This window comes from Astatotilapia calliptera, chromosome 14 (genome assembly GCF_964374335.1).
Source record: "Astatotilapia calliptera chromosome 14, fAstCal68.1, whole genome shotgun sequence".
Taxonomy (NCBI): Eukaryota; Metazoa; Chordata; class Actinopteri; order Cichliformes; family Cichlidae; genus Astatotilapia; species Astatotilapia calliptera.
Genome location: NC_137435.1, coordinates 17,164,809 through 17,283,160, shown reverse-complemented (window position 1 = coordinate 17,283,160; position 118,352 = coordinate 17,164,809). Strand labels below are relative to the sequence as shown.

The 118,352-nt window shown below is 40.3% G+C and overlaps 2 protein-coding genes and 2 long non-coding RNA genes across 5 annotated transcripts; 1 reads left to right on the top strand and 3 right to left on the bottom strand.

The window, feature by feature from the left end:
• Positions 1–9,884: 9,884 nt before the first annotated feature.
• On the bottom strand, positions 9,885–22,074 carry calm3a (calmodulin 3a (phosphorylase kinase, delta)). The gene is made up of 6 exons (XM_026191355.2): positions 21,852–22,074; positions 13,400–13,430; positions 12,831–12,974; positions 12,346–12,452; positions 11,854–11,989; positions 9,885–11,675 (listed from the first exon to the last, which is right to left on the bottom strand). The coding sequence occupies exons 1-6, from the start codon at positions 21,852–21,854 to the stop codon at positions 11,647–11,649; spliced, it is 450 nt and encodes a 149-aa protein (XP_026047140.1). The 5' UTR covers positions 21,855–22,074; the 3' UTR covers positions 9,885–11,646.
• Positions 22,075–23,568: 1,494 nt separating this feature from the next.
• On the top strand, positions 23,569–50,200 carry LOC145420210 (uncharacterized). Of its 2 annotated transcripts, XR_013901513.1 has the most exons (3): positions 24,342–25,353; positions 34,471–34,565; positions 49,973–50,200. It is a non-coding gene; the product is annotated as an uncharacterized LOC145420210 (long non-coding RNA). The 2 variants fall into 2 exon arrangements; XR_013901512.1 differs by lacking the exon at positions 49,973–50,200 and having other exon boundaries at positions 23,569–25,353; positions 34,471–38,359.
• On the bottom strand, positions 47,267–77,242 carry LOC113035712 (uncharacterized). Its single transcript, XM_080289214.1, has 19 exons — positions 76,868–77,242; positions 75,573–75,605; positions 74,359–74,401; positions 67,841–67,995; positions 67,107–67,241; positions 66,545–66,739; positions 63,987–64,178; positions 63,266–63,457; positions 62,320–62,511; positions 57,029–57,226; positions 56,845–56,858; positions 56,735–56,757; positions 55,923–56,023; positions 53,024–53,109; positions 52,112–52,191; positions 50,310–50,469; positions 49,219–49,381; positions 49,041–49,094; positions 47,267–48,941 (listed from the first exon to the last, which is right to left on the bottom strand). Exons 1-19 carry the CDS (start codon positions 76,938–76,940, stop codon positions 48,688–48,690), a joined length of 2,343 nt encoding a protein of 780 aa, XP_080145340.1. The 5' UTR covers positions 76,941–77,242; the 3' UTR covers positions 47,267–48,687.
• Positions 77,243–81,193: 3,951 nt separating this feature from the next.
• Positions 81,194–82,100, bottom strand: LOC145420025 (uncharacterized). Its single transcript, XR_013901303.1, has 3 exons — positions 81,966–82,100; positions 81,769–81,880; positions 81,194–81,688 (listed from the first exon to the last, which is right to left on the bottom strand). It is a non-coding gene; the product is annotated as an uncharacterized LOC145420025 (long non-coding RNA).
• Positions 82,101–118,352: the final 36,252 nt, after the last annotated feature.

Sequence of the window (118,352 nt, the reverse complement as noted above, 5' to 3'; positions counted from 1 at the left end):
GACCACGCTCCCACACACACACACACACACACACACACACACACACACACACACACACACACACACACACACACACACACACACTTAGATTGACACACAGACTTCGTCTTGATGTGAGCTAAGAACAAAATGTTTAATCAGTCTTTTGTGTAAGTATTTGGTTTGGCAGAGTCTGACATTCATTTTTATGAAGGTGCTTTGAATAGCCTCAATCTCTGCTTGCTTACATTTCATGCAGCCTTTAGCACAAGTCCAGCGATGCAGAGAGAGCCAGTGCACACTGGCTGAGCATTTTGTGATGGGTGCAGCCTCAGCCCTTCCACACTGGTTCATGCTTAATTTGTGAAAGCTGTAGTTTCTGTTTTATTTGTACAGTCTGTAAAATACTGATTAGGAGAGGGCGGGGGGTAAATACAGAGGTTAATCCTTCAAGTGTGTTTGCTCTGGAAACAGTGCTTCACTTTGATTTGTCCATGTCATGTTGGCCACGTATTACTACATGTATTGTTTCTTCCATGACGCCTATACACACAAAAACATATAAAAGGGTTTACACAGTCATATGTTATCATTATATCTTCCTTAACTGGCCATTCTCTTGACTGATGTATGTGCAGGCTGCGCTTGGATTCCACTGAGGAGAAATGATCGGAGAGCAATACATTTAACACTAGACGCTGTTATTTCATTTTGCCACACTGTTTTCATCAGCAAATCAAAGGAAAATAGCTGGGATGAGATGTTTGCTGAAAAACATAAAAACCCTCATCCCTCATGTGCTATTACTTTAGTCCTTAATGGTTTGTTTCAGTGACACCTACAAAGGATACTAACAATAGAGTCATCACAAACAATAGCCATGAATACAAATTGCAACATAGTAATTACATTTCACTGCTCACTTTCCTCTCAGAGTAATCCTATTCACGCTTGCTTCCTGTTGCTGTTTCTGTAGCTGACCAGTCATATTCATAACAGCAAAGTGCCAAGCTTCAATTATGGATAGAGTAATGCAGATCAGATTTCTCCTTGTGTTATACTTTGTTGAGTTTTGCAGAGTTACACAGCTAATACAGACATGCAGTTTCAGCCTTCTCAGTTTCACTTCATCTCTCCAGCATTCAAGCACTCCCTCCCTCCCTCCCTCCCTCCCTCCCTCCCTCACAAAGTTTACTGTTAACTACCAACTTGAGATCTGGATAGCACTTGAGTTGTTTACAGTTGCTTTGCCCATAAAGCAAACCAGGCTAGCAACTTTAAATAAACAACACACAAAGAAGCTAAAAACAAATGCAGACATACTTGCAAACATTCCTCAAACCATCAGATGAGTTTGTGAACATAGCAACTGAGGCGCCAAGATCATAACACTTGGTAAATTTAAACAACTGCTTATTTAGATACATAAGCAGTTTATAATAGCTTTAGCAAAGCTTTGGTTTACAATCAAAGCTGTAGGTGTTTGCTTGTATGATCTTAATTAATGACTAGATGGATCTGGCAACTACAGTTCAGATGAAATATGTACTCAAAATAAGAAATAATGGATGGCAAAATACTGGAAAAATGAAGAATGCTGTATGATGGACAGATTAGTGAGAGGACTGTAGGTGGGTGATTGGTAGATGAATAGATAAGTAGAGTAGGGAATGATATTTTGGATAATAAATGAGTGAGTGGGTGAATGGATAGATAACTAGACAGAATGGATACTAGAAGGCTGATAATGATTATGAGTGGGAGAACAGCTGGATGAAATGATTAGATGTGTAATGACAGGAAGAATTATGGACAGCTGGATGGACAAACAGATTATTAACACTGATTGACAGGAGACCTTGGGATCAAACCACCAAGACCTCGGAGTCTGTTTGATTTGAATTTGCAATCCAGAATTTTTGAATTCCCAGTGGTAATTTTCAACTGGAACATGCCCTCAAGTCGGATTTGCAACTTGGAAAGTCGAAGCGGCCCCACTAACCTTGACTTAACAGTCTAAGGTTCTGGCAGTGCATGTAAATATTAGTAGAGCTATAACAACTACTGTTGTGTATTTTTGACTAGTTAAATAAGCCATATGTAGTGCACTGAGCAGACTCCATCCATTACGGTGACACAGCAGTGTTTTTAAATGTAACCCCTAAAAAATTGTGCTGCATTGCCACTGATGAGTGAATGGCTCGAATTTTCCAAGAAGAAAAGCAAATCCTGTTTCTACTTGCTTTTCCAACTAACCTTTGACTGTCATCTGATGCAAGTATTGGTGCATCACCAGCAAGTGGTGGACCCGAAGAAAGACGAGTGCTATGTAAGTCTTTGCAAGTGAACACTCACAAAACTCTGGAAACTGATAAATTAAGCCAATCTGGCTGCTTGAGGTTAGCGCCAAAAACTGAGTAATTCCACAGAGTTTTACGTTAAAATGCCCCAAATTGTTTTGAATCTATGGTTAGCTTAACCCCTCATAGCAAGAGTGAGGAGGGCTAACATTTTATATAATTTATCCACCTGGCTGCTGGAGCTAGAGATGTTGCATTGACTAATAGGTGTCCTGACACAGGTAGATGGAACTAGTACCTCCACTTCTGCATCTTTCTGCTGTTTTTATGCTGTTAGAGGTTATAGGGACCTGGAATGGTCCCTGACTGTGCGCATAGTCCAAATTAAAAATGGAAGTAAAAAAAGATGGACTATGAAACAGATGTGCGAACCCCACGATTGCATTTTTCTTGACTTGGCTGCTTGGCAAGTTTAAAAATACAAGAAACACTCCTATTTAGAAATGGTGTGCCATTAAGTGAAGTATCAAAATATATTGCTTACATTGGTCTGTGAATTGTTAAAAAAAAAAAAGGCTGCTATGAAAACAAAGTCTAGCTAAATGTTTCTTGAACAGTATTTTTCCTTTTCTTTTCTAAAGAGAATAATAGCCTATGAGCCAGCTGTTTTTAAGTACAGTAGAGGCAGTGAGTGGACATGAATATAAATCTTCTTACCTGATGAGCATCTTTTTACTTTCAGTTGAATGTCAAAGCAGTTTTCCTGTAAAACATATGACGCATCTCACATCAGCTTGTGCTTTGTTTTCTGCTCAGAAAATGCCATTTCAGATTTAGGACAAAGGAATTTACTGATGTGAAAATTCATTTTCAGGAAGAGAGCGTGAAAAAAACAAACCTCATGTTTCCCTACAGAGTGGCTGAATAATGACATTACTTTGTCTTCACCAGAATTACGAAACATGTGAAGTTCAAAGGTGTTTGAACTTGGTTGTTTTCATCTTTCTTTGTCTTCCTAATTGGAAGCAGATGTTAGCGGTAAAAGATCTGAGTTTAAAGTGGAGGTCAAATCAGATCTCAAGAGATCTTGGAAAAGCTCCCAAAGCTGAATTAGATTATGAAAAAGGTCATATTTAGCATATGGATGAATGCTGCGCACTTGTGTCTGTTGACATGTTTCAAAGGGCCAAGTAAGAGTAGATTAAAAAAAATGCAATAGATGGGGAAAAAAAGAAAAGATTTCTGTGCCTACACAGATTTTCCATATTTGTACGGCACTTCCTTCCTGCTGGTTCTTGTTTTATTTTAACTGAGTGATTCAGGTACTGAAGTCATGGAAATAATAATCACTAAATTATTAAATAAGCCACCACGTATTTTCACCTTCCCATGTCACGGTGGGCTTTGTTTCTTTCTCCTTTCAAATTCACCCTTCATTTGTGTTTTTACATTCGAAAGACCGGTGACGCAAAACACACTCTAATTATGAGCCAGATGCTGACGCAGACCGTAAAGATGTAGGCTCAAGATTGTGGAGAAGATGCTGCTGATCTAATACAGATACAAACCCATGTGCTAAATCCCAAAATACTTTGAAAGAATTTGAGCTCACAATTCATGCCAATTCTGTTAACATTTGTATTTTTCATCCTCACTTACTTTACACAAAGATGTATTGCATATTTCTGTTCTATAAACTGACCACTCTGTTTGAGCACATCATTCATCTTTAGTCCTCAGCAAAACTGCTTTTAGTGAACCATCAATTGTGAATTCCAACAGCCAACTTATATGAACGCTACTAATACTGCCAAGATGAGAGAGAAAAGCTAGAATTATGTCTGAAGCTTGTTTTCGGCATCTGGTCAAGGTAAACTAAATATTAGGGGGGTTATGTATACTGTTGACTCTGTGTGGTTTAGAGGAAATCCAACTTGTGCACCCAATTCTTTGTTTTTAAAAAATACATCATTAAATACGTATGCTGTAAAGTCATTCCAACCTGGAAAACGAATGGTTCAGCCCAAAATTAATGTGACATTCATGCCAGTGACGAATGTATGAAAACATCTGGCCACAAATGCAAAAGAGGAAACAAGAAGTAAAAACTTAGAACTTTCTTTTTCGTATTCTTTCCATTTTTAAATTCAATCACTTTTTATTGAACTATTTTAAGAAAATCACAGTCAACAACATTTTCCTGCCATTTAGCTACATCCAGAATTATATTGTTAGCAGTTGTGTACACAGAAACGGAAAGGGCTTCCCTGACGATAGACATGCAGCTACAATTCAAAAATAATAAGACAGGCCTGCACTGGCTTACTTTGGTTAATGCAATTCAAATCACAATAGTATATGAAGACGTCTTCACTGCTGATGGCAGCTGTTTATTGGTTGTTTTTTATTTTTTCAAGAGGTCCCTACTGCTTTGTCTTATCTATTTGCAGGACTTGGCTTTACTTTCTGTCCATCAAATTAAAAGCTTTTCAAATAACACAGAGTTTGAAGATTTTTCTTCTCCACCACAACTAATTCCACGTGTATGGATAAATGATTTCCTTTGGGCAGAGACTCCACAAAACTCTTTTTATTCTATGCTTTGCAAAACAAGTAGATCCAGCCTGAAAGACTTTATAGTGTCAGGTTTTGCATCCTGAGTGTGGAGACTTACAGGACTTGCATTAAAAATGTTATGGTTTCTTTTTTTAAGCATAGTGAGACCATTGTGGTTGTAAGTTCGGAGAAAGAAGGAAATTAAATACCAGAGATCATACTTAGAAAAATCTAGGCTATTTGGCTGAAGTCTTTAGCAGCCTTAGATGGAAACCGCTCCAGGAACCACAAAGCAAGAGAAAGCACTCAACCTGAAGTGAAATGTCACATAGCCCTTCTTTTGAAGATGGGAAAGGGATACTGAAACTTTACTTTCCATATCTAGTACTTTAACCGTGAGAAGTTTTCATTTCTTGTTTATTCTCTTTAGCTTAACAGTATCATAATCTGAAATGTATGCAAAGTCTTTATTAAAGGTTAAGACAAAGCTAACTATTATTTTGACAGCCTATTTCAAAATAAACATTCAGAAGTTTTAGGGGACAAACACAACATGCATTGGAACTTTGAGCAGAAGGTCCAAGATTGTTTAGTTTTTATAATAAATCATGCTGGCCTGGGAGTTTGAGAGTTCTCTGCAGTATCTCAGCTGTTCCTAATCTTGCACTCTTCTGGACAGAGAGCTCTGATGTTGTGCCTGGAATTTGCTGGAGCCACTCTTTAAGTTTTAGGGTTCCAGCTCCTAAGTGCTCCAATTAATACTTGGACCACTTTGGACTTTTTTTTTCCGGTTCTAGTTGTTCTTTCACCCTCTGATAATTCTCGTGGACCTTCTTCCTGATGTTGTTGTCTGTTGGGATTGTGGTCTTCTGGTCCTTGTCAGTCACCACGATGTTGGTTGGTCCCACGGGACCTGAGCCCTGTTGTTCTCAATGAGCTTTGGCGGTGCCTCAGAACTTCTAATCCAATCTGTCCCAACTTGCATCTCAAATTCTGCCACTGTGTGGTAGATAGCCTCCAGGTCACCTTTTCACAACTTGGGAACTGTTGGCTAGTCAGGTGTATATTGTCTCAGCAAGAGGATTATGCAACAGCTAGATATTTTCACTTCTTTCTTCTATTTTGAGACACTTTATATTTTAAGCCAAAGCACTGATAGTTGGTGGATAACATTAAGATACAAAAGTGAAGAATATATACAACGTGCAGGAGAAACTAAATGTGTTCCGCTTCATGCAAAGCGAGATAGTGTGCCAGGCTTTGCACAGTGTTGAATTATGTCAAAACAGTAGATATGAGGAGAAAGAAGGGGATTCTTGGGAGGTCTTGGAAAGGGAGGTGTTGTGTGAAAAAAATTAAATAAGTTAGAACAACTGTCCAAACACAACCCTAAAATAGAAACATTATTTAGGCGTCTGCTTTACACCGTGAAATTTATATAATGCCCACTACCCCACCTCCCTCAGACACAATGATAGTGGAAAGAAATATAATATGTTTCTAAAGCAAAGGGGTGGTTAGGTTACAGCGTACACAAACATGGGTAGTGGGTGTGGTGCACCCAAGCAAACCCATGCACCTACAATTCACACATACAACACACGCGCATGTTTCTTCATGTGCACAAACAGACCATTTCACCCTCCAACTAAAGATTTCTGTGACTAAGAATATGCTACCCTTTAATGTTATTCAACAGAAAACACGATTTCTCAAAAAATGATTTCATTCATCTGTTTCCAGTTAGGCTGTCTCATCTCCTTCCTGTCTTGCGCAGCACATCTTGAGTCCAGTTGGAACGTGATGAAACACTGCCACCGTGTGGACGTGTAAAATGTTTCATGTTGTTTTATTCTGGTGACAGTGTTTGATTATTTGCAGTGTGTGTGCTCGACGGAAATATTCTTTACCTACAATGTAATATGTCAAAGGTATTAGGTATAGAATGACAGGGAAATCCAGAAGTTTTTGTCTAGCAGTGATGAAGTGTACTTTTAATTAAGTGCAAATTTGATGGGCGTACTTGAGCGCTTCAATTTTTTTTAATACAACTTCTACTTTAGTTTCTCTTTAGTAGAAAGTATTGTGCATTTTTGAGCACCGCCTTACTTAAAAAACGTGATTAGAATGTAATAGAATGAATTTAACCCTTAGATGACAGCGAATGCGCACCTGCAGACCATTTACAGTGGGGCAAAAAAGTATTTAGTCAGCCACCGATTGTGCAAGTTCCCCCACTTAAAATGATGACAGAGGTCAGTAATTTGCACCAGAGGTACACTTCAACTGTGAGAGACAGAATGTGGAAAAAAAATCCATGAATCCACATGGTAGGATTTGTAAAGAATTTATTCGTAAATTAGGGTGGAAAATAAGTATTTGGTCACCTCAAACAAGGAAAATCTCTGGCTCTCACAGACCTGTAACGTCTTCTGTAAGAAGCTTTTCTGTCCCCCACTCGTTACCTGTATGAATGGCACCTGTTTGAACTCATCATCTGTATAAAAGACACCTGTCCACAGCCTCAAACAGTCAGACTCCAAACTCCGCCATGGCCAAGGCCAAAGAGCTTTCGAAGGACACCAGGAAAAGTATTGTAGACCTGCACCAGACTGGGAAGAGTGAATCTACAATAGGCAAGCAGCTTGGTGTGAAAAAATCAACTGTGGGAGCAATCATCAGAAAATGGAAGACATACAAGACCACTGATAATCTCCCTCGATCTGGGGCTCCACGCAAGATCTCATCCCGTGGGGTCAAAATGATCATGAGAACGGTGAGCAAAGATCCCAGAACCACACGGGGGGACCTGGTGAATGACCTGCAGAGAGCTGGGACCAAAGTAACAAAGGTCACCATCAGTAACACACTACAACGGCAGGGAATCAAATCCCACAGTGCCAGACGTGTTCCGCTGCTGAAGCCAGTGCATGTCCAGGCCCGTCTGAAGTTTGCCAGAGAGCACATGGATGATACAGCAGAGGATTGGGAGAATGTCATGTGGTCAGATGAAACCAAAGTAGAACTTTTTGGTATAAACTCAGCTCGTCGTGTTTGGAGGAAGAAGAATACTGAGTTGCATCCCAAGAACACCATACCTACTGTGAAGCATGGGGGTGGAAACATCATGCTATGGGGCTGTTTTTCTGCCAAGGGGACAGGACGACTGATCCGTGTTAAGGACAGAATGAATGGGGCCATGTATCGTGAGATTTTGAGCCAAAACCTCCTTCCATCAGTGAGAACTTTGAAGATGAAACGAGGCTGGGTCTTCCAACATGACAATGATCCAAAACACACCGCCCGGGCAACAAAGGAGTGGCTCCGTAAGAAGCATTTGAAAGGAGTGGCCTAGCCAGTCTCCAGACCTCAACCCCATAGAAAATCTGTGGCGGGAGTTGAAAGTCCGTGTTGCTCGGCGACAGCCCCAAAACATCACTGCTCTCGAGAAGATCTGCATGGAGGAATGGGCCAAAATACCAGCTACTGTGTGTGCAAACCTAGTAAAGACCTATAGTAAACGTTTGACCTCTGTTATTGCCAACAAAGGTTATGTTACAAAGTATTGAGTTGTATTTTTGTTATTGACCAAATACTTATTTTCCACCCTGATTTACGAATAAATTCTTTACAAATCCTACCATGTGGATTCATGGATTTTTTTTTCACATTCTGTCTCTCACAGTTGAAGTGTACCTCTGGTGCAAATTACTGACCTCGGTCATCATTTTAGGTGGGGGAACTTGCACAATCGGTGGCTGACTAAATACTTTTTTGCCCCACTGTATGTGCAGCCCTGTTTATAGTTTTCTGTGCATTTCAAACATTGTACTTTCTGATGATTTTTTTTAATATCTTAAGTAACATGGCTGCTATGAGGCCAGCTAGGAACTCGGAAGCATTGACTCAGAATCGGACATCTCAGATATAGAGGACCCAGACTAAATATTCCACTACTGATGGCTAAACAAGTCCAAAACCCCTTTGCTCAGTTACTGTGCTTCAGAAAATTTACTCAAGTTTCCATACAAACTGTAGAATTACGTTATAAACATTTAATGTCAGTGAAAATTACTGCATTGGAAATGTAGTGAAACATTTAGTGTATGTATGTATATATATATATATATATATATATATATACATACACACACACACACACACACACACACACACACACACACACACACACACACACACACATAGCCTTGTGTTATTTGATTATTGGATCGTATTCATTGAGGCATTGTGATTTGAGCAGCACATTAAATGGCTGGTGTGTGCTGGGGGCGCTGCTGTTTTTCAGTGTACTGTGTCTTTGATATTTATCAGATTTTGTAATCTGTTTTGCTGGTACAGTTGTAATCTGTAAGTGATTGCCTCTCTTTCTTTTCTCCACTTGATACAGCAGATTGAAAGTAAAACTTGTAATTCAATTATTTATAATGAATGTCTACAACCCTCACTGCAGAAGAGGTAGTGCATTGTTGATTCTCAGTGTAAACCAGCAAGCCTTTCCAGCCTGTTATACAACCGCAGAGGGATTACCACACCTGCCTGTCTGTAGTGCTACGGTTCTTATTGTACTGCTGAGTGTGCTCCTGTTTCCTAATTCATTTATATTATCTACTTACACTTACACGATTAGCATGTGGACACACATCCAATCACATTCACCTGGCCCAGATAAAACGCTGTTCTATTGGCTCTTGATCTTGCCTCTCAACAAGAAAGGCTTTTTGCATTTAGACTGTGTGAGGGGTCGTGACCCTTGCTGACCTGGATTAGCACAGGCTCCTGCAGCAATCTCATGAGCTGCCAAATATAGCCTCTGCCCAGGATAGTTTCTAGAGTGAAGACCTAGGCTGACCTGCCCTGACCCAGTCTGAGGCTATCTGGAAGAGTCTCCTTTCTAACACAGAAGCACTGGACGGGGGAGTATATTGCAACATTATGGGAATTTGTGAACAGTTACAAAAAAGAAGAAACAAAAGGATGTCTGTTTCATTAATGACTAATTTTAGAATAAACATGTCAAGGAAATGCAGGTGAAGTAAAGCTCAGTCAATTTATTGATTTATGGAAAATATATCACATCTTTCCATACTGGACACACCTTCAGAAATTAACAGTCCAATAACCATTTACTTCCAAACATCTGACTCAAATGTAACCAATTAGTACGCCTCAAACAGAGCAGTATATTAAGTTTCACACATTGAGGAAATCACAAGATTCCCCAGCTTAAATTTAGCCAACTGTTCAAAAACCTAACACTGAAACCAACTGCACATCTAAAGCTGAAGTCGTTGCTACAAACCCATTTCATTCCCCATATGAAAGCCTCAATGAAACACATCACCCCCCCACCACAAGCAGTATGTGTCAGTATACACTGAATGTATTCGGTTTAGTAAAACAGCAAGCCGACTGGAGGTTGAATCACCGGACTATAAATTGAAGATCAGACAACAACAAGGACAATGAGTGAAACATGTTGTTATAGCAGCAGCAACAGTGACATTTGGTTTCTTTTTCTTCTTTTAAAACAAAACTTTTTTTGTCCTCCATTTTTTTAAACAACCACATGGTTTATACCAAAGTGCAAATATGATGAACTGCATGTATTTTTATATTATTATATTAAGTAGAGTTTTTCTATTCTAAAGAACTACAGGTCTTGCAAGAAGGTTGAAGGTTTTTTTTTTTTTTTTTTTTTTAAGAGTATTATGGCACATTTCAAAACCGAAGAGAAAACATGTCACAGATCATTTACTACAACAATAGGCATTGCAAATTTAACGATACACTTATATAGATATAATTTGTGACCAAAGTTCGTCAGCAATACATTAATATTTGAGAACACATTTATAAAGCGTTACATCAATATTGCATCATCAGGATATCTGTTTGCAGAACAAATGTATCAACTGCAGTCCTCAAGTGTGTTTTCCCAATAATCATCCTGAAGCAATTCAACACACTCCCGTCTTCAATCAGTGCAACGTAAAACCCACGACTCAAAACAATACAAAATAACATCCAACTGAGGAAAACAAACAAAGAAAAAAAGAAAAACCATCCAGCAATTTTCAGTCCCTCGTTTTCGTTCGAACTCTTCAAGGTTATAAGAATGCTCATCTCCAGCAGAGCACCAATAAACACCCTACATTGCAACTATTTGCTCTTGCAATAATCAATAGTGACACAAATTTTTTACAGATATATAGCTATATATTTATGTATATACCTCCAGTGTGTACACAACCTGAACACTACCTCTGACAAGATCAGAGCTTCCTTGTTGTCACGAGAGACAGTCACAGAAAGGGTGCATGCAAGAAGAGTACTCAATTCAGTATTTGGAGAGTCACCACTGGTGCAAGAGAGTCGATTTTCTTTGTTCAAGACTATCAGGTAAGAATTGAAAAGCCAACTTCTCTACATGAACCGTGGCATAGGTTCCTATCCCTCTGCCTTTTACGATGTTGCGCTTTCCTCTAAATTAATCAGGAGCAGGGTGACTCAGCAGAATCTTGGTCTGAAGTACCAGGGGCTTTGGCCCTCTTAAAGCTTGGTCCATTAACTTCTCTAGGGATTATTCTGTTCTGGTGGTGATGAAACAGATACCTTAGAAGTAGCTGGATGCACTAAAGCACAATTTGCAAACGGTTTAGATAAATGATTTTTTTTCTGGAGGGGAGGGTAAATTTATCATTTGAGAATTGTTCTTTTTTTTGGTATATTTGACATATTTGACAGTGATCTTAGAGGATAAGCAACGTTAAAAGAAATTTCAAATTTCTCTTCACTTGGCTGTCATCATCTGGACAAACTCTGTGGAAAACAAAAGAACAGAAAGCAACATTTAAAGTTACGTTAAATAATGAACAAATAACTAACTGTAACAGCACCGTTACCAGATGGAAAAAAAATAAGTGCATACACACAAACTTGTAGATTTTCACATTTGCAGACTCACAAAAAGTATGGTGGTTAATAATTAAAATCTCACCCTCGTAGTTGACCTGACCATCTCCATCAATGTCGGCCTCGCGTATCATCTCGTCCACCTCCTCATCAGTGAGCTTCTCACCCAGGTTGGTCATGACGTGCCGAAGCTCTGCTGCACTGATGTACCCGTTACCATCCTACAGGTGGCAAAACAAAAGCAGAAAGTTAGCTTGGTGTCTTCTATGTTTACAGGCAGGTGTGTGTCTACAGATACCATAGCGCCAGAGACAAGGCTATTCCCTTCACCTGTGATGTCGAGATCCTGATTTAGGAAGTCTATTGAGCTAAATGTTCAATATTTGTGTGTTTGTGACGCTTAATATAATAGTCCGGCTAGCAGAAAGACAGAAACGCTCCAGAATATCGCTTATGCAGACATTTTTCACTCTTTTGTCTAGCCATCATCATGGATCAAAGTCATTTCTAACAAATACAGAGGCTCTCCTTTTGCTGAATAGTCTAATTAAATATTTCCACTTTACTCCTACTTTACCTTGTCAAAGACTCTGAAGGCTTCTCTGATCTCCTCCTCACTGTCTGTATCTTTCATCTTCCTGGCCATCATTGTCAGAAACTCAGGAAAGTCAATTGTACCATTACCTTAATAAAATAAATAAATAAAACAAAAACAAATAACAAACCAGAAAAAAAGAGTTATCACCGTGTAATTTACCAGAAAAACTCAAAATCAGATCAGGAAAATTAGCTTATGACAATGCAAGGTAGTTCAAAGTATAAAAGGAAATGCACATCATTTTTATTAATCACAACAGACAAGGCAACAAAAACAACAAAGACTAGATTCAATCTACACACATCTATACAGAGAGAACAGAAACAAGTTATGCCATCTCAGATATCAGGATCTGCATTTATGCCAGTCACTAAATTCTTGAATGACAAAAGAATTCTCTTCATGAAGAGCTTTCTCAAAAGTAATGCAACTTCAAGCTCTTGTGCATGTTAGTTTGATCTCACCATCAGCATCTACTTCATTGATCATGTCCTGCAGCTCAGCCTCTGTAGGATTCTGTCCCAAAGAGCGCATGACAGTCCCGAGCTCTTTGGTAGTAATTGTACCATCGCCATCCTTATCAAACAGTGAGAATGCCTCCTTGAACTCTGTACATTTGCAGAAAGAGAACTGTGAGTTGTAATGAAGACTGAATCCAATGAACATTCACTGACTATACACAATAGTCAGTGCATTTGCAACAACTGGGACACTGAACAGACAACCCCTGATAAGAAGAGCACAGGCTGAATACAAAGCACTGCAGCTTTAATGTAGACATGCAAGCATTTCTAGGACACCTGACTCAAAACCCTGCTGCTTCTCATTACCCAGGGTCTGATTTTATACCTAGGGAAAACAAATTGAATGCAATTATCTAGTTAATAGTATGGGACCATAATTAGCATACAATCCCATAGACCTGCACATCTTGTATAATCTCTGAGAGCCTAGTTTCTAAGGTTTGTTGGAGAAATTAGGTGTTGCTAAACCTAAAACAAGTCAAAAAGGCTTGGTTAAGGTATGCACTCACCAGCAATCTGCTCCTCAGTCAGCTGATCAGCCTGTTGAAAAGGGAAAAAGACACTGATAAAACACTGATGCTTCAGCATGGAAATAACCTCTTTTTCAACCCTGCCACCATTTACAATTATTAAATCGTGCATTGTATTCAAGAAATACAGTTTTTAATGGCAAGTTCAACTTATATCAGGACTAGGCAAATAAGATAAGACAGCATTTAAATCCCAGAGACAGGAAATTCACACTGTTACAACAGCACAGTAGAGAGGGCAGTTATATAGACACAGCTGCATCATGCCTAAGAACAACAATACTATGCAGAAAACTGAAGAAAATATACATTATACAAGGTAGAGGAAATATACTTTAGACATAAATATATGTACATATACAGTCCTGGTCAAAAGTTTAAGACCACTTGAAAAATGGCAAAAAAAAATAAATAAATAAATAATAATAATAAAAACAAATTAAAAATCATATTTGGCATCTTAACAAGGTTCCAAGTAGAGCTTCAACATGTGGATTCATTGTCATTTTCTGTCAGACAGAAAATGTCACACTGTCATGACGTTCTGATGGCAATGCAAATAAACATTCCCTTTCTGAACCCTGGGGTCCGTTCTTCGTACCTCGCTAAGTAAGTTAGCTGGATTTGATTGTTGACGATTTCGCGTGATCTCGTTCGGTTCCCCGAAGCTCATCCGGGACTTGCTGTCATAGCAACAGATCCGTAAGCGTAAACCTGCTCGGGAGCAGGCTTACTTTATGTAAACAAGATTAGATCCCGGCCACTCAGGTATGTCCGCCTCATGTATACGAAAGCAACAGCGATATTTTACCACTGTTTTACCATAAATAAATATTATCAATGTAACTAAAGATAATGCAGTATTTGATTCTTTTATTGATTCCATACAGATACAGAAGTGGACTGAAACTGACTTTACTCCTACAGAGCACCCATGCTATCTTGCATAGATAGAGCGCTTTAGGTTGAAGTTGTAAAATGTTGCCTTTGTTGTTTCTTTCTTTGGGTTTTTTTAGGTCATTTCCTAAAAAAAGGGAAATGTACTATTAATCATTCTATTTCATGTATTTGATTATTTCAGATGTAATTCATATTTTAGAGTAGTAATAGTAAATTACTTCGTGTAATCAAGATGAGAGACCACGGCTATAAAAGCGAAGGTGGATTTGGGAAGTCTGTCGCAGCCATGTCCTGTCCGTATACGCGAGCCACCCATTGCGGAAGGTGCAAGATTGATAAGGAGAGTTTTCAGAATTCCGCGTATATTGCGGGATAGACAGGATCCTTTAGCTCAGCGCGACAGTGTGCTCACTTTCCCGTGAGGGTATTATTTACTTAACCAACTTGTTGACGAGGAGGTGCAGGACCACCACCTGTCTTTTTTTGCTCTGCCCTTTTCTTGGTTGCTGTTATAAACAAACAAACTGATTATTTCAGGGTCTCTTTTCAAGAGACTAAAAGCAATATAAGTGATAAATATTACCATTCTGTAGAATATTCTTATATTTCACTTTTACTTGTTCCCATGTTCTAGTGGGTCCTGTTGTGGCTCTAATGTGAAAGAGGATATAATGTAATATAATATAATAAATTTACCCTACCGCCTACTAGTGTTGGCCAGAGGGGCCGATGGCGCGATATGGCAGCCTGGCTTCTGTCAGTCTGCCCCAGGGCAGCTGTGGCTACAACTGTAGCTGCCTCCACCAGTGTGTGAATGTGAGAGTGACTGAACAGTGGCATTGTAAAGCGCTTTGGGTGCCTTGAAAAGCGCTATATAAATCCAATCGATTATTATTATTATTATTATTATTATTAACTTACTTACTAGTTTAATTTGTCAGCAACTTTCTGCCAGCCCTCTCTCCTTGCTTTTGCAGCGTTCCCTTGCGTTTTAATTAAACTCTGAAACTCCTGAAATCCCTCAATCAAGAGTTCTTGCTCTGCTGCCGAAAAATACCGAGCGCGCTCCTTTGACATTTTCGCCAACCAATCAAAGGGTTGCCGATCAATGTTTCTACTATCGATGCGTAGCCCCTGTTAAGCCACCCAGTGATCTCACATTACTTCATCCAGCTATACTAATCGTCAACAACAGGTGTGTTTGGAGAACCGGGATAGCGAGCTCAAAGTTAGCGCGATGATTTGATCTTGGATGTGTCATTTGATCTTGGATGTAGTAAGTGAGGTACGAAGAACGGACCCCTGGTCAGGTTGTTGAACTGCATAAACAGCGTCTCTCGCACCACGTCATTGCTGCTGAGCTGGGACGCAGTAAGACAGTCATTTGGAATTTCTTAAATGATCCTGATGGTTATGGAACAAAAAAGTCAAGTGAAAGGACCCAAAAGAATTTCACCAGCACTGAGCCGGAGGATCCAACTGGCTGTCTGTCAAGACACTGGACGATCCTTGACCCAAATTAAGGCCAATGCTGGTGCTGACTGCAGCCCCATAACCATCAGACAGCATCTGAGACTGAAGGGCCACAAACACAAAAAACGTCTTCAAAGGCCTCATCTCCTTGATAGAGATGGGTACCGATATCCGGTGCCATTATGGCTACAGATTAAAAATGCCCAAGGCGAAACGGTCAAAAGTCTGGCTGTACTTCACAGCAAAAGATGCAAACTCAGCAGCCTGCAACAAGTGCTATTATGCTGATACTGTAATACTGTGCAAAGGAGGTAACTCCTCAAATCTGATGAAACACATGGTGGCGCATAGCGTTTTTTTAAAAGCCGAGAAATGCACCCTATTTGATAGCTTGCTGCGAGACCTCACACCGAGCACATCTACTGCGGGTGTGGTGCCTGTTATCGACCCGGAGTCAGCAACTTGAACCCGAAGAGGAGAGTCCTGGCTCCTAGCCCTGCCGTGTAGCAGAAATGATGACAGATGATGATGGCAGCAGCAGCCGTTCCTCTCTGGGCGAGTAGCTTAATGTTGTTTGTGTGTAATTTACGTTGAGTAGGCTAACCACGTTATCAAATTAATGCATGTAAGGTGAACTAGCAAACACCGTCGTAGTTACATGCGGCTGTCTTCTTGTTTGATGGCAGGTACTCCCTTCACCCTGGCCAAAAAGGCTAAAATGACCAAAGAAAAAGTGGGAAACAGCTAAACATGAGAGGTTTTTGGACAAAGTTGGTGTTTTTTTCCATTGTTTAAGCACTGCTTCCAGCCAAGAGTGATACCATATATGCCCTATAGCTGCAGAAAAGGCTAACAATGTTATCTTTTTACAAAAAACAGCTAAACATGAGAGGTTTTTGGACAAAGTCTGTGTTCTTGATTCTTTAAGCACCGGTTCGAGCACCGACACCGTTTCAAAAGTACCGGTTTGGTATTGGTATCGGATAAAACCTAAACAATACCCATCCCTACTCCTTGAATGCCACAAAACTGACCGTTTGGACTTTGCAAGAAAGCACCAAACATGGGACATTGAAGGTGGAAGAAAGTTTTATTCTCTGATGAGAAAAAAGTTAACCTTGAAGGTCCTGATGATTTCCAACATTACTGGCATGACAAGCAGATCCACCTGAGATGTTTTCTACACGCCACAGTGGAGGGCGGCGCCATAATGGTCTGGGGTGCTTTTTCCTTCAGTGGAAATATGGAGCACATTAGGGCTGTTCGATATAACGATATATATCGGATGACGATATAAAAACGTCTATCGTTTCATTTTACGCTATCGTTTGTTTCGTGGTGTCGCAAAATAAACTGTTAACGGCAATATTTTTTTCATCGTTTTGATGGTCACTGTAGTGGCTATATTAATTTCTTAAAGTTCTCTCTTTCTCTTATATTTAATATAACCACACTACAGACAGACAAGCACCTGTTTTTATGGGTTGTCGTTAGCAACAACGACCAGGTAAAACCATCGCATGTCCGCTTGTTTATTTTCCACATAAACCTTTCACAAGAAAGCTCAAGATCCTGTTGAGAATTTTCAAAATAAACGGAATCACGTGAAAAAGTATGCAGAGTATTGACGGATGAGAAGCAAAAAAAGAGTCGTCAGGTGCTAAAAAAATAAACCTTAGACTCAAACGTTAGAACAGGCTTTCCCCGCAGCACGGTGTGTAATAAATACAAAGAAAACGGCGGCCGTTACAACCTATGCCTAAAAATGTGTAGTTTCATGCATCGGTTAAAACACTCGACTCCAGGTACAAGACGCCCAGCTGGAAACACTTCACCTACCCGAGATTCACAGAATTTACAGGAAATATTACATTTTTTGTGATTTATATTGTTATCGCACGATAGAAGTTTTATATCGGGATATGAGATTTTGGTCCTATCTCACAGCCCTAGAGCACAGGAGGTGCAGGGGCATCAAATGGCTGCCGCCTATGTACAGATGTTACAGAGAGCTTCCCTCATGACTGAGGGCCCTCATCTGTGTGGTAACGACTGGGTTTTTCAACAGGACAACGCTATAGCACACAATGCCTGCAGGACAAGGGACTTCTTCCAGGACAATAACATCACTCTGTTGGACCCTCCTGCGTGTTCCCCGGATCTAAATTCAATTGAGAACCTTTGGGGATGGATGGTAAAGGAAATGTACAAAAATGGACAACAGTTCCAGACAGTAGATGCCCGTCATAAGGCTGTCTTCACCACTTGAAGAAATGTTCCCACTCAACTCATGGAAACGCTTGCATTAAGCATGCCACAAAGAATTTTTGAAGAGACCAACAATAATGGTGGACCTACTCATTACCGAGTTCATGTCTGGAACTTCGATTTCTGTTTTGGGGTAGTTTCCGGTTCTTTTGGAAGGGTGGTGTGACATTTTCTACCTGACAGAAAATGACAATGAATCCACATTTTTGCACAGATTTGGCCTTTTTAAGGCTAAACTTTTGATGAGCTGTAAAACAGCCTGTTTCAGTTTAAGCGTGGTTTTCAATAAATTGCATGCTCAAAATTTTTTTTGTCTCACTCCTATTTCTTCTTGTTGCACACTGAAACTCTACTTGGAACCTTGTTAAGATCCAACCATGCAAAATATGATTTTTTTTTTTGCCATTTTTCAACTGGTCTTAAACTTGATGGGGAAAATGATGAAATTTCATAAACAAGAAACGAAAAGAAAGACAAATGAAACAGCCGTTTCTCATATTTTTGGAAAAGAAATGACTAAGCAGTAACAAATTAAATCACTTCTGGATTGATATAAAAACCCTGAAAACAATCATTTTTCAAAGAAAAACAAAGAATTTCCAGCAGGCAAAATGGAGAACACGTGCATCAGGCTCCACTGTGTACACAGGCTCTGCCAATCCAAATGCAATTTAGACAAACTAATTCAAAACAGACTGCAGTATTTTCTGGCAGCTGGACCCGGCCATTACCTATGACCTAGATAAAACTATGTTAATACAACATAAAAAGCTTTACAATAAACTTAAACTGTAGATGTGTTCACATTTTCACATACAAATGTATGTAAATTAAAGAAATATTGTTTGAACTCATGTAATAATAATTGTTAATAACTAAATGAAAATATTCTGGGAATACTAGAAACAAGAGAGCTCCACCATCTTGAGATATTGTTAGCCGAGCAAACTTGCATTAAATCGGCTCAACCTAAAATCCAACACTGGAGTTTCTGCAGTCTCAGTCTGACTTGGCCAGTATTCAATCACTCTCAGAAAAATTACTTAAGGTTTGTAAATGACTTATTTAATTTGTAAATGAAGACAGATTGCCAAAAAATTGCCATCAGTCTGAATGAGCCTTTGTCAACGAGCACAACTCGAGGGGACTCGACTGGCTGCCTACCGGCTGTATTCTAGTTAGATTACAACAGAACAAGAAGGTTACTGAGAGTACATTTAATAGTTAAATAGGAATGTCTAACTATAACAGTGCTTGTATGCCTGACCCCCCACCCCCACCAATAGAAAACTGAAGTGAGATAACTTTTATTGGATAAAAAAAAAAAAAAAAAAAAAAAAAAAAATTACAAACAAATTAACTTTGAGGAAAAAAAATACTCATTTGAAAAAAGAAAAATGGCAGTATGTGTTAATGCAAAGTTGCAAATGGTTAAAAATCACAATAATATTGTATCATGACTGAATTATTGTGATTTCTTATTGTGGGGTGTCTGCTGATTCATACAGTGTTCAATATTTTTTTACCACATTCACACACACACACACACACACACAAAATAAATTCATTAATCAAACAAGGAATTTAAACTCATGTAACACAAATTCATTCTTCAAGTTCATCTGAGACATAATTGTGCGCTCCATGTGAAGCCTTATCAGGCCTGTCCAAGTCAGTCAACATGCTCACTTCAGGCTGAGAAAGTGCGATGAGGGACTGGTATAAATACTCCACAGCCCGAAATACACACGCCTGCTATAATTAGTGAGACACGAACAGGGTCGCCAATGTAGCACACTGAATATCACCGCAACTAACCACCTCCTCGACTCTTTAAAAAAAATTTTTTAATTAAAAAAATAAAATAAAATAAAAAAATACATTATGTTAACAAAACAAAAAACAGATTAAACCCTTTGAATGTGCCTTCTGCTTTGCATATTCCTTCAGGATGTTTGTTAGAAAACTGAAATACCTGCTGCATAAAACAGACCATTAGAGTCTGCAACAATTTAGCACTGACACTAATTCGTTGATGGGGATAAGCTGATAATGCTATATGTAATACTGCCTAAGGACTCACTGTGCATTTGCTGTTGAGCTAATGCCTCGAATAAACATGTTTTCACTGTATCCACATGCTCTTGCACCACAGATAATGGACAAATGAACTTGCTTTTTCAAAACCAAACAGATTAAAGCCAACATTTCTGTAGCAAAATTTCTGCGGTGGTGGTGGTAATGCCATGCATTCAAGTCAATTTCAATGAGTCACCCATTTAAGGGGAAGGGGGGTAGGCAGAAGGGAGCATGGCAGACTGCAGAGTATCCAGTCTGCTCACTGCCAACCAATTCAGTGTTGCTGAAGCAAGCAGTGTCTGGATCAGAGCACAGCTGGAGGATTTATACAGCTGCTGTAAAAAGTACTGCTTGCTTTCAACTCATCAGTACCCCACAGAGCATGTCATATATTCTTATGTTGACAATATTTTTCTGAAGTGCAGCCAGTTAATCATATTTGCAAATGGTGTTTGAGCAGCATGTGAATAAATTGGATTTTGTAGCTGTCCAAGTTTCCTTACTTGGCAAAGACCGCAAGGGACTCCATTCGCCTGCTCTCTTACAGAATGCAGATGAACAACAGACGACACATGATAAGATATGATACAGATATTCACATGCAAGTATATATTAGAAGTATTTAAAATAGTTAGATCCCATCTTGGAGGGTACACTGCGGGTCCTGACAGCCGACTGCACCAGGGATGCTTGGTTCAATGCGGGGGGAAGGGAGGCGAGAAAGGAGGGGTGGAAAAGAGGATCATTCAGCAGAAGCAGAATGCGGTTCAACGTTATGGCGCAATACGTAACGCAGGACATGGTGTCATGGTGGTATTGAATCTATTCCCAAATTGTTGCAGCGCCTTGCTGAAAGCTTTGCAATATGACAAACAAGTGTTGCTACCTGTGAGCGTATTCTTATGTAACCCCAATCGGTGGTTGAATACGACCCCTTTTCTCGCTTGTTGCGCATGTCCGAGTCCGTTCAAAACACCCTGCTGATGTGGCTAACACAGATACTGTCCGTGCTGCAGCACCTTATGTGGCATGTCGAAAATGACAGTTACTCAGAGTCCCAATGTCTTTCTCGCAAGATTAACGAGATGGGTAAAGATCACATTCACACTGGACGGTCTATTTTTACACAGCACCTTCACCGGCACCACGCCCACTCTCGAGTCCAAGCGAACCAATAAATAAATAAATAAGTGAGCAAAAAAACAAAACAAAAAAAAAAAAAAAACCCCAACAACAACCCAAAAACCAAATGCCACAAATATCTGTCCAAGCTCGGGGACTGCAACCACATCATCAACAACTCTGCTAATCAACCGAATGAATGGTGATACATTTGAGCATTAAACAGGCCGTTTGTGTCCTCTCGCAATACAGCGTGTGTGCTGCGCATTTGGCAGACACTAATAAATAAAACGTTTCTCTTCTATCTCGTCAGCTGTTAAGCACACATAAAACCACCGATCGAAAATTGCGATATATAGACGATAAAATGATGAAAAAAAGAGCGTTGTATGCACGTCAGGTGTGGGATTTTTCTGCAGTTTGCCAATATTATAAATGCCATTGTGAAGGGAAGCCGGAATATGCTTTATTGCTTCAGACCGTATGCATTTACGATTATATTACGCATTAAAGTGTCGCATGAGGACATTACGATTTAAACGATTCATAGCTAAGGCTAGCTAGCTTACGTTAGCTAGCTTACACTTACCATCGTCCCGTTGACTTTTCAAGCTCCGTGAAGATGAAAAAAAGCTCAGTTAAATGACTTGTATTTTATTTACTTAGGGATCACTTACTCAAATAGAACAATAAAATAAAACAGGACTTTAAGTATAAGAAATGCTTCGGGAAATCTGTGTAGACAGTATCCTTCTGTTGCAGCAGAGTTGCCCGGAAACCTAAACCAGCGACGTGCTGTACCACAGTTTGACAGCCGTGTATCCCTCCGCCGCTGTCTTGTACGTTTTAGTCCCACTGAATCCACTGTCAAAATGGAAATACACGAGCATTAAAAAGCTCGTTCTGTTGCGGTAATCATTCACTGTTTATCGCCTAATAATTATTTGACACTTAACAAAGAGCAAACCACAATTTTTGCTGCTTTACAAAATCAAACCGCGCAAAGATACTAGCCCCATTACCACGTCTCATAAACAGTCTATGGGAGAAAAGAGTGTTCCAGTGATCATACTGAACACAATACTAATGGGCCATTTTAAAATTACAGGGCAATTTCTGTACCGCTCATTAATTTAAAAACCATTCGTGCAAAAAATACTAAAATAGACATTTGTGGTTGAAATTAGACTTGTCCTGGGACAAAATACTCCAAAACATGATCTCAAATCCAAAATAGGTCTTCAGAACACCTTCCAAAATGTCTTTTTCTCTTGTCCAAGATTCTTGATCAAATCAAATCGCATATACAAATTGGACAAAAGTATTAGTGTGTCTGAAGACCCCAGAAAAACTTCCAACACACAAATGAATGACTTAGTAACATTGTTGTAGAGACCCACCTTTTAGCACATCCCAGCACACCCACTCACTTCACCAGATGCACCTTGTTTAGTTCTCTCACCTTTGATTGGGTGTGGTGCTTGTCCTCGATTGCACTCACCTGTCACACATTATATGTCACACATTATATAAGGACTGCATTCACTTTTGGCTCACTCTTTCTTCACTTCCACACGGGGCGGCAGCTGAGCTGTGGCAGTCCATGTGTGTCTTTGTTTCCTTCCTTCTTTGCCTTATTTATTTGAGAATAAAAGGAGAACCCTGAGAATAATTCTGAATTAGATGGCTGCTTTTTCTTATTCTAACCGGATGAGCCCATGATGCTGATTGCTTCAGCCCTGAACCTTCCTTCCTTCAAAACAAACATCGAGAACAGTCTAAAAGAAATCAATCGCTTAAACCACAATGCACAATTTAAAGATTATGAATATCTTTCTATAAATGTACTGACAGTGATTCAGTAACAAATGTTCCATAATTCAGACTATCTGCCGACGACAATAACAAAGACAAAGACAGTGATGTTCCCATTTTAAAACCTGTTTTTTTTTTCCCAATTACCAATTACAGTTTTTCTCATGCCTGACAATATGTATCCATCTAAATATGTGTTGCACAGAAATGGAATCTGAGGTTGCAGACCAAGAAAAATTCCACTTCTGCAGAAGAGACATCTTCAAGCTAGACTGAAGTATGTTAAGGATAACCTGGAGAAAGATTACGCATGCTAGAAATACATCTTTTGATCAGATGAGACGAAACTAGAACTCTATGGCCATAAAGGTGTTGCTTATCTTTGAAGAAAGATGAAGATGCATTCAACCCAAAGAACACCATTGCTACAGTGAAACCTGGTGGTGGGAGTATTATGATGTGGGGATGCTTCAGTGCGTGTAGAACTTGGAATCATGAAGAAAGAAGGATATGTGAAGATTTTGAAAGACAACCTTAAAGAATCTGCAGTAAACTGTTTGGTTGTCACTTTGCCTTCCAGTCTGTCTGCCAATGATCCAAAAATATGTTGTTTCTGGTGGAGAACTACCTCCTGGAGATCAAAGTGAACGTTATGGAGTGACCTGCGCAAAGACCTCACTTGAATCCTATTGAAAATCTGTGTGGTAAACTCATGCCAGAAGGTTATTAAATCTGCGGGAGCTTCAGAGATTCGGATGGACTAAGGATGGACTCAGTGGCGGTCCTAGCCTGTTTGGCGCCCTGGGCGAACACTCCCTCTGGCACCCCCCCGACATTATTTCCTTAGGGATTAATAAAGTATTTTGATTCTGATTTTGATTGTTTCAGGATGACCTGCCATTATCCAATGACACATCTGCTTACCTGTATCTTTTGCTCGTTTCTCCTCCTCTTCTTTTCTCTTTTTTCTAAACTGAGCACCTGATGGCTTTGAACTTTTCTTGTCCATCTTCCATTGGTTTTAATTTTGCACTCCAGTATGAACACCCATCCCCCAACCCGAGGATACCACAACATAACCTAATAGACTTACACCTTAGTTCACAGATTCGATTTGTCTAGGGTTTATTTCTGGGATTTTGCACAACCAGGGTCCAAATCATGAACACATAATAATACATAATGGGCTTGGATTTACAACATTATGAATGAAATGTGCTCTATTTGGAAGAAGCAGCCCCCCCCTCCCCTTTCGATGGGTTGTGTGTGAGACTTTAAATCATCAAACTGCAAATTATAAATTTTAAATTGTTATTGATCCCTTTACCACGTGTCTTAAAGTGTATATTTATTTTCTTACTCTTCTTATATTCATTGTTTGTTTACTTGCACTGCTGTAACTGGAGCCACGTCGTCTCGTCTCTCTGTATATTGGACTGTATGTAGCGGAGATGACAATAAAGTTTACTTTGACTTCATCAGCGAGCAGGCGCACCGAGGGCTCTCGCGCTCACTTTTCGTGTATAGAATTTCGAAAAAACATCGGTGCAAATTATAAGTCTGTATTATAATGTCTGGTGTTTTCATGTTTGTTGGTTTGTTTTAATTTTATTTTATTTTGCGAGTTGGTTGTCAGATGCTGCTCCAGCCAGCCAGAGAATCCGCCGCCGCCCCGCCCTCTCCTCCCTGTGTCGCAAGCAGCAGGCGCACCTTGCAAACGGAGGGCGCCCTTACTCCCAGCTAATGGACCATAGAAAACAAGTCGGTGCCTATGCCATTCCCGATATGCGCTGGCATGATGTCGGGGCAGCATAAGTAAGAGTAATTCTTTTTTTTATTTTTATTTTTATGCCGATGCCCGTGATGCCGCCCCCCACCATGATGCCGCCCCGGGCAACCGCCCGTGTCGCCCGTATCAAAAACCGCTACTGATGGACTAGGATTATTCAGCAGTTGCAAGTTGAAACAGACTGCAGACTGGATGGTGTACTGAGTATTGAAAAGTTGTCTTGAACAGCAAACATCAAAAATCCAAAACCAGAGGAATTATTTCTCTGTTATGACTTTGTCTCGGTGGCAGTGCCCAAATCGAAGGACCAATAGAAGCATGAACATAAAAAATAGCCCACAGACTGGTTCTTTTTTTGTACTGCCTCCTGGTGACAGTGCACAGCTACAACTGGTCTGCAAAGGTCTGTGTAGGAGCATGGTGTGGATGTGGGTATATTCATCTTGTTTACAATTTATGGTTGTGCACTGAGATTGCCCACTTTAAGGTGAGACGGTGTTTCTGTGTGTTTAAGATTTTTGAATGCATATGACTAGCATATATTAGACTTAGTGCCATTTCCTTATAGTTTCACTTCAGTAAGTACTGTGAAGAGTGAGAGAGCAGGCTGATCACAATGTATAGAATGATTGGGCAGAGGGGAAAAAAACAACTTAATTATGCATGGGTGATAACAGGCCTGCTGATTAGATCCTGTATTTAGTGAGGCTCTGCCTATTTATACAGACATTTGTTATATGACTTTATCACTCACCCATCCAAATCATTGAGTTCAGGTGTTCAAATCACTTCTATGGACACAGGTGTATAAAGTCAAGCACCTAAGCAGACGGTATTTACAAATATTTGTGAAAGAACGGGTGCTTAGGGTGATAGGATGCCACCTGTACAACAAATCTAGTCATGAAATTCCATGCTATTAAATATTCTACAGTCAACTGTTAGTGGTATTAGAACAAAGTGGAAGCAATTGGGAATGACAGCAAGTAAGCCACAAATGCCATAACACAGAGTGGGATCTATGGGCTCAAAATGTGGTCATAAATATTTTGTACTTGTAAAAAAGATTTGTATGTGTAAAAAAGATTTGTATGTGTAAAAAGAATTTGTGTGTGCGTAAAAAAGATTTGTATGTGTAAAAAAGATTTGTGTGTGCGTAAAAAAGATTTGTATGTGTAAAAAAGATTTGTGTGTGGACTTAGAAAAAAAAACCCTGCAAGTTACAAGTACGGATTTTTGACCCTATTTTTCTACCCTTCATCTGATTGGTCAATGTCATGTCAATCACACATGTAACAATCCAATCAGAGAACAGATGGGTTAGGCTGTCAGAGGGGCGCTTTTTTGAACTGCAGGTCCTTGAAGGGTGATACCGTTTGAAGCTGGAGGATCGCTATATAAATATCCGATAGCAGCTAGGTCCCCTAACTTTCAGTAGCTGTTGAAAGGAAAAAGTTGTGGTATATCAGTGGTTAGAAATAACATTATTACTTTAGGATTAGTTTAACACAAAGTCAGGGCTGACCCAGGACCATTACTGTGAGTCACAGTGCGCAGCATAAAAGTCCTTTCACATCGGATGCAGGATACGCTGCTAATGCTAACTGCTAACTAAAAGCAAAGGATCCAGAATTTGTTACGCTGGCTGCTGAGCTCTGTGGGTTTTTGCAGCAGCTCTACCTGTACTAGATGCACCTGCTCCTTGTCTTTTCTATCTCTGACTTTATGTCCTCTACAAGAGTTTGTTTTTTTTGCTAGTTCTTCAAATGTTCAATAAAAACATGTATGCTAATTCATAACGAAGAAAGCTTTGTAATGAAGACTGTCATTTCCAAAACACTGCCCGCCCCCACCCCGCGGTCCGCAGCGCTGTTGAAAAGGCTGTTGAAGTCCCTGTATTAAACACGTAGACCTGTGACATAAAAATCACCAAACTCGGACAACCACAGACTGTTTTCCTTCGTGGTGATGAAGGAAAACGCTGGGTTGGCATGTAAAAGGGCATTTATTCCCTTCAAAGACCTGCAGTTCAAAAAAAGCGCCCCTCGACAGCCAAACCCATCTGTTCTCTGATTGGATTGTTACATTTGTGATTGACATGACATTGACCAATCAGATGAAGGGAAGAAAAATAGGGTCAAAAATCCATACTTGTAACTTGCAGGGTTTTTTTTTCTAAGTCCACACACAAATCTTTTTTACGCACACACAAATCTTTTTTACACATACAAATCTTTTTTACGCACACGCAAATCTTTTTTACACATACAAATCTTTTTTACGCACACGCAAATTCTTTTTACACACACAAATCTTTTTTACACATACAAATCTTTTTTACACATACAAATCTTTTTTACACATACAAATCTTTTTTACACATACAAATCTTTTTTACGCACACGCAAATTCTTTTTACACATACAAATCTTTTTTACGCACACACAAATCTTTTTTACACATACAAATCTTTTTTACAAGTACAAAATATTTATGACCACATTTTGAGCCCATAGGGGATCAGCAGATTTTGAGGTAAATAATGACAAAGGTCACCAACTTTCTGCAGAGTCAATCATTAGACCTCCAAACTTCATGTGGCCTTCAGATTAGCTCAAGAACAGTGCGCAGAAAGCTTCATGGAATATGTTTCCATGGCTGAGTGATACATGACTGTATTGTCACAGTCCTTGGTCGCTAACCCAGTGTTTTGTATCTGTTTAATTTGTATTTCTTATTTGCTATTCCTGGCTTTAGTTCTCTTGATGTTATGTTTTATACTTCTAGCTTCTTGCTTCTGTACCTTCCCAGTGTTCCATGTTTGGTTACCTTTTTGTCTCTGTGTTTCATGTTTCCTCTGTGTCCAGGTCTGTCATGTTTCATGTCTCAGTGTCTAGTCTGTGTCTTTGTGAATTGTGCCATGTTTCCTGCTTTATTTTGATAGTCACTCTCCTGTGTGCAGTGTATCTAATTTTGCTTGTCTTATTATGTTTGCTTACTCTCTGCTGTGCTCTCCTGCTGTGTCTCATCCCCTCGTTATCCTTCAGTGTATTTAAGCCCCGTGTTTCTTTCTGTCAGTGTTGTGCCCTCATAATGCTGTGTGGTTTTTTCTTCAGTGTGCCCTGTGGCGGTGAGCCTAGTTTCTAGCTTCTCAGTGTTCAGTTATTCGTTTCCAGGTTCTAGTTTAGGTTTTATTTTTGCAAGTTTATTTAATGGAGTTTTCAGCTACAACGCAATACGGCTGCCTCTTTTAGTTCACCCTTGTCTCCGAGTCCTGCGTTTTGGTCCAGTTCTGCCTGCCACACGGCCGAACCATGACATTTAATGTGCCAAGTGTAGAGTTTGATACGGTGTGAATATGGTGTGGGGCTGAATGCTGCTGGGCTTGGACCCTTAGTTCCAGTGAAAGGAACTCTTAATGCATCAGCATACCAAGACATTTTAAACTATTTCATGCTCCCAATTCCTCAATTCCTAGAACATCTGACAGTATTTATCCACTTAAATATGTGCTGGGTTTCAAGTGTTCTCCTTTGAATCTCTCATCTTGTTGGTGATGACCATATTCACAAACTCCCTCTAATGAGGCTCTATTAACAACCTTTGTCTCCACCATGTGGTTGTCTCTCAGAAGAAGTACTCTCTGAAGTTTGTGAAGATGGCCAATAAGAGTGGAGTGAATTTCTTCTGACACTAATTGTCTCCTTGGACTTCTTCCTCCACCATCTCCTCCTAGAATAGGAGCAGCGCGTTTTCATAGCTGGGCTGTTTAGTCTGTTTAAATTGAGCTCTGGTTTAATTTTCCACTTCAGTGTAGTTTGTTTGTGAACACAGTAATCAGACTTGAGTGCAAGCCACACAACTGCACCAGGATCCTTTAGAGGAGGTGTTTTGTCTCACTTTGATTCCTCATAAACTCCCCAGCAGCTTGTTTATGGTGAGTGATGAGAACATGATGTGACCTTGATCCTGTACATTCTCTGTCGTTTCCTGCTTCTGATTAGTCCTATGAAGGCAGCACTTCTTTCAAAAGTGTGAAGCAGTGTGCTATTTTGAATACATCTCTTTGAAATTCATTTGTCACCATGCTCATATAGTTTTGCTTGAAACATCCACTGGTCCAGAGTACAGCACTTTCTTTCTAGTAAGTGGATGGAGCAATTTCAAGTGTCAATTTGGTTTTTCACGCAGTTTGGCTTACAGTTTTCACGGTGTTTTCCAACTAAACCACAGGAAAAAGGTTTATCAATAATAGCTGTTTTTGGTGAGGCATAAGCAGTCCAGTAAAACTGTAGTTTCAGCATTCTGATACAGAGTATATCCTCCTGAGAAACAGCTTATTTTTTTATGTCCTCTGTAATGGACATTTGTTTTTGGTCTGTATCTTTTGACTTATTTGAGCTACCCTCTTAGGTCCTGATGTATGACATAGAGGAAATCCTCGACTTTCCATTGATATCTCAGGTGTTTGGGTGGCCTCTTTTAACTCCAAAGGGGAAGGAAATTCCAAAAAAGGTTTAATGGGAAGATTATTTTTTCCTCGCTTCTCAGAAGGATATAGTGTAATTTCTATGTGAACATCAGTGAGGAACATTTTAATGTGATTTACAAATACTCCAGCAGAGGGAAACATTGCTCTAGGATTGCCTACCCACCAGCTAAAGCTGGCCTGTCACAACACTGAGAGTGACTCAGTATTCATCTCTTCGTGAAGTTTTAGACATGAAAGATTAAGTTCCAAGAACTAATGGATAAAAGAAAGCAATCATCTGCAACCAACACTACCAATCCTAACACTCAGCCTTTTTTTTTTTGTATTTTATACCCAGTTATAGATGCCAGATTGTGTGACACCCTGTGTTACCCTAACAATATCACATCAAAATACAACCACTGGTCTTCTTGTTATTAGAGTAGCAGGGATTTGGTTATTTACCCTTTTCTTAACTCCCTCATCTATAAATATTTAGGTGTTTGACATAATGGAGGTAAATTAACTGGGAGATCTTCAGTGAGGATGATCTTGAACTGACAGCTCAGTTAACAACAAAGCTCCCTGGAAAAAACAACAACCATAAAAATCTAATTATAAGCATCCCACATATATGATAGATTCCAACACAACAGTAGTTTCACACCAATAGAAAAATATGTCACAGCAATGCATCCATCAACCATTAGTTGTTGTTAGTTGTGGCCTGTGACTAAAATGAAATGAAAAGTAGCTGTACAAAAATCAGATTGTTGGGTGCTGAAGCCCTTACTATGGCAGACAGAAACATTCTTGTGAGATTTGTGAGGCTGTAATCAGAGAGTGATCCATTTTTTCAGGGGTCCAGCTGTGTGCTTTTGGTTCAGACCAATCAGCATCCTTGCAGCATGGTTATGTTCATGTTTTAGCTGTGTCGGTGTCTTAATGGCTCAGTAAATCTTTTCAAGTTAGATTTTTAGTGAATGTGTTTAGTAAACTGTCTGGTCTGTCTCCTGGTACAGTTGAAACGGCATAGTTCAATATGTCTGGAATGGATAGAATCCTGTTTAAAAACACACCCACACGACCTAAAGTGTCTCCAGCTATTACCGTGAGAGTCTGGTCTGGGTATTTGTCAAAAAATGTTGGCATGAGTAATTGAGGAGAATTTTACTCATGCCTCATTTTTTAGACAAAACTACTTGGATAGGTTAATTCAAATGAATTTGGGAGGATCTGGTGAAAACCCTGTCCACTGATGTGTAAGGAAGTGGAGCATGGAAGAAGGCAGAAATGTGTTTTCTTTCCAACAGTGGGATACTGTTAGAGTAAATTCCCTTTATACAGTAGGACTTCATCATAAGCATCTCTGACCATTCATGGCCTACCTCCCACGGCTTATAGTGTCTGGAGACTTCTTGGTAGTTCTCACTCGCAATTTTGTGAATATGCCTGCTATCTAAGCAATGTTTGTCATCTCATTTCTTTTGGGAAATGAGAAATCAAAACAAATTATGAGCCTTGAGTTTCTTTTTACTTTGATCATAAAACAGATATAGGTCTTGATGTCTGGTGATTGGGGGTTGTGGTAAATAAAGATAGCATTTAGAACTTTAAATATTTATTTGTATTCAAAACAAATCCTTTTCATATCTCCTCTTCTCTTGGTGTCCAGCACCTATAAGGTGTGGGGCACATCCACTGCACATCCCCTGGCTCTAACTCGGAAGGTAGAGTGGGTTGTTCACCAGTTTAGTATTTGGGAAAGAAACTAAACCCGGTATTGTTTCCCATGCCTCCATCTGGGTGTTAATGGGTGATTGACAGTTATAAGCATTTAGAAAACAGAGAGAAAAAACACCCACACATCTGTGGGGGGAAAAAACAAGCCCAGGCAATGTTTCTGTAATCTTTTACTGTCCAATTTAGGTAAGTGAATTATAGGCTCAGATTCCTTTTCTTACCTGAGAGGAGTGGTATACTATGGGTCTTGACCACTTGTGCATACATGGGCTGAGTTGCTGTGATGGCCTGATTAGTTATTTCTGTTTTGGTGATAATGAGAAGTTAAACATGTATACCCAGTCTTGAAGTGGATGACTAGTGGCTAACAAACAGACAGTATGGGTTTTTTTTAAATGTTAAAATAATAATAGAGAACAGACGTAATTCAAAACAACAACAACTGGAATTATGGAATTTCCTTGCTTGTGGATACCTCCTAATTTGATTGACATTTTCCCCAGAGCTACTCTGTGAAGGAAATTGTAGTGATGGCTGCTGTGTAGTAAACTGTGAGATACCAGCAGGCCCAGTGCCTTACACAGTAATAATGAACTGTGGCGTGTCATGAGATGCGAGGTATCTGATGAGGACATTTTGTATTGCATTAAGCTGGCCCCATATATCAGCATGACAGAGTCTGGCCTGTCTGTCGATGAATTAGTTGCATATGGCAGAATTAGTAATGCTGTTGATAATGTGGGTTTTTATGAGAATTTTACTCTTGCTGTATTGTTTTTTGTGTGCCGTTCTGTTAGTCTACGTTTTTTTTTGTTGTTTTTTGTTTTTACATTGTTCTACATCATTTAGTCACTAAAACTACTTGGATAGGTCTATTTGGGATGTATCCTGGCGTGTAGCTGAGGAGTAGCTTGTCACCAGACAACAACTTTACCACCTCACCTTTGTGTCTCTCAAAGACCTTTTCCATTGGTCTGCATGATAGTGAATAATGGCAAAAATGATGTATTTATTCAACAGTGAGGTAATTTTAGAACAAAATCCCTTTTACAGTATGACTTTATTCATTAAAATTGTAATGAGAGAGAATAGAGAATTTAGAGAATTTAATTGTCATTTGGCCCTAAATGACTCTGCTGGCAGACTTTGCAGATCAGTTCTGCCAGCAGGCTTTGAGCAAAGTCGATGGCCTACATCCAATGGTCTGTGGTTTCTGGAGACCTCTTAGCGGTTCTTGATCACAACTTCAGGAAATGTGTGCTGTCTCAGCAATGGTTTCCTCAGGCAGGAAATCACAACTAATGAGTGTGGAGCTGAATTATGTCTACTGAGTGGGTGTTTATCGCACATAAACATGACTGTTAGGAAACAGTTATTTTCTTACAGTTACTACAGTTATTTTTCATCATGAGAATATGTCAAACAAAAGAAAGTAACCCTTTTTGTTTTGCTTGTTTTTTTTTTGGGTTTTTTTTTTGGACAAATGGAAAGCTGCATTATTTACACATGGGATCAGCTGACGGCAGTAATTAGTCCTGTTATCCCTTCCAGTACTGGTCCATGGCCTGGGGGTTGGGGACCGCTGGCTTACATGATGTGCTTTGAACAAAAATGACTAAACCAACTTTTCCCAGCTGTGTCATGATTACTGGCGGCAGATCATATGTTTTAAGTGAGGACCCAAATGCAGACAACACAGCTGAGATGGAAGTGAACGAAAGCGAGACGCACCTTTGGTGCGTGGGCCAAAGGTGGAGGCCCGCAGTGAGATCTGCCCAGGCATGAGAGAGAGCAGTATTACAATAAATAAATGTAGCCTCGTGGGGCCGGCCTGAGATACACAGGGACCATGACAAAACAATAAACACTTTAACAAAGGAAAGGTGGATCATGGAACGTACCCACCAATGACGAAAGGGAAACGGTATGACGAGGGAAGTGGAAACACACGGGTAACATAGCTGGGATGAAAAGACATAATGACACAGGAAGAAGCAAAACTGAACACAGGACACAAGCTGTCAAAATAAAACAGGAAATAGACTAAGATGCAGTCTAGACGCTTGGCTCAACCACAACTGACCAGAACAGGAAAATATTTTTTAACTTGACTAATTAAACTAAGAAGAATGGGACCACAAAAGGAATTTAATTAAATAAACTTCAAGTCATCCGGAACTGAAGCTAAGATCTGAGCACACAAAGCCATAAAGAGCCCTTACAAATCATTCGAAAATAACAAAATTAAAAAAGAACTACACATTGAGTCGAAAACTCAGGACCATGAGTATTGTAAGTACTAGTCACTGTTACAGAACAGTTATAGATTTTGCATTTTACATTAAGTGCACGAGGTTTAATTTAATCTGTTGAAAAAAGATAAAATCTCTATCATCAGTGAATTCTTTATGGCTAGCAATATGATTTGGGGTCAAACAAACACTCAGTATCTGCAAAGTACTGTTTGAACTTTGAACCACTGAGGAATTTTGATCCGCTAGTTCAGAACTGTTTTCATTTAGTTGCATGTGGTTTAGGCTGCCCATTTAAATTCCTACCAAAGTATTTAGACTGTTTATTAGGTCTCAATACCAGTAAACTGGAACTCTGAGGAGAGTTGTGCAGAGATGACTGCTGTTGACCCTATGGTGTGTGCGCATTCATAGAGAGGTTTTTTTTTTTTAACACTGGACCACTTTCAGAATCATTTTATCATTTACATAATTTAGAATAAGCCTTCATCCATTATAACTGTGTCTGGTTTGTCCCCTGGTTTAGCTGAAATGCAATAGTTTATTATCTAGTCATCTGGCAGACTGTGAGTATGTCTGGAATAGATAGAATGCTGTTTAAAAACACACTCATACAACTTAAACTCTCTTCAACTATTAGCATGAGAGTCTGTACTGGCTGTTGAGAGATTATGCTGTACATTGAAGTGTTATTTATTTTGTGGAATGTTAGCATGAGTAATTTAGGAGAATTTTACTTTTGCTCCCTTTTTAGGCAATAAAACTACTTGGATAAGTTAATTCCAAATGAATTTGTGAGGTGTAGCTTGTCACAGCAGCTTTAGCAGAAACTCTTTCTCTCAAAGACCCTGTCCACTGATGTGCAACTAAGTGGAGCATGAAAGAAGCCAAATGTGCTTTCTTTCCAACAGTGGGCTACTGTTAGAATAAATTCACTTTTACAGAAGGGCTTCATTATTTAAAGTTTTAATGAAATAAAGAAAACTGAATTGGAATGCGATATGTGTTCTGATGGATGCCCGCTATAAAATTTCAGTTACAATGGAGCTAAAATCAAGTCTGGAGAGTCAGATATTACTGCGCTTAAGCATTGGCTGCAGAAGTTTGAAGTGTTTTCGTGTGTGTCTTTGTGATGCAGGTGCAGATAGGAGGTCGACGAGGAGCGGATGTGGGCGAAGAGGAGGTCGAATGGAGACATCAGGATAAGTTCTGGAAGAAGACAGACATCATTTGGTATTCTCGCAGTATAAAAACTGTATGGCCTGAACTCACAGAAAGGTCCAGCACTGTAACTAGTAATTTCAACTGCTGAAGAAAATTAAATATTTTTAAATGATAGATACTTTTTCCTGTACTCCCTTCTGAAAAATTTGAACACTACAAAAGCCTGCTTGATTCTTCTCTGGGTATAAAGGCCTACCTTTATATGCCTGCGGCTTGTGGTTTCTGAAAATCTCCTAATGGTTCTCATGCTCAGTGGTGCTAATTTTGGTCATTTTATAATGGTTATAAGGCTGAGGTGAGATTGAGGAAGTCAGCTGAGTGAAGATGAGTGACTAAATGTTTCTCCCACTGATAATAATTTGTCCAGATAAACAGAATCAACTTCCTGGAAGTCAGAAGACATTTTAAATTTCTATAAGCCAGGAACTAGTGAGAAGATCTATAAACAGCAGCAGAAATGTGGATTTCCGTGGTTAGGGGAAACTTACTTTTTGGTCACTGAACTGTGACATGGCTAACCTTGGGTAGCATATACTTCAGTGATTGATTGTTAATCTTAGAAGAAGCCCAGGGATGAAATTGGGATTCAAGTTGTGGCAGGTGTGCTTTGACTCATTCTGCTTTACCGTCATATAATTATTCGTTTACTGGAACAGCATTGGGGTCATTTTCCAGGCACACATACAATCCCTGAGAGTTCCTTTGGTTTTGTGTTAGGAAGGGTGGCTTGGTATTAACATCTGCCAAATCAAACATGCAGAGCCTCCCTCAATCCGGTCGTTAAGTCTGACGTCACTAGCCGTGTCTGGGCCTAAACTCCGCTGCAGGTCCATATATCAAACGATCACTATGGCATTACTGAGAGTTGAAAAACTGTCTAAAGTCTTTCATCTTTAATAAAATGATCAGCGTTCTGCTCTACCGGGTGTAACAATTGAGTTTAACATCCAGGCATCCATGAAAACGGAATTTATGACATTTAATGGAGTTAGAAGTTAGCAGGAAGTTAGCTCGCTAGCTTCTATCTAAATACAATATAGCATGTCCTGGTTTTGATTTTGGAAACAAATTAAAACGTACAGCTCTGTTATCACTTCCAGCATAAATGAAGACAGAAAACTAAACAGCAGTGACGTTTGTAGGGTTACTGAAGTTGGGCTAGCTGGTATATAATGATGTGCTACGTGACCGCTAGCGACACAGCTATGTTAGCATAATATAAACAAGCTAACTTTTTTTCCACTCGATAAAAGTTAACGTGAGTGTTCTCGGTGGTCAGGAACAAATGTAATCACATGGCAGGATGCTGTAAAAGGACCAAACTTCAGCCAGGAGAACAACTGAGATAATCCATCCACAATACGAGGTTAGTCATTCATATACTGCTTCATGGGCTGGGCTGTAGTTACATCCTAAGGTTTTAAAAACTGAGCTTAAATAAATGATTAGCGGTAATAAAAGCCGAGGGAGGTCAACAGTGATCACTGACTGTTTTAGGAGCTTTTTGAGATTAAATAGAAGAAAATACATAACATTAAACATGTTAACAACACAAAAGCCATATTAAACTCCAAAAAGAGAGACCACATCACTCCGGTCCTCTGCTCTCTCCACTGGCTCCCAGTTGCTTTTAGGATTGATTTTAAAATTTTACTGCTGGTTTTTAAGGTTCTTAACGGTACTGCACCTCCTTACCTGGCAGAGCTTCTTAGCATTTACCGCCCCAGGAGATCTTTGAGGTCAGCAGACCTGATGCTTTTAGATGTTCCCAGGTACAGATTAAAGACTAGGGGAGAGAGGGCTTTTGCTGTGGCTGCACCCAGACTGTGGAACAGTTTACCTCCTCACATCAGATTCTCCACAAGCCTAGTAACTTTTAAAACTGCTCTTAAAACTCACCTCTTCTCATTGGCTTTTAGCAAGGTTTAACTATCAGTGAGGTGTTTTATGTACTTGTGTTTTATTCTATTTTATATTTGTATTTTATTGTACAGCACTTTGGTCAGCCTTGACTTGACTAAACGCAGACTACTTTAGGCCCGCAAGTAGGATTCGTCACGTCATCACTTAACGACCGGATGAAAGCAGCTTTTTACCCATAATTGTAAGCATAGCGTCATTAGTCATACATACATAAGGAAATAGATATGAGAGGATAAAAATCGGAAGCAAGTTAAACTCTAAGGCAACTGGTGAAAAATAACAGGATAAGCATTATTTAAATGTTTATCTATTACTAGTTATGTTTTTGTAGCATGAATTCTTGTGGGGAGTTCTTTATCAGTAGGGCAGGCTGTAAATCTGAAGGAAAAAACAGTTAAAAAGTCTAAATTTATGCCGTCATTCATATTTTCCAAAGATGGATTGGAGTCTTTGCTGTGCTGACTCTGGACCCCAGGCCTTATGTTTGACACCTGCTTTAAAGGTATATGGACTGCATTGTATATGGACTAACTGAAAACTCAAAGCAATAAACATTTCACAGATTATTCACCAACTGAGTTATTCCATATACTTTCACTCTCTATTTACCTTTCACATACACCTATGGGCAATTTGGAATCAGAATTTAATCTAACATACATATCTTTGGACTGAGCGAGACAATGCAAGGAAAACCATGCAACCTTAGGTAGAACCTAGGTAGAAATCCAGAACTTTCATGCTGTGAAGGAGCAATGCTAAACAGTCACGAGCAGTTCTCTATTCCCTGGTTGGCATATGTCTCTGATTCTATAGCATATAGTTTTGACTTTAGCTTCATCACAAAGGCATTTGCCAAAAACACCAGGAGCACATGCTGTGGCCTGAAATGGAAACTGTTTGTAAATGCTGTTTATGCAGAGTTTCACCTCCAATAAAAACCATTACCAGTAGAGCTGGGCGATATATCGAGTTTTTAAAAAATATCGATATATTTTTATACGAGATATAAGATGTGACAATATCCTTTATATCGATATAGTCTATGTTACGTTATAATTATACTTGTGGAGCCACAAGTTTGCCTCTCTTTCGTCCGCTTTCGTCTTTACGCAACGTTACTCGGCCTCGCCTCTCCTTCACTGAACACAACTCCCCCTCCTCCCCCATCGCTTCACCTGCAGGAAGCGACAAGATGGACACCCCAAATCTCCGTTAACGAGTTACTGCGCATCGCCCCGTGTGTGGGGCTGGACGACGTCAACGTGTTAGCTAGCTAACCGCGCTAACGAGCTAACGACGCTAACGCCATGCAGCCCAGGGGCTGCACGGACTAAAATCCTTTCATTTTCTCAAAAGTTGACAGCGCGCCTTATGTATGAATTCTGGTTGTGCTTGATGGCCGCGAACCGATTTTATGTGAAACACGGCGCTCAGCAATCTGTCAAAAAATGCTTTAGTACGACTTTGATAAGCTACGGAGCTGCACCGCTTGATGGATTGTCGGAGGATTACGGCTGAGCCTCGCGGAGTGATACGTACTGTGCTTCAACGTAATATTACCTTACTGTGTATAAGGACCATAAATGGCACCTGTTAAGAGACGTGGTTGCGAAGCGGATTTCAAACTCCAGGCTGTCAGTCACGCAGTACAAGTTGGGAACAGAGCAGCTGTGAAATCTGTCTTTGTTATTGTGCTCAGCGTCTTTTAGTTTACATTTTGACTGCACAATTGTGAGCTTTTTGTTATGCACAAAAACAACATTGTTTTCTTTTATTTATGGAGCATTATTATTTAATAAATGCTCATAATTTATTTTTGAGTAAATTTTATGTACATCTGCTCTATGTTAATAAAAGTGCCTGTGTGACATCTGGGACACAGCTTTGACTAAGAACTCTCTTTTTGTTCTTACTTTATGACTTTAAAAAAATATATCGAGATATATATCTTATATCGCCATCCAGCTAAAAAATATCGAGATATGAATTTTGGGTCATATCGCCCAGCCCTAATTACCAGTGATTTAGAGTCAGAAAGACAGTTTTATTAGCATGTAGTTTAGCATATTATCACACATCCACTTCAGTGTTCGCTGGCTAGAGTTCAGCACCCTGAAAAAGTGGCACCCCCATGGTGCTATTTCTAAGCCCACTGTACTGAGTGCTCTCTCTCAGAGAAGACTATGTTGCAACCACTGTGAAATGTTTTAGCGTGCTTATGACTTTGTCTGTATGTATTTCTGGTCTGTAATATTGTATAATAATGTAATAAGATTTGACAGTGTACTAGCCAGACTCTACTCACACACACACACACACACACACACACACACACACACACACACACACACACACACAAAAGAAATGCTCCCAAGCTCCCAAGTGTTTCCTTGAACTATGACAAGATTGCTCTGCTCAGTACCAGAGGAAGTTGCCTTCCTTGTCCTTCCTTTTGTTTATTTTTGACTAATTTATGGCTGGATTTTACTCTGACCGAAGAAGGAAGCTTTTAACCTTTGTCTGTGACTTCATATCCTTTTGCCTCAGTGACATTTAAACATCTGTCATAATACACTACACATAATACACCTTCTAATTGTGTTAAGGGTCAGTTTGACCCATTCCAGTTTTTGTGTTGACCAAAGTACTGGTCATCCTTTCTTTTTCTTCATGAAAGTTTAAAAAAATAAATACATTAATATTAAACACAAATATTTTAGATGGAAAAACCCTAAATACAAAAAATATTTGTAAGAAAGAGATGAATAGGCAAATAATATAATAATATAAATTATAATAAAGAAAAAGAAAAAAAGAAGTTAGAAAATAAACTTTGAAAGCTTAAAAATAGTACTTGCTACCTGCTCATGCAACACCCATCCTGTGTAATTTCCCCATGGTCTTACCCAAGCAATGAACTCATTAGCTGAGCAATACCAGCAGACTTGGCGATCGTGGCTCAAGAGTTGGGAGTTCGCCTTGTAATCGGAAGGTTGCCGGTTCGAGCCCCGGCTTGGACAGTCTCGGTCGTTGTGTCCTTGGGCAAGACACTTCACCTGTTGCCTACTGGTGGTGGTCAGAGGGCCCGGTGGCGCTAGTGTCCGGCAGCCTCGCCTCTGTCAGTGCGCCCCAGGGTGGCTGTGGCTACAATGTAGCTTGCCATCACCAGTGTGTGTGAATGGGTGGATGACTGGATATGTAAAGCGCTTTGGGGTCCTTAGGGACTAGTAAAGCGCTATATAAATACAGGCCATTTACCATTATAAATTCTGGGAAAAACAGAAGTGATGTATTTCTGAATGGGTCAACCATTCTATGATGTTGATGTCATAGTAAATACTGGAGCAGTAAATACATTGGTCTTGTTTATCTTATATAGAATATATGCCATATAATAACAAATTCACAATAAATATCAGAAAGGAGTTAAAGGTAAAGTAAGTACCTGAAGTCATTTAATAGAAATAAAAAGAATGCTGTACTCATAAATATACCTTAATTAGTGTGCAATTACATTTCCAACAACTTGATGTGTTCCCATAAACTTAGAATGAATATATTAAAAAGACATAGGAGCTGACAACGTTTGTGAAAGCCGCCTTGTTGTCTTGCAATCTTGAATACAGTGGCTAAGATGGACATCAGTGTTCTGCCTAATAACATTTTATATTTGTGTGGCTAAAGGCTGGCCACATACATAGCATGCATTATAAGTTAGTGTCCATTTAAAAATCACAACTATCTCTTTCAAAAGTATATAACATTTGTGCATGTATGTTTTCCCTTATATCTTTCTCATCCTCCTCCAGCGCTCTCCATCCTCCCTCATTTTCACCTCAAGCAGATAGGTAAGAAAACTGAACTACATTTACTGAACTCTACTGATATCTACCTTTAAATTTGTTGTCCGGTGTATGGGGTTTTTAATCACAGGACTGACTCTTCCAGTGCGCTTTAAAATGTAACTTTAATGAGTTTTGCTGCACATTTTTGTTTATAACTTGTTTTGTAGCTGTAGTGTGTGTGAGTGCAAGAATAGTTTCACATAAGTGACAGTATGAATGCACTCACTGTTTAATTATGTTTTTTATTTTTTATGGAATAGCAAAGTAACTTGAGCCAAATCCCCCCTATCAGAGTTAGTTGCCTGTCCAGTTCACATAGTCTTGTGCTAATACTGTGTGGGAGAAAACCTGAGTAGTTGAAAGGATCTTGCACAAGAACCTAAAAGCATCGTCCAATTACAAGGTTTGAACAGAGAACCTTTTTACTGGCAGGAAACATCTGCCAAATCGAACATGCAGAGCCTCCCTAAACACCTCTATCACTTATATTCATGTCTTTTTATGATAGCAATATTTAATTACTCCATAAAATACATTTTTCTTTAGGACAGCAAACACCACCAAACAAAGGCCATAAATTCCACCCACATCTCCATCTCCGAGTTAATCAAGAAAAAAAACCTGGCACAATGCAACGGACAGGAGGAAGGAAGGAAGGAAGGAGTGGCAACGGATCATTGATGCGGGAGCCAAAATGAGTCATATTTAATACTCCTGATTAAGGCTTATAAAAACAGTTGTGTCCTGTATAAAATTTGTCCTTCGCCCCCCAAAATCCCCAGTTGTATTACACCATGAAGTCATTGCATTCAGTAAAAAGGGAAGTTGTTATAAAAGAAAAATTGCTGTGGGAGTTCCACATCTCTGAACTTCCCCAGTGGCATTAAGATTTTGTACACACTGGGAGATACCACTGCCATTCCATTTATAGGAAGTCTATAAATGGAATGGAAAAACATATCTTACGGAAATGTTTGTCAATCCAGTTGTTCAGTGATGACACGACGAATCCTACTTCCGGGCCTAAAGTAGTCTGCGTTTAATATGGCTTTTGTGTTGTTAACATGTTTAATGTTATGTATTTTCTTCTATTTGATCTCAAAAAGCTCCTAAAACAGTCAGTGATCACTGTTGACCTCCCTCGGCTTTTATTACCGCTAATCATTTATTTAAGCTCAGTTTTTAAAACCTTAGGATGTAACTACAGCCCAGCCCATGCAGCAGTATATGAATGACTAACCTCGTATTATGGATGGATTATCTCAGTTGTTCTCCTGGCTGAAGTTTGGTCCTTTTACAGCATCCTGCCATGCGATTACATTTGTTCCTGACCACCGAGAACACTCACGTTAACTTTTATCGAGTGGAAAAAAAGTTAGCTTGTTTATATTATGCTAACATAGCTGTGTCGCTAGCGGTCACGTAGCACATCATTATATACCAGCTAGCCCAACTTCAGTAACCCTACAAACGTCACTGCTGTTTAGTTTTCTGTCTTCATTTATGCTGGAAGTGATAACAGAGCTGTACGTTTTAATTTGTTTCCAAAACTCCGCAGTCAGGACATGCTATATTGTATTTAGATAGAAGCTAGCGAGCTAACTCCCTGCTAACTTCTAACTCCGTAAAATGTCATAAATTCCGTTTTCATGGATGCCTGGATGTTAAACTCAATTATTACACCTGGTAGAGCAGAACGCTGATCATTTTATTAAAGATGAAAGACTTTAGACAGTTTTTCAACTCTTAGTAATGCCATAGTGATCGTTTGATATATGGACCTGCAGTGGAGTTTAGGTCCAGACACGGCTAGTGACATCAGACTGAACAACCGGATAGGTTCATTTCCTGACCCCCTCTCTAAAGTTTACCACATTAGTATAACTTTGTGGGTGCTATCAATTTAGGACCATTATGTTTACATTTTCACTGGTATGTAGTAGAGATGGACCGATCCGATATTACGTATCGGTATCGGTCCGATACTGACCTAAATTACTGGATCGGATATCGGAGAAAAATAAAAAATGTAATCCGATCCATTAAATATCACGAAAGCACCTCACAAAACTTGCAACACGCCGTAACTCACCTCAGAACGTTAGCACGTCGGAGCAGTATGCATCACGTGATAGAGCGGCTGTAGCATGCGGGACCTGTGGTCTGGATAGCATTTGGAGCTTCGCTAGCAACATTTCATCTCCGACAAAGTTATTCCCGAGAGAAGTAAAACAAGTGTGTAAGTCCATCTCTGAATGTTTGTAAAGCATTCCTGCCTTAAGCTTAACAAGCGACTACCTCTTCTTGTTGCTACTTCAATCATGAAACTGCTTAATGATCAGCTGATCAGCTTTTCTGTCGCGAGTCCGTGTCTCTTGTTTGTTTTTGGCCCACTTTGCACCAGAAAGAGGAAACCAGCGGCTGAACAACAGCAGCACGTTTAAGCTTGATCAGCTGTTGTTAGAATTTATTTAATATTACTTTCTACACGAGGATCTTTTTCTACGTAGCTGACGGCTGGTAACTGTGCAGGGGCGGATCTAGCAAAGTTTAGCCAGGGGGGCCGATAGGGCATTAACAGGGAAAAGGGGGCACAAAGACATACTTTTCTTTCTTATTCTCATTTAAAATGTCTAGCTTTTAATAAATAATTATCTGACACCCAAAGTTTTAATTTGATGTAAAATGAATAGAAGTCAATTACTGTATATAGTGACTATTAAGTCTAATATAAATACCCTAGTAAGCTATAGTACTTTTTCCTTTGGGAAGGTACCATCTGTGCAGTCTGCAATTTTGTTGAAGAAAGATGTTGAATCTATTTAATATTTCTTGAAAAATAATTGATTTCTGTGCATTTTTTTTCACACTGCATCAAATTAAGGTTGATTACGTCGATTAAGCATCATGAGGTGGAGTGTGAGGGGTGGTTCCCTATTTTTTATTTATTTATTTTTGTTGTTGCTGGGAGTTGGAGCCCTATTAGTTAGGTTGCTTAATATTTACGCTAAGTACTCTTTAGAATACCAGAATAGGGAGGATGGTGTAGGTTTGAGTTTATTAGATTGATCAGTATTGCTGAACTATGAAATTTTTTTTTTTGCATACAGGTATAACAGAATAGCTTTAGTGTAGTTGTTGTTTTAAACTTGAGTATGAACTTATACAAAATGCAGCAAGATATTTAAAAAAACAGTTTTGTCGATTAAAAAACACTATATCGGATTCATATCAGTATCGGCAGATATCCAAATTTATGATATCGGTATCGGACATAAAAAAGTGGTATCGTGCCATCTCTAGTATGTAGCCCACACACAGGAGGGCTGCTGTACATGAGCAATACCAGCAGACTTGGCGAAGCAATTCACTGGAAAGATTCGACACATTCACAGGGTTTCATCACACCGAGACAAGTTTGTCTCGCCCTTGTTTTCCCCCAATGGTGTTCCTGAGTGCCATCTTAAAGGTTCCAGGCGGCATACCTTTCTTCATTGTCATGTGTAAAGGCTGGAGACTGATTTCCTTCCATGAATGCTTTACAGCAATTTGAGGTAATAAGCAACAGCAACAAAACAAGTAATATTTGTACATTATTTTATCAGTCCACATCCTCACTACTTAGAGAACAGTTTCTCCAGTTGATAATATGTTGGTAACACTTGCTTCTGAGTCTATAAGTGGCTTTAACTGTATCTTACATCTGTGCATCTCAGTGATCCACCTTCACTCCCCGTTGTGAGCCACAAAAATACCGAATGAACCTGCTGTCTTCCAGTTGTCATAAACACACTTATAAACTGGACAATATGTGTTCTACTAGTTTTTGCTTTTCTCTAAACTCTCTGTGCTTCCACTTTAATATTTTTCCCCTTTTCTTTCTGTAAAAGAAACCGCTTCTGTGTTTTGTAAATGTGAACATGAGGCCACCTCCAAATACTAAAAAAAGTATTCTCTCACTTCAGTGGCATGTCAGGTATTTTTGGTGTGTCCCTTAAAGCTGCCAGTATGCTGTTAGTGGTGTTTTCCCTGTTGTGCACAGTACATTTTTATTTGCACCATATTCCAGTGGGAATTGTGGGCTTAACGGGAAAGAATCACATGTAAAGGCTGATTGAGTGCCAGCTGCAACGTGTTTCCTCGACTTTGAGCATTTTAAATTCCCTTCCACATAGTCATTGTTAGAAAAAACACACAAGATCAGAAGATAGGGAGAGGTTGTTTATTGTTTCAAAAATGACTCCATACATCATTCTCAGCAAAGGTCACAAGCCTCCCATGCTTCTTCATATTTTGCCAGCAAAATGGGAAATAGATGCAACGGTCTGTTTAACATAGTGCAAACATAAATCGACACCCTTCCACTGATATCGTTTCTGATGGGGCTTTGGTGTACAGTATATGATCAACTGGAGGCCCAGATCCATCTCTGTAGTCCACTGTCAGCACTTTGCTGTATTTTTTCCCTGTTTCTTAAAGACATCACTTTCAAATACTGTTCACTTGCATACCTTCCAATGTGACAAGAATAATCGAAAAGAAAGGATAAGCATATCGCTTTCATGTTATGTATTATGTGGTTGTGTGATGAAGCCAAAAAAGTCAGTCTTATATTCTGATTTCTAAAGTACATGATTAAGTTTTTAAATATTAACTTTATTTTAAATTGTTCCCAGATTTTTAAAGGGTGCTGTAACATTTTTGTATTATATATGCAGGTTTCATATAAAGACACATCTGTGTTTTTTAAATAAATGTTGAGCTAGTGGAAATCAGCAGTTAGGCATTTTCACATGAATTATCTTACAAACAGTGTTTTTGCCAGTCTTGTTTTTGTGTCATGTAAAATATACAGTAGCCTGCATCATTTAGAACAGGGGTTGGCTATAATTTTTTCCAAAGGGTCACAAATGTCAGTAAATGTCAAGCTGGTGGAAATCAGCAGTAAGGCATTTTCACATGAATCGTCTTACAGTGTTTTTGCCAGTCTTGTCTTGTCATCATGTCATGTTAGCAGTTTCATTCTGTGTGCTTGAATGTTTATGAAACCTCTCACTGTTTGCATCTGCGAATGAGTAATGCTTGTTATAAAGTTGTGCTCGGTCACAAATCCTGCATGCATTATGTCATGAAGTGATTGTAACAGGAAACTGATGTGAGCTCAAAGCTACTGTTGTTTCTTCAGTGACAAACACGACATAACTTTGAAGGATTCACTTGCATGCATCCATACATAAATAAAAGTCAAAACTTCAAAATAAAAGCATCACACCCTGCATAGCATGAAATAGTTTTCAGTTATCTTTTATTGTTTACAAGTGACTGCACGCGGACCAGAGTGGAAGGGTTAAGAGGCTGAGTGTTGCCCACAGGCTTTAAAAAACCCTGGTCTGTCAACAGGTATGTCTTCAATGGTAAAAAGGTGAATTCTCTGCTAAGTGTCTGTAAAGAGTTTATGGGGGCTAGAATATCAGATATATATGCTTCAGTTAAGTGTTAAACAGGAATCAACAGCTCCCCTCTCTTTTGACAGAATAGAGCAGGGGTGTCGAACTCCAGGCCTCGAGGGCGGTGTCCTGCAGGTTTTAAATAACACCCTGGGTGAACACACCTGAATCAAATGATTAGTTCATTACCAGGTTTCTGGAGAACTTCAAGACATGTTGGGGAGGTAATTTAGCCATTTAAATCCCCTGCGTTGGATCAAGGACACATATAAAACCTGCAGGACAGGGTCCCTTGAGGCCTGGAGTTTGACACCTGTGGAATAGAGGTTTCAATCGGAGTCTAAAAGGATGTGACAGAGTGGAGAAAAAGAAGGTAAGAATGAGGCTGACCTTTCCTTCAGACTCTCTGGAGAAAGGAGGACACAGACAAGTTAAGTACACGGCTGTCAAAAACCAAGCAAACTGGTAAACAAGGCTAGGTAGTGAGAGATGTTTATAAAACTACAACACGAGTAGGATATTGGAGTGAGTCTAGAGGTGTGGGACCTGATTGACCCTAGGCACAGACCGAAGGGCAGCAGGTCAAACCGGTGGTGGGCATGGTGCAAAGGCGTCACCGGTCTTGGTCCTGGTTTTCATGAGAAAGGCTGCTGTCGGGGGTTGGGGGGCTCTGGCCTTTGAAGTTGGTGAGGGCTTGACTGCCTCTCTACACTTGGCGGTGGTTGTCTGTCTGGAAGCCCTTAATCCTTCTCCTGGAGGTCTCCTTGGCTTGTTTGATGCCCCTCCTCGGGTTGGCTCTGGCAGTGCTCTCCAGAGAACTGTCCCCCAGCCTGAAGGCTGTGTTTCGAGTTCTGATCAGAGCCTGTTCTTCATTCGTCTTCCAGGGTTTCCGGTTAGGAAGAACTCAGGTGGTTTTGGTCACTGTCACATTCACTACACACCACTTAGAGTAGAAAAGGACAGACAGAGTGAAGGTCTCCAGGTAGTCCTGTAAAGTCCTGTAGCTGGAGGGGAGCATGCTCGAGCCACAAGATCTACATCTACAACATATAACCCAGTGTAATGTATTAAATATAATGAGATGTTTCTAAATGGTTGAACAGCAGCATGTGACTGCAACATTAAATCCCAAGGAAAAATCTGGACCTTAAATCAAATCCGATGACATTGTGTTTTATAAAGAATTTTAAAAAGAGCAAAAAAAACAAACAAACCAAAAAATGAAAAAATTATGCACTCCCTAGTATGTTTTGGGTATGTGGTATCCATATGGGTATCCGTAAAGTAAAGTAAGAAAAATAAGCACAGAGTATTGATTTATTATCTAATTCTGTTGAATATCTACGAATATACAAATAAACAATGTGTATATAAAATGTAGTAATAGTTATGTATATATAGTCCAATAAATTGTTATGTAATAAAAAGTAATAAAGTAATAAATAAAATAATAAGTAATAAAAGTAATAAAAAAAATCACACACACATTCAATTATTCTTATCTTCTTATTTATTTAAAACTTAATAATACAGGAGGTGCTATTAAATATTAAATATAAACATGCAATATAATATATAATATATATACTGTATATCATGAGCTTGTCCTGTTAGTAGCTTAAAGGTATGTTCTTACCAATTTAGTAAAGACACAGTACAATAAATGCCAAACATCTTCCCGAAAGTCACATATATAAAAATAACTTGGGTCAAGGTGATTAAAAGTAGGTACTTACAAAGAAACAGAAATATTGCATTTTTAGAGGGATCAGTGAGAACTGGGGTGCTTATAATAATGGTATTGTCAACTAACCATTTGACAGTTACAAGCTTTATCTTTCAAATAAACCATGCTTTACAGTACATTTATACATTCAATTGTATGGTTCAAAAAGTGCAAATAGTTGCCATTTACAATTTAGTTCAGTGCAAAAAAGAGGCATAGAAATAACAGTCACAAAAATTTCAAATGACAAACAATATTAGCTGATAGCAGTTTAGCTTATGTGACCGTTAAGCTGTATGCTAACATTCTTGCATGCCTTGCTTCCTGTTACACTGATAGCTAAGGTGTTAGCTACTGTTAATTTCAAACCAACACTAGCTTGGATATCCTAGTTACTACTTTAGCTTTTTAAGACTTTGAAAGATAATGGTCATATTGCATTACTGCATGTATAAGTTAACAACACTGTGCACTAATTAGCTGTGTAACAGTAGTAATTACCGAGCACACATTTTGGGATGCGTTCAAAAACAGAGCAACATGGTTTGGATGGAAATGAGCGTTGAACATTTAATGCATTACTGATAGCAACTTGTAAGTAATATCACTAATAACTAATTCTGGATTTTTTAAATTTAAACAGTTGAAAAGTAATGCAATCCCTAATCAAGTTAATTTTTTCTATAATGCATTATTGAGTAAACATATTTCAGTTAATGAATTAATTCAATTGAGTTACATGTTCTTCAATTATTTAGGTAACAAAAAGATTAAAAAGATCACATTTTAAAACATTTTCATGTGTGCTTGCACAACAATAACTAATGTAAAAATAAAATGTGTGATAGAAATATGGCTGGTTCTTTGATTTTATGCTTACACCAGCAAAGTGCCCAAATGTTAAGCTTCAATGGTCTTTCCTTTTAGGGTAGAGTTTTACAAATTAATGGGCATTTCTAAGGTTCAGTGTTATATTGTTAATAGACCATGTAAGAGAACATCCCTGTAATGAGTACTTTAACACTACATTCTTCTGAGGATAAAAAACCCCTATGCATTACTCTTAGTGTAGCACTATTTTAGAGTAAGAAAACCAGCACTGAGTAAATAAAAATTAATTACTTGTTCTAAGACAAAAACAAGGGAATAGCTAATAACTGACCATACATAGATCAGACAGTGGTGATCTAAGATGAACATTTATAAAAAATGAAATGGAGCGACTGAAGAACAGAGTCATGGTTGAAATCAGTGAAAATATTAACGTTGTTAAAGATGTAGGTCTTCCCAAGAAACAGTTTAGGTGATTTGCAGTGATCATCTATGTCCAAGATGTGATGCAAAGGCAGAGCTGTCACGTTGGAATATTTCCCATGAACCCATAGCACATTCCTGAACACAACGCTCTTCACAGACACACTTTCCACAGTCCCAATGTACACTAAATAAAGAGATACACAAGTACATTACATTAAAAACCCATAAAAAAATTTAAGAACAACATTTGTTCCAATATTGAAAATTATAGATGATATCTTACTTTCTTTGCAGAGATCACTTGTGTTTAGATTATTCAAAGATAGAAGTCTGGATCCTAAAAAAAGAACATTACAGGCATATTATTGGTCAAACGCATTACCTCAACTGTGCTATGAAGTCAAAATGACACAAAATGAAGTTTAACTTTGTGAGAGGACATTTAAGCAGACACAACAGACCATGCATCATGTTTCTCTGATCCTTTCCTGGTTCATGGATTCTTCTCAGCCTCTCCGCACAGCATGAGCACAGGCTGGTGTTGTAATAGAGGTGACCACAGCATCCAAATCCTGTCTTGACAGAGTAAATCACCTCTTTTTCCTGGCTTGAGCAGCAAATATCCTGGTTTTGAAAAGATATATAATTCATTATGGTTAATGAAAGCATAATCGTTTGCAACCAGTGAGGCCACAACATTAAGTTCAGTCAGTAATTTTGGTACGTTGGCTGAATTTAGCTATATTTTTTGCACATGGGAACGAAGAATGGATTTGACTTAAGTTATTCTGACTGTCAGATATACAGTAAATAGATCCAGAGTGCAGTTCAAACATAGATTTCACTATGGCCTTAGAGAAAACTGCTTAGAGGAGCTCACTGAGCCTGATATTAACAATAACTACTCCAACTTCGCAACTGTTTTATGTTATAAGATCTTATGATTGTCACGGCCAGGGGATCAGCAGGCCGCTGACTAGTAGCGTTCTCTCTCTCTCTTGTTCTCTCTCTTGCTCTCTCTCTCGCTCTCTCGCCAGGGCGGAACTCATGGTGGATTCATGCCCTTGGCCCACGCCAGTGCAGCCAGCATTTAAGCCAGGGAGTGGCTTCTACTCATTGCTGGATCTCCGCGTGTGACTCGCGTCAGTGCAGCCCAGCTCTGAGCAAGTTCTTCCCTGCGCAAAACCTCTAACGTGTGTTTCCTTCTGTACATAGATCCCCTGGACCCGACCCTGCATTCCCCGAGTGGATTCCTGTTTTTTTGTGAGTGTTTGGAGAGAGACTGGTCACGATAGGAGAGAGTCAGAAGAGGAGCAAGTGTCTTTTCCCTACCTGGATTTCCCCGGAGCCTTTTCCCTGTCACCGCTTTGTATATAGCACTATCCCTGCACTAATTGTATATACACCTGGTGGAACTGTAATAAATACCAACTGTGCCTCTGAGTCCTGCGTGTGAGTCCTCAAGCGAACCGTGACAATGATATAATACAGTGTAAGACATGAATAGATGCACAAACAACAGATCCTCAGATAACACCATTAATAAATCTACCTGTGGCTTTTGCAGGATGGATCCGCAGCACTGAGCGTCCCCTCCATGCTTGTCTAATGATGTCAGATTGTACAGTGTTCCTGCACAGCACTTCATCTGTGGGTCTTTAATGTTGTAGGCTTTGACCCCACAGCAGTGAAGGTTTTCTGATTTGGGGTGTCTGAGTGGAAAACAGAGGTAGCAGTTAGAATTAAATTAAGTACAGTGACATAAAGAAGTATGCTCATAAGAGGCTAAGTGAACCCCAAGTTGCTGCTGTTACACTCCGAATATTAGTACAAAGTACTTAGGCTCATAAATGAGCTGTATGAATGTCTATATTTAAGTGAATGATGCTTATAGAAGTAAGTGCTTTGAGTGTTTGCTTGAGTAGAAAGACAATATATAAGTACTAGCCCACTTAGATCACTGCTTATGTATGTTGCTTGAAGTCAGCCTGAAAGATAACTTCCTCTCTGCTTCAAAACAGTGTTTACACAGGGTGAAGTGAAAGAAACACACTATCAGAGCAATTTCAACACTCAGAGTCTACACAGAATGCATTTATACCCAGTGTTGCTGTTACTGTACAGCTACTGTAGCTGAAAACAGCCACAATTCAACGAGTTCAGCTGATCTGGAACTAACCATAAAACAGAAACTGAGATCTGAACGTGATATTTTATACATCAATACCTCTTTCAACCCATATGAGAAATACTGAATGATGAAATAACGGTAAGGGCAACACAGTAGTGTGGTGAATAGGGTTATTACGTCACAGCTGGAGGGTTCTGAGAAATCCGACTGAAAACAAAAAGGCATCCCAGGAGATGAGTCATGCACACAGACAGGGTTTTTAAACATAAAAATTTCAAATGGCAGTCAGAGTCAGGGACTCAGACAGGCTGACAAAGAGAGGTTTGGCACAGTAAGTTAAGAGGAAACAGATGAAGCTGAATTTCTGCTCCGGTAATTATGTGTCTTCCTATCTCAGACACCATGTCTGTTTAAATGGATTGTGCCATGCAGATGTTTTTTTAATCCCTTCGTTCTCACAGAAGAGACAGAATAAGTTGTTCCCATGCTCCCGTGTTCCCATACTGATTCTAAAAAAAAGGAGGAAATTCCAGTTTTCATCAGCAATGTAAAGTAATTAAACAAATCACACATGTTCTGATTTGTATGGGTGGAAAACAGAGGTACTAATTATAATTAAATATGGACAGCGACATGAAGAAACATGCTCCTAACAGGCTGAGTTAGAGTTCTCATGTTCACTGCTGGATGCCAGCTTGAAAGATAATGTCTTTACCACAGTCTTTACACAGGCTGGGAATTAAAAGTAGAACATCATTAGAGCTACAGCTTCATCTCTCTGTTAGTGTCCACATAAAAAAAATAAAAAAATCAGTCACTGAAAGACATAAGTCATGACCAGACAGGGTGTAACAACTAACAGTTAGCACCAAACCCAATAAAAGACCCAGACAGGCTGTTTGAGAGATTCCTTGGCACAGTAGTTCAGCGCATTTTCCAAGGGAAAAAAAGAACGTCTGCCTTTCTCAGACGGTTTCGTGCGAAATGTTTTTTTTTCCCTGCTTCACCTTTCTCAGACGGTTTCTGTTTTCACTCAAGAGACAGACTACATATAAAAAATGTTTCCATACTTTCGGCCACCCTGTCTGACAAAATTCCAACTAGCGTTATATTCCAACTGATTAAAACAACAAAGTTAAAGAACTAATTTTTCACTGGACTTTCTCAGCAATGTAAAGCAGCAACGCAAACACACTCACTCACACACACACGCACACAATCACCTGTGTCCATTGCAGCAGATCTCAGTACGAGGCCGGTAAATTTCCGTCCCACAGCAGTGTTGTCCCGGGCTGCCATAAAACTGAGAACAACATAGAGTCCCTTTAGCCGGATTGTAAGGAATACACATCTCTGAACATTCCTCTCCATCATCTCTGCCCTCGTACAAGGTGTCATTACAACAGAGAACTCCACGTTATGCTGAGCAATACACAGCACTTGAAGAATCAGAAATAATGCAGTAAATTGCTCAACAATGCACAAACAGCCAAACCCTTTTATTTGTGCATTTAAATGCACATGGATGAACACATAAATTTATGAGTTTTTACAAAAAGAAGATGAAATGCAAAAATCAGGAAAAAAACAAAAAGTTGAAACAATTCAAACATTACACAGGTCTCATTTCCACACATAACATATCTAATTTTTTTTGTCTTACCAGATTTATGGACCTTTTGCAGTAGTGGTAACCAAAACCAACACCGCTAGACGAGTTTAAACATCAGATTGAAAAACACCCTCAGTTACTGTATAAGAGGAGCGGGGTGGAGCTCTAAGCTCTCTCATCGAAGCTGCACAAAAACAACCTTTTTTGTCTGGGATCACTAGGTACCATTGCTGTCAGTTATTTGTGTAAAACTGAACATTGCAGCATGAGGCCCTTCATTTTTAATAACAAAAACTTTAATGAAAAATCTCGCCAAAATGCCATTAATATGTTTTTCCCTTTTGTTTTTTTAAGGAAACAGTGCTTTAGGCTTTAGCCATAATTTGAAAGCTTGATTTCATTTTCCTACAGAAAAGGAGATTAAAACTGTTGAGCTTTGCACTTTACACTGATTAAAAAACACAAACAGCTGGGCAGGCCCAGAAAAGGAAAAGAAAAACCCAAAAAACAATTTGTACATTACTTGATCTAGCCACGGCTTGCATTGAAATACGGATCCATCACGGCAGACTTCTATACGTGGGTCATACACCCTGGCCTTGCTTTGACCTAAACAGATAGGTGTGAGGGTTGGGGTGGGTTGGGGTTAGGTGGAAAGAAGAGATAGTAGTTGCAGTAAAAATAAAACATGTTGTGATTAATGATGTCTTGTGTGTAACTTTGTTACACACAAGTTGCTTTATTCTCCCTCCTTTGCAAAATACTGACTATAAAATAAAGGAATTCGGTTGGTTTCCAAGTCTTTGTAGGAGGCATCTGGGGCTAGGTTGGTAGAAGAGCTGTCCCCACTATGCATTTCATTGGGCAAGATAGTGAACAAGATACTGAGTTACCACTGATGCATACACGGTAGTGTGAGTGTGTCTGAATGTTAGATAAAAGTGCTTAGTCCTACATGTAAGTGACTGGGTGAAAGGGATTTATAGTAGAAAGTGTTTTGAGTGCTCAACTAGTGCAGGAAAATGCAAAAAAAAAGGATAAAGGTTAACACTACACACCCTGATGTGGGCTGTTAAGCATACCAGACATTTCTGAACAGCTCACATATTATGGAAAGACCAAACCACATGTTTAAAACCCTCCACCTCCGGGCTTAGAGCTTTAATTCTCCACACTGGAATACTTGACATGAAGGGAGTGTAAACTCTCAGAAGTTAATGCCTTATGGTGATTAAGATATGGTGATTTTAAAAAAAAAACGTCTTTTGTGGAGTACAGTAACTGATATAGATGCCAAGATTTTGAACAAACCAGCTGCTGCACATCCTTTTTTGGATTCAAAGATAATCCTGAGTTATCCCTTTTTATTCATTGCAAAGCTTTAATGTTTTTCATAGGGTGGTTCAAAAAGATGGAAGCTCTTTCAATTGTGTGGTCTGGGGGAAAATATCAAGACCATTTTCCCATAGCAATTTAATCTTTTGCTAATATGAACAATGAAATCTTTCTCTATGTAGGGAGAAAAAAAGTTTTTATTTGTAAGTGAACCACCCTTCCGCGCAGCTTACATTTTCCATGATTTTGATCTTGGCAAGATGTACTGTCTGGAAAAATAAAGACACACTTCACTGTCTGAAAGTTTGATTAAAAAAAATACTTAAAGTCTTCAGGGAACCCTTAGAAAAAAAAAGTCTTTGTCTAACTTTCTAACTGTCAGAGTTATTTACACACCCAAGATAAGAATGTCAATGTGAACTTCTTTTAAAACAGTCCCTCTTTTTGAGCAAAAGCCATTTAACTTAAGGCCTAAAACTGTCTCTGTGGCAGATTTGATTTGATGGATTTATAACAGTGTTGGCGGTTACAGTTAAATTACAACAACTCAGTAGTTGAACTAAAGTTCAGGGTCAGTCATTGTAGTGCAGCGCTTGACATGGTTGCCTCACAAGAAGAAAGTGCTGGGTCCTAGTCTGCAGACTGATCAGCTGTTCAGGGGCTCATCCTGCCTCTGGTTGGAAAACAGAGCCTTGCAGCTGGGGTACGTTTCAACCCCATGATGACTCTGACTCTTTCCTGACACTAAACACACTATAATAATTATAGTTGGGTTTTTTTTTTTTAAATCACCATACAGGCATGAGGTCCATATGGAAGGTCAAGTGAGAAAAGACTGTGTATTATGCAGTACCTTATTGACTTGCATAACAACATATCAACGTTCTGTCAGGACTATTGCTGCAAGTGACTAATCACATTGTTGTAAAAGGAACCCTTAAAGTTCTAAAGCATGGCTGTTAGTAGGAAGACTTCACATAAAGAGTTCATGTATAGATGACAATGTGTTGGATGAATTACTGAATCAAACAGAAATAATTTTATTCGACCCATAGCCATGATCTTTCCTTAGTTATACTGTTATCTGGGCCTGAGCTTATTTTTAGATAGAATAAGGCTAACTGGAAAACTGTTCTCTGGACTGATGAATCACACTTTCAGCTGCCAACATCATCCAAGCTAAATACGGACCAATAAAACGTTATTTACGGGTACCATTATAGAGGCATAGGGCCAGGGTAACTTGAAAGCACCATTAATAATGAACATGCTTTGGAGGAACACGTGCAGATAAGATTGCATTCTTTTCAGTCTGTAACTATCATAAAAGCATGGCTGATAAACTGATGCTTCCCTCAGGATCTGCCACCCAATAAAAACATCTGGCACTTTGTGGAAAACTAAAGAGACAAAAAACTGGCTAGCACTTGAAACATGAGACTGTGAAAACATGCGACTTCAAAAGCTATTTGATCTCCTAATTTCTTACAAGTTGTGTAAAAAGACAAGAGGATGCAGCACAGTGGGAAACATGCCCCTCACCTAAACATTTGGAAAAGGGTTTTTTGGTATTGACTTCACAATGAGCAAACAGGTTACAGTATAATATAATATAGTTTCATCATCCTAGATGAAAGTTCTTTAACAACATCTTGTCAATAGAACCTGTTAAGCTTGTTATTTTATCTCTTTATAGTTTTCCATTCTAGGGATTTTCCAAAATGAGATGGTGTCACAAAAGCAAATGATGCAATGTTCCCTTTAGGGGAAATTTATGCTGCAAATAAGTTTTTGTTTTTACACGGTTGCACGTAAGATAAACATGTTTAAACTGCTCACTCAGCTCTAACTGCTTTCTTGGAGCGTGGGCTGTTCCTTATCTGATTCAACTCACTCTACAGGCCCACATAAAAACCATGGGATGATGCAATGTCACATACAATGATCAATGATAGATAGAACATCTGCAGGGAAGCTTTAAGAGTGTTCTTAGTTTTGTTTTTTTTTTTTGCAGGACTATGCAGAGTTCTTGAAAACTTTCCCTGGCACACACTCACTCAAAGAAACAGCTATGGAGACGGTAATACCTGAGGCGCAGAACCAAAAAGGCTTTTGGTGTCTCTCACAGCAACGATGCGTCTTTGGATTGTAACATGTCGACCCACAGAGATGTGTGTTTGGTTCAGTGCTGTGGATAGACAAACACAGCCAAAATAAACACAAAAACCACTCCATATCACTGGTACACTACCACAGAGCAGAACAGAAAGTATTAACAGGTATATTTATTTTTACCGGCTACTGGATAGCATCACACTTTACTGCGTGTACTCGGATTTCATTCAGTAAAGATTAAATCTGTGACCTCAATCCAACTGAAAGAAATTGGTGGACCAGGCTTAAAGCCAATTGTGTGTCTATAAACCAACAAATTTCAATTAACTAACCCCTAATTAACCAATTCTGTCAAGAAGAGTGATCAAATTTATGCCAAAAGCTTGCTCATGGCTAACAAAAGTATGTGGTTTAGGTGCGACTTACTAAGGGACATTTAACTTAGTTGGGGTGTATTTAGACTTTTGGCACTGTGGGGATTACAGAAGATCAAAAATCATTTCAAAATTGTGCACCCATTGTTTTTTAAATTATTAAAGGTGTGTGCTGTATAGTCTCTCATGAAAAAGAGCAGTTCAAAGAAATAATTTAAGCACAAATTTACTATGATATTCATGCCAGTGATGAGTCTATGTTGAGCACAACTGTAAATAAACTCAAATTAGAGTAGAACATTTCCTACAAAGCCTGAATGCATGATAGTTAATCTTGACTAGATTAAATTTACATTTGTCTACATATGACATTATAGTAAAAATTGTTATAGTAAAACCCATTTACTTACCAAAAGTGTTGGAGCTCATGTGTCTGAGAAATATAAAACATAAAGGCAAACATTCATATATTTGCACAAAAAAGTAAAAGAATGATATTTTATTGCAGTATGTATCTTACCAGTTGTTGAAAACCTGTAAAGATAAAGCACAAAGCCTTTTGAAGTGGAAAACTAAACTAAACCAAAATAATTGCCATTAACTCATCATTTGTCATTACATTTTAATAGAAAATATGAAGCTAAGAGTTAAATCTTAAATAGATTTGTAAGATATGCATGAGACTGCATTTGACCATTTCTGACCTTCAGGGTTAGCTGACTCCTTTGCACAGCAAGATGAATGCTTCGGTTGTACCTCCAGAACACCTTCATTCTCACAGCAGCACTGAGTCCTGTTGTCATACTGGTGGTGACCGCAGCACTGGTGGAAAGTGGAATTCCTCACCAGACTCTTCTTATTATCATTCGGACCACAATGCAGAATTCCCACATTTTGCACTCCTGTGAAAAAAAATCAGATACTAAAAACTGTAAGACTTATACTTCAGTCGTAGCTAATTCATGTTTAGCTTATACTGTACGAGAAAACCGTAAAAATAATAATTGCAATGCTGCTTCAAGCTGCAAACCTTGTGTTTATTGCAAGGGAGAGCAACACAACCTCCAAATCTGCGGAAAGCTCAAGGACAAGCCTCATAAGGACAAGATTGAGTTTTTAAGGAGCATAGGACTGTGTTTTGCCTGTTTGAAACATGGTCACATGAGTAGCAGCTGCAAATGCTCTCAACTGCATCCTACCCTGCTGCACATCACCAATAGGGACTCACAAAAAGAAACAGCAAGGGGGGCGGCTCAACAGTTCGTATCAAGTGCTCTTGTACAAACAACAGCAACTTTCAGCATGACTGGGGCCGGTAAGGAAGATTGTATTCTTCCAATCGTTCCAGTACGTGTCAAGGCCCAGAAAGGAACCAAGACAGTAACAACATATGCATTCTTGGATCAAGGCAGCTCAGCCACCTTTATGACAGAGTCACTGATAAAACAACTGAACCTGAACGGACGAATTACGAAAATCTCACTCCGAACGATGGGAAATGAATCTGTTGTGAACACCTGCATTGTGACTGGACTGGAAGTCAGTAGTCTGGATGGTAGCCAGTTTATTAAACTTTCAGAGGTGTATGCACAAGACCACATTCCTGTAAGTAAAAACAATATCCCATGCCAGGAGGATGTTGACAGGTGGTAACACCTGACGGAAGTGAAACTTCCCACTATCCAAGCGGATGTTGGATTACTCATAGGAGTGAATGTTCCCAAAACCATGGAACCGCTTAAGGTGGTAAACAGCGTGGACAATGGACCCTACGCAGTGAGAACAATATTAGGTTGGACAGTAAATGGACCACTTAGGAGTGGAGGCGACATGAGTGGGAGAAACAGATTGGCACAAGTGACTGTGAATAGGATATCAGTAGCCAGGTTGGAAGAGCTCTGGCAGCTACAGTTTAAGTAAGACTTTCCTGATGCGGGACAAGACGAAAATCTTGAAATGTCCAAGGAAGATCGTCAGTTTCTGAACATGGTGTCTCAGTCTGCAAAACTGGAGGATGGCCATTATAGTATTTGTCTTCCAGTGAGAAGCAAGGCGCTGTGCTTGCCAAGCAACAGAGAAGTCGCAGTGCAACGTGCGCTGAACTTACAGAAAAGATTCACCAGAGATGTCAAGTTTTACGAAGAATATGTTGCATATATGGATGATATCCTAAAAAAGGGTTACGCGATCAAACTGAACGATGCTGAATGTAAGTCACTGGAGGGACGAACATGGTATTTGCCTCATCATGGTGAGTGAATGGGTCAAATGCAGAGAAAAACAAGTAATTTCCCCATGGGGATCAATAAAGTATCCATTATTATTATTATTATTATTATTATTATTATGGAGTGAGACATCCAGTCAAGCAAAAGTTACGTGTTGTCTTCGACTGTGGGGCAAGCTTTCAAGGAACATCGCTGAACCAGCATCTCTTGCAGGGACCGGATTTGACAAGCTCACTGGTGGGAGTCCTCCTGAGGTTTCGACAGGAGACTGTGGCAGTAATGGCTGACGTGGAGGCCATGTTCCATCAGGTCAGAGTCAGCAAGGAAGATACAGATCTCCTCAGGTTTCTTTGGTGGTCTGATGGGAATTACAAGGAGAAGCTTGCAGAACACAAAATGTTGGTCCACATCTTTGGTGCCACCTCTTCGCCAAGTGTTGCATCTTTTGCACTTCAGAAATGCGCTACTGATTTCGAAAGGGAATTTGGTCAAGAAGCTGCAAGGACAGTCAAGAAAAAATTTTATGTGGATGACTGTCTTAAGTCAATTCCAGAGGAAGACGCAGCAATCACCCTGTGTTCTGACTTGAGGAACATGTTGGCAAAAGGCGGATTTCGACTAACAAAATGGTCAAGCAACAGCAGAAAGTTGCTCAACTCAATTCCTGATGAAGAAAGAGCACAAGGATTTAAAGTTCTGAATCTGGACGAGAGTAATTTGCCGATGGAAAGAGCATTGGGAATTCAGTGGTGTGCTGAATCAGATCAGTTCAAGTTCAAGATCAACCTTAAAAACAGACCGAACACTAGAAGAGGACTGCTTTCCCTTCTCAGCTCCATCTTTGATCCACTGGGATTTGTTGCTCTGGTGATTCTGTGTGCAAAAAAAATCTTGCACGATTTATGTCGGAGGAAATACGGCTGGGATGAATCCCTACCAGAGGATGTCATTAAGAGCTGGAATAAGTGGGTTGCAGATTTGCAAAGGCTTGACGACTTTGGAGTTGACAGGAGCATCAAGTCAAAGCATTTTGGTGCACCAGTCTTTGCGCAGCTGCATCATTTTGCTGACGCAAGCGAAGACGCTTATGGAACAGCAAGCTACCTGTTGCTGCGCAATGCAAGTGGCGAGACTCAGTCCACCTTGGTAATGGCAAAGGCAAGGGTTGCACCTTTGAAGTGTCCAACCATCCCACGAATGGAACTGATTGCCGCAACAGTTGCAGTGAAGATGGATAAACTTCTAAAGAAGGAACTAGAAGTAGAACTGCATGAATCTGTTTTTTGGACAGATAGCACGGCTGTGCTAAAGTACTTGAATAGTGAAGGCACAAGATTCAAGACCTTTGTTTCTAATAGGATCTCAGTGATCTTAAGCCATTCTCACATTCGGCAGTGGAGATATGTCAATACCACTTTGAATCCAGCAGATCATGTCTCTAGAGGACAGACTGTTGCAGCATTCTTAAAATGTGGCGATTGGCTTTCGGGTCCAAGTTTTCTATTCTGCTCAGAAGATCAGTGGCCGAAGAATCCAGATCCCAGAATGCTGGATTTTGATGACTTAGAGGTCAAAAGAGAAGCTCAGACACATGTCATTCAGATGCAAGGGCTCAAAGACTCAGTAGACCAGCTGATGAATCACTACTCATCTTGGACAAAGCTAAAGCGTGCTGTAGCCTGGTTCATGAAACTGAAGAGTTTGCTTAAGGAATTAATAGCAAAGAGAAAGGAAGCAAGCACAATGAGTGAGGAAATCAGGATGAGCCAATTCAAGAAAGCTTTCAAGGGAAAAAATCTAACCTGTGACGATTTGTCTGAAGCAGAAATGGAAATTGTGAAGTACTGTCAGAAGCAAAGTTTTGAACAGGACTTGGCAATGCTGAAAGAACATCAAAGGGTGAAGAAAAAAGGCTCTCTCTACAAGTTGACTCCAGTACTGCAAGATGGAGTCATAAGAGTTGGAGGAAGGTTGAGTCGAGCAGCAATGCCAGATGATGCTAAGCAGCAAGTCATCTTGCCAAAGGACTCACATATCACACAGCTTGTGTTAAGACATACCCATGATGTTACAGCTCACGCCGGACGGAATCACATGTTAGCTCATCTGCGTCAAAAATTTTGGATCCCTGGAGCAAATGGAGCCATTAGAAGGTTCTTGTCAAAATGTGTTACCTGTAAAAGGCTACACGGAAGTGCTGGCAAACAAATAATCGCAGATTTACCAAAATGCAGGATCCTGCCTGATGACCCTCCATTCACCAAAGTAGGTGTTGACTACTTTGGTCCATTCCTGGTAAAAAGGGGAAGAAGTCAAGTAAAGAGATATGGTGTCATTTTCACATGTCTTACCACACGAGCTGTACATCTGGAGGTTGCATCTTCACTTGACACTGATGCGTGTCTCAACGCCATCAGAAGATTCCTTGCCAGAAGAGGACAAGTTAAAGAGATGTACTCAGATAATGGAACCAACTTCCGATCAGCTAACAGTGAGTTAAAGAAAGCAATTAAAGAATGGAACTCCAGTATGATCATAAAATCATTGCAGCAAAGGGGGATCCAATGGCATTTTAATCCACCAGCAGGATCTCACCATGGAGGAAGCTGGGAGAGACTCATCCGCTCAGTGAGAAAAATTTTGAACATCACAGTAAAAGAACAACTGTTGGATGAAGAAGGTCTCCACACCTTGCTGTGTGAAGCTGAGGCTATTATGAACAGCAGGCCTATTACAAAGGAATCTTCAGATCCCAATGACCTGGAGGCTTTAACACCCAACCATCTCCTGTTGCTGAAGGTTAAGCCAGAATTACCCCCAGGAATCTTCAACAAGGATGCCCAGTATGTAAATCGCAGGTGGAGACAAATCCAATATCTTGCAGACATTTTTTGGAAACGCTGGTGCAAGGAATACCTCATGCAGCTCCAAGAGCGTCAACGATGAACTACACCTAAGAGAAATTTCCATGTTGGTGATGTTGTGCTGATCGTAGATGACACAGCACCCAGAAATTCATGGCCACCAGGAAGAATCGTAGAGACCTTTCCAGACCAGAAAGGTCTGGTGCGTCAGGTGAAAGTAAAGACCAAGACCAATGAGCTTGGCCGACCAGTTACAAAGCTGTGCCTTTTGCAAGAAGCTGAAGATAATTGATGCACTCTTCGAAAGTCAAGAACTAGTTTCCTCTGAGGGGAGGAAAGTGAAAGAAGATTTCTTTAAGATAGTTGAAGTTCAGTTAAGTAATGTAGCCATAGACCTTTTCATTTAAGTTAAAGATTTTGGAGTAATTGTTTCAAAGACATTGATAACAATTAGGGGCCGGTAATGTAGAAGCCTACATGCAGTTTAATTTGAAATGTATGCTTTTATTTTGATAGTGCAGAAAAAACAGGAAGTTGGGCGAGAGGAGAGTGGAGCCACATGGTATTTTGACCTCGCAATCTCTCTTCATCCATTTTGAATTGAGCTTTATAAGTTTTCGTAATTTGGAATTCTGTTGCTGTGTACCTGTTTGGACTTTTGAAGTAAATATTGAAAAAACTATCAAGGACTGTTTTTTGTTTTTTTGTTTTTTTTTTGGATATGGAAAGAGGGACTAAGCGGAGCGTCAAGCTAAGGCTCCATTCGAAGGAAACCTACATGTACAATATGAAATAAAAAATAAATCTGTTGTTATTGGATTCGTCACACACAGCTGACATGTAAGTGTACGAAGTAATGAGTCACCCACAGTTGACATGTAAGTGTACAAAGTAATGAGTTACCTGTAGTGGAGCTCTTGTCACAGCAAGATGAATGCTTCGGTTGTACCTCCAGAACACCTTCATTCTCACAGCAGCACTGAGTCCTGTTGTCATACTGGTGGTGACCGCAGCACTGGTGGAAAGTGGAATTCTTCACCAGACTCTTCTTATTATCATTCGGACCACAATGCAGAATTCCTACATTATGCACTCCTGTGAAAACGAATCAGATACTAAAAACTGTAAGACTTATACTTCAGTCATAGTTAATTCATGTTTAGCTTTGTGTTTATGTGTTTCTCGTACAGTATATCCTGCAATACTGCTTTTCACTGTAAAATGATTATCTTATGATTAGCTCTAGTTCAGTTTAAACAATATTCTGTGGAAATTTGTAAAAAACAAAACAAAACAAAACAGCTATCTGACACTATAGTTGCTTTGGTTTGTTGAGGCAACTATGGAAAGCTGTAGAGGAAATGACAAAGTCATCACCTCCAGTTATGAGTCTGGATTTTATTGGATTGCTATATGACAACTATTGGAGGATCAACAGCACTGTAGACATGGCAGATCTTTTATAAAATATGGTATCGCTTGTACAGAGTTTTGAATTAAGGGAGAAAAATACACACAAATGTGGCAGGTTTATTAGTTAGTCTGTAATTCTAGGATGTTTACTCAATCAAATACATTTCTCACCACAGTCTGATGTGCATTAAGACTCATATGTACAATATGAAAAAAAAATGGAACTGTTGTTACTGGATTCGTCACACACAGCTGGCATGTAAGTGTACGAAGTAATGAGTTACCCACAGTTGACATGTAAGTGTACGAAGTAATGAGTTACCCACAGTTGACATGTAAGTGTACGAAGTAATGAGTTACCCACAGTTGACATGTAAGTGTATGAAGTAATGAGTTACCCACAGTTGACATGTAAATGTACAAAGTAATGAGTTACCTGTAGTGGAGCTCTTGTCACAGCAAGATGAATGCTTCGGTTGTACCTCCAGAACACCTTCATTCTCACAGCAGCACTGAGTCCTGTTGTCATACTGGTGGTGACCGCAGCACCGGTGGAAAGTGGAATTTCTCACCAGACTCTTCTTATTATCATTCGGACCACAATGCAGAATTCCTACATTATGCACTCCTGTGAAAAAAAATCAGATACTAAAAACTGTAAGACTTATACTTCAGTCATAGCTAATTCATGTTTAGCTTATACTGTACGAGAAAACCGTAAAAATAATAATTGCAATGCTGCTTTTCACAGTAAAATGATTATCTTATGATTAGCTCTCTCATTTTAAATAATATTATGTGGAGGTTTGAGAAAAACAGCTAACTGACAGCATAGTTGGTTGGGTTTGTTGAAGCAATTGTGGAAAGCTGTAGAGGCAACAACAAAGTCATCACCTCCAGTAATGAGTCTGGATTTTATTGGATTGCTGTAAGACAACTATTGGAGGAGCAACAACACTGTAGACATGGCAGATCTTTTTTAAAGGCAAGTTTATTAATTAGTATTTAATTCTATGATGTTTACTCAATCAAATACATTTCTCACCAAAGTCTGATGTGCCTTAAGACTCATATGTACAATATGACAACAAGTGCAACTGTTTTTATTGGATTCGTCACACACAGCTTGCATGTAAGTGTACAAAGTAATGAGTTACCTGTAGTGGAGCTCTTGTCACAGCAAGATGAATCCTTCGGTTGTACCTCCAGAACACCTTCATTCACACAGCAGCACTGAGTCCTGTTGTCATACTGGTTGTGACCGCAGCACTGGTGGAAAGTGGAATTCTTCACCAGACTCTTCTTATTATCATTCGGACCACAATGCAGAATTCCTACATTATGCACTCCTGTGAAAACGAATCAGATACTAAAAACTGTAAGACTTATACTTCAGTCATAGTTAATTCATGTTTAGCTTTGTGTTTATGTGTTTCTCGTACAGTATATCCTGCAATACTGCTTTTCACTGTAAAATGATTATCTTATGATTAGCTCTAGTTCAGTTTAAACAATATTCTGTGGACGTTTGTAAAAAAAAACAACAGCTATCTGACACTATAGTTGCTTTGGTTTGTTGAGGCAACTATGGAAAGCTGTAGAGGAAATGACAAAGGCTACGTTCACACTGCAGGCGAAAGCGCATCAAATCCGATTTTTTTGACCCTATGCGACCCATATCCGATCATGCTATGACAGTGTGAACGGCGCAAATCCGATATTTTCAAATCCGATCTGGGTCACTTTCGTATGTGGTACTGAATCCGATACATATCCGATGTTTTAGAAAGCGACTGCTGTTTGAACGGTCAAGTCGCATTAAATCCGCCTTTTACGTCACCGACACAAGACTGAAGCCAATTATCAGCGCCAGAGAAGCGCCCGAGAAGACATCGCGAACGCTTCCTGGCCATCCAGTGTAGATGTTAGTGAAACTGTTGGGAAGACAATGTGAACATTTTATTTGTACTGTATAATCTGCAGATTCTGACAGAAATCTGCAGCTATCATTTGAAGCACCGCTCCTCTCTTAAACAGCAATAAGGATCATTATTAGGTTATTTACATTATTATGTAAATAACAAAATAACTTAAAGCAAAAATTGGGAAACGAAGTCCGAAGTCTGCATATTAAGGGCCATCAGTCAAACAATACTGTTGCTCTGGGTCTAAACAGAGCTCGTTGTGTGTGACAGCTTCTTTTGCGCATGCGGGCCGCTTTGAGCGTTCACACTAGAGCGCGTTTGCTGTCGCATTTTATTTGTAGTGTGAACGAGCAGACAAAAAAATCGGATTTGATCAAAAAATCGGAATTGAGCATTAAGACCTGCAGTGTGAACGTAGCCAAAGTCATCACCTCCAGTTATGAGTCTGGATTTTATTGGATTGCTATATGACAACTATTGGAGGATCAACAGCACTGTAGACATGGCAGATCTTTTATAAAATATGGTATCGCTTGTGGGGCGATTGTGGCTCAAGAGTTGGGAGTTCGCCTTGTAATCGGAAGGTTGCCCGTTCGAGCCCCGGCTTGGACAGTCTCGGTCGTTGTGTCCTTGGGCAAGACACTTCCCCCCATGCCTACTGGTGGTGGTCAGAGGGCCCGGTGGCGCCAGTGTCCGGCAGCCTCGCCTCTGTCAGTGCGCCCCAGGGTGGCTGTGGCTACAATGTAGCTTGCCATCACCAGTGTGTGAATGGGTGGATGACTGGATATGTAAAGCGCTTTGGGGTCCTTAAGGACTAGTAAAGCGCTATATAAATACAGGCCATTTACCATTTATAGAGTTCTGAATTAAGGGAGAAAAATACACACAAATGTGGCAGGTTTATTAGTTAGTCTGTAATGCGCTTGTGAAGTGGCTGTTTGGTCTCTCCAATGTAGAAGTCTGGGCATTTCTCGCTGCACTGTACAGCATACACCACATTGTTAAGTCTGTGTTTTGGCGTTTTGTCTTTCGGGTGAACCAGTTTTTGTCTGAGCGTGTTGCTGGGTCTGAAATACACCGGGATGTCATGCTTGGAGAAAACCCTCCTGAGTTTTTCTGATACACCGGCCTCTACATTGGAGAGACCAAACAGCCACTTCACAAGCGCATGGCACAACATAGAAGAGCCACCTCCGCAGGACAAGACTCAGCAGTCCATCTGCATCTTAAGGACAAAGGACACTCTTTCGAGGATGCTAACGTTCACATTTTGGACAGAGAGGACAGATGGTTTGAAAGAGGAGTGAAAGAAGCCATTTATGTCCACTGTGAGCGACCATCTTTGAACAGAGGCGGGGGTTTACGACACCAACTGTCTGCCATCTATAATCCAGTTTTGAGTTCCCTTCCCAGACGCACTTAACGCCCACTCACATCCTGAGCCATCTGATTTCAGGAATTCGCATGATAAGGTGGGGCCAGGTTTCACAATGAGCTCACCCGAAACTCTGGCTGATTGGGACCCACAACCAGTTTCACACCTTGGCTCAGGCGATTAGAGGATCATCAGGGGGTCCTTTTGTCCCTCTGTGGGGGGAAACTCCCACTATGTTTATATCTGGGACTCTCCAATATTTGACCTTAGAACTGAAGAAGCTTCTCGGATGAGAGGTGAAACGTCTTCAAGTAACTTAAAGAAGTCCAGACGCTTTTCTTTGCAAACTCCTTTGGCTGTACAAACTAATGAGTCACCCACAGTTGACATGTAAATGTACAAAGTAATGAGTTACCTGTAGTGGAGCTCTTGTCACAGCAAGATGAATCCTTCGGTTGTACCTCCAGAACACCTTCATTCTCACAGCAGCACTGAGTCCTGTTATCATACTGGTTGTGCCCGCAGCACCGGTGGAAACTGGAATTTCTCACCAGAATCTTCTTATTATCACTTGCACCGCAACACAATTGCTTGTCCTTGGCAAAAGCCTCTGTGGAGAATACCATGGAGATTCTTAACTCTTTGGCCTCAACCATAACTAAGCTGATAAGCCTCTGCAACATTCTGCCGATGCTGATTATATTTTTTCCACTTGTATATTTGTTCTACTGAAGAACGAGGGATCCTTCTACACAACATTACCGTATGTTCAAATGAACATCTAGAACCACAAATCCATCTTCTTTTGTTTCCACTATTTCTCCTTACTTACATAAAATAAGTACATTTTGCAGTAGAAAATCACAACTCTCAAGAAGTCCTGTTTTTTGTTTGTAACACTGTCTGTCTTCGAATTTCGCCTTTTAATTATATAATATATGCTTAATGTGATGTTTTTCATCAGTGTGTCTGCTCACCTTTACCGCAACATTCAGCCATTAGTCCAGGTTTTGCAGTGATGGTTGATTGACAGCATATTTCATTGACAGGGTTGTAGGGCTTCAGCCCACAGCAGTTGGACACCTTTTCACTCAGACCATGAGTAACATTGGCTGTATAATAAAGACACAAACACTAGAAGCAGTGTAACAGCTGAAAGTGTCATGTTAAGTGTTAAATGGCCCACAGTTGTTCAAAAAAAGAAATGTTGCAATACCTCTGAATAAATGGAAACATCTGACTTAGTGATAGCAGATGAACACATACAGATGTGTGCAATGAATCCAGACTTCCCATCATTACTTTATTGTTCTTTTTCTGTTCATTTGCGCTCTGACAAAAAGCATGCTAATTTACAATAACAACAACAAGCACCCAAAAAGTTCAAACATAGCTATCCATAACTGGGTAATGATTTTCTTATTACAGTATCTGCCATGACTTTTTTTTTTTTTTACCAGAGTAGGGGGTGTATACAGTCAACTTCCAATTTATTCAGTCAATTAAATTCTGTATTAAAAACAAATTTTAGTCTAAAGCGGTACAATTCAACTGCTTCATAAAGCCAGAAAGGTGGTTAAGAGTTTTTGTGCTCTTTAACTTATTTTCTATTAAGATTTTTAATTTAGGTGCTCTTCAGGTGCTTTTCTTTATTGGCCAGTTACAAAGTCAAAATTTCAGTTTCAGTTTAGCTAGATTTCAAGTTCGTTACCTCTGAGAGTGTTTCCGTCTTGTACTTTGCAACAGGTTGCTTTTTCAGGATTGTAAGGTTCCTTTCCACAACAAGACAGACTCGCCCCTGGGTAAAGTTTGTTTCCACAGCAAGCAGCTTCTTGTGTGTCATACTTTGTCCCATTGCAGTCTTTTCTGAAAAGCACAGATAACCAAAGCCTATTATCAATGACAGTAAATTCCATAGACTTAACAGTGCATACAGAAAATTGCTGTTTTACACCGTCAAACCTAGAGAGACTACTCCCTTTAACCTTTGTACTAATGCCCTCTATTGGACAACTATGAAAATACACTAAAATGTAGCAACAGGAGCATACCCATAAGCTGTTTATAGTATTTTTAACACCTCCACCCTTGCTGTGCTGACATAAAATTTATCTGAATATAGGACATTTTAAAACCTCCCTCTACTCCAAATGTCAAAAACTGGAAGGTACTTCTTAAAATCCCAGCTCAAAGTCGAAGTTTCTCAGAATTTTTTTTACATTAACTTGTCTTAGTATGTCTTCCATCACATCTTTCCAACTGGGTTAAATGTAGAAGCTCATGGGTACTGGTTTAGCTCTCTGGGATGAGCAGGTGACCACTTGATGTATGGCTAGGAGCCCAGGTTTGAATCTGACCCATGCCCCTTTACCATACATCTTCCTCACTCTTCTAATAAGGCAGTTTATCCTTAGTTATTTCCATTATAGCTTACAGGACATTTTACAATTTAAAGCTTAATGATTAAAAACAAAAAGGTTTATGTATTCTCAACTGATTCTTTGAAGATGTGAAACAGACTACCCCATCATCTTGTAGTAGAAAGTGCCTTAGGTGGTCATATTGAGTAGAAAGGCACTATAGAAGTATCAGTCCATTTACCATTTTCCATTAACTCTGCCTCCTGGATGTCAACCTCCTGTGTTCTTTTAGGTGCCACTGTCTCCTTTTCTAGGCACCACATCATAGTGGGTCTCACTACCATTTTGTAAACCTTCCCTTTCACTCTTGCTGCTATTCTTCTGTCCCAAATCACACCTGACATTCATCCCACTTCCACCATGAACCTGTCACTCCTACCACACACCATTGTCTCACTGTTTCCATAGATCTTCTTCATCAGCCTCATATCTTTCTCTGGAATTCCTGATTTCTTCATACAGTATCACATTTCCTCTCGTTGCACCTTGTCACTCCATCAATACTCTCAAAGCTTACATTGCTTTCAGAGTGTTAGTACAAGGATACCTCTCTATTTTTCTCACATTCCTCCACAGGTACGCCATCTGAACCAACTGCCTTTCATTCTTCAGCCTCTTCATTGCTGTCTTCTCTTCCTCCTTACTAATCCATTCAAAGTTCATGGTTCATTTATTTGTCATTGTAAAATACAATATACAAGGTAATTTACTGTACTACTGCTTGAAAAGATGGCCCTCCCTATAGTATAAATAAAAGTTCAATTCAATTCAATTTTATTTATATAGCGCCAAATCACAATCTTAACTTACCACAAGGCACTTTGCATTGTAAGGTAAAAACCCTACAATAATAAAGAGAAAATAAAGAAAACCCAACAATGATATGACACCCTGTGAGTAAGCGCTTTGGTGACAGTGGGAAGGAAAAGTTTCCCACTGATTAAATGCAGAGTAGTGTACAGACAAATATTGTGTGTGAAAAATATCAGTGAAGAATAAACACGCCGTGCGTCATGGGACTCCCCCATCAGCTTAGACCTACTGTGACATAACTAAGACTATGTCTACACTAGCCCGGATAAATTTGAAAATGATGTATAAGTCTGAAAACACTCCACACTATCATTTTCATTCGTTTTCACAGAGTTATTCATCCACATTGAAACAGGCGAAAACACTAATGCTCCAGTACTGCACATGCGTGAAACACAAGACGATTCAACCTACCTCACTTCTGTCAGTCATTTATTTACTTTCTGGCTCTTTGAAACGTCACGGCAAAATGTTGAGGATAAGCAGCGAATTTTTTAAATGGACTAACAAAGAGGTGGAGTTGTTGCTGCGAGTAACACAAAAGTACAAAGCTGCAAAAGCGAGTGAGAATTAAAGAATTTGAAGAAAAGCTATCTGAAGCATGTACAAACTGATATTAATCTTTACTCTCTGTGTGGACGGAAGACCAAAACGGAGGCAAAAGGATGCATTTTCAAACGAAAACGTGTTAGTGTGGACATGGCCTAAGGGAGAATTCAGGGTCACCTGAACCAGCCCTAACTATATGTTTCCTCAAAAAGGAAAGTTTTAAGGAAAAGTCAAGGAAAGTTAAGTTCCCTGCCTTTTAGTCTTAAAGGTAGAGAGGGAGTCTGTCTACAGAATCCAAACTGGAAGCGTGTTCCACAGAAGAGGGGCCTGAAAGCTGGAGGCTCTGCCTCCCATTATACAATATCTCACAAAAATGAGTACATTTTTGTAAATATACAAATATATCTTTCCATGGGACAACATGGAAGATATGGCACTTTGATACAATATCAAGTAGTCAGTGTACAGCTTGTATAACAGTGTAAATTTGCTGTCACCTAAAAATAACTCAACATACAGCCACTAATGTCTAAACTGCTGGCAACAAAAGTGAATACACCCCTAAGTGAAAATGTCCAAGCTGTCCTCGAAGTGTCAATATTTTGTGTGGCCACCATTATTTTCCAACACTGTCTTAACTCTGTTGGGGATGAAGTTCACTAGAGCTTCACGGGGTGCCACTTGTCCATGATGACATACTGGAGCTGGTGGATGTTAGAGACCTTTTGATCCTCCATCTTCCCTTTGAGGACTTCCCACGGATGCTCAGTAGAGTTTAAGCTTTAGAGAAATGCTTGGCCAGTTAAGTACCTTGCTAAGTTCGTTTAGCAAGGCAGCGGTCTTTTGGAGGTGTTTTGGGGGTTGTTATCATGTTGGAATACTGTCCTATGGCCCAGTTTCTGAAGGGAGGGGATCATGCTCTGCTTCAGTATGTCACAGTACATGTTGACATTCATGGTTCCCTCAATTAACTATAGCTCCCCAGTGCCAGCAGCACTCATGCAGCCCCAAACAATGACATCCCACCACCATGCTTGACTGCAGGCAAGACACTCTTGTCTTTGTACCCCTCACCTAGTTGCCACCACACAGCCGTGATACTATCTGAACCAAATAATGTTATCTTGGTCTCATCAGACCACAAGTAATCCAGGTCCTTATTCTGCTTGTCTTCAACAAACTGTTTGCGGGCTTTCCTGTGCATTATCTTTAGACGAAGCTTCCTTCTGGGACAATAGCCATTTGATGCTGTGTGGTGTATTGTCTGAGCACCGAAAGGATGACCCTCCACACTTTTGTTGCCAGTGGTTTAGGCAATGATGGCTGTGTGTTAAATTGTTTAGAGAGGCATATACACTGTTAAATACACTGTTAGACAAGTTGTACACTGACTACTTTACATTGTATCAAAGTGTCATATCTTCAATCTTGTCCCATAAAAAGGTATAACAAAATATTTACAAAAATGTGAGGAGTGTACTCACTTTATTCAAATGCTGTACTTTTAAATACTCCAGGATCCACATGTAAGCCTACAGTCTTCTCTACTGGAGTGATATGGTACTACTGAATTAGATTCTGAATCAAACAGGGAGCCAATGAAAATAACTCAGTATAGGAGAAATATGCTCTCTCTAGTCCCTGTCAGTACTCTTGCTGCAGCATTCTGGATCAATTGAAAGCACTTCAGGGAGTTGTTAAGATAAGTTGATAATAATGAATGACAGTAGTCAAGCCTAGAAGTGATAAATGCATGAACTAGCTTTTCAGCATCACTCTAATATTCTTGTTTCTCTCTCCTCTCTCCTCTGCCTGGGTGGAACTCCTTGCAAGTTCCCGCTTCTGGCCTACGAACCTGCAAATAATCACTCACCCACTGCTTGTTATACTTCCATTCCAGCTACTACTTAAGACAACAGCTCAGTATTTGTCATTGCTGGATCGTTGCACGACACAGGTCAGTGTAGCCCCAGCTCTTTGCTGTTTATTCTTGTCTCTAGTGCTTTCCTAGCTTGAAACTGTGCTCTCTTGTATATAGATCTTCCTGGACCTGTTTATCCCTGGAGTGTGTTCATGAGCGCAAGTGGTTTACGAGTAGCGTGTGTGGTCGAACAGGAGTGTGGAGTGTTTCCTTCCCCCTCCCCGGATTCCCTGGAGCCCCTTTCCCCTTGCATCTTTGTATATAGCACCTGGTGACATTGTAAATAAACTGTTCATCTTCAGGGTCAACAAAGTCCTGCGCTTGAGTCCATTTATTCACTGTGGCAGACACCATATTTCTAAGGCTACGTTCACACTGCAGGTCTTGATGCTCAATTCCGATTTTTTGATCAAATCCGATTTTTTTGTCTGCTCGTTCACACTACAAATAAAATGCGACCGCAAACGCGCTCTAGTGTGAACGCTCAAAGCGGCCCGCATGCGCAAAAGAAGACGTCACACACAACGCGCTCTGTTTAGACCCAGAGCAACAGTATTGTTTGACTGATGGCCCTTAATATAAAGACTTCCGACTTCACGTTTCCCAATTTTTGCTTTAAGTTATTTTGTTATCTACATAATAATGTAGATAACAAAATAATGATCCTTATTGCTGTTTTAGAGAGGAGCGGTGCTTCAAAGGATAGTTGCAGATTTCTGTAAGAGTCTGCAGACTATGCAGTACAAATAAAATGTTAACGTTTCTCCAACATTGTCTTCCCAGGAGTTTCACCGGATGGCCAGGAAGCGTTCGCGATGTCTTCTCCGGAGCTGATAATTGGCGTCTGTCTTGTGTCAGTGACGTAAAAGACGGATTTAATGCTACTTGACCGTTCAAAGAGCAGTCGCTTTCTGAAACATCGGATATGTATCGGATTCAGTATCACATACGAAAGTGACCCAGATCGGATTTGAAAGTATCGGATTTGTGCCACTGTCATACCATGATCGGATATGAGTCGCATAGGGTCAAAAAAATCGGATTTGATGCGCTTTCACCTGCAGTGTGAACATAGCCTAAGATTTTTGGGGTCAAGTACAATAATGTCAGTTTTATCTGAATTTAGAAATCATGTCTTTATCTCTTCAAGACATTCCTGCAGTTTAAGTAATTGGTGTGTGTTATCTGGCTTCATGGATAGACAAAGTTGGGTATCATCTGCAAAGCAGTGAAAATGTATGCTATGCCTTCTAATGACACTGCCGAAGGGAAACGATATGGATCAAACCACTGCAGCGCAGCACCTTTCATACATTGTCAGTAATGCATAGTGCCTGGATATGCTTTAAAATAAATGTTATACCTTTTACTTTATTTAGTTGACTTTATAGCAGCACTCACAGTGATGACAGACTTTGAGTGAAAACTGTTCAAAAACCCAGTGGTGTGTGTTTTTCATGTCCTGCACTTCCTGATTCAACACTCCTCCATCCTTCCACTTTTGAGTCTCATGAGCTTTTCAGAATACTCTCCACCCTCTCAACAGGCTCTCTTTACTCACTGTACATTTCAATCTCTAGCCTTAGTCACACAAACTTGCTCCCTCTCTCTCTCCATGTTTCTGTGTCCATCTCCGGGTTTGCTGTTCAGTGTTTTGAGTTAGTTCACCCAGTTTATGTTAGTTAAACCTCAGTTTCCATTTTGCCTCTTGCTTTTTTTATGTTCAGGTATTAATAAACGGCTTGCCTACTGTTAAACCTCACTCTCGCATCTATGTGTCTGCATGTGTGTCCTCAACCTCCTCACAGCCTGTTGACATTCATCTCCCTGAATATCACACTTTTTTCTTTGACAACCTCTCCCTTTAAATACTTTGATGTACTTTATCCTCCGAGAACTCTATGTTCTTCTGTTTCCAGTTTCACCATGTGACCCTTGCCTCTGCTTTTCTTGCTTCATATCCTTGATTTCTTAAATCATCCTGCAGACCACCATGTAGTTTGACCTGACACCACCTTGAAGTCTCCCATTCACTTTCAGACTGCACCGTCTGCTTCTGCATACCATGTATTTAATCTGTATTCGCGTCCCCCCCCCCACACACACACACACACTCTCACGCAGTCAAATGTGTTCAGAATCCAAAACCAACTTATTTTCTCTCCTTATCATCACACCTGCCCAACACTTCCTTATCACCTAGGTTCCCTTCACACATGTCGACTGAAATCTGATCCAGTCACCAGTCCCAGCCCCCTGGGGACACGCTGTTCCATTTCATTCAATTTACTGCAGAAGTTCCTCGGCACTGCACTCATCTTTGCCGCCGCCCTCGCAAAAAACATCATCTGCACAACCGCATAACCACTCTGCCTGGACTGTAATCAACACAATTGTTCGAACTCTAAAATTGCGAGGAGCCGTATCAATACAATGAGTTCTCTGTAGTCTATAACCAAACGCTTGACCTTTGATCAGCGGCCAGAAATTAAAGAACACAAAGCGAGTGAAGAAACAGTGACTCACCCACAGTCGTTTCTGGAGGCTGCGTTTGCTCCTGCGGCAGAAACTGTCAGCAAGCACAAATTGAAAATGATGAGTTACTAAAAACTTGGACTAAAATTGAATAGCATTAGGAATCTTGATTGTCTACGGTAAAGAATGTAAAGAACCACAGGTTAAAAAAAAAAGACTGACGGTAAAACAGTTGTCTCTATTTTCAGTGATTTAATCGAAGAATTTGAACATCTCTGGAGGCGTTTATAGATTTGTCCCGGGCATTTACTCATAATACGCCCTCAAGTTTGAATTTACATTTAAAGGTCTGCATGCACGAGAGGTTCTTAATTCATATTTGCAGATGCCTATGCACCTTTTGAACTATTTATGAAGTTCTGTAAATATTCTTGCAAAACACACACCGAGTTGATAACGCACACACAACTGACCTCACAGATCTAAATGTTTGGGAAGCACAAACAAATCCTTTTGCTCCAATAATATTCCCCATACCACTCGTTAACTATACAAGATATATATATATGATTCTACAGTCTGACGTCCCTGAAGAACCCACGAGACTGCCCCGAGGTGTCTTCAAATGGATGAATCAGTCTGCCGCCCACGCCCGGACATCACGCATCTGATGCTATCACCTTTCCCATTCTTTTTCCCACAACGCCACAGTAAATTACTAGAAGATGAAAAAAGATGGGAAAAAACCCCCAAAAACAACAACACACACACCACAAGAAGTTAGCTGATTTATATACCTGTGGATTTGTTTGTGTTCCAGGTGTTGCATGCTTGTTTGTTAATAGCGGTGAGGCAGTTGGTGATACATTGTGCATTTCTTTTTACGCTATCCCTTTATTACCCCCCCCCCCCCCTTTTCTGCCCGTCATATCTATCTATCTATCTATCTATCTATCTATCTATCTATCTATCTATCTATCTATCTATCTATCTATCTATCTATATATGCATGCTATTATTATTTATGCTATTATTATTTATAATACTGGCAGTGGGAAGTGGAGAAAAAAGTACCTTGCCTCCAAGCATTATTACCTATGACGCACGGTCTCTCTCTCTCTCTCTCTCTCTCTCTCTCTCTCTCTCAAAGCTTCCACAAACAGCGCACCAGCAGTCGGAACCTTATTAGTTGTGTCAAGCCAGTGGCCCTATACACGGATCCTCACAACTCAAAAAGAACTAATAAATAAATCAATATCACTTACCACAATCAGTAGAGAATCCAAAAATCAGCCAAGCTAAAAGAACAGGTGGAGAACCATCATTATACAGCCTTAAAATACTCAAATATATCTATTTCAGCAAAGGTACGAAATCCTACCAAACCCGAGAGTCTGAAGCAGGTACATCTGTAATCCTTTTAGGAGAATGTGTCTCCCATTGAGTCTGAGAGGCAAACATATGCGGCTAAATAGTCTAATTAGCCCCACCTCCCATAACGCCTAAAAATATGTCATTTATAACCAGAGGGTCAAGGTAGCGGGGGCACACAACCAGAGCGCTTGATAACATGGTATGCAAACCAAGAAGCTCCGCAACAATAAAAGACTTGTAACATGCAGTTGTTAAAGTATGCAGCTGCTCTAGACAATATAGATTCCAATTTTAAACACACCGCACTCAGGTGTGCACTGATTTCTATACCTGAAATAGATCCCACTGAGATGAAGATTTATTAGGGGAACCTGGCTTTCCTGTCCTGTTGGTGGGTTCAATTTTTTAGATAGTCCAGATCTGATGGTGAACACTTTTATCTCTGTCTGTTACTGCAGCATTTTACTTTGATGCAGTTCCCAAGTCATCCATGGGAGTTAGTTTGTGAAAATTCAGTTTTTCATTCAGCTTGATACATGTTTTAGATGATGAAATCTTCTTACAAGTGACGACAGGGTGTTTGAAAAGTGATCGTCTTTGAAATGGGCTGAACCATATTGTCTACATGTGTGTGTGTGACATGTTAACGATTGTCGTATGCTGACGAGAGCTACCCAAATGCTGCTAGTTCCCATCTGTTTGTCATGGGGAGCGCTGCGCCCTACATGCAGTCCTTCTGATAATAGGATTCTTATTTTAACTTACATACCGTACATACTCCAATCCCCGAGGAAAATATTGCTGAATCAATTTAGAAAGTAAAAAGAAAAAAGAAAAAGAAAAACGAGAAAAAGACAGAAAAAACCGTTAAAAGTAAAGGTCCTTCATTCCATTTAATCCATCTGGTGTGATAGCATTGTAGACAGGGAGGGACAGGAAAACAAAAAGATCATCAAGGACGTGAATTCGACTCCATCCCAGGCCACTCGTCCAGTAGATTATTTTACCGCTGACTCATTAGGCTTGACTTATGTTGTAACAACTCACTAATAAATCATGTCGAACATACACTCCAAGCTCAAATCTTCGTGTGTGTGTGTGTGTGTGTGTGTGTGTGTGTGTGTGTGTGTGTGTGTGTGTGTGTGTGTGTGTGTGTGTGTACATGTGTGTTTTATGTTCGACTCACCTGCTTCATGACTCCTGACTTTGCAGCGTTTAGCTCCATCTTGGAGATGACGCTTCCGTTTACTTCCAAGCATCCGTTTAACTGGTAACTCGTCGAATTATTATCTCCAGAATATCAGGTAGAAAGTTTTGTAGGTTGGCAAAAAAACTCATTTACCTGTCTGTGCAGGTGGTGAACCACATTAAGCAATCGTTGTTGACAGATCCCTCATCTCACAATCGGGAACAAAAGAGATTTCTGTTTTTTCTTTTTCCTTTTTTTATGTCTAAACATACAGAATATTTATTTATGTTGGTAGATAGCATACGGTTAATGGGTTCATGAGTATTGAAGGGTTATATATAAAATAAAGGAATTGCCCGTTTTGCAAGTATATTTATGACTCGTCATTGTACCTATGTGTTCCTCATTATGAACAATCCAGTGTCCTTTTTGGCATCTTAAAATGTATTTATAGAATTGTGATGAGATATGTTTGACAGACTATAAGCAAACATTTACTACCATTTAAATACATGAAAGTTCTTGGCATGACACTTGTATTCTGTGGTTTTTTTGTGCTTTCTGTTTTGATCTAGGGTACTTCATGTTGTAGGCTGAACTTGTTTGTCTGGTTTTCCTTCGATGTAGTCTACTAAAGCCAATTTTACATTGAAGCAAATTTTCTTTGGTGGCAGGCTCTTTTAAAAAGAGGTTGTATGGGAGAATCATCTCTTAACAGGCACGTGCAGAGGGGGGGGGGCTAGAGGGGCTTGAGCACCCGCCCCTTTCCTGATGGGTGCCCAAAGTGCCCTTTGTTGAGGCAACTTTTTAAAAAAAAAATAAAAAAATTTTTTTTATGTGTGCGTGCGTGTGGAGTCCTGTCTGTGCCCCTCAACAATAATATATAGTGTATAGCACACAGGAGTATTGGCTTATTACGTACACGTTGGTAAGTTGTCTTGTGGCAACTGACGAACTGAAACAAACGAGCGTGCTGTGTGTGCGACAGCGCGACAAACATTACCTGTCCTTTTATTAACTGCACAAGTAGTGCTGGTCATAGCTGCTGGCTACCTGTGTAAGGCTGTCATGGGTCTGTAGCTCTGTCACCGTTTTAGGGAACATATTTAGTTTTAAAGTAAGTTACAGGACTTTTCCTGCCTTTCTGGAGGGATTATATTTCACTAAAAACGATCTAATATGCATGTCCACATAATTATGCATTATTATAATTATAATATATTAAAAAACACACACTGTATTTTAAAGAACATACATTAAGAAGCAGATTATATTAGATTTATATTTTAAATAAGACAAAATTTGGAGTTTACAGCAGCAAAATTATTGTATCTCTACAGTTTAAAAATGTAATAAGCTTTCCCCTGCACAGAGTGGATAGTGAAACAAATGGAATCATCATCAATACATTATTTCATATTTATTACTTCCCCCTCCTCATTGCTTTATTATTGTAGCTCTAGTAATAAATAATAATGTAAGGATTCTGGATCAGCACCATGATGCCCAAAGTATATACAGTATTCTGAAGAAGGTCTAAAATGTCACTGTGTGTGCGTACATGTGTGTGTTTTATTTAGATGGATTTAAAAAAAAAAAAATATTACTCATGATATAACATTGTCCAGACATGCCTGGTAAGGACATGAGGAGGAAACAGCAGGAGCTGTGTGATGCTACTAAAGGCAGTGCTATAACATTTTTCTGTCATCATTTTATTATAGATTAAGTGCAAGAGTTGTTAGGTGTGGATAATTAGATTATAGTTTATTGCAATAGCAAGTTGTGCCTTATTCTCAGATAGACAGCAAGTGGAGAGTGATATATGAAATGATGGGATGGAAGGAAGAAGAGAAGCAAAGAGTGATTCACAGGCAGAGCCGAGTTTATTTCTCACAGTGTTTTGTTGCCAAGCGCTGTCACCAATCTTTGCATTTTGTTATTATCTCATGACACTTGTTTAATCAGCTACCATCTCTCCTGTGGACTTTTTAATGTCTACAGTCTCAGATCAACACAGCCCTGCCCTTCCCATATTAGATTCTTGATGAATGTGTGTTGTTGTTATTCAGCCTGGTTCAATGTGCCCCTTTTTAACTTTGAGCACCCACCCCTTTAAACCTCTCTGCACGGCCCTGTCTCTTAACACGATTTAGGAAACACTCGGTCTGACATGTCATACTGTGCTTGATTGTGTGTGACTCAGAATGGTCGAAGACAGAAGAATGTATTTCTAATAGATATTGTTAGTGTTTATTTACATCTTCACTTATCCTTGACATACATTATGTTCACGGGCAATCCAACTATTATGTTTTAGCGTTAGGTATCAGACCCAGAAGCAAAGTTTACGCAGGCAAGGGGTGGGGGAGGGGGCTGGGGGTCCTGTGTTGTTTGGTGCAAGGACGGCCTGCTTGCGCATTCCCGTTGAACTGACATGGTTATGTTTCGGTGTTTTGCAGGTGAGCACAGGTGATGTAAGCAAAGTGATGTAGCTGTATACAAAACGTGTTCAAAGAATGTACTGTCATAAAATTACATTTCGCTATTATTTGCAGTGTAATGATTTAGGTTGAATGAGTTTGCGTGAAACACAATGCAAATCAGAGTAGCATACACTGAGTTATACAGACGACAAACCTGTAAATCAATGATGTGTATTTTAAATATTCCAGGAATATAAACTCCGTGTTTATGTTTAGTTTATTAGTATTCTGTGGTTTTGGTTGCCTTGGGTGTTTGTACTCTTCTGTTTCATGGTTCATGTTCCTATGTTCTGTGTCCCTGAGTCTGTGTTAAGTTGGTGGGTTATGTCATTGCGTGTATGTGTTTCCTGTTTTATTGTGAAGGTCTGCGTCTTATGTGAGTGTTTTCAGTTTGCCTCCCTAGTCTTGTCACGTTAATCACTCCCGGCTGTGTTCCCCACCTGTGTGTAATCTCCCTGTGTTCTCTGAGTGTATTTAAGTTGTGTCTTTTCAAGTTTAGAAAACTCAGAGTGAAAAACGATACTCAGGGTTGAGTAACCCCGAACTGTCCAACTCGGAATATTCGGTTTCAGAAAGGCTGATAACAATTAGTTCAGTCAACGCGGAGTTGCTTTAACCCCAAGTTAAGCGCGCGCACGAGGATACATAAAGCCCTGATTAGTGGAGCACAGAATAAGCGAGTCACCATGGAGACGGAGGGAAAGAAGGTGCGGTCAATGTATTTTACAGCGCTTGAGGCCGAAATTCTGATGGCAGCATATGCTGATAACATACAAATTTTGCGGAAAAAAAGTAACACAGCCTCAGCTGCAAAAGAAAGAGAGCATGCATGGCAAAACAAAGCCGACAGAGTCAATGTGTGAGTGTTAATTTAAACATTGATCGAGGGATTTCCACCCATTTAACACGTTATTTTATTTTTCATTTTATACATTTGATTTCGTGATGTGATGTGAGCGCAGGTGCAACCCAACAGGCCCCAAACGTTCCTGGCAGCAAGTAAAAATGAAATATAAAAATATAGTCCAAACAGGTAAGGTGTAATTGTATTATGAGCCATAGTGCTTGGTCTGTTTGTCCCATGTAAATCAATTGCAGTTAGAGGCTACATTAATTTCCCCTCTGTAAGCACTTATTGAAATTATCTGAGCACATTACAAGTACATATTTGCTTACTCTGTATGCTCAAATGTGACCCGTTATAGCCAACAGAAAAAAAGCGGAGGCCTGAAAAACAGGTGGGGGTCCTCCACCACCACCACTCACAGAGGCTGAGCAGTTGGCCCTCAGCCAAAACAGTGGGCGCCCTGTGGCTGAAGGCATCTCTGCGGGGACATCCTCTGAGTCAATAACCCCGCAAGACACAAGTGCCTACATAAGGGGTAAATTCAAAATAATACATGATGTGCATACATCCTTTCTTCACAGTCACCTTTGCAGTGCCACTCATTCATCTGATAAACTCTTTACCATAATGGATTATTTTGTAGTGAAGTTATTTTCCTACTGATTTTGCCTTCCCTCAGTCTTGGTTGTCTTTGAGAGCATAATGACAATGAAGTGTAAGGTGATTGGTATGTTTGTTAATTGCCATTTGGTCCCTTGTAAGTTATAAGTGACCTGTATAAACCTCATATTCTATCAGTTGATGGTGATGGTGTACTGCATCTGGTGCAGCCTCCTGTTGAGCCAGACCAACATGCAGTTGTGAGTACTCTTAATACTCCACAGATTATATGAGTTTACAGTAGAACAGCAATGTTGTTAATTTCTTTACTGCAGGAAAATAATGAAGAAACATTGACAGCTGTTACAGAGGAGGAAGCAACAGAGACACTTTATGAGGTGTACATCTTTTAATACTTTGTGTACAGGAAACACAGGCGACCAATAAAGCCAGTTGAACAAAAAATCTGTTTATTCTTCTTTCAACATGTTGAGGTGATGGGTCAAAGGAAATGATTGTGACATATGGTGTCTCTGACTGCGCTTCCATCTTGTATGTCCGTGGGAGGGTCAGGATGTTCATGGTTTGGATCACTGCTGATGTTTGGTTCAGAAGGACAGTGTTCTCCTCTAATTGTGGCAATGTTGTGAAGAATCACACATGCCACAATAATGTCACATGCCCTTTCTGGGGTGACCCTGAGTCTTTGCAGGCACTGGAACCGGGCCTTAAGCATTCCGATAGTCATTTCAATTCTGGCTCTTGTCCTGCAATTAGCCAGATTATATCGCTGCTGTGGGCCCGGTTCAGGGTCAGGGTAAGGGGTAAGCAAATAGGGTAAACATGGATACCCCCTATCACCAAGCAAGTAGCCAGTGAACTCTCCTAAGACAGAAGGATACACTTCAGTTCAAATGTCCCTGAAGCAATTGGTCTTTATATATTTTAAAGTATTTTCAACTCACCATGTCCAAATTTTGTGCTCAGTGTACATTCACGGAATATTTGTGAGTCATGGACAGAGCCTGGCCACTTGGCTTCCACATTTGTGATAATGTTGGCAGCATCATATATGATCTTCACAGTGCAGAGAACACAAATTAGCATCCATTACTATAATGAAATAATTTGTTAGTTTGAAATGCTACAGGGAACTATGTACCTGTACATTAATGCTGTGGAAAGACTTCCTGTTCACATAGTCTCCTTCATTTACTGAAGGAGCAATGACTGGAATGTGAGTGCCATCTGTACAGCCAATCACGCCTGGGAACCGTGAGAATAAATGTAAAATTTAAGTAGTAGTTCAAGTATCACCACATCATGAATTAAGTTTCATTCATCCTGACACCTGCAATTTTGTGGCATCCCTCTTTGATAAATCTTGTGGGTCTATGACCGGGGAACACCACAAACGAGTACAGGAGACGTTTCAGTGCAACTGTAACATTCCTGACTGCCCGACAGACGGTAGCCTTGGAAACGTGCTCAGCGTCACCAATATTATACAGAAAGCTCCCGTTTGCAAATAACCGAAGTGCAATACAAATAATATGTACAGAACTGAGAGGATGTCCGCGATGTGTCACATGAGCAATATTAGGCCTGAGGATGTTATTCAAATAACTTAGAGATTGTGCTGAGAAACGGTAACGTTTGCACAGAAAATCATCAGGAAATGATAAAATGTCCAAACGCGCTCTGATCACTCTCTCCCGGCGGAGAGCTCTGCGGAGAATTTGGGCTTCACGATCTACTGGCTCTTCAAGGAAGGAGCACGCCATGTCTGACACTTCCTACAGTCAGGTTTCCGACAAAGGGGCGGAGACAGTCAGGGTTAGTTGAAGTAAACCTGCTAGGGGGCAGGTTAGCTTCACGGCGTGTGTCGTCATAGTGACTCACTCAGGCTTCAGCTGAACTCGCTTTGTGAAACCGAAAACCCAGAGTTTTCGTTAACTCAGGGTATACTTACTCAGTTTTTCCACTAAACCGGCTTCCTGAAATAGGGCCCAGGTCCTAAATATTCCACACGGCTTGCCCCGGCAAACCGTGACAATATATTAACTCTCAAAGAGTATTTTAGTTTAACTACGTAAGAGTTATCTTCTAATTAATTCTAAAAAGTGGGAATTTTACTGTTCTGAACTTCTAAAAATTTCTCTTGGAAATAAACATTTACTAAAAAGACGCAATGGTTTTTGAAAAACATTTATTCTGAACTGTGCACCACAATTTCAAAACATTTTCTGAAAGATGTAACAGTGTACATGTTCTCACTTTCATTAGAATTTTGTTTATCAAAAGGTCTGACATAGGTGAGCTGGTAAATGCAAATAACAGCATTCTCATCACTTATTTCAATAAATACAAAATACAATATACATGTCCTTCATTCATTACTTTGTGGAACTGCAACGCACTTCTGGATTGCTGGAGGACTGTTTACTTAGCCTGATAGGCCGAAGGACACTGTCTCAGCTAAACTATGGACACACACACACACTTATACTGATAAGCACTCACTCATCCCCCCTCCCTTTCCAACGCCTTCGATGCTTGTGCCCTACCGGGGAAGATAGCAGTCAACTGGACCAGCACAGATGCTGCAGGACCGGATGCGCTGTCTACACCGGCTCTCTCTTACCCTTTACCCGCCCCTGTTGCTTGTCTTGTGTTTCTATGGTGTATTGATAGTCATGTGCTTTTGTGCTGAGGTGTTTTTTCTGTTATCAAACTGTTCTCCCACTAGGAGCTCAGTCTGAGTGGAGTTTTTTTTCTCCACCTCTTACCTCATGTAGTGTATTTTCGTTGTTTTTTCCTATCAGCCTACCTTCTGACATGTCTGCCCAATGTGATGTTTGTGTAAAGTTGGTCTGAAGGTTCCTTTGTAAGTGCGCATGCGCCATTAGCGTGCTGCCTGCTGTAACCCCTAATTTCCCTCGGGATGAATAAAGTATTCTGATTCTGCTCTCCCCATATTCCATCTTCACAAGCATATCCTATGTGGAGATTGAATAAAAATTAGTTGACACTAATTAATGGCACAAATAATCCAGTAATCAATTGCAGCACAGTAAAAAAAAAAAGGAATCCTTTTTGAGTCAACTTGTGTAAAGTATTTTCCCAAAAGACAAAGACACAGGCAACAGGTAATACTGAACTAAATGTAAAACCTCAACCTTTTTCATTTTTACCTAAACCGTGTGCACAAAACTCTGGAGGGATCTAAATGCTAACGTAGAACCCAGTCAGGACATCTGCTACTGCTGTTTGCTCATTTTGTTATGGGAGATCATTTTCAGGCTACAAGTACTATTATACCAACATTTCACATTCTAGACATTGTTTTAGGTGTATTTGACCAAAAATTTGACTGAAAATTCACATGCAAGCTTTTTTCCAAGGCTGTGGTATTTGCCCGCAAACAATACCTTTCAGCTAGCTAAAACAGAATATTATGCTATCACCGAGCAACATGGCTAATGCCTTTCACACAGCTTTGTCTCAACTTCAAAGAGCCACAGAAGTAAAAGCTAATAATAATAATTGAAACAATCTTTGAAAAAATGACTTACCAAGCATGGCAAACAACTCAAATATGTAGAGCAAAATGTTCTGAAAAGGCTTCACTTCAGCTTCGACTGGAGCCTATGGTGCTGGGGGCGGAGTCTGTGAATTTACTCTATTGGTGTCATAGCCCCTGTAGGAGTTCAGAGTTAAGAGGTCAAGAGTTAATGTTTCCATTGTAACACCTCCAGATTTGACCTAGAAACACTCATTTTTAACACTCGACTTTAACTACTATCATTTTACACCTCAGAGTTACATTAAAAGAATGTGACTCTACTTAGAGTAAAATTAACTCTACTTTTGCAAGAAGACCACTAACACCAAAACATTTAACACTTTTGAAGTTGCTGTGCAGCGGAAAGACAGTGTAACTCCCTCCAAGTTGAAAAACGGACATAAGGCGTTCTTAATTTTTGCTGGCATTTATTGGACACATGTGCCACCAAAGATGCCGTGAGCACTGTACAAACAACATAAAATAATCAATTTTCACAGTAAGGCATTCTCACAGAGAACAAATAATAAAGTATATTTTTCAACAACATAAAAACATTCACAATTTGACTGTAGCTGTCGCATTGGAATGTGTTTATAAGGTGATTGTAATTTTCAAGTGTGGATGTTTAAGCCGGTTCCTATGTTGTGTTGTCGCCACCTATTGGTGGACCCGAGTATGGCGCTTTGTGGTGCGCATGCTTTGGGCCAGTAGCGGTTTCTGATACGGGCGGCATGGGCAGTTGCCTGGGGCGGCATCGTGGTGAGGGGTGGCATCACAGGCAAAAAATTTAAAAATTGCTCGCTCTTATGCTGCTCCGATGTCATGCCAGCGCATATTGGGAATGGCATAGGCACCGATTGGTTTTATATCGCCCATTTGCTGGGAGTAAGGGTGCCATCCGTTTGTGAGGTGCGCCTGCTGCTTGCGGCACAGGGAGGAGAGAATGGGGCGGCGGGGACTTCTTTGGCTGGCTGGAGCAGCATCTAATAACCAACTCGCAAAATAAAACAAAATAAAAACAAACCAACAAACACGAAAACACGAGACATTATGATACAGACTTATAATTTGCACCAATGTTTTTTCAAAATTCTATACGTGAAAAGTGAGCGCGAGAGCCCTCGGTGCGCCTGCTTGCTGCTGAAGTCAAAGTAAACCTTATTGTCATCTCCGCTACATACAGTACAGTATACAGAGAGACGAGATGATGACGCCCCAATTACAGCAGTGCAAGTAAACAAACAATATATATAAGAAGAGTAAGAAAATAAATATACACTTTAGGACTAGGGGTAAAGGTATCAATGACAATTTAAAATTTATAATTTACAGTTTGATGATGAAGTCTCACACACAACCTGTCAAAGGGGTGGGGGTGGGGGGCACTTCCAAATAGAGCATATTTCATGTATAATGTTGTAAATCCAAGCCCATTATGTATTTATGATTAAAGAAGAGGAGGAGAAATGAGCAAAAGATACAGGTAAGCAGATGTGTCATTGCAACAAATGCCATGTTGCAATACTATACTGCTCTGGTAGCCAACGTTTCAAATGCAGGTTTGACAGGTTTGTGAGTGTACACTTTATCCAAAATCTAGTGAGGGTTTACTCAGCTTTGCCAGTGGGTGGCTGTAGCTCAGGCGGTAGAGCAGGTCACCTATTGATCGGAAGGTTAGTGGTTTGATCCTTGGCTCCTCCAATCTGCATTGCGTGAATGTGTATGACTGTAGGTAGGAAGCACCCAGTTAAGGGAAAGTGTGTGGTAAATGTTGTATAAAGCACTTTGAGTAATGTGGAAGAATTGAAAAACGCTATATAAGAATCAGTCCATTCACTGGCTGAACAGAGTTTTGTCATGTTCCTTTTGCACTATTATGCACATTTTGTTATTACATGGCTTAATTAAGATACACATTAGGCTGACATCTGGGGCCAGAGCTGAAACTATTCTGGGCTAGCAGTGTGTCTGCAACTGGCCCGTGGCTGCACACAACTTACACATGGCCCACATACCGCAAAGAATGACAGCCCTTTGGTTGCTCAGACCAGGTTTTCCAGAGGTAATCCACACATGGGCCAGCAAAGGACCACCAGTGTGTCTGCAACTGGCCTTGTGCTGGCCAATGTGTGGGCCACCTTTGGCAAACCAGATCTGGGCCACCAGAGTGCAAAAAGTGCAGCCTTACCTAGTGTCCACCCTACTGTTACTCATTTTATATTAAGATTTAAAAATCTAGTCGGTATTGGTATGGCGAGTAACCTTCAGTAAAAGTAATAATTCATACAGCAGTAGTACATTCATGTAGTTATAAAAAGCACGATAATATAATAGGTAATCCAAAGTATTCAGAATATGCTACTGTCATTGAGTAACGGAACGGAACAAAATACATTTTGGGGCATGTATTTTGTAATCTGTAGTGGAATACATTTTAAAAGTAACCTTCCCAACACTGACAATAATTAGCTTCAATGTGATTTCACACCTAGTTGCAAACAGAGTACAGGATCAGACAAACAATAAGAATATAGAGAAACTCATGAAAACAGTAAAAGTAGCTTTTCCTCACCTCAGAAAGAGTAGGGCAAGAGCTTTTGTTAATGCAGTGACAGTGGGACAGCCATGTGAGCACAGCGTAAGAATAACAAATGAGAGAGTTGAAGTGCCTAAACACAGCTCCATCCAAATCGAATGTCGAGTGCAAGTCCCACCTTTCAAAGAAGATAGAACCCTCATCTTCGAGCCTTGTGAGAACCCACAGTGGCCTGAAGGACTCGAGTTCTGTGATACCCTTGTTTTAGTAAAGACTGGTATGACACAAAAATTGTCATTAGTGTACAAAATCCCATAGTCATGACATCACACTGCCAAGTAGGAATGTTATTGGAACTGTGCAGTCTGTTGCATCAATATATCCTGCTAATGTATTCAAAATTGTCTGTCTCCCTACTGCATCAGTCCGTCCCATCCAGGCTAAGAGCTCAGGTGAGAACACACCTAAAAGTGAACAATGGGACCCATCTGTCGATTTGACTCATGTGAATGACCACCAAAGACAAGCTGTTAGTCAGATGTTAAGAGAAGAATCAGAATCATTCTCTAAATCTGATAATGAGATAGGCTGTGTTGAAAACTTGCAAATGAACATTTCATTGAAAGATAATGAGCCAGTCACACGGACTTATCTCTCTGTACCAAAACCCTTGTATCAGGAAATGAAAAACTACCTACAGGACCTAATAGCTCAGGGGTGGGTGGAAAAATAAAACTCATCTTACTCTTCTCTGGTAGTCCGTGTGAGGCAGGATTGTGTCAGCAGAGGGAAGCAGGATAGATCCCGCAGATACCGCTGTTGTGACAGCTTTGAAAAACAACGGCCAGGTACTGTTGGTGAACTACAGTTCACTAAAAGCAATGTTGGGCCTATTAAGTTATTACAGACAATACATCAAAGATTTTGCCAGAATTGCAAATCCTCTGTATTTGTATGACTTGCTCAAGGGACCTGCAGATGGTGAAACCCAGCGAAACACAAGATTAAAGTGGCAAAGAAAGCGAAACAGGTGTAGTGTCCCTTTGAGTGGACCGACATGCACCAGTTAGCACTAGAGCAGTTGATATACTGTCTAACTCAGCCCCTGTTCTAGGCTTTCCAGAATTTTCACAGCCATTCACCCTTCACACTGATGCATCAAACCAGGGATTAGGTGCCGTGTTGTACCAAAAGCAGAATAGAAAGCTTTGTGTGATTGCGTATGGTTCCCGCACTTTAACTGGAGCTGAGAAGAATTACCATCTGTATTCAGGCAACTTAGAGTTTCTTGCTCTCAAGTGGGCTATCAAAGAAAAATTCTGTGATTACCTATATTATGCACCATTCTTCACTGTGTACACCGACAATAATCCACTTACCTATGTACTGTCCACTGCCAAACTGAATGCAACAGGTTGTCGATGGGTAGCAGAACTGGCAGATTCTCACTTCACAATTAAATATCGCCCTGGTAAAGAAAATGTGGATGCAGAAAGCCTCTCAAGGATGCCAGTAGACATGGAAACATTTATGAATGAATGCACAGAGGAAATGGCATACGATGTCATAGGCAGTGTTGGGTAAGTTACTTTAAATTAGTAACTTAGTTACATTACTAGTTACTTCTATCAAAAGTAACTCAGTTACTTCAAGTTACTCGTTACTTTCAAAGTAACTAGTTACTAGGGAAAGTAACTTTGGTTTTACTCAGAATTCTCTTGTTAGTGTGTTGCTTTCCGTAACTGGATACCCCGCAAGATTGCCAGTCTTCTAGCTTGCTTACTTGCCACAAGTCCACTGTGCCACCTACCAACAGAAAGGAAAAGATAATGTGCATATTTCTACAAGAGAAATCCCACGCCTGGACCGTCGTTGACCGCCGCCATGATTCTAGCCTACGTCACAGTGTCATGTGCGCTTTTTACATCCAACACAAAAACTGCAGTTGTGGGGCTTTCGATTGTACTCAGAACTCGGAAATTCTGCCTTCTGAATAGGAAGATGTAGGTAACACCAGACTGCAGATGAGCTGCATACAGGGTTGGACTGGGACAAAAAATCGGCCCGGGCGTTTTGACTATAGGAAAAATTATAAAGCCTTTGAATGAAAACAAACGCTGTTGTGACAGTGATGTACACTGTTCTGATGGTATATATGTATCAATCTATCAATCATTTGTTGTAAGATTCAGATAATTACTTATTAAAAGCAGCACATTTTAAATGAGAATAAGAAAGAAAAGCATTTCTTTGTGCCCCCCTTTCCCTGTTAATGCCCTACCTGGCCCCTGGCAAAACTTTGCTAGACCCGCCCCTGCACAGTTACCAGCAGCTGTCAGCTACATAGAAAAGGAGCCTGGTGTTATTTGTCTCTCAGAAACAGTTCTTAACTTCCCTTCAACTCATTCATGTCACCTAAAAGGTAAACCTGTTTCTCCATCACCTGTTCAGCTCTGATGATTCAGTAAGGACATCTCCTGGTTTCATCTTCAGGTTTCCCTCTCACCAGATAACCAAACCGATATCATGACCAGCAGCTTTTACAGCTGTGGCTCCAGCAAACATCAGCTGATATTAGAAATTAATATTAAATAAATTCTAACAACAGCTGATCAAGCTTAAATGTGCAGCTGTTGTTTAGCGCGACCTCCACTGGTTTCTTCTTTCTGACACAAAGTGGGCGATAAACAAACAAGAGAGAAAAGCCGATCAGCTGATCATTGATCAGTTTCGTGATTGAAGTAGAAACAGGAGAGGGAGGGGGAGAGAATGAGAGAAGAAGAGGCAGCTGCAGCGTAAAGACAGAATAATTCCAGCTTAGTGTCTTTTTCATTGTAGCTGAAGTACGGGACATACTGTGTTCCTTTTCACCTCAATAAGAAACGCGTAATATTTTCTCTGAATACGAGATGATTCCGTTTTTATGGGACGGTTGGCAACTCTAATAATTAATCTTATGAACAAAATAAAGTTCAACATCAGTAACATCATAGCACCCTCCCAGCTGTATAGAAACTCCGTCATGCTAGCTAGTGGGCAGTACGAAAAGTCAGCATAACGAAAATAAACTAAACTTGGTTCATATCTGACCCAGATAGACTGCAGGTCATAACTTCTTACCTGAAGTTCAGTTCACCTGACACTTGGACCGGCGGCCGTTCGGGTCTCTCCTCTTGCCTTCCCTATTCTCTCATCCACCTGCTGGCCTCCACCACTTGCTAATGTTACTGAATCTGTGGAAGCTCCGCGATAGCCACCACACGAAGTAACGAGTAACGACCTTATCTAAATCCCAGTAACGATTAAAGCGTTCCTGATGTTGGCATAATAGCTAGTTACTGTGCTCGTTACCACAATAATGACGTAGTTACTGTAACGCGTTAGTCCCAACACTGGTAACTGGAGCAACCACACAGGCAGTGGAAAGGCAAGATGACTCCAATGTGTCATGGTCCATGGGTGTTTCAGTCAAGTGTTCAGCCATGGTCACAGATGTTTCCATCATTCCACTGACAAAAGGCCAGATCAAACAGGACCAGAGAAGTGATCCAACTATTGGACCTGTAATTCAGTGTAAACTAACACAGGAAAAACCATCACGTTCAGACAGCAAACAGTTGGTCCTACCAGAAATGCACAAAAGTACCGTAGTAAAGGAGCTACATGATGAAATGGGCCATCAAGGTGTAGAGAGAACATTGTCACTGATACGGGACCGGTTTTACTGGCCCTATATGCAGTGGGAAGTAGAGGATTATGTGACCAGAAGGTGTGTTTACATAAAACAGAAGAAGCCGTGTCATGAGAGCAGAGCACCACTGACTAATATTGTCACTACTCAACCATTTGAACTTGTCTCAATTGATTTCCTGCACCTTGACAAGTGCAAGGGGGGTTATGAATACATCCTTGTAGTGACCATTTCACATGCTTCGCCCAAGCATATGCCAGAACTTCCAAATCAGGTAAAATTGCTGCAGACAAAATCTTTAATGACTATGCTTTAAGATTTGGCTTTCCAGCACGAATACCTCACCTGCGCCAGCTCTCTATAGCCTTGGAGTTCAGCCATTCACTGACCCAGGCTAAGGAGGCAGTCAAAGGCCGGGAGCTGGCCCAATTCACCCTCATCTCCTCATCCACACCGCCTCAGTCACAGCAAGCAAGCCCCCTCACGCCCCCGCAGCGTACGGAGCTTTCTACAGCCCCGCTGCAGCGGCTGCAGACGTAGCATCGGACTCATTCCTCCCTCACGTCTGGTTCCAACCACCCGGTCGGAGGGTGAGGGGCCAGTCACCGTTGCTCCAACACCCTCCGTTTTCTCTGCCAGTCCTATTTCTAAGAGAAAGCTGTCATTGCTGTCCCTCACTGCAATCGTGTCCAGGTCCTGCTCTGAAGAGCTGGACATGGTGAGTGAACAGAACAGTTTTTACCCGGCTTCTTCCATGCTGGGATTATTAAGCTCAGAGCCAGTGAATCAAGACTCAGTTAACTTTTTGACCGTTAACTCCGAGTCTGTAAGGATAGAAACTCATGATCCTAAGATGGCTGACTCTGAGGTTGCTTTTTGGGACTCTGAGTATTCTAATGGATGGCTTCGGTAGTACTAATTAATAGTGAGCTTTCAGATGTAGATTACATGTGTGAATCTGTTATGGAATTTTATGACTTGGACAATCATAATCTCACTCAGGACATTAAAAATGCTGTTCAAAAGACTATCTGCTGCACTGCTCAAAAGACAATTTCTCCTACTGCTTAACTAAACATGGACAGTTCAATTTTCCAGCCAAATTCCATCTATGCTTTTCAGGCTACACCTCATGAGACTGTTGTTGGTGTTGCTTTACCCATCAGTTACGCAGCTTACCAGCCAGTTCATTCTGAGGCTGCCTGTGAAAAACCTCATGTTTTCATAACCTGTCCTGAGTTAAAAATCACAAGCCCAGAGTATTCATTCAAGTTTGTGTTGCTGATTGTGAACTCTTCACTGTGCATTCTGTCACTGTCCAGGTTAAGAGCAACAAGGTGTCATCTGCTGTTAACAAGCTGGCAAAAGCACTTGGTTTGATCACTGCAGAGTTGGTTGCTCAAGTTAAAGTTTTAGTTCCACGATCATGTCTGTATAAGAAGAGTTGCTGAGAGTCGGTTACTAGCTCCGTTGCAAGTTCAACAACCATCAGTACCACCAGCACAACCATCATCACGACCACCACTACAACTTCTGTTTCAGTCAACTGCCCAGCCGGTAGCTCAGCAATTAGTGCAAACATCAATTCAGCTACCTATGCTGCCAGGGGTTTCTGCACCCTCTGCTCCTGCTGAAAGCTTGGGTGAGCTTATCCATTACTTCGCAGCTCCCATTCCGCTGCATGTCTCCGCTGGCAATTCAGGAGAACTGTTTCAGCATCATGTCGAGTTAGCTGGAGGTTCTGAGGAGCCCGGCCAGCATCAAGCCACGTCTGCTAGGGGTTCAGGGGAACCCAGCCAGCATCACGCCTCATCAGCTGGGGGTCCTGGAGGACCCAGAAAGCACATCCTCGTGTCCGCTGACGACTCTGGGGAGTCTGTTCAGCCACCACCCGCTCCACCATCTGCAACTACCACATCGTCGCCTGCAGCGTCTGGTTCCGCAGCTGCCATGCTGCCGTCTGGTCCCGCCTCGTCTGGTCCTGCAGTTGCTACAGTGCCATCTAATGCAGCTCGGCTTGTACCACCTCGCCTTCACCGGCCACGTTCCAGGCCACCAGCTGGATGTCATCGCCGTCGAGGGCGGTCCCCTGAACGGGTTCGTCGCCACCGCTGGCTTCGCGGCCGGCCTCCGGACCTGCTCTGTTGGCCTCCTGAAATGTTGTGCCACGGCCTCCAGATCTATGTGTTTTTGGGTCTTGACACCTATCCTGTTTGGGACTGTTCTGTGCTCCTGTGCCTTTTGTGGACGTTTTGTTTTGGACTCAAAATGATGTACAAAAGATATAATAGGCCTTAAAGAGTTCATTAAGGGCTCCTACTGAACCTGTCACTTTAAATGGAAGTATATGCTTTTCAATCACAATGAAGAAGGCATGAATGGTGTTTCTTGTGGGTCCCTAGCAAGAAGGTAGGGCTGACTGCTTCAGGTGATGTTGTCTAAATGTAGTTCCAGCCTACAACAACACATTAAACAGCAGTATTTACAGATTATCCTCTGACAGTAGATTAGATCACATCACTGTGATCTTTAGATCACTACTTAACAATGGAGGTGATGGAAGGTATATTTTAAACAGCATACCTATAGGAATTTGATGAGGTTATTGACAGCTTGACAGGGAGACATATTTCTCTTTCGCCCTTGTGAAGATGGTGGTAGCAGATGTAGCAGCAGCAAGATAGCAGACATGTCACTGTCCTAGCCTAGCCTAATTTTCATCCTCCCTCTTGGTAGCATTTTCCATAAATTTGATCTTCATTTTCACTGTTTTGCCAATGACACCCAGTTATATTTCAGGCCTGATTCCTCCCTCCCACCTTATTCTCTTACAGAATGCTTATCCAAATTAAAATCCTGGTTCAGCTCTAATTTCCTTAAGTGTAATGAGAATAAAACTGAAATCCTCCTTATTCCCACATAGCAAAACCGGTATGGCCCGTATATGGCCCACACAATGTGCTCACACTTGGCCCGCATACCACAAGGAGTGACGGCCCTTTAGTGGCCCATATCTGGTTTGCCAGAGGTAACCCACATATTGGGCAGCACAAGGCAAGTTGCAGACACACTGGTGGTCCTGTGCTGGCCCATGTGTGGATTACCTCTGCGATATGTGGGCCATGTGTAAGCTGTGTGCAGCCACGGGCCAGTTACAGACACTGCTGGCCCAGAAAAGTTACAGCTCTGGCCCCAGATGTTAGCCTAATGTGAACCTTAATCAAGCCATCTAATAACAAAATGTGCATAATAGTGCAAAAGTAACATGACGAAACTCTTTTCAGACAGTGAATGGACTGATTCTTATATAGCACTTTTTTCTACTCTCTCTATACAAAATGCCACATTCACCCAATCTCTCTAAACTAAGTGCTTCCTAACTACATTCATACACATTTACACTCTTGAAATGCAAACTGGAGGAGCCAGTGATCGAATCCGGTGACTGAAGAAAACATGGACGACGCGACAGCACCTCCTCCCATTGTACACAAATGAAGCCAAACTAGCCCGCTTCTGGAGGCTGCCATCTTGCATTTTTGGAGCCAGAGTCTGCACAGTAGTGACTTGAGGTGGAGCGACTGTGTCACGCTCCCGCACACACACCCGCTGGACGTGACCGCAAACACGCCCCCCTACACTTTTTACGTAGCCTGGCTGCTCCACTTTATCTGCTGATGGGTTTACCGCGACTGACGACTCGTTTAATTAAGGTAAATACAACCACGTCAGTATTATAAAAAAGACACACAGCTTATTATCTTATAGTTCTACAACATCTAAAATCACTCTGTTGTTAATTTGTTTGCTAGATTAGCTTTTAGCATATGCACTGTGTTTGAGGCTTGTTGCTAGCTAGTTAGCAATGCTACACACCTGTTACTCTAATAGTCTGTATTTTTGAATGATTCAGCACTCCTTAGTTTTTGTTATCCATTTTTAGACAGTGATGAGATCAGCTGCACACTCCACAGAGGCCCAGAGTTACTGTTAATACAGTATCAAAAATGTAATGCTGATTGTTACGCCCCACTTAAAAACGAAGTGTTAACTGGGGTGGGGAGTAACACAAAGTGAAAAAGAAAACAAAGCACTGGAAAATAGATGTCATTAAACATGATTTATTGCACAAAACTACTAAAGTAAATAAGGAACACAGAGGGAAGCTCTTTTCTTCAGGTAAATGGCCTGCATTTGTATAGCGCTTTTCTAGTCCCTAGTCCCGAACCACTGACCTTCTGATTAGTGGCTGACCTGCTCTGCCACCTGAGCTACAGCCACCCCCAGGGTCTCCAAGGTCAAAACAACAAACAAAACACCCCCTTTAACTAAAAATCAAACCAAGAACTCTATAGCTGAAAACAAAATGCAACAGTTGAGCTCCCTGCCTAGCAAAAAACAGAGGAGAAAATGATTGAACAAAAATGGCAGAGAACCCCTACCTGCTTCCACCGTGATGAACCAATTAACACAGTAAAAGCTAGGAATGGGTATTGAAACCCGGTTCTTGTTGAGAACCGGTTCCCACTGTTTCAATTCCTTGGAATTGTTTGCCATTTTTGCAAACGATTCCCTTATCGATTCCAGTCGCCCCGAATGACGTCGCCACATTGCGGAGCGTCATTTACCTGGCAGGAAACACAGCGCCTAAGCGGCTCAAAAGCTCAAAAGTTTGGTTATACTTTACAAGAACGGATGACAACAGGGCAAAGAGAAGATATAAAACAAAGTTCTAAGCTAATCGACCTTAGTGTTCTCCTTTTTTAAAAATAAGAATCAAATCGTTAAACAGAATCGAAAATGGAATCGGAATCGTGAAAATCTTATCAATACCCATCCCTAGTAAAGGCATACCTTTGCTCACAATAAAGAAAGAAAACCAAAGTTACACAGAGTTTAAATACACACACACTAAAGCCTGCTGCCCAATCCACTGTAGCTCACAGCTCTGGCAAAATGAGGGAAGTAGAAGGGGCGTGGCAGTTTGGGATGGCAGACTATGGCTGTATCCCAATTCAGGGTCTGCAGCCTTAAAGGTCGCATTTTAAGCCCGATTACGTCACAGCAACGCGACAAAGGCTGTCCAAATTCAAAGGCTGCTCGAAATGTGGCCCTCAAATGTGTCCTTCATTTCCGTGAATTTTAAGGATGTGGCGGTGTAGACTTCGTGGCCCAACATATCCCAGAATACATATCGCGGCGGTGGGTGTGGATAATTTTGCCAAAAAAAAAAATGCCGGATGAGGGGCGTCCGAAGAGTAAACTTTTAAAAGTAAGTACTGAATATTATGTCACTTATTTATGTGCAGATGTTTAATAATGAAGAACATTAAAACATTACTGTTGGCCACATGTCGAAAAAGTTATGTGACATTAGCGATGTTTGTACTAACTTGGTTTTAAAGCCTTTACTTTAAAATATACGCCGTTCAATAGTTGACCTTAATCTTACAGAGAATGTGATAATTTCATGGATATTTAAAGTAAGCACTGAGAGAAATTTAGCAATGCCAACATATTGAAAGAACAATATTTGTCTCTTATATATAATACATTTATATATACAGTGTCAAAGGAACCTGTCTTTGAGTGAAGATCTAAGGTGACAGGAAATATAAATAAATGCAGCTTGAATCTTTTTTTTTTTTCAAAGTCCAGAGCAGCCAGTACAGGGGCACTGCAAAGGAGAGACTTGGTACAGTCAAATGCATGTTGGTGGCAGAGCTGGAGTGATATCCTAAAATCGTCAAAGAAAACGGCTTTAATATGTTAAAGCCGTTTTCTTTGACGATTATCAGTGTACCTTGTATTTAATTTCCTTATCCGCAACTAGTCAATTAATCAACCGATCTCAATTGCAGTTCTAGGAGGGAACCCTCATCAGCAGTGAACAGAAATCTGAGTAACATGTGGGCATACAGGACCGATTCAGTGGTGGAAAGCCAGCCAACAATGATATGATATGAGATTTCATTCCATATTACAGTTTCACACACAAAGATATGACATGTGCGGTCATGAAATATTACCTGGGTGATGTAATTGGACTACACGTGAGCTCAACATATGTTTTATAAAAGGTACACTGCTTTACATGCATGAACTGTATTTTCAGGTTATTGTTTTGGACAGTTTTGTGACAATCTTTGAAATGAAGTTGTTGTTTTCCTATAAATTCTGACAGTTGAATGCGATTGCCATAGTATAGATATACTGATGCTGATCTATTATTCTGTTTGACATGGCCTAAAGTGAATGAGTTGTGCTGTTTCTGTTTTTCAAATGGGCCTGTATTTCATGTTTACCATGTGCTTTTAGTTCCTGCCTTTGTTCATATACTGCATATTGTGTCAAACTTGACAGCAATTATATTAAACTTTAATGTCAATAAATACATTTCTTAAACTGAGCAGCTGTTTAAATGCCCTTACTCTTGAAAAGAGAAAAATAATCTTATTTTTATTCTGGAAATTCAACCAAACCATTGTCATGCCTTGTAACTGGTAAATAAAGCTCAAAATGAGCTGAAATATCCTTTTAAGGAAAAGTTAGACATATTTTCCTAGAATAAGCTTTATTTTCTTGTCCAAAACTTGCTTGTTAAGAATATATTTTCTTTTTAGGCAAAAAATAAGAAAAAATGTCCATAAACAAGGTTTTTTTTACTTTCTTGAAAATCGTTTTTTGCAGTGTACATGATGGAAAAAGGAAGATCCACTATCTCTTCACAGATGGAAAAGAAATGGCAGACGAATATGACTTAAAGACAGATGAGCTCCTCGTGAGAAAATGGCGCCATAAAAGCACGCTTGGAGTTCAGGGCTTGTGGCTGGTGGAGGTTGGGGAGCCCCTTGCAGGCTCTGTGGCATCTTTGGACTCTGATATGATCAAAGAGAACAGCTCAAATCCCATGTTCATGCGTAAAGACACAAAGACCAGCTTTCAGTGGAGGATCCGCAACCTTTCCTACCCCAAAGATGTTTTCAGTGTTTCAGTGGATCACTCTGAGTGTCACGGTCCTGGGTCTTATGGCCCAGTGTTTTGAGTTTCAGTTCTTTTGATGCTGTTAGTGTATGTTCTAGCTTATTATGTTTCCTATGTGTTTCCTATCTGTTTATCAGTTCCCCCTTGTATTGTCATACCCTGTGAAGTCTCCCTTGCCCTTCGCTTCGTGTGTTTCTTATCTATGTGTCTTATGTTGTCAGGTCTGCGTTTCATTAGATTTCCTGTTTTATTTTGAAGGGTTCCTGTGTCCCTAGGTTCAATGTTGTTAATGTTACGCTCCCCTTGTCACGTCGTTATGTTCATGTGTGTCAGCTGTTTCCCCATGTGTTCCCACTTTCCTCATTATCCTCCTGTGTGTATTTAGTCCGCGTGCTTTCAGTCATTCCTGGTCAGGTCGTCTGCGCATCCATGTCTCATCTCCAGGTATCGCTGTCAGTTCACTATGCTTAAGGTTTTTCATGTTTAGTTCTAGTTCACCCAGTTTAGGTTAGTGTTCACCAAAAAATGCATGTTGGCACCGTAACAGACATTTCAACATAAGACAGAGTGTAATGGATCTAAAACTGTTTAAATCTTCAGAGCACTTTACAGTTTGGTACGGAGCCCCGCAGGGGACATGGGAGAAAAAAAACATTAAGACGGACTTTTGCGAGATCTCGCAAAACAAACTCGGGATCTCGCAAAACAAACTCGGGATCTCGCAAAACAAACTCGGGATCTCGCAAAAGTTTTGCGGCTCGAAGCCGACCAGGAGGTCGAGGCACGATGTGCCGGGAAAGCGGTGTTCCTCCCGGCTGTAGTAGGTCAAGACCTCCCGTTAGCTCGAAGCTAACGGGAAGAATGCGGCTAAAACTTTAGCGAGATCCCGAGTTTGTTTTGCGAGATCTCGCAAAAGTCCGTCTTAATTTTTTTTCCTCCCATGTCCCCTGCGGGGCTCCGTATATTGGTAACATGGGAACTTTAAAAAGAGCAGCAGAAGGTTTCAGTAGTGTAGTGTAATTTGTTTTTTTTGTGGTCTGTCAATTTCTAGAGGGGGAAGGGGTGGTAGTTACACTGGCAGTAGCACAGGAACAGAGAGAGACCGAAAGAGAGCCAGGGACAACAACGTCACATTAGAAAGATATAATAATCATCCAAAACTATTTTCAGTTGCAGATGATAAAGGCTTCAGAAAGTTTATTCATGCATTCCATATGACAGAGAATGTGCAGCTTCTTTTTGTTTTCATATTTTAATTTAATTTATATTTAATTGTGTTGTGATTTGCAGTATTTTGTGTTGTTTCACTTTAAAAATTTTTTAAAAGGAAAAAGCTGAAAATTTAAATAGTTAAAAGTTGAAATGTGAATATTTGGTTTTTGTATTATATGATTTATTTATTACATTTTATGTGGAGTGAATAAATAAAAGAATATTTACGGTGGCCCCTAAAGACAAAGCACGTACAAACTCCGAAGCACGTACAAAACACAACAGAAGTGTTCCAGGATGCTAGGCGCAGTGTTGAGCTTTTGTTACTCAGTGGCTACACAAGCCAGAAAGTACCAACGACCGGATTTGGTGTGTGGTAGTAACAGGTAAATTAACTTTTTTTTTTTTTTTTTTTAATTATTTGAATATATATGAGTGCTTGTGTATAAATACACAAACATACACATATGCTTTCAATTGTGTAATTTAAGTGATCTAGGTAGCTCTGTTTTGGAAGTTCAGTTAATGCTAGAAATGTGTTTTGAATCTTCTTTTGCTGCTGGTTCAGTCAATTTTGGTCAGAACTACGGCATGTTGGTGTGAGGTGAGAAAGCCGACATCTCACAGATTCTGATACGTCAGGTCCGCACTTTGTGTTTACTAGTGATGGGATTTCCAGCACTTTTTGGAGAACCGGCTCTTTCGGCTCGGCTCACTAAAAAGAACCGGCTCTTTCGGCTCCCAACCGGCTCTTCAGCTTGTTTTGTTGCTTTAATTAATTTATTATTAACAATAATATAAAATTCTGCACACAAGGAATTACTAATGTAAAAAAAAAGGAGTTTTATTTATATGTTTATATATGCGGTGGCCCCTAGAGACAAAGCACGTACAAACTCCAAAACACATTTCTAGCGTTAACTGAACTTCCAAAACAGAGCTACCTAGATCACTTAAATTACACAATTGAAAGAATATGTGTATTGTTTGTGTATTTATACACAAGCACTCATTATATATTCAAATAATTTAAAAAAGAAAAGTTTGATCTTACTTTGGAATTTGTACGTGCTTTGTCTCTAGGGACCACCGCGCACATATATATATATATATATATATATATATATATATATATATATATATATATATATATATATATATATATATATATATATATATATATATATATATATATATATATATAAAAAAAAAAAACACCCAGCACGCCCCTGCGGGCGGTTTATCCTTCAAGCTCGGGTCCTCTACCAGAGGCCTGGGAGCTTGAGGGTCCTGCGCAGTATCTTAGCTGTTCCCAGGACTGCGCTCTTCTGGACAGAGATCTCCGATGTTGTTCCTGGGATCTGCTGGAGCCACTCGCCTAGCTTGGGAGTCACCGCACCTAGTGCTCCGATTACCACGGGGACCACCGTTACCTTCACCCTCCACATCCTCTTGAGCTCTTCTCTGAGCCCTTGGTATTTCTCCAGCTTCTCGTGTTCCTTCTTCCTGATATTGCTGTCATTCGGAACCGCTACATCGATCACTACGGCCGTCTTCTTCTGTTTGTCTACCACCACTATGTCCGGTTGGTTAGCCACCACCATTTTGTCCGTCTGTATCTGGAAGTCCCACAGGATCTTAGCTCGGTCATTCTCCACCACCCTTGGGGGCATCTCCCATTTTGACCTCGGGACTTCCAGGTTATACTCGGCACAGATGTTCCTGTACACTATGCCGGCCACTTGGTTATGGCGTTCCATGTATGCCTTGCCTGCTAGCATCTTGCACCCTGCTGTTATGTGCTGGATTGTCTCTGGGGCATCTTTACACAGCCTGCACCTGGGGTCGTGCCTGGTGTGATAGACCCCAGCCTCTATGGATCTTGTGCTCAGAGCTTGTTCTTGTGCTGCCATGATTAGTGCCTCTGTGCTGTCTTTCAGTCCAGCTTTGTCCAGCCACTGGTAGGATTTCTGGATATCAGCCACCTCCTCTATCTGCCGGTGGTACATACCGTGCAGGGGCCTGTCCTTCCATGATGGTTCCTCGTCTCCCTCCTCTTTCTTGGGTTTCTGCTGCCTGAGGTATTCACTGAGCACTCGGTCAGTTGGGGCCATCTTCCCAATGTATTCTTGGATGTTCGTTGTCTCATCCTGGACTGTGGTGCTGACACTCACCAGTCCCCGGCCCCCTTCCTTCCGCTTAGCGTACAGCCTCAGGGTGCTGGATTTGGGGTGAAACCCTCCATGCATGGTAAGGAGCTTTCTTGTCTTTATGTCAGTGGCTTCTATCTCCTCCTTTGGCCAGCCTATTACCCCAGCAGGGTACCTGATCACGGGCAGGGCGTACGTGTTGATGGCCCGGATCTTGTTCTTACCATTCAGCTGACTCCTCAGGACTTGCCTGACCCTCTGCAGGTACTTGGTGGTTGCAGCTTTTCTAGCGGCCTCTTCATGGTTCCCATTCGCCTGTGGGATCCCCAAGTACTTGTAACTGTCCTCTATGTCTGCAATGTTGCCTTCTGGTAGTTCAATCCCCTCAGTTCTGACTACCTTCCCTCTCTTTGTTACCATCCGACTACACTTCTCCAGTCCGAACGACATTCCAATGTCATTGCTGTATAGCCTGGTAGTGTGGATCAGTGAATCGATGTCTCGTTCACTCTTGGCATACAGCTTGATGTCATCCATGTACAGGAGGTGGCTGACAACTGCTCCGTTCTGTAGTCGGTATCCGTAGCCAGTCTTGTTAATGATCTCACTGAGGGGGTTCAGGCCTATGCAGAACAGCAGTGGGGACAGAGCATCTCCTTGGTAGATCCCGCACTTGATGGTGACTTGTGCTATGGGCTTGGAGTTGGCCTCTAGTGTTGTACGCCACATCCCCATTGAGTTCCTGATGAAGGCTCTTAGGGTCCCATTGATCTTGTACAATTCTAGGCATTCCAGTATCCAGCTGTGGGGCATTGAGTCATAGGCCTTCTTGTAATCAATCCAGGCAGTGCACAGGTTGGTCAGTCTGGTCTTGCAGTCTCGGCTGATTGTTCTGTCTACCAGTAGCTGGTGTTTTGCGCCTCTGGTATTCTTGCCAATTCCTTTCTGTGTCCCGCTCATGTATTGACCCATGTGCCTGTTCATCTTAGCCGATATGATGCCTGACAGGAGCTTCCATGTAGTACTGAGGCAGGTTATTGGTCGGTAGTTGGAGGGGACCGGTCCCTTCTTGGGGTCCTTGGGGATCAGGACCGTCCGGCCTTCAGTTAGCCATTCCGGGTGTCTCTCGTTAACTAGCAGCTGGTTCATTTGTGCTGCCAGACGCTCGTGGAGTGCAGTCAGCTTCTTCAGCCAGTAGGCGTGAACCATGTCGGGCCCTGGTGCTGTCCAACTCTTCATACTGGAGACCCTTTCTTGGATATCTGCCACTGTGATGGTTACTGGACCCTGTTCAGGGAGGTCGCTGTGGTCAGCCCTCAGATCCTCTAGCCACTGAGCATTGCCGTTATGGGTTGCATCCTTCTCCCATATGCTCTTCCAGTATTGCTCCGTCTCCAGCCTTGGTGGTGCTGTTCTCTTATTGTTCCCTTGCCACTGAGAGTACACCTTTGCTAATCTCTCTGGTGTACCTCCTCAAGCGGCTGGCTTATATATATATATATATATATATATATATATATATATATATATATATATATATATATATATATATATATATATATATATATATATATATATATATATATATATATAAAACCACTTTTTCTTTTACAAGTTTTACGTGTTTTGGAGTTTTTACGTGTTTTGGAGTTTGTACGTGCTTTTGGCTCTAAGAGCCATTTCATTCGCAGTCATCACTGGTGTTTACGTCTTTGTGCAGAATCCATTTACCTGCTCTCCTTTGCTGTTTTATAGTGATAGGTCGGTCGCGAACGAAATGGCTCTTAGAGCCGGGTCTTTGAAGTGAACGATGCGAGCCAGCTCCTTATTGGGAGCCATGGTTTTTGTTTAGTTTTTTTCTTTCTCTTGCCCTCTCTTTCACTTTTTTTTTTCGCTTCACGCTGCAAGTCACCCTTGTGTTTGCGCGGAGCAGAGACGCCAAACAGAGCCTTGCGTTTGCGCCCCTCCCCCTCTGCTCAGCGCTGAGGGGCGGGGCGGTAGTTACACTCACAACGGCAGTAGCACACAACCAGTGTTGCCAACTTAGCGACTTTGTCGCTATAGTTAGCGAGTTTTCAGACCCCTTAGCGACTTTTTCTCTAAAAAAAAAACAAAACACACACACACACACAAAGTAACTCCACCAGAGCACCTATTTCGGGTCACTTTTGCCGGTCCAAGCCCAGGTAAAGCAGCAGGGTTGGAATTGTGACATTAAAAAAAACAATAATTGCTAAAAGAAATTTAATTTGTAGTTCTAAATAAACTCTAAATGCATTTAGGACTTTTTTACTCACTTTACATCTCTTCCACGATGTTATTTCTCTCTCCAACAACATAGGTTACAATTAGATTAGCATGACCAATTATGCAAATTAGGCGATGGCGTCATTTAGCGACTTCTAGCGACTTTTAGGACAGCCAATAGCGATTTTCCTTACTGAGGAGTTGGCAACACTGCACACAAATAGAGCAGGAGGGAGAGGAAAAGAAATAGAGCTAGGAGCAACTACAAGAGACAACACCGTCACATTGGAAAGGTACGGTAAAGAAAATAAGTGACACTAAGAAAAGAAGCAAAGTCTGGAACCATTTCAATCTTATTGACAAAACAAAGGCAGATTGTAGAGTCTGCAAGAAAAGGATATCATATAGAGCCGTTTCCACAAACAACATGCACAGGCACCTAAGAACTGTCCACCCAGGGAAGATAAAACGCAGTCAGTTGAGTGTGATATTAATATTTCTAAATGCCAACCTTTCCCTTAACTAAATATCTGGGTGATCTTTCTTTTTCTTTTTTCATATTTCAATTTATATTTTACTGTGTTGTGGTTTGCAGTGTTTTGTGTTGTTTCACTTTAAATTTGTTTAAAAGGAAAAAGCTGAAAATTTAAGTAGTTAAAAGTTGAAATGTAAATAGTTGCTTTTTGTATTTTATAATTTATTTATTAATTTTATGTGGAGTGAATAAATAAAAGTATATTTACAGTGGCCCCTAGAGACAAAGCACGTACAAGATGTCTGTGAAGGTTCTCAGTCATCCAGGTCATCGTAGTCAAAGGAGCTTGCAAAGAAAAGCGTCTGGACTTCTTTAAGTTGCTTGAAGATGTTTCACCTCTCATCCGAGAAGCTTCTTCAGTTCTAAGGTCAAATGGTGGAGAGTCCCAGATATAAACCTAGTGGGAGTGACCCCCCACAGAGGGACAAAAGGACCCCCTGATGATCCTCTAATCGCCTGAGCCACGTACAAACTCCAAAACACGTACAAATTCCAAAACACAACGGAAGTGCTGTAGGATGCTAGGGGCAGTGTTGAACTGTTGTTTCCTAGTGGCTACATAAGCCAGGAAGTACCAACAATTAGTGATGTGCGATACCACTGATTTCCTTTCCGATCCAATACCAAGTAATATTCAGGGTGGTATCGACGATACTGATCCGATACCGATACTTTGTACAAAAATGTATTTTATTTATTGTATCTCAAATTATAGCGTCATAATGATTAAAGGGCATCAGATTACTTGTTCTTATCACTTAATAATGCAGAGTTCATCATGTAGAAATAAAAAAAAAACTGAAGTTGTGCGTATTTGAACACCTTGCCTGCCTGCAGCACTAAAGGACTCCGTGAGAGACGTCTGTCTCGCCCTAGCAGCACCTGTCCCTGTTCTTCTCTTCAGTTCGCCTCAACGTACACTCCTCATATTCTGTGATATGATTTACTCTGAGGTGTTTGACAAGGTTAGTGATGTTGCCATATGTGTTACCATACATGCCAACCCTCCCGATTTTTCTGGGAGAATACCGAATTTCAGTGCCCTTCCCGAAAATCTCCCGGAGCCACCATTTTCCTGAATTTCTTCCGATTTTCCACCCGGACAACAAAATTGAAAAACCATATCGCAGAATTCATAGCGGGCCCAGCCAATTCCAGTTTCCAACAATGCCGGCAGCTACTTAGTTTTAATATCACTCTTATTTCTCTTTCTGGGTCGCAAAAAACTTTTAACATATTTTCAGGTGAGAATGTAGCTGTGTAAACTTCAAATATCTGAGCCAACTGACACATTGTTTTCAAACCCCCGCGGTCTTTCGCTACTCGGGTTAAACATGATATACAAGTCACTTTGATAACTTAAAAATGTTATTGTTTGGCTTTTTCAGTGTTTTATTTGTTCGTGAGTAAATCGGTTTGGCTGAGATTAAAGTTATTAGATTAGATTAAATTAAACTTTATTAATCCCTAGTTCCTCCGGGGTTTTCACACAGCTGAAAAACATCAAACAGAAAATGATTAAACAGAAGTGTGAGACGGTCGAGAGTTTACGTCAGCGCCCAGTTGTATTCACCCTCCACCGAGGGGGCTCGTGACGTACAACCCGGCTTTCTTTAGACCGCGAAGGCTGGGTCCTTAGGTGGAAGCAGCCTCTGAACGTATTTTATCCGATAAATAAACCCTGTAAAATGTATTTACTACACCCCCCCCCCCCCCAACAGACCTTTTGAATGTCTCCCTAGTAGGCTACGGCCACAACACCTCACTCTTGGAGCACTTTTTTGCCACATGTATCGCAATCCACATCTCAGCTGTTTGTGGAGGTAAAATACGTCCGCACAATTACGCTCAGCCATTGTTGTGAGTGCGCACGCCAAGGCGCTGCGAGGCATTTATACATCCGTATTTCGCACATGACTATGAAAGGCGGAAGAGGAAGTAGTTCCTTTGAATGTAGACAATCCGAATGTTATAGTTTCTTTCCACTGTGTTCCTGTTAATGATAAACTACAAATTTAGTCTAAATTACTAAAATATTGATATTTTAATGTGAGAATCGATTCTAGAACATAAATGATTGGTATCGGAGGAATCGATATTTCAGGATCGATCCGCACATCACTACCAACAATCGGATTGGGTGTGTGGTAGTAACAGGTAAATGAATTTCTTTTTTAAATTATTTGAATGAGTATTTGTGTATTAATACAAAAACAATAAACACATGCTTTCAATTGTGTAATTTAAGTGATCTAGGTAGCTCTGTTTTGGAAGTTCAGTTAACACTAGCAATGTGTTTTGGAGTTTGTACGTGCTTTGGAGTTTGTACGTGTTTTTGTCTCTAGGGGCCCCCATAAATATTTATATATAAACATACATAAAGAAAACCACATTTTTTTTGTATTACTAATTCCTTTTGTGTGTAATTTTACATTGTTGTTGATAATTAATTAATTAAAGCAACAAAACAACCCGAAGAGCCAGTTGGGAGCCGAAAGAGCCGGCTCTTTTTAGTGAGCCGAGCCGAAAGAGCCAGTGCTCCAAAAAGAGCCGGAAATCCCATCACTACTGTTTTAGCTGTTTGTTGAAATTGTCCAAGCATCATTTAGGCTGCCTGGACTTATTTGGTAGTTTTGGCTGTAAAAGTGCCAGAAATCATACTATAAGTGAATGCTTTTGCCCCTTTATTCAGAATAACCTTAGCTTTCAATACCTGGTAGACATTTTACGTTATTTTATTGTTATGACAATGGAACAACAGTTTAAAAAACATTATTTAAATAGTTAAAAGTTGAAATGTGAATATTTGGTTTTTGTATTATATGATTTATTTATTACATTTTATGTGGAGTGAATAAATAAAAGAATATTTACGGTGGCCCCTAAAGACAAAGCACGTACAAACTCCGAAGCACGTACAAAACACAACAGAAGTGTTCCAGGATGCTAGGCGCAGTGTTGAGCTTTTGTTACTCAGTGGCTACACAAGCCAGAAAGTACCAACGACCGGATTTGGTGTGTGGTAGTAACAGGTAAATTAACTTTTTTTTTTTTTTAATTATTTGAATATATATGAGTGCTTGTGTATAAATACACAAACATACACATATGCTTTCAATTGTGTAATTTAAGTGATCTAGGTAGCTCTGTTTTGGAAGTTCAGTTAATGCTAGAAATGTGTTTTGAATCTTCTTTTGCTGCTGGTTCAGTCAATTTTGGTCAGAACTACGGCATGTTGGTGTGAGGTGAGAAAGCCGACATCTCACAGATTCTGATACGTCAGGTCCGCACTTTGTGTTTACTAGTGATGGGATTTCCAGCACTTTTTGGAGAACCGGCTCTTTCGGCTCGGCTCACTAAAAAGAACCGGCTCTTTCGGCTCCCAACCGGCTCTTCAGCTTGTTTTGTTGCTTTAATTAATTTATTATTAACAATAATATAAAATTCTGCACACAAGGAATTACTAATGTAAAAAAAAAAAAGGAGTTTTATTTATATATGTTTATATATGCGGTGGCCCCTAGAGACAAAGCACAAAGAGTTTGTACGTGTTTTTGTCTCTAGGGGCCCCTAGTTTTATATTGTTTAAAACAAAAAAATGAACTTTGTTTTTTGAGATTTATAATTAACTGGAAACTGATATTCAACATGAACAAAATATAACACAACATCAACTTGCAATATGAACTATAATAAATATATACAAAAAAGTATTTTAGCCCTGCTCTTTCAGTTTTTCGTTTATTGGCCTTTTTATATTACAAATATCCAGGCGTTTTTGGGCCTGTGTGAATGATCCTGAAGCAGTTCCTACTCACCTGGAGACAGAGAGCTACACTGCACTGCTCACAAAGCCAGGGAGTTTTTCTTTTGCGCAGAATGCACTTTCGCCTTCCCTGGGTGGCCATGCTTCCCTTTGAACTGTCCTTCCCTGCTGCTAGTGGGGACAAGAAAATGGTTGGAGCCAGGTGCTGGTGGGCATTCAGGTTTCAGAGAAACACCAAGAAGATGAGCAAATAAGGCTTCCTGGAACTCCTGGCGACTTTGCTGTTTCTGCTGCTGTTTGGCACATGATTCTTTATGAATTATTGTAGCTGTTGGTCACAGCAATGTCCAGGAAATGCGGGAAAACTGTAATGTACCACCTCCGGGTTTTACGGAGGACTGAGTGAGTTGCCAGCATCTGGTCCGACGTGTCCACTCCTCCCATGTAGCGGCTGTAGTCAGCCACTGCTAGGGGCCTAGGGACAGGGACCCTTCGATGCTCACCATCTTCCCCTTTCTGCCATTGTAACACTGTGTCACCGGTGTAGACAGTGTGGATGTTCCAATCCAATCCAATTTTATTTATAAAGCACTTTAAAATACCCAGCACAGGAACAAAGTGCTGTACAGAAAGTAAGTTAAAACAATAGAATAACAAAAAACAGCAAATTAAATAAATAAAACACATAAGACATAAAATTAAAACAGCCCTATGTTAAAGCAAAAACAAGATAAAACAGCATCGAATCACCTAAAAACAACTAAAATAAAATAAAAATAAAAAAAACCAACATCTCACATGGTGTCAAAGGCCAGGGTAAAGAGGTGGGTTTTCAAGAGTGACTTAAAAACAGATAAAGAAGTGGCCTGTCTAATCTCTAAAGGAAGCTCGTTCCACCGTTTGGGAGCTGCTACAGCAAAAGCACGATCTCCTCTAAGTTTACGCCCAGTCCTGGGTATCTTCAGGAGCAGCTGATCAGCTGACCTGAGAGAGCGGGTGGGTGTATAAGGCTGTAGCAGCTCAGAGAGATAAGATGGAGCTAGGCCATGGAGAGCTTTAAAAGTAAATAAAAGAATTTTAAAATGAATCCTAAAAGAAATGGGCAGCCAGTGAAGTGAAGCTAAAACAGGGGAAATGTGCTCAAACTTTCGAGTGCCAGTTAAAAGACGAGCTGCGGCATTTTGCACCCTCTGTAGATGACTAATATATAATGCACTGACCCCTATATAAAGTGCATTACAGTAATCCAGCCGAGTGCTAACAAAGGCGTGGATCACTGTCTCAAAGTGCTGCCGTGAAAGAATTGGCTTTATTTTTGCCAGCTGCCTGAGGTGAAAGAAGCTAGATTTTACCACGGCCTTAATTTGATTATCAAACTTCAGATCACAGTCCACTTTGACCCCCAGGTTTGTGACAGTTGGCTTAACATACTGTGCCAGGGAATCTACATACACATTGGGGGTCTCAGTGGGGCTACCAAAAACCATCACCTCTGTCTTTTTATCATTGAATTTTAAAAAGTTAACAGACATCCAAGCCTTAATGTCATCGAGACACTGAAGTAATGGCTGTGTAAGGTATCTGCCTTTTTTCTTTAGAGGGACATAGATCTGACAGTCATCAGCATAAAAGTGGAAAGCAATGCCGTGCTTTCTCAGTACAGAACCAAGAGGAAGCAGATATAAAGAGAAGAGGAGGGGGCCTAGAACTGAGCCCTGTGGGACACCACACAAGAGGGGAGCGGAGGACGACACATAGTCACCAAGGCTGACACAAAAAGTTCGCCCCGTCAAGTAGGACCTGAACCACTCCAGTGCTGTGCCCCTAATGCCCACCCAGTGCTCCAAACGAGAGAATAAAATGGCATGATCCACGGTATCAAACGCAGCTGTCAAATCTAAAAGCACAAGAACAACACAGTCCCCAGCATCAGTCGCTAAAAATATGTCATTAAAAACTTTTAAAAGGGCTGATTCAGTGCTATGAAAGGGTTTAAAACCAGATTGGAAAACCTCTAAAACATTTTGCTTTTCCAGGAAGGCCATTATTTTGTTGTAAACTACCTTTTCAAGAATTTTTGAAAGAAAAGGTAGTTTGGAGATAGGCCTGTAATTTGCAAGAACCATAGGATCAAGAGCAGGTTTTTTAATCAGGGGTTTGACTACTGCATGTTTAAAATCTTTAGGGACAACACCTGACATCAGACTATGGTTTACCAGCTCAAGCACCAAAGGACCAACTGTAGGTAACACCTCTTTTAGAAGTCGAGGAGGGACAGCATCATTTGGAGACCCTGCAGGCTTAAGATGACCAACAGTCTCCTTTAAAAAGGACAGAGTCACAGGCTCAAACCTGTCAAAGACAGCAGAGCAGGAAACAGAGACTGAGAGGTCGTGAGCATGAGGAGAGATTTGAGCCCTTGTGGAGGAGACCTTCTCGATAAAAAAGTGTAAAAAATTTTCACAGGCTTCTGATGAGGGCTCAATACAGTCAGTATATGGTGCATTAAGAACAGAGTTAATAGTTTTAAATAAAACACGTGGGTTGTGGCAGTTTGACAAAATAATGTCAGATAAGTGTTTTCTTTTGGCATCTTTTACAGTTCTTTGATATTGACGCCAACAGTCCTTCAGCATCTGGAATGACACTTGTAGTTTGTCCTTTTTCCACTTGCGCTCAGCTCGACGGCAGTCGCGTCTGACAGCTCGGGTCAAGTCGTTCAGCCAGGGCTCAGATTTAGTTTTAGGCAGTCTGGATTTTAATGGAGCCACAGTGTCCAAAGCAGTCCGACAGGTAGAATAAAACCATGAGCTCAGTTCCTCAGTCTGGCTGCATAAAAAATCCGGGATCTTACAGATCTGGTCAAAGACTGTTGAAAAGTGTTCAGCAGTGGAGGAGTTAAAAACACGACAGCGCTGAGCATTAGCGCGAGTTTTAACTGAGGCACAGGCAAGAGGAACTTCAAACATCACAGGACTGTGGTCAGAAAACACAGTATCACAAATCTCTATGTTAAAAACAGAAAAACCATGAGATAAAACAAGATCAAGCGTGTGTCCACGTTCATGTGTGGGACCTGTCACACATTGCACCAGATTAAACGAATCAATAAGGTTTAAAAAGCCCTTCGCCATGGGCATGTCAGGACAACACACGTGAATATTAAAATCCCCAGCAATAAGAACACGATCATATTTTGGCATGAATTCAGCCAAGAAGTCAGCAAAGTCACTCACAAAGTCCTTATTGTATTTTGGAGGCCGGTAAACCACCGCACACAACACTGTGTGAGAGCAGCCCAGCTCAAACACCGACAGTTCAAAGCTGGTGAATGACGGGGTTGATAGCTGCTTACATTTAAAATGACTTTTAAAGATCGTAGCTATTCCTCCTCCTCGGCCCAACATACGTGGGGAATTAAAATAGCAGCAATCGCCAGGTAGAAGATCCGAGAAGATGCTGCACTCACCGGCGCTCAGCCACGTCTCGCACACACAAAGAAAATCCAGTCCTCGGGATGTGAAAAAATCCTTCAGGATAAACGTTTTGTTCGCTAGGGACCTAGCATTTACCATGCCAATCCTGGCGGTAAGCAGCGGATCCCCGTCACTAGCCGTCCTAGAAGCCCGACACAGAGGCCGCAGGTTCCGCAGATTCACACCACGTCGGCGGGGGCGAGGAGAGCAGGGTTTTCGGGACATCCCATCTAGGCCGATGACAGGTACAGACAGATTGACATGTCTTAGCATGTATTAGCTGATATTATAAAAAAACTGATTCCTGGACATAATAGAGACAGGAAAGGGAGTTTGAAAAATTGTTTTTGTCCTCCAGAAGTCTTCTTTGGGAGGCGCAAAACAGCCATGTAGATGTTGTTGCAGATTGACACTTCTCTGGTGTCCATCCACTTCATAAATAATAAGTCACCATCTCTAATCCACCTTATTGACCCTCTCTGTGATTTTTTTTAGTTAGGGCATTTTCTTGGGTGGATGGAACATCTGTTCTCCCTTGCCTGTAGGTGCCACAAGCCCCAAATCCCTGCTGGCCCAAGTGATGGAAGAGGAGGGGGCTTGTGTAGAAATTGTCACAGTATATGATGTAGGCAGAGCCAACGTAGTCCTTCTTGATGAGAGATGTGACCACATCAAAGGAGATCCAGAGGCCACTTTGGATTTGCCTGTGTATAGCTTGAAATCTATGGTGTACCCATTTACATCAGCTAGTACAAAAAACTTGAGCCCTCATTTAGTTGGTTTGTCTCTCATATATTTTTTGATTCCCAACCTGGCCTTTGTAGCAACCATACTCTCATCCACAGAAATATTCTGCCTCGGATGATACAGGGACATGCTCCTCATCATTTCAAGAAGAGGCCTGACCTAATGGAGACCTGCCTTTTTTTCTTGTCATTTTTGACATCTTCAGCTGGATCACTCATGTGATCCAGTATTAGCTGATATTATAAAAAAACTGATTCCTGGACATAATAGAGACAGGAAAGGGAGTTTGAAAAATTGTTTTTGTCCTCCAGAAGTCTTCTTTGGGAGGCGCAAAACAGCCATGTAGAGTAGCAGTCCAAGATATTTCTGGATATCTACTGGTGTTAGCTCCTTCCATTCAAACCTCCTCCCTCTCTATAGATTTCTTGCTGCATTTTTGTTGGTGTTTGTACACAGCATTTTGAGGACATCAGCATAAAAAAATGTGAAAATATTTCACCAGCTGATGGATTTCCACAATTTAGAGGTGGCTGTACACCAGGGGTTCTTTTGGGGATAAACCTTGGTGGCTGGGGAACCACATCAGGGTTTTAGCAGTTTTTCAGCGAATAGGATTCCCAGATGTTTGATCCCGCTGTCCGCAAGTCTGACCCTGGCTGAGACTCCTCTCCATTACAGAGGAGGTCTGTACAGCAGAAACTTGCCTAAAAGATAATCATGCATTAGCTGTGAATAAAGGTAACTAAAGGTAAAGGTAAGTGCATACATAGAGACAAAAAAACTAAAAGAATTGTAAAATAGCATAATAATAATGGAAAGTATGTATAGAATATGTAAAAAATAATTGATAATTGAAACAAATAAAGTTACAGATAATAATAACAAAAAAATCACACAAAGCAGAAACTTGGGTTTAGCAAAATTGTTATTTTCTTATCTTGATGCATTCTCAATCACCCAGGTAAGTAAATCTCCATTTTCTTATGTTTGCAAAATTCATTACTTACTTTTGTTTAGATTGAGCAACTCCAGACGAGCTTGGTTCCTTCTGTTCCTGTTCCTTCCAGGTCATTTTCCTCCTCTATGAACCTTCTGGGTAGCTTTCTCGGTCTTTTACTTTTTCTTGACATTTTCTCTCTCTTCTTTCTCTGTTCACTATAAGATTTTTCAAAATTCCGAACCTTCCGCTGCGCAACACCGGTCTCTGCTCAGTGATGGGACCGTCTTTGCATGTGCATTTGAATAATGCACCATAAAGTCTTGTAAAGCTCGTCTTCTCAGCTTTCAGTCGCTGTTTAAAATTCATCTCTTGCTCAAATGCTTGAAGAGTTACAGTAGCGTGATGCACACATGGTAAAATTGGAGGTGGAGTTTTGCTTCTCAGTTCAGACAGGATTAGCTTGTGTATGCTTCATGCTAGCGTAAAGCACCGCATATCCCCGTAAAGCTCTGCTTCTCTTCTTTTCAAAACCGTTCGCATTTTTATTCTAGCATAAACGATGACGGAGTTAGGATCATTTAACAGTGCTTGTAAATTGGGCCCGCCGGCAAGCCCGTGGTAATTAAAGGTAATTAACCTAAGATCCTGGCGTTTCTGGCACCGTATGTTTATATTTAAAAATCAATTCAGGATTTAATGAATCAATACCTTTTTTTTAAAAGATAAAAACGATTTTAATCGGAAATTCGATTATTGAAACCCACCCCTACTTGGCACCACCGCTATGCAGCTGACGCCAAAGGTAGATACGCTTCATCATATTTTATAGTCTTTGGCTTGGAAGGAAGTTGGTTTGGAAGCATATTTGGCGATGCTTCATCTTCTGCTTTTCATTTGTGTGGGAACCCCTTAAAAAAACCTGTCCATTATGCTAGCAGTGTCTTTTTTTTTAAAATTTATACCGTACCTCCCTACAATGGCTTTGCATTTTGGGAACCCCCCCCCCCCCCCCCCAATTTGGGAGCCACTGTGTTAAGCAATTATTTTGGAAAGTAACAACCACAGTAATATAGTAGTGATTAAAATATGTTCAGAAAATTGCAGATTGAGAATTCACCTCATAAGTCATGGCATTCTATTCTGCTGATATTAGCTCCCTGAATGAATTAAAATTATTGGTACTGATATCAGCAATACTGGCCCTGTATTGACTGGGTATTGGATATATACCAAAATTTGTAGCATGGCACAGGACTACTGTTAATCCACATCACTAGCAGACACCATGTGCGTTAGCAAATAAAACGGTCGGGTGGAGACCCAAACTGCAAACAACTGTAGCCTCCACAGTGCACCACCAGATGGTGAAAAAGAGCAAGATCCGGACATACAGCTCAATGAAGCATTAAATGCAAAAGACCATTACAAATTTAATTAGGTTGTGTGTCATGTTTTTAAAAAGTAACTAAGTAATAAAGTACTACTTTTGAAAATGGGTAATCAGTAAAGTAACAGGATTACTTTCTTAAAGAAGTAATCAATAATTATTAACTAATTACTATTTTCAAGTAACTTGACTAACACTGTCCATATTGAAATCTTATAAAGTTTGTATCTGTCTTGTGTGAAACTTGTATGAAAAGCATCTTATCTCATCTTATTTGAACATTACTGAAGTAATTTATTATTTAATAGTTTAACATAAAAACACTATTTATAAATAAATATTTCAAAAACAAATGATGAATCCATTAACAAATATTTCAAATGAACAATTCATTTCACAAAAAAGAATGAATTTATTTAAAAAAAAAAAATACAATTTAAAAAGGGAAAAAAGTAAATGTATTAAAAAATCAAATGTTTATTTGCGACTGAAAATAGCGATTCTGATTTGAAAACCAATTTCCTCACTGGATTTCCTTTCCTGTTAGCTCATGGATTAGGTATTATATTAGCAAATGTATTAGCTTTGGGTTAACTACTGGATTAGCTAACAGATTAACTTTTGGATTTTGGTTCTCGTTTCCAAAATCCAGAAGCAATGCAAATTATGCGATGTAATGAGCACTCTGATTTGTAAGACTGAAGCAAGCTGTTTGAATGGATTTTGCTACACTGCTGTTTGTGCCAATAGCTTTGCACTGCTATGAAGTGTACACGTGCTTGTACAAAAGGCCATACAGCCTCGGGATTTACACTCTGCCCAACACAGATGTATGAAGAATGAAGGGACTCTGCAATGAAATGGAAGGCTGAACATCAGAGTGTGCACCTGTGGACAGCCTGGAGACCAGTTGGAGTAACATGCTAACCTAGCTAACGCTTGCATGACCCCATGTACCCCCATTCTTTTAAGATCACATTAGCTTATGTTAATATTACTTTCCAACAGTACAAGCTAGCTACCATTTTGTGTAAACTAATGTGCTCTTCACAAATAAATCTTCAAGTAGCTCAGACCAAGAACCAGCACTGAGCCCTGTTATATTTATGCACAGAATACAGCCTTTTAACTCATGATTAAAATGATGTCTGTCCTGCTGGCTTGCCAGCCTCCGGCTCATCCCGAGTTGCGCACCGTCCACCCTTACAATAATCACACGGTTGCTGTAACAGTACATTCAACGGCTGCAGCTCTTCCGAAGCCAGCCGTACACATCACCACCGACAACAACGACAGCACAAGCAGAGCACAGATTTTAAACCAGCGAGGCAGCTGCATTGCAGACCATGCCCCGCCACAATAATAAAGTATTTTTTAATTTAATTATAAACTTTGTCCTAATTATGTCCTGGGTTTTTACTACTTAAGAATAAAAAAGGAATCATCACAAAAAACACTTCAGGTCATGAAAATTAATTGAGATTTAGCAATTCAGTGATGCATCCACCTTTATTGAAAAAGTATCGGTATTGGTATCGGCGGTACTGGCCCGTATTTACTTGGTATCGGATCAATATCAAAATATGCAGTATCACACACAACTAATGGATGAGGGATGAAATGATTCTCCCACTGAAAAGCATTGTGTCTAGTTGAATTCAATCAACCTTTTTAAAGTTAAGAGAACTGTTAGATGCTGAAATGCTCACTAAAGCTGAGGGAAAGTGAAGGTCCTTGCAACATAGATGAAACTGACCCCCTCCATAAGTGTTAGTTCCCTAACCAATTACAGATCATCCTCCCAACACCCAAACTCATTGTGTGAATGCATTCCTATTTCTCTTTATTCTTTATTGTGTGAATGCCGTGAGTAGTTTTTCACTACTTTTCAGCACAAATTCCAGCTTCTTCAGCTGTTTTCAGCACAAACTTCAGCTTCTTTACCTCTTTTCAGCAGAAAATCTGCCAATTCACCTTTTTTCAGCACAAAGTTCTGCTTTTTCACCTCTTTTTAGCACAATTTTCAGCTTTTTCACCTCTTTTTAGCACAATTTTCAGCCTCTTCTGCTCTTTTCAGCACAATTTTTTAGCTTTTTCACCACCTGAAAGCTGAAAAAGTGGAACAGAAGATATTCGAATGCATCCCTCCAAAGCTGCTGATGAATTCAACAAAAAACAAAGTTTGTTAAACAATTGCCGGTGAATCACCACTGATTTATCAGTGACATCCATTTACTAAAAAATTACTGATAAGTTTATAATTTCAACAGTGTACTTTATAAAATGGAACTTATTTGCCATATGTGGTGAGATGCTTGCATGATTTTCAACAGGTGTTGAGAAAAATTAATTGAAGTGCCTGAATAATGCTATGCTTTTTATTAATAAGTGTTATAAAGTTATATAGTATAGTATTAAGTGAACACAGCCCTGAAAAATAAAGGCATTAGACTACGTGTCCTTGGGAAGTAGAAAGCTGTAGATTCTCGCTCATGCTTGCCTGGGAAAAAGTAGATAACAGTGGATCATCTCTACTGGAAAGTTACTGATCTAATCATTTCACATCATTTATTGTATATAGCACAACATTCAGGGCCTCTATAATGACAGAGCATACAGAGAAAAGTGGTGAACGGAATCAATTTCAACGTTTTTCATTCTTTTTGATTATCTGTATCTTTACCACACATTTGACCAGGTACAGATGCTGTAGATGCTTAAATTATACTCATTGAAATATAGTGGACATTCAATGCTCATATTAAGCATACTGTGTTAGATGCAGGGATTTGATTAATTTATAAAACATCTAGCTTTCGTGTATTCATTTTCAAAATGCATTAATAAAGACAGGCATAAAAAACTGCACATGGTTCTTGATCATCATAATTTTTGTCCAGCTGAAAATGAATGTGTACATTCGTGTATTAAAATAGATTAATTGAAATGAGTAGTGTCATCTCCCGTCTTGTTAGAAGGCAATAATATACTGAATGAGAGAACTGACAGCTATTATTTTAATCACTCTGTCTCGGTTCTTTTAACTCTGAGTATCATAAAGTAATGGGGTAACATACATCTGGACTGATGTGTTTACAGACATCATTTTAATGATGAGTTTAAAGGCTGTAGGCTGCAGCCATTGTTCTAGTATTGTGTATAGATGTAAATCTGCATCTCCATACAGATCCTCAGCAGAAGGAATCATGAAATCCTCTAAAACATTCTGGTAGACTGTTGCGGTGACCTTGGATTTAAGAAAACCGAGTTTATCAACACCTGCACCAGACACTGCACCCCAAATCATGACTGACTGTCGATATTTCACACTGGACCTCGAGCAGCTTGGGTTCTGTTCCTCACCCATCTTCCTCAAAACCCTTGGACCTTGATTCCTGAATGAAAGGCACACTTTACTTTTATCGGAAAACAGGACGTTTGACCACTGGCCAACAGTCCAGTCCATCTTCTCCTTGGTTCAGTTGAGTTGCTTCCGACATTGGCTCATTCCAATCTGCCAGATTCTTGAATCTTCTGTCTGACAATCCGCTGAAGGCCACGGTCATCTGTAGTTTGTAGGTTGCCTGTGTTAAAAAACTCATGTTCTTTGTAAATTTCACTAAAATTTCACTAAAATCTGTTAAGGTTTCAGGAGCACAGGGATCTGGCTTAAATATTTGTTTTAAAATGTTAGGATCATTACATAATAATTGTAAAACTTTTAGAAGTGGAATATACTTAAAAGTCTCCTGTTTCCCAGTAAAAAGGATCTATCCCCAGGATGCATTCAACAGGTTCAATCAAGTTTAATTTCTCAACACGGTATCTGTCTAGTTGATATGTATTCCTGACTGCACTGAAGCAATGTTCTACCAAACTACTGCCATCAATATAATGAAGACTTGATATATCAAAATTAAGAGTCTGCAAACATTGAGTAAATATCTCCCTATAGTTTTCAATAAAATACTTGAAAAGTGACTCTACTTCATTAAGAACAAATGTTTGAACTTTTCTATTTACAATGCTTTTCTCTTGAAGATTCAAAGAAAACAATGCCAATTGGTTTCTCACAGTCTCTGTAAAGTTCTCTATAAGTTCACTCAGGGCTAGTTCAGATGATCCGGGAGATTCAACAGTTTCCTGGATGACAGGGTCACAGTGTCACAGTCTGGGGCAGACTCTAATATATTATTGTTTCTTCCTTATGTGATTTTTCAAAGATTTCACAGACAAGAATTTTCTGGGACAGTCTTTTAGTCCGCAGGCACTGAAGAATCCCTATTTACTTTCATAATATATCTGTTGAT

Coding starts and splice junctions, on each gene's coding strand:
- LOC113035712 (XM_080289214.1), bottom strand. CDS start 76,940: ATGCTTGGAAGTAAACGGAAGCGTCATCTCCAAGATGGAGCTAAACGC. Junction 50,470..52,111: donor ATCTGCTGCAATGGACACAG/GTGATTGTGTGC, acceptor TTTTCCACTCAG/ACACCCCAAATCAGAAAACC. Junction 49,382..50,309: donor CCATCCTGCAAAAGCCACAG/GTAGATTTATTA, acceptor TTTCAAAACCAG/GATATTTGCTGCTCAAGCCA.
- calm3a (XM_026191355.2), bottom strand. Junction 11,990..12,345: donor CCTTCAGAGTCTTTGACAAG/GTAAAGTAGGAG, acceptor TGCCACCTGTAG/GATGGTAACGGGTACATCAG. Junction 11,676..11,853: donor TGGTCAGGTCAACTACGAGG/GTGAGATTTTAA, acceptor TGTTTTCCACAG/AGTTTGTCCAGATGATGACA.